The sequence below is a fragment of the Denticeps clupeoides genome, chromosome 2 (genome assembly GCF_900700375.1).
Source record: "Denticeps clupeoides chromosome 2, fDenClu1.1, whole genome shotgun sequence".
In the NCBI taxonomy this organism is placed as follows: Eukaryota; Metazoa; Chordata; class Actinopteri; order Clupeiformes; family Denticipitidae; genus Denticeps; species Denticeps clupeoides.
This window is the reverse complement of record NC_041708.1, coordinates 11,412,662-11,523,690: the sequence shown is the minus strand read 5'-3', so window position 1 is coordinate 11,523,690 and position 111,029 is coordinate 11,412,662. Positions and strand designations below refer to the sequence as shown.

The 111,029-nt window shown below is 40.2% G+C and overlaps 6 protein-coding genes across 12 annotated transcripts; 3 read left to right on the top strand and 3 right to left on the bottom strand.

The window, feature by feature from the left end:
• The first annotated feature begins 1,555 nt into the window (after window positions 1-1,555).
• On the top strand, window positions 1,556-24,149 carry chuk (component of inhibitor of nuclear factor kappa B kinase complex). 3 transcript variants are annotated; one of them, XM_028969942.1, is made up of 22 exons: window positions 1,556-1,840; window positions 2,040-2,148; window positions 2,265-2,359; window positions 2,787-2,904; window positions 2,989-3,058; window positions 5,900-5,988; window positions 6,085-6,174; window positions 6,995-7,119; window positions 8,154-8,261; window positions 10,140-10,275; window positions 10,694-10,888; window positions 11,264-11,366; window positions 15,685-15,808; window positions 20,393-20,544; window positions 20,803-20,864; window positions 21,008-21,117; window positions 21,186-21,235; window positions 21,337-21,445; window positions 21,523-21,670; window positions 22,083-22,234; window positions 23,322-23,421; window positions 23,541-24,149. In XM_028969942.1, exons 2-22 carry the CDS (start codon window positions 2,044-2,046, stop codon window positions 23,598-23,600), a joined length of 2,301 nt encoding a protein of 766 aa, XP_028825775.1. In that variant the 5' UTR covers window positions 1,556-1,840; window positions 2,040-2,043; the 3' UTR covers window positions 23,601-24,149. The 3 variants fall into 3 exon arrangements, with proteins under 3 accessions (XP_028825775.1, XP_028825774.1, XP_028825776.1); XM_028969941.1 differs by having other exon boundaries at window positions 2,035-2,148; XM_028969943.1 differs by lacking the exon at window positions 23,541-24,149 and having other exon boundaries at window positions 2,035-2,148; window positions 23,204-23,329.
• A 2,358-nt stretch (window positions 24,150-26,507) lies between these two features.
• On the top strand, window positions 26,508-32,955 carry erlin1 (ER lipid raft associated 1). The gene is made up of 13 exons (XM_028967788.1): window positions 26,508-26,645; window positions 27,031-27,155; window positions 27,258-27,339; window positions 27,841-27,887; window positions 28,602-28,663; window positions 28,748-28,873; window positions 29,396-29,469; window positions 29,566-29,624; window positions 29,743-29,834; window positions 30,654-30,743; window positions 30,820-30,899; window positions 31,139-31,452; window positions 31,540-32,955. Exons 2-12 carry the CDS (start codon window positions 27,043-27,045, stop codon window positions 31,364-31,366), a joined length of 1,053 nt encoding a protein of 350 aa, XP_028823621.1. The 5' UTR covers window positions 26,508-26,645; window positions 27,031-27,042; the 3' UTR covers window positions 31,367-31,452; window positions 31,540-32,955.
• Window positions 32,956-38,250: 5,295 nt separating this feature from the next.
• Window positions 38,251-45,632, bottom strand: spef1 (sperm flagellar 1). Of its 4 annotated transcripts, none has more exons than XM_028969789.1 (7): window positions 45,415-45,632; window positions 45,213-45,324; window positions 44,330-44,480; window positions 44,206-44,248; window positions 42,548-42,614; window positions 41,292-41,397; window positions 38,251-39,932 (listed from the first exon to the last, which is right to left on the bottom strand). In XM_028969789.1, the coding sequence occupies exons 1-7, from the start codon at window positions 45,521-45,523 to the stop codon at window positions 39,828-39,830; spliced, it is 693 nt and encodes a 230-aa protein (XP_028825622.1). In that variant the 5' UTR covers window positions 45,524-45,632; the 3' UTR covers window positions 38,251-39,827. The 4 variants fall into 4 exon arrangements, with proteins under 4 accessions (XP_028825622.1, XP_028825623.1, XP_028825625.1 ...); XM_028969790.1 differs by having other exon boundaries at window positions 38,251-39,929; XM_028969792.1 differs by having other exon boundaries at window positions 41,292-41,394.
• A 343-nt stretch (window positions 45,633-45,975) lies between these two features.
• adam8a (ADAM metallopeptidase domain 8a) lies at window positions 45,976-56,468 on the bottom strand. 2 transcript variants are annotated; one of them, XM_028967015.1, is made up of 22 exons: window positions 56,334-56,468; window positions 56,142-56,227; window positions 53,861-53,934; window positions 53,538-53,616; window positions 53,330-53,406; window positions 52,674-52,902; window positions 52,518-52,583; window positions 52,253-52,422; window positions 52,087-52,168; window positions 51,827-51,969; window positions 51,517-51,694; window positions 51,345-51,434; window positions 50,786-50,981; window positions 50,425-50,503; window positions 49,897-50,059; window positions 49,745-49,822; window positions 48,413-48,497; window positions 47,920-48,031; window positions 47,650-47,827; window positions 47,177-47,245; window positions 46,991-47,083; window positions 45,976-46,534 (listed from the first exon to the last, which is right to left on the bottom strand). In XM_028967015.1, exons 1-22 carry the CDS (start codon window positions 56,377-56,379, stop codon window positions 46,484-46,486), a joined length of 2,424 nt encoding a protein of 807 aa, XP_028822848.1. In that variant the 5' UTR covers window positions 56,380-56,468; the 3' UTR covers window positions 45,976-46,483. The 2 variants fall into 2 exon arrangements, with proteins under 2 accessions (XP_028822848.1, XP_028822849.1); XM_028967016.1 differs by having other exon boundaries at window positions 47,650-47,824.
• A 16,852-nt stretch (window positions 56,469-73,320) lies between these two features.
• znf511 (zinc finger protein 511) lies at window positions 73,321-79,373 on the top strand. Its single transcript, XM_028969969.1, has 6 exons — window positions 73,321-73,581; window positions 74,178-74,251; window positions 76,292-76,493; window positions 76,856-76,980; window positions 78,830-79,003; window positions 79,283-79,373. The coding sequence occupies exons 1-6, from the start codon at window positions 73,441-73,443 to the stop codon at window positions 79,350-79,352; spliced, it is 786 nt and encodes a 261-aa protein (XP_028825802.1). The 5' UTR covers window positions 73,321-73,440; the 3' UTR covers window positions 79,353-79,373.
• A 461-nt stretch (window positions 79,374-79,834) lies between these two features.
• Window positions 79,835-81,837, bottom strand: msx3 (muscle segment homeobox 3). The gene is made up of 2 exons (XM_028960584.1): window positions 81,288-81,837; window positions 79,835-81,114 (listed from the first exon to the last, which is right to left on the bottom strand). Exons 1-2 carry the CDS (start codon window positions 81,835-81,837, stop codon window positions 80,699-80,701), a joined length of 966 nt encoding a protein of 321 aa, XP_028816417.1. The 3' UTR covers window positions 79,835-80,698.
• Window positions 81,838-111,029: the final 29,192 nt, after the last annotated feature.

The following is a 111,029-nucleotide window of genomic DNA, read 5'->3' as shown; positions in this document are numbered from 1 at the left end:
TTACGTCCGGCTTTCAACAAGATAATGCTCTATCACGTTGAACTCACTCTGTTCAAGAATGATTTCTGGAAAACATTCTCTGTGTCAGTGTTATTGGGCATCCATTGTATATGGAAAAACAAATCCGATTCAAGGAGGCCAGACATAAAAATAAACAGAAATTAAACAATCTTCTGCTAAAAGTAAATTGCCAGACAGAACAGGACAACTTCAGAAATTTTACTTCTGTGTTTGTGGGTGAGCAACCATGCATGATCAATTTTGGCCTCATGGCGTCCCCTGGTGACAGTAGACCCTGCGGCACAGTAGTCACACCAAACTGTATACATAAACAGACAAACCATATTCGGGTGGATTACCTTCACAGGTAATCTGAACAATTGTTGTGTCTGGCCACAACATTTACATGTTCGTCATTAAGATAACTGTATATATTGTAGTGAAGACTTGTTTAACTTAAAACAATTGAAGTAATCACACCAAATATTTTGCATTACTGTAATGTTAACAAACCAATCAAACCTGCTGTTACTTAAATTATGTCAATGTTAAAATATTAGGTATGATGGGTGGTAGTAGCCTAGTGGGTAACACACTTGCCTATGAACCAGAAGACCCAGGTTCAAATCCCACTTACTATCATTGTGACCCTGAGCAAGACACTTAACCCTAAGTTACTCCAGGGGGACTGTCCCTGAAACTGCTAGTTGTAAGTCGCTCTGGATAAGGGTGTCTAATAAATGCTTTAAATTTAAATGTATGAAAGATTCCTTAAATTTTTATCTTGTGTTTTTACAGTGTACACGGGGCAGTGGTGGCCTAGCCGTTAAGGAAGCGTCCCCGTAATCAGGAGGTTGCCGGTTCGAATCCCGATCCGCCAAGGTGCCACTGAGGTGCCACTGAGCAAAAGCACCATCCTCACACACTGCTCCCCGGGCGCCTGTCATGGCTGCCCACTGCTCACTCAGGGTGATGGGTTAAATGCAGAGGACAAATTTCACTGTGTGCACTGTGTGCTGTGCTGCTGTGTATCACATGTGACAATCACTTCACTTTCACTTTACAATTATTAAAGGGTTGCAGTTGTCAGTGATGCCTTTGTTCTTGATTTGCAGTTTATCTTAAACTGTTTAATACTTGAAATTCCAAGAATTTTCATGAATTTTAACTTGGAAGTACTTTCATATTGATGCTCTCAAATTGTCAATAATTTGCAGTTATGAAAAATAATTTCACTATTTTTATTAGCGGTGATTGTTAATTTTTTCTTAAATTAATATATACAATACAATTTATTCATTAATTCATATAATAAATACAATTCATCTTGAATAAAAACGTTAGGGTTTGCACATTCTTTTATTTAAAAATCCCAGGTTCCATTTCTACAGGGTGGACTTGCCACTCGTAATATGGCGGACGCGCTGACATATGGCGTCCACACAACGAATGCGACGTCTAGTAATTTCTATGTCTATGTGTCACGCTGTCAGATGTGACGCAACGCAATCAGTCCAATCACTGCGCGTGTGCAGTACTGCATTTCAGGTGTCAAAGACGCGCATGCGCCTCAAGATATGCTTCTTCACTATTATGTGGTTGCGCTGACTAGCAAGTTAGCTAACAAATAAATAGTTTTTATCAGAATTACTGGATAACTATTGACTTAAAGTACCACCTTTGGACGCTACGTTGAATCGGTTCCTGTAATGGAGACAATAATGGAGGCGGTGGTAGAGTTATTAGCAGTGTCTGGCTAAGAATGTTTACGTTTCATAGGAAGCGACTATAGTCCCACTGAAGTTGCTGTTAAAATGGTGACCAGCCTTTTTCATTAAAGGTAAATAAAAGCCTGTATGCCTGTAAATGTCAGTATGTAGTCGCTTTATTTTTTGCTTAGCTTGTTTATCGTGGTTCAGCAGCAGCAGTATCAACTGCAGCAAACAGCAATTAGCCCTTATGATTGATACATTGATACACCACAGATGTTGAATACAGCTGTTTTTAACATTTTCTTTAATAATATAATGAAAGTACAGCAGAATGGAGAAGCCCCCGTTCAGACAGAACCAGGTGTGCGGTTCTTGGGCGCTGAAGGAACGGCTCGGCACCGGCGGGTTCGGCCATGTTTACCTTTATCAGCATATGGTCAGTAGTTTCGTTAATCAATAATAATAAACCTTCCACTTAATGCAACATAATAGAAAAAAAATTCTCTTAATTGATTATGCATCCGAGTGTGTTTTTTGTTATTATTTTTTCAGGAGACCTCTGAGAAAATTGCTGTAAAACTCTGTCGGTTGGAACTGAATGCCAAAAACAAGGACAGATGGAGTCGGGAAATTCAGATCATGAAAAAGTTTGTTGGCAATCACTTTTCTAACTTGCTCACTTATGGGAGAAAAACGGTTAAGTCCAAATCATTGCAATATGTTGTTATTTGTTTCATCTCAGTTGCACCATAAGTAGGCATAATTGAATATTATTCCACAGTTAGACAGCCATGTGAAAAGTTGCTGCCTCAATGTTGATATAATCATAGTAGATAAAATTGCTTAAACTAGATTACATTTATATTATTACTTATTCTCAAATTTGTTTTTGAGTGTCATGATATATCTCTGAAGTTTTCATCATTATTTTAAAGGTAGATGTTAGTGTAGTTACATTTTGCACAATAGTAGGGACAATTTTTTAGGATGTACAATTCAGCTCATGTATTTACTAACCATTTCCCATATTATTGCCCAGTCATTGCCCAATTAAAAGCTCTGTCACATACACAGGTTGGAAAATGTGAACGTGGTGACTGCCAGAGATGTACCAGAAGAGATGAAGCATATAGCACTTAATGATTTACCACTTTTAGCCATGGAGTACTGCTCCAAGGGAGATCTGCGTAAGGTAGCCAAAAGTACCTAATTCTGAAGTCATGTTTATTACCGTTGTGGTTGGTCTGTTGTTTATTTATTTGTTTATTGTTCACAGCTGCTAAGTAGACCCGAAAATTGCTGTGGACTGAAAGAAAGTGAAGTTCTGTCTTTACTCAATGATGTGGGTAAGATGTTTAAAATTTTATCGGGAGCAGATGACCTTTTGGTAGAACCTTTTGGGCTTTTTCCAGCTCGGAACAAATGTAGTTCAAGGAATGCAGTTTTTGTGGAACTCTTTTATATTTTGCGCCCCCTGTGATTTTCCCACTTGCTGCACTTTTAAGGTATGCAACGTTTCAAAATATAACAATAACCTTATCATCTAGGGCTTTCACAGGTGTGAAAGTGCATGATGGATTTACACATGTACTTTGACCCCAAGCTGAAAGGCTATATTAATGTATATTAAATCATTCACTGTATTTTCATTTTGAAAATTTTTATTCTGAAATGTTGCATATCAAGTAGAAGAGAGGCTGTACAAGTTTACACATAAATCACTTTGTGTTAGTGGAGGTGCTAATTATACTCAGTTTTAAAAAAGCATGTGTCCATGGAGTCATGTGTGTCAGCACATAGTTTACTTTTTCTTCCCGCCAATGCAACATTATTCATAATTGTTCATCAGAGGGCTCTGTTTTTGCACTTATGCATGGCACAAGGCAGGTTCACTAGGCACAAACCTATTTTGAAGTAGTGTATCACTTTAGTACATTAGTTGGACATAAGTCTTTCAAAATTTGTGGTGGCCTACTTGTGAATTTAGTGAGAAGACATCACAGGAATGCATCAGATGTCCAGAGAAACTGGAGCCAGGAGGTTTTGCTTCATGCTAAAACATAGAACAAAGAGGCAATGGTTAATGGACCCAGCAGAACCTAAAAAGGTCTGTCATAAACAGGACATATTGGACGTGTCCAAGCACACTTCATGCAAGCACTCTCCAATTTTGAAGACTTGCAGACTTTGCCTGCTGTTACTCCTTGACTCATTCTGTCCTATCTTGGACTGCTTTGCTGTCTTTCATATCATGGGGCGTTGTTTCCAGTGTCAAGTGGACACAGAAACAAACAAAATGCTTAGGCAAGAACGTGTGGCGCGACACTGATGCATCATCACTATGTTGATTCAGACCAGTGACCCAAAGACGTGAAAGTAGGAAAATTTACAAAACAAATCAGTCATAAGTCATCACTAAAGCTATAAAGCCTGGACGTAATAAAGTGCGTCATTTGTGAATGAAGTAATTAGTGAATTATTCATTTCATCTCTGGTTCTGAAGGTTTTGTTTAAGAGCTGTGAACACCCAGTGTTTCAGGTTGTTCAATCTTTTTTGATTGTTCAAAGCTTGATAACACCGTAAAAAGAAAAAAAACATCTTTTAAATGTATTAGAGTCAAGTATATTTGTATGTGTCCTAATGAGTTTGGATGAGCAGATCATTTTTCTCATTAAATATTAATTTGTTATTGTGCTAGATTTGTGTAAAATAATCAATGAAAATACTTTATGGATATGTTGAGGTTTCTGTTTTGAAATCATGGTACCTACATTGTTAAAGATCATGCGTACATTGCTGTCAACATATTAATAATCAAAAACAATCCAAAATGAATGTGGCTTATCTAAATGATCTTTTGCATATCAAAAGTGACTATTTGTGAGAGCAGAATCATCCTCATCACCCTGCCATACAGATGTATGAATTGTAGAATGATGTACAGATCATTCTAGATGTTCTTGCAGGTCTTTGTAGGTGATCTGTAGGTTGTCTAACCATTCTCATAATGCTCTAAATAGACACCACTATTTGTCTTGGCCTGCCAGACCTCTGTTTAACAGCCACTGTTGGCCTGTGGCCTTCCATTTCCTGATTACAGGCCTCAAACATTCAGATATTTTGAGAGTTGCTTGAGTCCAAGAAGCACAACTTGGAATTAAATACCTTTTCTCATGATTGGACACACCTGTCTATGTTTAAGGCTAATCCAACCAATCCAACCAACTAATCAGTACTGAGCAATTACAGAACTTCAAATCAGAAAAATTGCAAGGATAACCAGACACTTGGTCTAATTTCATACAATTATATACTCTCTCTCTCTCTCTCTCTCTCTCTCTCTCTGAGTACTGCAGAGTTTCTTTGTCCAGGAAACTCTGCAGTACTCAGATGTTATCTTTTTGTCACTTTTATCTATTTTGGTGAAACAGAGTAAATAAAGTAGATATAGATATACTAACGGTAATCTAAAAAAATTGGAGAGTCAACAAAAAAGAAATAGCATCAGGTGATTGCATAGGTTTATTTCGCTCATAAATAATTATCCATATAAATTATATGGATAATTAATTGCTTAATTGTATTAATATAATTGAACACATTGTCTGAAGGCAGATGTGGCAGTGAAACGAGGCAACTGTTTAAAGGTTGATGTGGTGAATGTGACCAGGAAGTGAAGATTCACCAGTATTCACTTTATTTAGATCCATACCTAGAGCCTTTTATAGATTGTCCACAACCTTTTTTGTTTCTTCTTCCTCAATCAGGATTAAATAGGACAACGTTTGCATTGTTTGCCATTACAGCTGCCAATAATGTAGTCAAATCAAATTTTTTATGCAAACAAGCAGTTATCTCATATAATTTATTTATAACATGAGCACATGTGACTCAAAATAAATAAGTAAATAAACATAGTAAGATAGTTTGTACCCCGCTGAAGTTGATTGGCCGATTGCATGCTATATGAAAGTCACCTAGAGCTGTGAAAAATAACACTTTCAATCTTATGTTTGCATTTTAAACATGAAATACTATATATTAATTTTGTATGAAAAATTGCACAAATTGGTTATTTAATTTTTCCCGCAAAAGCCACATGTTCTGCTGCATCACTTCACAGGTAGAACTACTGATGGTTCATATAAGGTTCCTACTTGATGTGCTTGGGATTTTTCATCAACAGGGTCAGGTATTCAGTACCTACATGAAAACAAGATCATTCACAGAGACCTGAAACCGGAGAACATTGTGCTTCAGGAGATCAATGGAAAGGTTGTTCACCTTCGTATTATGATCACATATTTAGTTTTTTGCAGCTCTGGATAGAGACCATTTTCTATTTATGCATCCGTTCCTGTTTCCCTGCAGCTTGTTCATAAGATTATAGACCTGGGCTATGCCAAAGACCTGGATCAGGGCAGCTTGTGTACTTCATTCGTTGGCACATTGCAGTACCTGGTAAGAAAGATCCTTTCAAAAATATGTATTACCTGCATAAACATTTTGTTTCTTTTGTTTATGCAAATAATCCACAGCATCAGTATGTATTGCTGCAAGCACAGTTCAGTGGGGTGGTAGTAGCCTAGGGAATAACACGTAACCACCTTACTGTTTAGAGATTGAAATTTGTTTCCCTATAACAATTGAAACACTAATTTGAGGAAATTGACATAAACACTATTGAGTAGGGTTTACGTGCAATTACATTCATGACTAATTAACTTTGGCCTTAACTCTTTGCCCTTCGGCTTCTACCATTAGCGGTTGCCAAAGCAGGTCAGCTGGGCTGGTTGTCCGCACAATTCACCTGGCAAAAGTTTTATACTGAATGCCCTTCTTTACACAAGCCCTTCCCATTTAGCGGGCTTTGGACAGGCACCAAATACACTGCCATGTGTATCCCCACTTGACATAAGCAACATAATATGCTGATCCTTTGGTGCAGAACTGCAATTTTCCATTGAGCAACAATGGTAGTGTCATGAGTGATATGTTCTTGATTAATTTGTCTCCTGTAACCACCTACTGTAACTAGAAATGTGGAACTTTTCATATGCTGTTTTAGTAAGAGGTCTGCGTGGTATGGTGTATATGAGATATCTTAATTTTTTTTCTAGCAGTTAGCAGTTTTCTCTCCTGAGCATTAGATGAGTGCTGTAGCAGCTTTAATCTTTCTTTCAAAACTTCACCTCATAATAAATAATATGTTGCTTGTCAAATGTCTGTGAATGATGTGATGTGAATGGTGCTTTCAGAAGGGTTTAATTCTTTGTCCCAGGCCCCAGAGCTCTTTGAGAACAAGCCCTACACAGTGACTGTGGACTACTGGAGTTTTGGCACAATGGTTTTCGAATGCAGCTGTGGCTTTCGTCCCTTTCTGCACAACCTGCAACCTGTTCAATGGTGAGGCTATCGCGCCATTTCATATGAAAGCAAACAGCACATCGGTTTGATTTCTGGTGAAATACTATGAGGAACTACAGTCATTCTGTTCTCAGTGAACCTTTGGTGATATGAAGTAAACTTTAATTTACAAGCCTGACCTTCCTGGATTGTGATGTACCTTTAATTACTACCAGCTACTTCTAGGCTGTTAACCCTTGTTTGATTAAGTCATGTTAACACTGTGTTATAAGTAAGGTTATTGCTTGTAAAGGCATCTAATGTAATTGTATGTTTAGTTTTGACTTAAAATCATAAAACTGGGAAGAGTTGCCCCGCCCCCTGACATCACCCATGCATCTTGCGTCTGAATTTATGCAAACACCACTTTTTATAACAGTAAATCTGACTTGACCAGGTTTGTAACTAATCTTCTGTTCTCAAACCCTTTATTCAATAGTCACTGTGCTTCACCTAATGGAGCTTGATTGCCTTCATTTGAATGATCATAAGCACAAAACATTGAACATCAGACAAATGAAAGATATTCTGTTAAATTTATGCAAGAGCTCTCTTACAAAACATTAGGATCATACTAAATAACTACTTTTGCTTTTGGTACTTTTGAAGGCAAATACTTTTGTACTTTAACTCAAGGTGTTTTAAAAGAAGACCTTTTATTTTTTTCAAAATTGTACCTTGTCAAGTACACAACTTGTGCACTTTGTTCAGCACTGCTCAGTGCTGAAAATGGATTCCTAGGACTCCATTTTCCACATATACAAGTTAAGCAAATCAGTCTATAGTTGGACTGAATTCTTGAATATGAACATTATATTGCATGCTTCCAGCTCCAAACAAATGTTTTTACTGCATGTGTAATTTTTCACACGGAAGATTCTTTTTTGTCCTGTTTTTTTTCCCCTTTATTATGCTTCTAGACTAATGGAGTCATTAAATAAGTTTGTGTGAGCCTGTCAGTCTGTCATTATGGAATGTGGCATTATGTGGAATGTGATTAAACAAAGGCTGCTCTGGTATTTTACTGTTCGTAGGACAAACAAGGTGCGCCACAAAGGTCCTAAGGACATCATGGCAGTGGAGGATATGAATGGAGAAGTGCGGTTCTCCACTAGCTTGCCATACCCCAACAACTTGAGCAGGTGAGCCAAATCTTCCCAAAGACCTCCAATTGCTTTCACAGCATCCATATAAAGAAGCATTCAGGGCTTTTCCACTCATCCCATTGGTGCTACTAAACTTCTCGTTTGGTCACACCAGAACATGATTTGGATATTGCATGTTGATAACGATGGGCGGTCCATGTTTTTCTGTTCAGATCCAAACATTACTGCACACAGCAATTCTAAGTTTTTTTTTCTTAGATGTGACCCTGGCCTTTTTCATAGCTTGGTGCTTCTATCAGCAAAAAATGTAATCATGATTTATGCCATCACTGTGCACAACCCCTCACATAATGCATTATAAAATTTCACATCATTATTTCAGGTAACAAACTTAAAAGAGGGTGTATAGCTATCACGTTACATATATTTTTAAGGCCCGTTCAAATTCATGTGGCCAATTAAAGTGCTGGCTTAAAGTAACTCATTCTGGTCTTGATGCAATCCACAATGTCACATGGTACACAAATTCTTTTTTTTTTTTTTCAATGAAGAACTTCATTATTGCAAGTTTAGGTTTCTGAAATCACAAAATCACACTGCACAAAATGGCAGCAAATAAGGAAAAAATTAAAAAAGGGTCTATTTATAGAATAAAACTGGCAACAGCACAAGCAAAAAATTGATTGTTGTCTCCATCCCTACAACGGCCTGCAAATCTTGTGCTGCATCACATCAGCTGCAGATATTTAGGCTAAATTCAGAAGCTTTTGGAGGCACAGAAACAAAATCACTCTCAGACGAATCCAGTCTATATTGGCTTGGATCAGGCCATCCTCTACAATTATTGTAGCTTTTGTTTTCATGTAAAGAGTGACATGTGGCTTCAGACTGGCAGTAAATCGATACAAATCTGCAAATAGGTGGTGACACTGAGCAAAGCACTGTCCCCACACACTGCTACCCGGGTGCCTGTCATGGCTGCCCACTGCTCACCAAGGGGGATGGGTTAAAAGCAGTGGAAAGTTAAATGCATTATGTGCAGAGGGTGATGCTCAGTAATGGTGTCAACCACATTTACGTTTTGAGCCCCCCGACACTGAGCATTTGAAAAATAATTCAGTCAACCTGAGGGAAACTTTCCCTCCATAGCCACAAGTTGGTGGTGCTATATCATGGTATCAACATTAATTTATGGATAGGATTAGTGTGTCTCCACCATCAGTTCTATTCTATGCTCTAATGATCATGTGACCAGGTGAATTTTTAATTAGCTAAGTTGCAGTCTGCGATCCTGATTTACAGATTTGAAATGATTCATGTTGAATGCATATTTTTTGACACATTTTTTTTTTGAAAATCAGCGGCATATTTTTTTCATCCTATACTTCCCCAGAATTTCTAAAACTATTTTTTTCTGTCTCATTTTCTTGTGTACTAGCCAGTGGATAAAAACAAAACTGCAGAAAGGAGTAGGAAAATGATAGACTGTCAGACTTCTTTATTCTAAGAGACTTTCATAGCCAATAAACAAGATTTAAAATCATAAATTGTACAAATGTTGTTGTTCATAGCCCAGTTGTGATTATTTCTGAAAATATAATGTAATTACTAAATTATGTTATTTAGTGGGTTTATGATATTTTATGTCACTTATGCTTTGGCTGCATTACTTGAGAGTATGTTAGGGTTAGTGTGAATGGTTACCTGTGAATGTTTAGCTCCTCCCATAACATTCAACCTAGTCATTTATAAGAACTTGGAAAGCAGAATGATGCTGACGTGATTCAATCTCAGATTCTCCTGGATTGATGAATTTCTTTTGTGGCCAGGTTCTGGTGTGGAGTTCATCTGGCCAGCCTTGAGCACAGCATGTTAGGAGTTCTGAATCTTTTTATCTGTCTTCCATTTCTGCAGCACTCTCAAAGGTCTGCTTGAGAGCCTCCTCCAGCTGATGCTGAAGTGGGACCCAGTGCAGAGGGGTGGGCCAGTGAACCCTGACACCAGACAGCCTGAGTGTTTTGCTCTGCTGGACCAGATCCTCAACATGAAGGTTTGCCCTTTATACTGACAGTTTTGCTGCATAATTAAACACATTGTTTTTGCATTTTTTTTGCAGGTTATAATTCAGTGACAAGTGATAATTCTTCATCTTAGAAACATATCAAAGATGAAGAAGAACCCAATTTTACACCCAGTCATATATTCAGCATAGACCTACGTCACTAATGGAGCAACTACTCTGAAGTAGGAGCTACAATAGGTTCCTCAAAATAGTGTTTAAAGACACATAGAAAGGAGGTGGTGTTCTCAAAACACAACCAATACTATACAAAAAAATTACAAACATTCTGATTGGTGAACTAATGAATGTGCCATAAGCGAAGACATCCACAGAACTAAAGCACTGACCTGTTTGCTGTGTGCTGATTGGTCCTTTCTTTTTTTTTTTTTTTTAATGGATTGTGCAGGTGGTTCATATACTTAACTTGAAGACTACACAGTTACACTCATTCCTGCTCAGTCCTGATGAGGGGCTCCACTCTCTGCAGCAGCGAATTGAGGCAACCACTGGCATTGAGCATCTCAACCAGGAGCTCCTGCAGGAAACTGGAGTGTCACTGGACCCCAGGAAGCCTGCGGCCCAGTGTGTTCTGGATGGGGTGGTACGTTAAAAGACTTTGAAAGAATGTCTTCTCCAAATTGTCATGAACCTAGATGTGACCCTGGCCTATAATGTCATTGTAACTATGTAACCATCCAGTTTATCAACTTAACACTGTATTCTGAAATGGGTGGTAGTAGCCTAGTGGGTAACACTCGCTCTGGATAATGGCGTCTGATAAATGCTGTAAATATAAAAAATATATAGAGAAATATAAAAATATAAAATATAAATTCCCATTATGTTTTTTTTAACTATTTGTAATTTGATTTTAGTGCTAATGATGGTCCCCCTAGATACCTAAATGGTAAATCTAAGAATGGTGCTTGCTTCCACTGACATCAGTTAAACTTTTTTGTGTTTGTTTGTTTTCCAGAGAGGGTGGGACAGCTATGTTGTGTACTTGTTTGACAAAAGCCTGACTAAGTACAATGGACCCTTCACTGCAAGACCTCTACCTGAAAGCGTCAATTTTATAGGTATGGAAGTCATGCTGGAATGTTAACTTCAGGACTATGACATTTGCATTGATGGCATTTAGCAGACTGAGCAGAGTGATTTAGTTACAGGGACTGTCCCACTAGAGCAATTCCGGCTTAAGCGTCTTGCTCAGGAACACAAGGGCAGTAAATGTGGTTTGAACCAGTGAATTTGTGGTCCTCTGGCTCATGTTCCCGACCACTCTTCATTTGGCATGTTCAGTGGAGTACGATAGGGATTAAGAATGGACTGATAATGGTATTTCTATTACTAATTACTGCCACATCTGATCAGGTAAGAGCTGTTTCAGATTTTTAGTTAGAGGAATACTGAACACCCAATCAGTTAATATTTAGGGATTTTCTTGCTTTGGACTACACTTGATCAGCAGCAACATTATGTGTTAGGTGAGTATTTTCTTGCATCCCATAATGGACATCACTTTTAGCAATGTCCTGCAAGCCCCTCTATGTGAACAGAAGCTTGGACCTGGGTGTGGCCATGGGTCTATATTACCCACCAATTCACTCCAGTTTTGATCTATAGGATGATGTTCTTGATTCAAAAGTTGCAAATGGATTTTTGGTGTGCTCTTGAAATACATATGGAAACATGTAATTTTTTTATTAGATTGTGATTAGATTTGCTAATTAAACTAAATTGCAATGAACATGCATTCAGAGTAGAGCACAAGTTAATTTTATTTATCTGCTAAAATAGTATTTTTGTTAACAATAAAAAGGTAAGATTTAACTAAATTGTAGCAACATTTTGGAATTGTCGCTCCAAATTTGAATTCAAACATAGGTGTCACTTACCTTTTGCAAGATGTTGACTATGCCCAAAAACTAACCTTCTACGTAATAGAAGGGATCTGTTGCACCAGGTCTTTGACAGCAACTATTTGGGAATCTACTGTATCCCATTTTCAGCAGTGGAGCACAAGTTGAGTTTTGTAGGTGTGTTTGTTATTGGGTGTCTCTTTAACTTGGGACTGATTGTAAAGCTTGAGGGAAATTACACTGCTGATTGCTGAACATGACTGACTGTCTCAAAGACACAACTTTTAGGTCAGTCAGGGGTGCAAGAATTATTATAGGTGTTGCGATTTTGAAATCACATTTAGACAATCATGAATTCGATAAATCATTCAGCCCAATTATAAAGTGTTGATTAATAATTGTAAGTTGTCAGTGACTGACAAAACAGGATACAATTGGTGATTTTTGGAAACAAATGATATGGGACTCCAGTTAAAATTACAAACACCACCCTTGACATCACATTTTAGTGATGTCAAGTTTAGTATTTCAAATGATTTATGTTTTACCTTGGATGGTGAAGTCATGGAGAGGCCTTTTAAAAAACCTCTTTGTGTGTAACTGACATTCCATCTAAACCGCAATCCCACCAGAACAGAACTAATATTCATTCCAGCCGATTCTTCACCTCATTAGGATCTTGCTATCTTCCCGAACAACTCTCAGATCTCTCCTCCTACAAATGCACACAACCTTGGAGTAACTATAGACAACCAACTCTCCTTCTTGACCAGGCCTTTCCGCTCATGTAGATTTCTTCTCTACAATTTCAGACTGAGCTGCCCTTATCAATCAACACGGGCAGTGTTTTAAGGAAGTGGGCAGTGGTTAAGGAAGCGGCCCTGTAATCAGAAGATTGCCAGTTCGAATCCCGATCCACCAAGGTGCCACTGAGCAAAGCACCATCCCCACACACTGCTCACTGGCCGTGTGCACGGTGTGCTGTGCTGTGCTGTGTTGTGTTTCACAATGACAATCACTTCACTTCACAGGCCATCCAGATACTTGTTTAGTCCCTAGTAATCTCTCTAACTAATACAGAATACTGCAGCATGAAAGGTTTTCAACCCTCTCAAAATCTCACACACGCTCCCTTCACTGGCTCCCAGTAGTTACCTGCATCAGATTCAAAATTCTGATGCTGAACTACAATTCCAAAAATGGGGGTTGCACCATCCTATCTCAGAGCCCTTATTATACCTTGCACTGCACCTTGCACTCTTTGACCCTCCAGTACTGCTCACCTGGTCCCTCCACCGCTGAAGGTACTATACTCTTCTATCTATACTCTTCTCTGTCTTGGTGCCTGAACTGACCCCTCAAGGTCAGAACAGCACAGTCACTGAGTATTTTCAAAGGGCAGGTTAAGACCTTCCTCTTTAGAGAATACCTAGACTAACTTGTAACTTTCTTATAGTCTGACTTATGCAAGAAAAAACCTACAACAGAGTGAATAAAATGATTGTATTCGTGGATTGAGTCCTAGTGAACCAAAACCGATTACTTAATTGATGGTCACAGGAAAGCACATTGCAAGTTGCTCTGGATAAGGGCGTCTGCCAAATGCCATAAATGTAAATGCCTTAAATTCACTTATCAATAAGCTAGTTTGCTTTTCAGAAGGTATTTAAGTGACTGCTACGGTCCCTGGAACACTATCACAAAGAGATATGTAGGATTCAAGAACATACAGAGCAGCAACAGCTATTTGCATTTACATATGGATTATAAACTGCACATCTCACAGTGAGCTCAGGTCAATGATGGGAAGTTTGGGACTGTTCAGAGAGCCTCATATTTTAGCCTAGCTTATCAACACAAATTTGCCAAGTAAGGCTTAAATATGAGGCCACATATTATACATTAACAGTTGTGCCAAAAGAACTAACTTCCCATCACTAGATCAGAGGAACGGAGCAGTCATTCAAACACATGCTTACCAATGTGGTGAAGCCCCGCCCACACGAGAGAACTGTGTCAGAACTGCAAATGTAAAAATGGGGGGAGTAACTGAAAAGCCAGCATTGAAACTGAAAAAACAATCAGCGAAATTGAAAGTCCCACAAGCAAAAATTAAAAAAGAGAGAGATGTAACCAAAAACATATGTTGTCCATTTTTTTTTTACATTTTATTACATTTTTATTTTAGATTTCAACAGCTTATTTTTGTTTCCTATTTCTGGCACAAATCTGATTGCATATTACTGCAGGCTCATTCCACACTACAACATAAATATTGACAACCAAATGTCACAACTTACAGCAAACTGTAATTTATTTAAATTAAATAACAGGAATGGAACCTATACAGGGATCTCTAGAGGAAATGTAAGTGTGTGGAATGCTGTGACAATAGTTGGTCATTATACAGGGAGTGAAACAGGACAAAAAGATACAGGAGACAAAATGGCTGCCAGTTTGAAGGGGTAATAATAAGGTGCCTACAAAAACCAAGACAGCACCCAGTACTGCATTGACAATGTGAATTGACAGGCCAGGACCTGAAGGGCATAGGGGGTTGTCACAGATATATATGTGCAAGGCTTTTGAGTGCACATGCGACCTTGTTTCTCAATGTTACGACTAACATTTCACTGCCTCAGCATCGATTTTTTTCTCTAATGCTCACCTGACTAGTCATTTACAAGCCCAAGCTTGAGTAAAATTATAGGAATTAAATGCTGAAAAATCTAAATGCATCTATAAAACATATTACATGCAGCAATAAATGTACTGGCCAAGTGTCCGCTCTCCCCTGCTTAAATTTTATTTATATTTAGATTACATATCAGTTCTGTGGAGCACTTTAAGCACCAGCACATTTTCAGTAAGTTACCTTTTTTCTAAAATTGTGCTTCAATTAAAGAATTGAATTGACTAACGATCTGGTTAACAATTTACAACTCAATTTTGTCTATATGGACATCGAAATTAAAAAGTGCTCCAGTGCAAAAGGTTAGTCTAGAGCCCTGATATGATAGTTGTGCCTTTTTATGGTCACACTGTGGACTATATCTGCAGTAAAACCAAGAAGGGGAGAACACTTGCTTTATTTGTAACAGAAATGGAGATTCTCTACATATTCTTTTGGATTCTTACAAATTTACAGTCTGGTCCTGTGGCACAAATGTCCAACTATAAAGCTGTTCAACATCTGATGGTGGGCTGACCTTTGGTGATGTGCTTCCTCAACAGTTGCTCTGAACATAAACTGAGACACTTCAAAAATATCTCGATAGACCACTCTCTTGTCTTGCTTTTAGGAATGCATTTTTAAATGTATTTTATGGATTTGTTAATATGTATTAATTATCCTGTGTGATATTGTGTTATGTCTGTTGAACCGTTTCCTGTGTAGAGGCAAGAAAGTACTATTTTATTTCTTATACACAGTGCTTAGTATTGCAAGCAATTATACAGTTAAGATTCAGCCAGAGGTGACTGTTTCATTTGGATGTGCTCATGTCCAACCAGCAGTAATGTGTTGTATTTGCAGTGCGGGAGACGAAGACCCAGCTGCCCCTCAGCGCTCTGAAGAAAGTGTGGGGGGAGGCAGTGAGCTACATCTGTGGCCTGAGAGAGGACTACAGCCGACTTTTCCAGGGCCAGAGAGCTGCAATGTATGTCCCTGACACTGCCTGTTCATCTGGGTGGGGTAATAACCAGTTGCATGTAACAGTGTTATGTAATTTTTTTACCAAAAAAATGATCTGTTATGTTACTATAGGAAAAGGTTTAATTAAATTGCACCCATTTTTCAGCGTGCAACAAATCCTGTATTGTAAACATGTCTGAAGAAGAAATATATAATTTTCATTCAGAGTTAGAAATATATATGTCTTATATGCAGAAGGAGCTCAATTTCAAAATGATGCACAAAAGGTATGAAACCCGAGTTCCCTGCTGCTAAAACCTCCACACACAATAGTCAAGGACTGTAAAGTTGTTAAAGAAGCATTTGTCAAGGCTGCAGATGCTGGTTTTAAAAATCATAGATCTGGTTTTAAAAATCATAGATCTCTGAGCACAGTTTCAAGCCTATGTGAGAGTATGGCAGAAGATGTGGAGGCAAATAAAAAAATAATACACATGTGAGTGTTTCTCTCCAATTTTGATGAGTTAACTGATCTGATGAATGTTGCACTTCTTTATCTGTGTAGCAAAATATTTTTTGGAGATATGAGTGCCAAAGAAAAGCTGTTGACCATTTATAATTAAAAAGAACACACCAGATCTGTGTATGATTAAAAAGAACACACTAAAGGTGGTGTGCCAATATTTGGTACACTTTCATGGAATTTGTTAATAAGAGCTGGTTTTGATGGAAATTAAAGTCAATTTCATCAAAACCAATACTGCTCCAGCAATGGTTGTAGAGCACATGGACCTGCTTCTGTACACAGATGTTAGATGTCTAAGCAGGATTCGATTTTGAATAGTTGCTGCCCAAAACAAGATTTCCTAGAGTTTTAGAGCTAGACTTTCTGAACTTGCTGAACTTCTCAGTCACCATTTATGGCTGCTCACTGGTGGGTAAAATTCAGAGGACACATTTCATTGTGTGCACTGTGTGCTGTGCTTGCTGTGCATCATGATTACAAAACTAATTATTTTCTCTATTCCACTTGGATAGCTCTGCTTTTGGGAATGAGATTATCATACAGGCATGAACGGAGAGTTCTAGAACCTGCTTGAACAAAAGTATCCCAACCTCAGAATATCAGCCTCGAACTTGACTGCACTTATTGGATCAACCTGTTTGTGCTCATTTGCATTCTCTTATATGAAAATGATGTTGAAGCACAGATCCAAAATGACAGATTTGGAGAATTACCTGGATTTGTCTGGATAAGATGTGTACATATTAGCTATGTAGCTATTCTACTTTCACCAGTAGAAACAATTGAAGCAGGCTCATTAACCAAGATGGAGTTAACAAACTGTATCATCTTGCAACACCCCATGGAAGGCAATATGCTGGAGAAGATTGGATGCTACAGACCTGCTAGGTGTGTTTTAACATTGATCAGGTGTGGTTTACTGGGATGGAGGTGAGGAAGGGTGGAGGAACCAACCATAAAGTTTCTCACATTATTCAATGCTATTGAATGTTAAATATTTTAGTTAGCAGTGGATTATAACTGCATGATCTTAAAATGAGGCCTGAAGTCTGACCATGTGGTGGCTGTTATTATATTTATTAAATGTTTAGTACTGCTATACAAGGTAAACGCTGCCAGATTAAATGGTTAACTTTTTTAAATTATGAATGAATAATCAAATGTAATTAGTTACATTACATTTTGTCACAGGGGAGGCTAAAGGAGGAAAACCACAGACATTGTTATAAGTTCTAACACACCACAGAGAGACTGTTTATTGTATTACAATGAAGTATGGTGAAGGGGGCTTGGTCAGCGTCTTCTGGGGTTGTAACATGGCAGGGGAGGTGTATTGCAGTCTTCTGTGCTCTTGATCTTCCCGTGCTCTGTGCCGTGCGTTACGTGTTGTGCCCTGTTTTCGCTCTCTGTGAGTGAGGTGAGTGAGAGAAGGATGCGGACAGAAAGCACATGCTGGTTGCTGACCCCACGTTTTCCTATGGGGCTTCCTTGTATCAGCTCTGGGCCAGGGCCTCATGACGTGTGAACTCACTGCCAGCTGTTGCTGATTAGAGGCGGGTGACAGGGGTGCCCTGTGACAGACTGCTCCATGTCCTCCTTTTGACGCGTTCGTCTGTACCGGCTTATAGGTCAGGACTGTCTTCAGTGCCTGAAAGGGCAGTGGTGGCCTGGCGGTTAAGGAAGTGGCCCTGTAATCAGAAGGTTGCCGGTTCAAATCCCGATCTGCCAAGGTGCCACTGAGGTGCCTCTGAGCAAAGCACCGTCCCCACGCACTGCTCCCCTGGCGCCTATCATGGCTGCCCACTGCTCACTCAGGGTGATAGGTTAAATGCAGAGGACAAATTTCACTGTGTGCACTGTGTGCTGTGTATCACGTGACAATCACTACACTTTGAAATGCCTGTTCCACTGGCTCGTCTCTGGGAACCCTATTTTTGTTTTATCGGACAGGACAAACTCTTGAAATTGATGACCTCATCCACCGGCTGCTGGAAGGAGGCTGGGACCCCATGTTCTACAAACTAGAGAGTCAGGTGCTGCCAGTGCCCACTAGAGAAATTGAACGTCATTTTGTCCTGAGGGGAAGGGGTCAGTGGCACCTGCCAGTTGCCTTTGGGGCAGTTGTGGATTAGTGGGTATGGAAATGGACCTGTAATCAAAAGGTTGACTGTCCGAATCCTGAACCACCTAGGTGCCACTGATGTGACACTGAGCAAAGCACCGTCCCTGCACTCTGCTCCCCAGGTCCTCTCATGGCTGCCCACTGCTCTCAAGAGTGATGGGTTAAAAGCAGAGGACACATTTCGTTGTGTGCATCGTGTGCTGTGTGTTTCACAATGACAATCATGTCACTTTCACTTCTCTTCACTTGAAGCTGAACTCTGCACCACCCAGTCTTTCTATCACTTTATGGGGTAGTTGTTGAATCATGAGGCCTCATTAAGCTTGCGGAAGTCAGAGGTGATACATACCATCTGGCTTTGGCACCATGACCACCGGGCTGGACCAGGGACTATGGCTCTCCTCAATGACCCCCATGGAGCGCATCCGTTGTCGATAGCAGTGCGATGGGCCTCATGCACCTTGCTGATGTGCACTGTCATGATGTGAGTCCTCCCAGTCATAGAGGAAAAACATCACTGAACTGATCTACGAGCTCTTTTACCTCCTGACATTTGTGTCCATTCAGCTGGTCTCTGAGCCGGATGTCCAGCCAGCTGTTGCCTTCAGTCATGGGGACTCCCCAGACTGACACCAGATCATTTCTTTTGGTGGTTGATGTGGTTCTGCATATTCCACTGGCCTGAACCAGTCTTCACAATCACCACATAGGGTCCCGGCAAGTGGGAAGAATTTTTTAGGTTGAGAACCAGGTCACCTGGTTGAAGCTCCCTTGGTTAGAACAGTCAGTTGAATAGCAGTTTCTGTGCCTCTCTTCATGTATTTCCGGGGCTTCCTTCAGGTGCTTGCGTACCAGAGGCCTGACCTTTTGGATCCGTTCCTCCATCTCCTGAATGTGCTCAGTGGTCATCCTGAAGGGTCAGGTGCCCTCGTCCAAGAGCCTACATGAACTTCTTCTAAACTGGCACTCAAAGAGGAGCTCAAAGAACCAATTTTCAATCTTATCCAGGGTGTTCCGCCCTCCCAGGTGGCCCCAAGGGGATGGGAGTGGGCGATGAACATTACCTGTTTTTGCTCTTGGGGCCACCAACACCTATGGGAACACCCCTCCTTTGTAGCACATAGTGTAGTGGCGGCAATTGGCCCCAGCTCTGCCACTCCTCATTCGCTACCAGAGCCTGTGCCCAACAATGGTAGAGGTTGTCATCTTCCTTTTGGGCTTTTAGGAAGGAGGGCTTTCATTGGACCTGCTGGAAAAGTTCACAAAGAGGGTTAATGGCGAAATGGGGCTAACCTTTTTCGCCTGCTTCCTCTAACGGCCCTTCGTTGAGGAATACAGGCCGGGCTTGTTCAGGCTTCAGGAATCATCGGCGGCAACATTGGGGTGGGGTTTCAGTCAGTCTGCCCCTTTAATAGGTCTTCAATGCCTGGATAATCTCAGCCCAGCCCCCTGGACTCAGGTCACTGCTACTGTCTGTGGGTCTACACTGTCGGTCCAGGGTGTAGTGTCCGGCCAGTTCAGAGTAATCCCATTTTCTGAGTCTAAGGTGGCAGTGACCCGATGGCTGTTGATGGGGACCTGCAAAGGCTGTGACATTTTATATAGTAATTGAAATAGTTACACTACTGTAACAAATTACATTTCCAAAGTAATCTTTCCAGTATTGCTGTTCATGCAGAAATAGGGATGTAACAATCCACTTAACATTTTTTATATTTTTCATAATTTTATGTACACTGTATGATTTACACAATTACAGAGTGATTAGCTAAATGGCTGCTGAAAATGCCTGATCTGACATGTGACTCAGTGGGCAGACATATGACTGGGGTGCTAGTGTAGATTATCTGCAATGTACACATGTCGCACATGTACATTGATTATGGCTTTTTGTGCATAATTTGTATATTATGGCTGTTTATATCTGTGTTCTTATCCTCTTCTCTTTGATTTCTTTGAAGGCTGAGCCTGTTGCGCTACAACACCAACCTGACACGCTTTAAGCATGTGATGTTCTCAGTGTCCCAGCAGCTGAAGGCCAAGCTGGATTTCTTTAAGAGCAGCATTCAGTATGACCTGGAAAAATACAGTGACCAAATGCAGTATGGGATCTGTGAGTTTCTTCTACATTCCTACTCCACAACACACTTTTCTTGTAGTATTAGAATTATTTTGGATATTTCTGCATGCTGTAGAGCAAAATGGGATGGTGATTGAATCACGTGGGGTTATTTACTCATTGCCCATATTTTAAGATTACAATTTGATGGTAAAGGTCTTGATTGTATGTTATTTGCTATTTTTGTTATTTAATTTTTTTCCTTTTTTGTGTATGTGTGTTTTTTGTGTGTTGTGTGTATGTGTGCTCTAGCTTCTGAGAAAATGTTGAAAGCATGGCAGGACAATGAGGAAAAGGCAGCAGCATTTGCCCAGGTATGGAGCCCCCCATTCATTCATTCATGAGATCTTCTGGAACCAGTTCTTGTCATATTAACATTGATAATATAGTCACATAAGCCTTCCCTAATGAACAAAGCAACTAATAAGTAACATTGATTGTTGTTGTGAACATTTAGGTGGCAGAGGTTGGACACCTGGATGAGGAAATCATGGCTCTGCACTCTGAGATTGTCGAGCTGCAGAGGAGCCCTTACGCCCGTCGCCAGGCAGAAGTCATGGAGCAACTGTGAGTGTGTCATTTAATTGTACCCCCCTCTGGTACACTTATGTCTGATTCATCTTTTTCTGATCCAGTGAGGAGAACGCAATTGAGCTCTACAAGCAGTTGAAAGCCAAATGCAAAAGTAAGACATGATGACTTATCTGCTGGGGGTTTCACTTTTGTTTGCTATAATTTGTAAATCTGTTGTGTTTTTTTATTATTATTTGCGTTTGTGTGTTCTAGTGCCAGACCCTCAACATGGCTACAGTGATAGCTCTGAAATGGTGAAGGTGATCATACAGACAGTACAGAACCAAGACCGTGTTCTAAGAGAGCTTTACACTCATCTCAGGTACAGTCAGTCACACACAGTCATACACAGTCTCCTTCCATACAGGCCTTCAATACATTTAGCTCTTTTGTCCACAGCAAAATTTTGCTTAGCAAGCAGAAGATCATCAACCTCTTCCCTAAAATTGAGAGGACGCTTGAGAGCATTAAGGAGGCTGAAAACACAGTCATGCAGATGCAGATGAAGAGACAGAGGGAGTTTTGGCACCTGCTAAAGATTGCCTGTGTAAGTGACCACTTGCATACACCAGCTTAAGTCTCATGTATAGTTATAGAATCATAACGCCACTTGCCATTGCTGTATTTTTGTTTTTCAGTGAAAGTATTCAAGTATTCAATTTATTAAACAGTCTGTCCAGTCCACCAGAATTGTGCATGCTGTTTATTGTATATGAGTGTTTGTGTAACCGAATGTGAATTTTGCAAAGGTGTTTCACAATACTTTGTGTAACAACAAAGCATGGTGTTATTTCTGGAAAGATGCATATGGATGATATTTCTCTCATTTCATTAAACATTATACCTCCTGTAGTTCAGCTCTCTTGCTGCATTTGCTGCATTTCATTTTGGAAGCTGAGAAGAATGGTTTAAAAGCGTTGTGGTCACTGAATGTGAATTTGGATGCTCTCTTTCTACAGGCCCAGAATTCCAGCCGAGGATCTATTGCCACAGGCTCTGATATGGGTGGATCCCTGCACCTCTCCACCTGGGCCTGCAGCCCATCGCCACACCAACAGCTCACCCCGTGCCCTCCGCAGCAGCTCTGCTCCCTCCCTACACCCCAGGACAGGTGAGCAATCACACATGCACTTATTTGACTGCACACATCATAATTTTATCAATACCACTTAACAATTCGGGTGCCAAACTCTTTCTTATTGATTTCTTCTCTTGCAAGGAGTAAGCTATTTTAAGAGGAAGACATTACTTCATTAACAGCAAATAACAAAGATTAGTGATGGGCATGCTTATGAGAAATTGATTTGAAAAACTGCAGGGTGAACATGGATAAAAACATACATGTAAATGATCAAGTGATTTAATTAATGTGTGATTTTTTTTGGTTGTTTCTCATCCATCATTTATCACTCACAACACAAAATTGCCTTTTATAATTAAAAGAAACCTATTTAACAAAGATCTTTGATAAAATGAAGGCAACAAAAATACATTTCATTTGGGATACAGTGATGATCAATTGATTTTTTTTAAGAACATTTTGGTTTTATATTTTTGTGACTTCTTTGCCATACCGTCTTACTACACCTCTTTTTTGAGGCTTTTGCTTCAAACTATGAATACATACTGGGAGTTTCACCTTTATATATAATTTTTTAAGTGTGTGTGTGTGTGTGTGTATATATGACTGCATCACCAGAGCTTCTGGGATCTCACTGGTTAAAACAAACATAAATCATAATCTCTTAATAAACTGATAAAGGTACAAGTGCCATCTTGTACAATATTAAAAACTTTTTATAATTTAAACCACCAAAAATAAGATCTCTTTCAATATCTTCACAGCCTGACATGAAAATCTCACATCTGGTGAGATTTTCTCACCAGATGGGGGGGTGAGGTGTCATAAGATGAGGAATGCTGACAAAGTTGCTTTACTGTACTTATACTACATTTTTCCACTGGCAGAAAGTACAGAAAGCATTTTTTCTATGATAAAATCATGATTAAAAGATCTAAATATGTTCCGCCAATCATATACTTATCATATAACATTGACTATATTGTTTAAATGAAACAGGAAACAAGTGCCACTGGTGAAGACAGCTTATCCCAAGCTAAGCCTCTCCATGTTCTAATAATATGTAATTATTGAAGTGCAGCCTGCTGTTAATGCTGTTTTGTTGCTTTCATTTTAGTGAGTCTGTTAGTCATTTATTGGAGGAAAACCAGAAATACCTGGACCAGCTTACAAGTCTGCTGCAGGAGTCGACAGAGGAGAAACCGGAGAGGATCATGGTAGGTGTTGCATTCATAATTAATTAGTGTACATTGTCTCCATTCTCAGTTCTGTCTGACTATGCTCTGCTTCTAACAGACACCTTCTCTCTCTCTCTCTCTCTCTCTCTCTCTCTCAGGATCAGGATTGGAGCTGGACAAAATATGAATCCTTAATCTCAAAAGCACAGCATATATAAGTTTTTAAATAACACAAAATTATCATAGGGGTTTTTGGTAATACTTTTATACTTCAGCTCAGTTCATTTATTGTATATTTCAAAAAGTGGTGTTTATTTTAAATAAGCAAGCAAACCACCTTAAGCATTTTAGCCTTGATGTAGTCATATACTCAAATTTATGTAGTCTTTGTTCAGTCTGCTTTTGACCTTGTAGATGCTCTCTGATGTGCTGCTGCTGATGTTTTTCAGGAGAAATCGGGGCACTGTTTTGAAGTGATTTCTAATTGGTTTCTATTTTTTAGAAGTGCACTTTAATGAACTGTTCTGAGTGTGTACATAGAATTATCATAATGACTATGAATGTCAACCAAATGCTCTGATGGTTAACAGACATTTAAATTGTTGTTCCGAATGGAAAATGTGTGTAGATTTACATAATTAGTGATGAACACGTAAGATCTGATGAATAGTATTTCTAAATTCACATTTACTATTGAAGAAAACATTTAAACACACAAAGTGTGGGTTAACATGATCACTTCAGCTATAAAACTATTGTTATGGTGAGGTGTGTCTCTGTGTTGTTTTTTCCCAATGATTCGTTTCGCAGAAGGTGTATCAATAAAACCACTTTAGACAAAATGAGATAAATAAGAAGAATTGATGAGCCAATCATGCTTTCCCCGGGTTTGTTATAAACCAGCAAAGATGAAATCAGCTAAAAGTGGATTCAAGTATTGATTGTGAAGTATTTAAAGTATTTGGAATTCAGGGCTCAGCATGGCAGTGGTTTGCTTCCTACCTTGATGAGCGATCTTACCAAGTGACTTGGAAAGGATCCACCTCTACCTCACGCAGACTCTCCACTGGTGTCCCTCAAGGCTCGGTGCTAGGTCCTCTCCTTTTCTCCCTGTACACAAGATCACTTGGTGAGGTCATTTCCTCACATGGATTATCCTACCACTGCTATGCTGATCTACATGCTGCTTCCAAAATCTCTGCATGTCTAACCGACATCTCGTCTTGGATGTCAGCCCATCACCTCCAACTCAAACTAATATTCATTCCAGCAGATTCTTCACCACATCAGGATCTTGCTATTTACCTGGACAACTCACAGCTCTCTCCTTCTACAACAGCCTGCAACCTTGGCGTAACAATAGACAACCAACTCTCCTTCTCGACTCACATCAGCAACCTTTCCCGCTCATGTAGATTCCTTCTCTACAATATAAGACGAATCCGCCCTTATCTGTCAACCCAGGCCACCCAACTACTGGTTCAGTCCATAGTAATCTCAAGACTGGACTACTGCAACTCCCTTCTAGCTGGTCTACCACTATGTACCATCCGACCTCTACAACTCATACAAAATGCAGCAGCATGACTGATCTTCAACCTTCCCAAATTCTCCCACACCACCCCTCTGCTACGCTCCCTCCACTGGCTCCCAGTAGCTGCATGCATCATGTTCAAAATACTGATGCTGGCCTACAAAGCCAAACATGGAGTAGCACCATCCTACCTCACAGCCCTTATTACACCTCGCACTGCACCTCGTATACTCCGAGCCTCCAGTACTGCTCGCCTGGTCCCTCCATCACTAAAGGTAAAAGGAAGACACTCATCTAGACTCTTCTCCGTCTTTTCCTCTCAGTGGTGGAATGAACTTCCCCTCAAGGTCAGAACAGCTCAGTCACTGAGCACCTTCAAACGACAGCTCAAGACCTTCCTCTTTAAAGAATATTTAGATTAAATTGTAACTTTCTTATTGTCGAACTTGTGTACAGAATCTACAACAGAGTGAATAAAAAGATTGTATTCATAGTTGGGGTCCTAGTGAACCAGAATTGATCTCTTCATCGATGGTAACTTGAATGCACGTTTTAAGTCGCTCTGGATAAGGGCGTCTGCCAAATGCCATAAATGTAAAATGTAAATTTAGCACTTAAAGCTGATCCTAATGTGGAGTGGAGCCCATGTTGAAATGCATACAGTAGTCCCCTAGTGTTCCAAAGAGACATGAGTAATCACCTGTATGTTTTCCATAAAAATAATCTAAATGAAAAGACCGATTAGTAATGTAATCTTGGAAGCTCTTGGAGATTTCTTCTGATTTTGGGTTAATTATAACTATAGTTTAACTGTAACTAGTTTTATTTGCTATGATGACACATCACTGTACATTGTAACACTACACTGGAAACAAATTTAAGGGAACCGGCTGCAAAGCATATTTAAGTTCCCTCAAAAAAACTTTTTTTTTTTTTTTTTTTACAGTGTACAACCTACAGCAGTGGACCCATCATCATGCCAAATCTACCAATCGGATAACTCTGTCTGTCTGTGAGGCACCAGTGTTCGGTGGAGTTGGCTGACATGCATGCGGGAGCATCCATAATTTTATATCAGAAGCTGGATCAACTGCTAACGGAGAACCTAAAATAAGACGGAGGAAAATTAGCATTAAACCAGTTTATTAATGTCCTTCTAATAAACAATCATAAATTCAACAGACTTGTAATCACACCATTAGAGAATGAGGGCCATGACCACGAGTAACTGGACTAAGCGGTTAAGCATAGTGAGTAAAAGACAAAAAAACTGAGAAGTGCAAGTTGGCAAATAGCAAAATGAAAACTAAATTATGGCCATGCAGTTTATTCCCCACTAACAGCTATTGCTCCAGTTGAAATGGATAAGAACCCTGAAAAAAACGGAGTTGGTTTAAAAAACTTTTTTTAATGCAAATTATTGTGTTGTACTTTATTCCTTCGTGTGCTTTGTATTATTCGACATGGGAGGAAATGTGATGCGGCGCAGTACGGCGCATGTGGGAAGTTGCCCTTTAATTAAAAAAAAGAAGATTTCAAAGCTGAGCGCAGTGTTTCTCCCGGCACGGCAGGGGGCGCCAGCAGTTTCATTCTACGGACGAGCGTTGGAGGAAGCGCAGGCGATGTGATCCAGAAAGTGGTCGGAGTTGGATCAGGGGCGTAGTAAGAGGAGAGCGGATCGTATTAAGTAAAATGAAAAAGACCAGTACTGTGTAATTAAGAGACTCAGGTAAGCGGGACTTAAACGGGACAGTTTCCGTTTCCTTTCAGCCAAGACAACAGTGCGCTAACCAGCTAACGTTAGCTGAGCTGTTACTGTTGGAATTGTTAAACGCTGATGGTATCCGTCTTTTCTTCTTGTGACCGAGCCACGCTGTGTTAGCCGCCGGAGCTCGTTTTGAGCGCCGCTGGCTTTTCTCCTCCACCTTCCAGTGTGCAGACAGGCACCGTCTCTCCCGCAGTGACATCTGCAGGAACGACGGTCCCAAATTCTCTGTGGATAAAGTTGCAGACACTGGAGCCGCTGCAGATTAGCGTCACCAAAGTCGCCCGCTTTTACCCGCAGCTGTCCTCATGGGTGGCTTTGCTTGTGTTTGTGTCGTGTCGTGCCGCAGTGACTGGTGAGGATGACCATGGCCCACGTCGGGGCAGTAGTGGCCGCAGTGACAGGGGTGATGGCTGTTTTTCTGCACTCCTCCATACACAAGATCGAAGAGGGCCATTTGGCGGTTTACTACAGGTAACACCGACCCGTCAACGTTTTCGAAGGCAGTGGAGAATAAGAATTGATCTCTATATGCCTCCTTTATTTTCTCTTTAAAAAAAAAAAAAAAAAAAACAGGGGAGGAGCCCTGCTGACTTCTCCTAATGGCCCTGGGTACCACATAATGTTGCCTTTCATCACCGCATACAGATCTGTGCAGGTGGGTGTGAAATGAGGATCGAAGGCATGTCCAGAGTCAAATGCATATTAGAACATTTACATTATTGAATTTATCCAGAGCTACTTCCAATCAGTCACCCTGGAGACTCTTATGGTAAAGCGTATTGCTCAGGGTCAATGGTAGTAAGTGGGGTTTGAACCTGGGACTTTTTGGTTCATAGATGAGTTTGTTAATCACTAGGCTACCACCACCCTACTAGATACCTTGAGCTTCTTCTTTGAACCTTGGTGGAAGAACTGAAAAGTTGGTTCTAATTGTGATTGACTTGGATACACCTGATTTTTGTGTGAATTACAGATCCAATTGGAACCCTTTTTAATGCTTTAGACTTGGTCAATGGCATAAGTGGCATAAAGCATTCTGGATTCTCTTGACTGTATCCCTGTAGTAGTCATGCTTTCATCTGCTGACATTTGTTCTTCTAACTTTTTTTTTTTTTTTTTTTTCTTTCTTCATTTTTCCTTATACTTTTTGTTGCAGACAACTCTACAAACAGATGAAGTGAAGAATGTGCCTTGTGGGACAAGGTATGTTCTCAGTTAACTTATTTCCTGATTCTTTTTCACCCTTACTGTATGTAGCAAATAGTATCTCAGGTGATCTACCAAACAATGATATCATTGTTTCCAGCGGTGTCATTATGGAGAGATTGCCTCATGTTGGACCAGGACAGACCGTCATTCAAATCCACAGTTCTCATGAAAAAAAAATCCACAAACAGCTTTGTGTTTTGTCCCATTTCAACTCAGCACATTTACATTTTACATTTACTGGATTTACCAGAGGCCCTTATCCAGAGCATCCTACAACCAGTAGTTACAGGGACAGTCCCCCTGTAGCAACTTGTACCAGACTGTAGCAGTTGTACCAGACTTGTATATTTTGATTTGCCTTGTGCCCACCTCTGTGGTGATTTTGTGAGTGACTTTGGACCAAAGGATCAATACATGAGTTGAAGAACACTATTTTTGTAATGGTACCTAAAGGCCTCCTAACATTTTATGTAGGTCTTAGTGGTCCTCTAATACTATATCTGTAGTCTGTTTCTGAAGTTCAGCCTTATGACTACATAGGGGGACAAATTCCAGATCAGACCGTTTGAGCTGCCACTCTCTGAACGACGGAGCTGATTGGACAAAACACGTCATGTCATGGGACATTTAAGTTATTAATAAGAAAAAAAACAACAAAAATATTTATTCCCATTTTCCTGTGTTTGTGCCATGAACCTGTCTCAACAGTGGAGGAGTTATGATCTACTTTGATCGGATCGAAGTGGTCAACATGCTGGTGCCATCCGCTGGTAAGGGCCACCCCCTTATGTTGTAATATGCTGACCTTTCATCAGCATATTACTCTGTTTAAAGTCAGCTTTCTGTTTGCACAGTGGTGGACATTGTGAGGAACTACACAGCAGATTATGACAAAACTCTCATATTTAACAAGATCCACCATGAGCTCAACCAGTTCTGCAGTGTTCATACTCTTCAGGAGGTCTACATCGAGCTTTTTGGTAAGGCTGTGAGGAATAAAACTATCATTATGGAGGTATTTCACACTTTCTACACAAACATTTGGAGGGGTGGCAGCAGCACTGCAGAGTGTAACACAACCAACTTAAGAACACATGTTCAAAATAATCACACCAAAGAACACCAGAAGACAGCTCCATGCAGTTTCTTCATACTTGCATTATTGTTATATTGTCTTCAGAGTAAAGAAAACTTTTTATTTAAGTTTTTATTTAACTCTGGATATGCCGATATCTAAACGCCACATATCGGTATGCTATCAGATCGGAGAAAACCATATTGGTGCATCCCTAGTTCACCGAAATGCTCTGCCTTTTGCGTAATTGTTTGCTGTTGATGCAGATTTCACAGCTTCCGTAGAACGAACAAGCGTTAATTAGCATATGTGTGTGTAGGTATTATTTGTGTGTGTGTGTGTGTGTGTTTTTTTTTTTTTTTTTGTGTCTGTTATTTTATAGTTTACGTATTAGTGTGCAATAACTGAGGTGTTCCTTCTCTGGTAGACATTATTGATGAGAACCTGAAAACTGCTCTGCAGAAGGACCTCAATGCCATGGCTCCTGGCCTCACGATTCAGGTCTGAAGTGATTTTCATTATGCTGCATAATTGTTAATGTTATCCCGGGTCACATTTACTGATTTAATTTCGCGTCTTTTAATTTTCATCTTTCAGGCAGTTCGTGTGACCAAACCTAAGATCCCTGAGGCCATCAGAAGGAATTTCGAACTGATGTGAGTGCTATTGAATTCAGCTATCATTAGACATAACAATAACGGCTTTGTTAAATGGGTGCATCGTTTCTTCCATACCCCTCTGTTTCCTTCACTGTCTTTCGCCTGCTGTATTTAGGGAGGCTGAGAAGACAAGGCTGCTGATCACAGCTCAGACACAAAGAGTTGTGGAGAAGGAGGCTGAGACTGAGAGGAAGAAGGCTGTGATAGGTCAGCATTTCATATTTGACCTTAATTAAATATTACTTTCATTAATTAAATTCTCTTTTATAATTACATATTTATTGCTGCACACAAAGCTGGACTATTTGTCATCCAACATGGTGAAAAGTGAAGCCTTTCATGAGTGCAAAGACGAAGGCTGTTGTGGATGCTAAGTTGTACAGGAAACTCATTTGAAATCTGAAAAACCTTAAAGTGCAGCTCAAAGGCTCCAGAAAATGTACAAGATGTGCTTTGGAAAATTCTAATTACACTGTTCAGCTACTGTTAAAATCAAACAAGCAAAGCAGATACAGTGTTTGCCACCGTTGTTCTGCCTTACGCTAGCAATAATGTGTGTGTGTGTGCGCGCAAAAGGCATGTTAGCTGATTAGTCAAATCGCTACTAAATTAGCCTGACACTCCTTCTTCTGTTCAGATGGGTGGCTGGCGGGTGAGCTGGTTACTGTTTAACAGCTTTTACATAACAGTGATGACAAAGGTTTCAAACATACTGCCTGTTGTTCAATTGGCATAGTAAATGCTATTCAATCCAAAGCACAGTAATGTTTTAAATATATGCACAGATGTCACTGCTTTAATTTTTTTAACATCAATATTACATAGATACAATGTATTTTAATGTGATGTATTTAGAAATAATTGCTCTAGAGGTTGTCTAAAGTACTGAACACAAGGAGCTAGGAGGACACGAGATTACATGTTTTCTCTCAGAACTATCCAAGCAGTCAACGGCATGTTCTCAGCATGCATATTGTTGAAACGTGTGGAAGTCTTTACTCGAGTTTGATCTGCTCTGCTATGCAGAGGCCCAGAAGGTGGCTGAAGTTGCAGAGATTCAGTTTCGTCAGAAAGTGATGGAGAAGGAGACTGAGAAGAAGATCTCTGAGATTGAAGGTGGGCCTGGGTTCAGGTTGGGGCTTGTTTTGTGTTAATTCTGTTTAAACTGATATCCTGCTTTCCTTTGTCCCAGATGCTGCTTTTGTAGCCAGAGAGAAAGCAAAGGCTGATGCTGAATTCTACACTGCTGCAAAGTTTGCTGAAGCCAATAGGGTAAATGCATCATTAGTGGAATTAACTCTTATCATGCTACAGGATATCTAAAAAGAGAACACCCCTGTTAAAACGGCTGCTTTTTGTGATTTAAGAAATGAGACCACAATAAAAAAAGTAACATTTCAATTAGCTGGTTCAATCATGAAAAAAAACCATAGTATTATCTGATTAGATTTGATTATCTGAAATAGCTCTTTCAAGGATTTCATATTGTGAACTCTTTTGTCTCCCTGCAGTTGAAATTGACCCCAGAGTATCTGGAGCTCATGAAGTACCAGGCCATCGCCTCCAACAGCAAAATTTATTTTGGCCAGGAGATCCCCAGCATGTTTGTAGACAACAGTGCTGGCCCAGGGGCAAAGGGCCTGCAGAGTGACCATAGTCCTGAGTTGCAGGAGGTCCTGGGTGGAGCAGAACGATCTAAGAGAGAGTTCCAGTCACGAGCAAAGGCAGATGGCCACTAAGTGGCTAGCAATGGCCTGTCTGTCTGTAGCTCTCTGGCTTGGGGGCTTGTTGGTTGGTGTGGGTTTTGGGTTGTGTGTGTGTGTGTGTGTGTGTTTTTTTTTTTTTTTTTTTTTTTTGTGTGTGTGTGTTTGCTGGAGGGTGTAACAGTCCACAAATCAGGCTTATTTCTAGGGCTGCAGGGTTTTTCATGAAAGTGTTTTGAGACATCCCCACTGCCAGGTAACGCCATAAATTGTTGATTGCATTATTAAGTGGCCTGGATGATTGAATGTGTGTGTTGTGTTGCAGGAAATCTGCTTCAGACATTTGGCTCAGGAAAGCTTCGTTTTTTTTTTGTGTGTGTGTAATGATTTTTCATTTTGTCCTGTAATCGAGTCAGGTTCTTATAGAGAAAGGGTGTCCTCTGTGGAACATCTGGAACAACAGTGGACCCAGTGCTCACATCAGCATCTTTAGCAGTTTAATCTGCAGACGTCTTGCAATGTCTCCAGTTCTGACTGGGGCAGCAGTGGTTCTTCGCTAGGGTCTCAGTTTACACAGAGCTCTACCGGCTTTTTTTCTCTCTCTTAGCAGAGCACCAGACACAATAACACAACACTACACTTTTTTTTTTCTTTAAAATCCATCTGTGTGACCCATGTCTTTCTTCCTTTCATTTAAAAATAAGCAATTTTACATTTCGTTTTATGCTCTGTGCTGGGAATTGGGGAATTGTGGATAATAATCTGTGGTATCGATGCTTGGTGTTTTGTCTAGAAAGCTGGCATTTTTTGTGTTTTTGATGAGCCCTGATTTGAAATGTTTTAGATGAGTGAGACTTTAGTCTGAGAAGCTCAGACCTTTACTGATGCTCTGATGGTTATCAGGCCACCATGCTGTGCACTGATGTGGAGTCTTAAGTCTTGCTGCTGTTTTCAGCTGTTTCAGGGGTTTTCTGCTCCAGACAAACACTGGAAAGGGACGTCTAATTAAGCATATTAAAACATATAATTAATACCATTCAGCAATTTTATGCTAGAGAATTTAATTCTTGTTTTATGTTAATATCAGCCTTTGGTAGGGGGTTATAATTTTCTACCAGTAGAGGGCACCATTTACTCTCATTTGGGTTCTCCCTATTTCAGGACCTTAATTAAAATGGAGTGTGTCTTTGAACAAAAAATGTCAGGCCGAGGATCTGGATGTGTCTTGGCTGATATTACTTTTGTTATTATGACGAAAACGATTATTGTTTCTATTATTATTGATTGCCCACTGGACCCCCATCATTACATAAATGAGCAGAGGTGTGGAGGGGTCACCCAGCATAACCCCCCCACCCCGTGTTAACTGGGTGCTGTATGGGTTTAAATCACACTAAATAAATAACATTTATCCCTATGTGGCCATGCTGAATGTTACCCTAATATTTTCAGCTCAATCTTTTGAAATAAGTTCTGTGAATGATTTTTTTAAATCTGCATAATTCTGAAATGTCTGTTCATTTTACATTAACATTATATGCAAAATTGATCAAATTGTCAGTGTTCAGTCATGTAAAAATAAAAGCTATTTTGATACCAGGAAGGAGGAGCCTGGTTTGATTTTATGTTTTTATCCATGTGGTTGATTTGTCCCTCAACTCATTTGCTCTGTTTTGTTTATTTTTTTTGTCAAGATGTTTCAGACAAAGGAAACGGTGTTTCACACATTCCTGCATTCACGGTTAGGCTCTTTACATGAGCCATTCCAGAGAGTGCTTCTGATTGCTCTAATCACTTGATCCTGATTTAGGAAGATTTTTTCCCCTTGTTTTGGGGAGGGCATAAGTATGGATTTCTCAAAACCACCTCCACCACTTCATCCATCTTTAGCTGGTGTTTATGCAGGAGAACCCTTATCAGATGTTCAAACCTAGGCTTTATATATGTCTTCAACAAATGTGTGTTGAATACCCAGAATTTAGATTGGTACCACTTTAACTGTAAAAGTTGGCCATTTTAACTGCATTATGAGTGATGTTCTTCAGGCCAAAATATTTCAGAAAAACTGATGATTATTACCTCTCCTTTTAACACACATAATGATTATAAAGAGAATTTATTTGAACCCCTGCTGATTTTGTAAGCTTGCCCACTAACAATGGTAGGTTTATTTGTGCAGTGAGAGATAGAAGATGTGTCTGAAGATTTGAGATGTTTCTTGTAGTTGGCCACTAGGATTGCACAAATCTCAAGGGATTTTTGTGCCACTTTTTGCAGATCCCCTCCAAGTCGTTATTGGCAACTCGAACCTTCAACTCCCTCCACACATTTTCTATGGGATTAAAGTCTGGAGACTGACCTGGCCACTCCAAGACTTAAATATGCTTCTTCTTGAGCTAATCCTTTGTTGCTTTGGCCATGTGTTTTGGATCATTGTCATGGTAGAATACCCAAGACCTTGTTTTAATGCCATGGCTGAGGGAAGGAGGTTCTCTCATTTTATGGTTCTTCCATTTGTGAATAGTCACACCAACTGTTATCACCTTCTCTTTTTTTTTCAATTTGCCAGTTGATGTTACTAGATAAAAAGTTCTGTTTAGACAATTGGTCACCAGCAGAATCTAAATGCTACCAAACTAATTACACATTATGTTTAAATGACTAAATCACACTAAAATTAGAAAAAGCTGAGGGTCAAGCGCTGTTTCATTGGGGGAACAATAAACAGGAAAAGTTTGAAAAGTGACTTGACCAGTGCTGTTCATCAGTCCTGCTGATTTCTGCATTTTTTATCTTTTAACTCACATCCTGTGGGGAAGTTGCTCTGAAAAAGCTCCAGTCAGATGCACCATGAGTCAATGTGCGATCAAGGTTTGAGGTGTGTGACTAAGTGCATTTTCCTTTCCTGGTTGCTGAGCCACAGGAAGGACCTCTGCTCACCCCAAGACATGACCCAACACAGGATGCATCAGTCACTGGATTACCAGGTTCTGGGGGTTGTGGGAAGGCTGCCAGTTCCATGAAACTTCAATTTTATTTTTCATCTGCATTTAATATAGAAATTCTAAATATTAATTTACACACACACACAGATAAAGAGTGTAAGTTTTTACATGAAGTTTTTTCTTTGATGGTGAACACTTAATAATTTACTGGAGAAATACCCAGACCTGCCACTCTTCAGCAGGTTACTATGCTTACAGAGAGTAATTGTACTATATGCTGGCAAACACATTTTTTTTTTTTTCACAGTATCTCGTGCTCTAATCTACCCTCTTTTCCAGATTTTTTGTTGACTAAGTGAATAAGTGTGACACACTGGGGTGGCATCCCATGATGACGATTACAGGAACAATGTGATTCCAGTAGTGGAGTCTTTGTCAGCCTGGCCCTCTCTGCTTCAGTCCTCCTTAGAAGACTTTCTTGCTGTAATCTAATGGGAGCAATGCAGAACAGTAGAGGTCATCTTCAAACTGACTACTGTAACGCTTTGTTTTCAACCTTCCCAAATTCCCCCACACCACTCCATTGCAACAGGCCCAAGTGAACCAAACAAGGGATTTTCAAATAGAATATTTTAATGTCAGTCTAAGGAGGAGGGATTATTAACACACTCATCTCAAATACCACACAGTTTCTCAACAGTCCATGTGACTTTCAACCACATTTCAAGTAGAATCTGCTCCTAGCATTGTGTAGATATATACTGACAAAAAATCCTAATGACAAAAATCTTAATTACACCAACACGTTTGTGAATATGACTTGTTTCTTACATTGGGGAATTTAGACAATTAGACTCCTCCCTCACATAATATTGGAAGAGTAAAGCCATACACTTTTAGTGTATGAGAATATGAAAAAAATGGATCAGTCTCCAGTTTTATTCCCAGATATTTACAGCTAGAACTGTTAAATAGCATAAAACACATTTCATTTAAATGCACCCAGGCTGTAAATATAATGTAAACATTATTTGCCATAATAAGTACTATGGGTTTAGGACAGATCAACCATTAAAAAATAATTATGCATGAAAAAGTCATCCCTGATACTGAAAACTCCAAATGTATTTAATGCAACATTTTTTTATTCTAAAAAAACTCTCAGCAACTTTCTGCCACATATGGTATTATATGGAATTAAAGACAACATTCTTTCTATTATCTCTCTTAGCTCTGGATGTCTTAGATTATATTGGGACCTTAGATACCGGTATGACAGCATCTGCCTGCGATGGTATGAGGTGAATGTGCCTCAGGGATCATGTAACTCAGGGTCTAGACACAGAGGGTACAAATTGAGGAATTTGGACAATTAGACCCCTCCCTCCCACAGTACAATCCTGTTGCAGGATTTTACCTACATTCCATCTGAGATGAGTGAACTGCGCTGATGAGCTACACTTATCTTATCTTCAAACACACAGACACACATACACAAATGTTATCTTTTCTCTTCTTCTCTTTGGAGTTAAGTGTCATGTGTTGTGCTGATAATTTTGGGCAATGTCTCACTTCTGCAGTGCTGCTTTGCTCAGGCATTTCAGTCACTGCTTTTTGTCAACACCTTTATCAGAATGCATTTTTTTTAGATTTACAGGAATGAGACAACTAAAATAGTTTAACTTTTCTCATCTATAATATAAATCTGAGAAGTGTGCACACCATTAAACTAATATGTTTTTGAAGCACTTTTTGATTGAAGGACATCATTCAATTTTCTTAGGTTGGAGGCTCTGAGCATGGCATATGTTGACTTTGCAATACTTGCCCACTCTTCCTTGCAGAAGTGTTCCAAATCTGTCAGAGAGCATTTGTGCACAGCCATCTTCCAAAACAGCCGTACCAAAATTTCTTCTACTGAAGTAATTGGTTGTACGTGTAGGATCATTGACATGTAAAAAGGTTAAATTCCTCTTTCTAGCAAACATGACTGGTAGCTAAAAGTGAATGGTGTTTATAACTGTTCCTTCCACTTTCAGCACAGTTCCAGCTAAAGAAAAGCAGCCCAGAATCATACCATGGTAATGGTAGTTTCTTTCCTTGGGCCTATGTGTTATTGTTTGCAAGGAAAGGCTTCCATCATAAAATTCTATGTAGGTGTTTATTCTCACATGTAGTACACACTAGTACTTTCAGTGTTCACTTCAATGTTGCTCTAGGTCTCTTGGCAGCCTGCCTTCATATTGTCTTTTTAACTAATTTGAAAAGACATCCAGTTCTTGCCAACATATTGTTTCATATTTTCAACTTTTCATGAATGTTTTTACTGTGTTCCATGGCATATCCAATACTGTGTTTTATATTTCCATTTTGTATCATTTTGTGACATAAACATATTTCTGTCCTAGATACCAAATGTTTGAATACTGACACAAAGAAGTTCACAGGCCAATCGATATCATATCCATGGGTAAACTTCATCTCTATTTGTTGTCTAGGTCGGTATTAGACCGGCTCTATGACCCAGCAGAGATGCGCTTGTTAAGGCTGGATGGCGCCCTTTGCCTATGATACCTAATTACACGGCCGGTGTTCTGACAGATCATCATCCTTTATCAGAATTGCATACCCGGAGAGCAAACTGATAGCCCTAACCCTAACCCACCTATATGTACACTGACATTATGTACAATTTCTTACCTTTATTCTGTGATTTCATAGAATGATAGACATGCCCGAAGCAACCATGATTGTGTGACGCATGCGCATTACCCAATTTCTGACAGCTATTCTGACAGGTATGCTGATCTATTAAATAAAAAGGCTCTGAGAATGAGCCAAAATCAGTAGAAAAGGCTATAACTGATTGAGAAATTCCTTCCCTCCTCAGATAAGAACAGTAATGTATCAGTAATTCCCTCCATAAGAAAAGTGTCTGAACCCAACCTCCTGGCGACCGCACAGTTTGACATATGGCTCGCCTCGGTGGGCTCTACGGGTCACCGACCTATATTGACCGGTATACTTTTTTGATATTTTGGGCATTACCCATTACAAGTTTTTTTAGAATCATATTTGATACTTTGGGCAATAACAAACATCATCATGCTCTGCATTGGGAGTCCAGTTCTTTCTAAAGAGTTGTTTTTACCTTGTCATTTGTTGGTACTGTGTGTAGATCTTCAAGTAACTATTTGTAAAAAACTTACATTTGTAAAAAGGTGAAGGCCTGTGAATACTTTCTGGTACACTGTAAATTGACTGGTAAATTGACAGCATTGTTTTTATACTTAGTTCTCTTCACCATGACAGACTTGAGCAGCGCACTCAAAACTCCCTGATTGGATCCACATTAATCCCACACAACCCCTGTTTGTACCGCTCATGAACAAGATCACAACCTGCAGGATGAAGGATGGAAGAAATAGTTCCAGTTCCACTTCATCATCTGTCTCTACAAGGTGTGCTGCGTCACTTAAATTGCCACCAAGCATGTGAACTTCTTTATAGCCACTAAATCTCCCTCTATATCTGCTGTATGTGTGAACTGTTGTAGTAGAAGACAAGCATCAGATACTATATAATAGGGTTTTATATATCTTATAATTATATATCTTATGGTAATGCAATGGGTCCCAGAAATGCACATTTCAAATATGATATACATGTTATTAAAGGGTTAATTAGGCCTGAGATGTATGTATGCCACCCCAAAATGAGCACAAATCCACTCCACTGAAAATTGCCTGGCTCTGCCACTGAACCCGACATGACTTTCCCAGAGAATAAAAATATAAAATGTGGTCTTATTTTGCAGTCAATACTTGTCAGCCAGTTAGAGATAAACCTGAAAAAATCTGGAAACAATGGCAGTATTCAATTTTTATCATACATTTTTTCATTTTACAACCTTTTGATAAAGAATTATTGATATAGATATATTGTATATGTTCCTGTTCTTCTCTATACAAGATTTTGAACAAAACATTTAATGAATAATTTCTGATGATAAAAAAATATTACAAACCATTAGGAACCATTGAATGGAAACTTGCCTATAATTATATAATATTATAAAAATATCCTAATGTTTTATCTACTAATCTGTAGGGAATTCACAGCCACAGCATGACAATCCACATAAATTTAGCACTTTCATGTGCTGTGCATATGGCTAAAACATACTGGAAACTGGCTTCTTCATTAAGCCAACCAATTGGTCAGTTCCAACCCACTTGGTACTCTCCAGATAATGGTCAGAGAGGTGGCAGGCTGAGCATGCCAGCAAGTCTACAGCTACTCCTGAGTAATTTCTGAGTAACTCCAGCAACCCTAGGAAGAAACCTCACTTTGACCACTTGGTATTATTCTTTCAGTCATTACCCAAACTTCATGACCATAGGTGAGGGCAGAGACACACAGTGCCACAAGACAGTATTCACACATTTTGTTACGTTACTGCCTTATTGTAGGATAGATTTGGGCATTTTATAAAATGTAATTTTACATCTGTTTTCAGACATTTAAGTAAAGTTATAAAAAATGGAAACACAACAAGCCAACAGTGTTCTCTTTGCTATGAAGGAAGGTTGCGGGTTCAAATCCCAAAATGCCACTGGTCCCCTTGAACAAGATACAAACCCCACACACTGCTCCCCATTTGAATTCTTGGCTTCTTGTGGTAGTTGATCCAGTATGCTGCAGCACGACTTGTTTTCAACCTTCCCAAATTCTGAAACACCACTCCACTGCTCCCTGTAGCAGCCTGCATCAGATTCAAAATACTGGTGCTTGCCTTCAAAGCCAAGGATGTGTCAGCACCCTCCTATCTCAGAGCTCTCATTACTCCTCGCTCTGCACCTTGATCTCTCCGATCCTCCAGGACTACTCGACTGGTACCACCATCTATGAATGTACTAGCATTGAAGGTCCCAAAAAAGCAATGTGATCATTATTTGGAAATGATTTGGACCTTAAGAGTAGGGCAATAATTCATCGTCCAACACAGCGATGACCTGAAGCACACCTTAATAGCAGAGTGGCTTCAGGAGCAGTCTGTAAATGTTCTTTAGAGGCCCTGTCAGAGCCCAGATTTGAATCCAATTGAAGATCTCTGAAAAGAGATCTTCAGGCTTTTGCAGGACTGAGCAAGCATGAAGACATATTTAGCTAGATGTAATTACCCCCCCACCCCCGCTAAAACAATGTCACCATGTCACTGAGCTATAATAATGTGTAACATAACTTTAAAAAGTTACATTAAGTTAATTTAAAAAAATAACCAAGTCTTTATTCCTCATTGAACATTTCATTGGTTTCACAAGAAGGACCTCAGTATTAATCAATAAAATGCTATATATATATATATATTTTTTTTTTCTAAATCTAGTCTGATCTCATCTTAAGGCAGAACTGACACATAGTGAGACACAGTGATGACCACTCAAGACTACTGTCATGAAGGCAGGTGAGGACAGGTGGAGAAAATGTTTAAGAAAAGTCCTTGAATTTCCTGAGGGAACCTGCCCTGTGGATGGAGTTAAATGTTGGCCTCATGGCTTGATGAAGTGTTGCAGGTGTCGTCTGAGGTCGGTGATGCGCATGTCCTTCAGCTGGACCAGGTGTTCAAGTCGCTTCACCTTGATTTGTAGAATCTGCTGATGCACACAACACATCAGAGGCAGAGGCACAATTCCAGCATGATAATCTGAAATTTTCCTGTCCGGTAATATTGATCAGCTCCTTTAATAGATTAATCGTCTATGGCCTGATTGATTAGCCAATAATGTAAACCTACAGGACAATAATACAAACCTACGATACAAGGCACCAACCAATGCCATAATACAAAGCATTGAGTAAACTAAAATGGGGCTCAGACCACTGTAACTAAAAGACTAAAGGCAGGTCAGGTCATGGTACTTGTAAGGACCCACTGTAAACCAATGTAAGATCAAGAGTCAAGATCTACAGAGACAGCAGAGATCTATGAAATCAAATTTATGCCAAAATGATTGAAAATAACTTTTCTAATGTTAAGCAAAATAAAATGCTGAAAGAAAAAATGATTACTACATGATTACTAAAACAAACTTTTTAGGTGTGTCTGGAGGAAGAAGAAGGATAAGTACAGTCCGAAGAACACCATCCCAACTGTGAAGCATGGGGGTGGAAACATGATGCTCAGGGGTGTTTTTCTCTTCCAAGGGGACACGACTGACAGGACAGGACTGTATTAAGTTTGGATTGGTAGGGCAACATATTGCAAAATTTTGGCTAACAACCTCCTTCCCTCAGTAAGAGCATTGAAGATGCTGGGTCTTCCAGCATGATAATGACCCAAAACGCACAGTCATGGCAACTGAAGTGTCCTCCCTGCTGCAGTGTGTGCAAACCTGGTCAAGAACTACAGGAAATGTCTGACTTCTGTAATAGTTTCTGTACCAAATATCAAGTAGCAAATACTTATTGTATGCAAAATAATAATTATTAAAATTTACAATGGGATTTTCTAAATTTTCCCCCCAGATTCTGTCTCTCAATTACATTTACATTTACATAATTTATCAGATGCCCTTATCCAGAGCGACTTACAATCAGTAGGTACAGGGACAGTCCCCCTGGAGCAACTTAGGGTTAAGTGTCTTGCTCTGGGACACAATGGTAGTAAGTGGGATTTGAACCTGGGTCTTCTGGTTCATAGGCGAGTGTGTTTCCCCTAGGCTACTACCACCCGGTAGTCTCTCACAGTTGAAGTATACCTATGATAAAACTTACAGATATCCCCATTCTTTGGAAGTGGGAAAACTTGTGTCAATTGTCAGTGTATCAAATCATAGCAAATCATAGATCTGGTTTGAACTGGGTTTGGCCCACCCTCTTTATTTGCGCATGGATATAAAATTATGATAATGTAGCATCAGACATAATTGCCCAGACGAACTGAGAGAGACCTGTGGATGCAGCATCACTAACACAGAAATGGACTGAATGTTACACAAATGATGGTGTCTCACCTCCACTGTCTGCTGTAGTGCAAGCATGGCCTGATCTTTCTCCTCCATTAGCAGGCGGATATATAGGTCAACAGTAGGGCTGAGCACTGGAGCCAAATCATTCCTGCTAGAGAGCATCAATCCATAGCACCATCAGAAATATGGACCTATCTACTCCAGGATATCAAACACTCAAAGTACACATCCAATCAGTGAACCATCAGAAACATCCATGCACATCTACTCCTGAAAAAAATGTCAATGTTTTACACTGTATGCTATCAATTTTAAACACTGACTTTAACACTGATTAGGGTTGGAATGATATAAATATGAGCTCATATAATCAATCACCAATCTTCAGAAACACAGAACCTGCCACTTACATATAACAGCAACACCAATATCAGAAATTCACTCAAGACACAAATCATGAATCAAACAAAAACACCTCACAGAGTTGACAAAAATAGAGAACATCCTCTAAGATGGGGTGTTTAAACCTATTCCTCATGATCTACCATTCAACAGGGGAACAGAGTCTTAAGGGGAACAGAGTCTTAGGCACCTAGATCAACATGTATATAATCCTTCATACGGCTGGGATGATACTGAAAATTAAATGATTGATTATTTCTAGATTAATTTATGTGTCTATGTATGTGGGCCCCACTTTTTTTTACTGCGCACGCACAATGCACTCCATCAGAAAAAGCAGCATTAATAACTGGGTGTGTTCACGCATATGGTGGTTTGCAAAAAAGGCTGGATTGAGAATGGAACTTTGCATGCACAAAAGAAATATAACAAAAATGACTCATGTTTTACATTTATTTTCCTTAATATAGTGGTGAATTCAACAGAATTCATAATCTGTAATCAGAATGTGAAAAAGACAAATTATTAATATATTTACAAAGGAAAGGAAAGAATGATAATAATAATAATAATAATAATAATAATAATAAATAAAATTAAATAAATAAAAACAATCAAATTAAAAATATATATTTACACATTTTATAATTCTGAAATCAACAATTTCAGAAATGTACTCAGACAAATTACTCTTTTACCTGGACTAGTTACATTAATGGTTTAAGAACTAACTATTGATTTCCTGTATTATTCATTCATTACTAGTTTCACAAAACATCAGATAACATTGTGTGACAATGAACATACAAGTAGTTACAATACAATTGTCTCATTCTCAATAATTAATAACATTTATAATTAATTATTTGTTCATGACCTTTATGTTAACAAAGATGTACCTGACTTTATCTTCCTTTCTGCGAGGCGGTTTCTGGTGTGATGTTTCAGGCATGAGCTGCTGTTTTTCTGCATAAGTGAGAGGTAGACAGTGAGAAAATGTGTTTTATTGACATGTTAATTAGTCTGAGAACAATCTAAAACTGCTTAAACACCTTAAGATGGATTCATGGGCTTTCAGTCTAAGAGAAATCCCCTCAGACAGATGTAACGGCTAAACAGGACATCCTATCCTGAGGCTGGGAGAAAAGTGATTTCAATGGTGTCATAATATCCTTCCTAAAACACTTTCACAAGAAGTTCCTCTCAACTAGACCAGTGGAATTGTGCCAATAAAGCAACATGAAGTACTGCCCTAGTGCCCTCCCAGCAGCTTAAAGCACACTGGAGCCAGGTTGATGTCTGTACACTCTCATTACAAGAGTAAGGTCAGAAGGACAGCACAGCAGCATACCATGAGCACCCATATGCACACTGACAACCTCTCTAAATATTATCATGCTGACCTTGTAAATAATCCTCAAACAGACCAGTAGCTGACTTTTTAAAATTTCTCTGAAATTTGTGGTGCTGTCATTCACTAAAACTGCGATTCTAACAAAAAATACATATTTAGTATTGTGTTATTCTATCAGTATTTTATTTAAGATGGCAGCTCACCCCAGGAAATTAAGGGAGATCTATCACGTGAGCCTCAATGGCTAGAGACGGTATGCAGCAAGGAGCGGGAGGCCAGAGAAGGTAAAGACCAAGAAGATGATCAAAATGATCTGCTGAGAGGAGCTGACCAGGCCACAATCCTAGAGACTGGTTAGAAACCTGGTGGAGCTCAGGTAAGATCTGAGAAACTGCAATATGGTATCTCAGTTTTCATATGGGATAAAAAGGCAAAAGGTTCCTTAAATCTGAAGGCTCCCTTCTTGCCACGGTGTTGCTCAAGTCCATCATTTCCATCCTGAACTGGGACAATAACATAGCTGCATTTACAACAGGCTTTATTTAAAACAACAACACAGGGTTCCACTGCATATAAATCCATTATCAACCAATAACAGAATATCAAAGATATCAATAATTGCTGTTGTAAGACCATCAAGCTTCTTCTCATCAAGAACATTCTAGGACAAAAATAGCTTGCATGCCCTGTGGCAGATTGTACTGTTTGGTTTTCTGCTCCTGGAGTCAAACAGCAGACATTAAAAGGTCAGTAAAGGTCTCCCTTAAACCACAAAAATGTCAGTAGGGTTTGGAATGTGTCTTATCCCTGAAAATGCAGGAATTTGTCATAGAAAAAAAGCATAAAAAACACAATATGCAATTAATGTAAAGGGGTAGTGGTTGGCCTAGCAGATAAGGACCTGTAATCGTAAGGTTGCTGGTTCAAATCCTAAACCGCCAACATGCCACTGAGCAATGCACCATCCCCATAGACTGCTCCCTGGGAGCAGTCTCCCTTTCATGGCTGCCCACTGCTCACTATGGTCATGTGTCAATTGCAGAGGACACAATTCGTTGTGTGCACCGTGTGCTGTGCTGCAGTGTTTCACAATGACAATCACTTCACTTTCACTTTTTTTAAAATCTAAAAATAGTGGTGAGGACAATTTTACATCTTAAATAAAGAGGCAGGGCAAGATGCTAAAAGCTAGATGGACAGTACCTGCTTGTGGTTCCTTGTGAGCAGTGCTGTAGTACTCCAAAGCCTAGCATTAAAACAAAGAGAAACGGAGAACTGTCCTTAAATTTTGCCAGCAAATGAATCGAACAGCACAATCAAAACCTACCTGTGTGCCCTCTGTCCCTCTTCTCAGCCTTCTCTCCTCTATCTTCGCTCTCAGCGTGCAGAGCACGGGCTCAACGCAGCCAGCGGTGCTGACCACAATCTTCTGCACAATCTCCTCCGTAACGCAAAAATTCAGCTGGGAAAAAACTTTTCTGAAGCCACAGAAGAGAAATGGCCGAGAATTCTCAATTCTTCATCACTAATATTGTGTACACTGCTGGGTGTAAAAATGAGCCAGCAACATTTTTATTTGTCTACGTATAGATATTCTCTTTGAATTATTGAAGTATTGAAATATGAGCATTTACATGATCCCCATCCCTCCCACATTATGCCTTTTTCAGTGTCCTGCAAAGACAAAATCTGGAGCACGCTCTGCGATTCACCTTATTCTGTAATTCAAAGTAGGTTTGTGCTTTTCAGAACATGCCTGCACCTTGCATTGTCTCCAGTGGCAGAGCAAAAATAGGGATCACTAAAATAGGGATCAAACTTGAGCATGAACAGGGCATTCATAATTCAGTTCTAGTTGTTACTCATATGTCCTCAACAGAGAAAGTTTTTTCTCAAAACGATGGAGCGGCTCATCTACTGTACAGGAGATTAATTCACTGTTGTTTTTCTCATCAGACCTTTAAGACACCTCTGTGCGCCTTATAAAAATTAAGTTGAAATGATGCTACAGCTGACTGTACATTTTGGGCCTTGAAGATCCTTGCAGGGCCTTGCATGATTCCAGCTTTTCCACTAGTTTCACAGCATCATGTTTCTGACATGATTTACAATTAAGACCATTAAACACCATAAATACTTCTTAATGTAAAATAGACAAGGTTTTGGCGAAGGGGAAATCTTTATGTGCGTGGGGGCGAAGCGCGCTTTGCCTGTTCAGGGTGCTCCAGTTACTCCGCTTCTGACGCGTGGAGTTTGCGGCTGTGTAGTTGTGCAGATCCACCAGTTTGGGGAAAAAGTGTTTCACAACCTCAGCAGCCATCACTGCGAACGGCAACGTAATGCGATAAGAAATAATTAACGCCGGTACATGTGATTTCGAGTCGGATATGGTAAGTTTATTGATTAAGTTACCTCCATCGCTGAAATCTCGCGATATGTTCCGTTTGGGTCGAGAAAGGGGTATTTTGTCAATCCAAGCATACAGGTCTTGTAATGCTTCTTCGTTTAACTTTTTATCCATTATCTAGTAATCAATAAAACAACAGAACTAAATTCAGGGAAATATATTAGCGAATGTCGGCCCTCCTGTTTCAAGCCCCTCTGTGCGGGCAGGTGGTGGTGTTTGAAGGGTTACTAGGCAACCAGCTAACAGGTCTACGGCAAATGGGGAGGGACAAACTCAGCAACGAACTAATGAGTTTACACACAACATAAAGTCACGGTTGATTTCACTTAAAAACTAATAAAAACGATCAGAACAAAACAGGGATGTGGTTGGCTAGGTTTGTTAACTGATTTCCATATTTAAATAAACATTAAATTACACTTATGAAGAAGCACGTAACAGGGTGCCAAAATTTGCCGTTTTGCATTTTGCACCATTTTGCCCTCAATGATCACATAATGTCCACAGTATATTAAAGTTGTATGCATTGAGCAGTTATAAACAGTCAAGCCATTGTTCAATAAATATGATGTAAAAAACACAAAATATTTTATTACAGTATACAATGTTAATACAAAATGTTGATTTTTTTGCACGTTAATACAAAATCATTCAAAATCTCTCAAAAAAGCAGACTGGCTGACAGCAATATTAACTTAAAACTGGCACAAAGTCCATAATGTGCAAAATATCCAATAGACAAAATAAAACGCAAATAGTTTTATCAAAAAACAAGAGATGTGATGCACAGTGCAACAGCCACAATTTTGAACTGGAGAACTTTGTCTGACATTCGTACCAAATTGGAAGAAAAACAAATCAGAACAAGATCATCAATTTGTGCAAATCGCTTTGAACACAGCCCCCAGATCTTCCAAGGGAGAGCAAAATCCCCATCTGTTTTCCCTTCTTTTCTCATGCTCCCGGGTAACAGCACAACACATAACCGCAGCATCAAAGCCTCCCTTTGTTGGGCTGGTCAGCAGACCTCTGCGAAGTTTAGGCAGGATAAACACTGGATGTCCCCAATTCCAGTCATCTGGGTCCTTTGGGAGGAATCAAAGCAACCTTCTGGCTAGCGATGACCTGAAATCAGAATAACATAACCTCAGAGATCATCAGTTATGCAGATATCAGGGTAAAGATCTGGACAATGTCCAGATGTAGAGACATTCCTGCTTCCCTTAAAATGGTTTTCCCTTCTTTAGGAAGTAATAAGATGGCATCTCATTATACTGTAATTTGAGGTATTGTTCTTAAATGTTATTATAGATTTTAATTTAATGTGGGATGTAAGAAAATCACATAAGACTACATCCATGAAGATGCTTATGGCTTGTTCTGTAGCACGAAAAAATAAATGACATGATATGAAAGGTACCATTTAACTGTCTCTTCCATCTAACACTGTATTTTAAACTATATACACTGAACATACACTATATACACATTTATTTAACAAAAAATACAAAACACTTAACTTGGCTGGAGAACAAGCAATAATGAATAATGTTTATATAACATAATTTTGCTTGGGCATACCAGTTTGACATTGAGAGGTGGCAGTGGCCTTGACGGAGGTAAAGGTTTGCTTGGAGGAGGAAGAGGTTTATTTGCAGGCAACTGTGGTAAACACTGGAGTAAAATACTGAATTAGAAGTTTGCTCATTTAAGGTTGTGTCCTAAACACATGCAATAAACAGAAGTGCTTCTATTAGATTTGTTCACCTGTGAAAACTGGGGTCTAACTGGGATGGCGTAGATCAACCCTGAAGTCCTTTCAGAGGATGGCGGTCCCTGTCAAAAAGAATTAGGAATTTAAGATAATGTATTGAAATGATGTCCTGCTGTTTAACAGAAAATCACATTTGCCATTAGGTAACATAATCCAGATCACCTGCTTAGGGTGAGGTATTTTAAATGTCTTGGGAGGCTGTAAAAAATATGTTTCTGTGAAAATACATCTTCATTCTGTGCATATTTCTGCATATTTATATAATAGGCCTTTGAAAGAGGTGGTGAATAATCCTGTCTTTGAAATGTCTCACCTAAAAAGTCATAAAATCAATGGTTCTGTGGAACCATTGCTACAATCATGTAACTATTCAGAATTCAATTTGTTATAACATTTCAAATATATAGCTGTACCTAGCATTGTTTTTCAATTAACATATTTAACTATATTTTGTATATTCTCTTACCTCAGGAGCATCATGTGAAGGAGCCACAGTTAACAATGTACAGGCCTGGGTGCTGGATGATGCCACAAAGGTTGGCTGACTGATTGTTGGGGGGCCACACTGAGGATTGTTCCTTGCATTGCTTGGTTGAAAGACTGGATTGGACTGGCCAGAGAAGAGGCGACCCCTCCTAAATCTTCTTCACAAGAAAAGAAAGAACAGCAAAATGCATATTTTACACAGAAAGACAACTTTATAATATTAAATAGTCATTGATCATTCCAGGGCTACCTCTTGGTGGGTATCACTGGTCTCCTGTAGCACATCCTGTAGCGACCGATGATGAGAGTGAAGAGGCACAGACCTACTACAGCCACACTCACCCCAATGACCATAGCCTGACCTGCAACACCCCAGAAACAACACATGATCACGATACACCAGCAACTAGGCAAGTCCCATTCACAAAACATCCGCTTATGCTTAAACAACTTTACCCCTTTTTTCTGGTTCTTAGGCCAATGTTTTAACCACAATTAAAAAATATACCTGTGAGATGTTATTGAGGAAAGCTGCTGAAGGAAGGTGTAAATTTGTTTAGGTTTCGATTGATAATATATAGCATACAGACTTCTTATTGAAGCACAAATCTAAAGTGTCTATTTGTAGATTTAAATATGGCTAATGCCAAACAACTTCCCATTGAAATATAGCTATTTTCCATTATTTTTTATACAGAGTGAAAAAAGAATCTCTTGTGCCACCGGAATGGAAGGTTACCCACCGGATTCTGAAGTGCCCAGTTCCTCAGCACAGTAGGGTGGGGCCCATCCTGCTTCACACTGGCACCGGTTCTCATGGTTACACACCTAGCACAGGAAAATGTAATGGTCAGGCACAATGAAGTTGATTTGAGGTCATGAAGAAAAGTAAATCAAACCCGAATTCTGGAATAGTTGGAGAACATTCTGTAAATCTCAACAAAATGAGGACTAAGAGACTTTTAAATCACATGAGCCAATATTTTATTTACAAGAGAAGACAGATAACATAAATGTTTAAACTGAGAAATTTTATGCACTCTTTAAATGTGATGCTTGTTGCAGGTCTCAACAATATTTCTAACATTCCCCTATACCATCAGAGGTGCTGACTCTTTAACTGAATGTTGATAACCCACTGGAAGGTCTCCCCCCTCTTTAGCCTGGAGGACATGGCATCCATGATATCCAATGATGTCAAATTTGTACCTGCCTGACCCCGGAACACTTTGAAACTGTCCCTTTCAAATGAGTCTTGACCCCCAGGACATGATGGCACTTCTGGAGAGTGTTGAAATATGGATTCCTTTTCGCATGATATGAGTTTAAGGTGGCAGATGTCATGGCAGGTTGTGTTTACAGACAGTAGTGTAAGGTGTCATGGCGGACCCCCGATGACGTTTCCCGGGGCTCTGATTCCCCGCATCTGACATCCACCCTGTGGAAGTTTGCTTGCGTCTGTGCTCCGGATTACGGTATTAAACTGTGAACCCAGCAAAGGGAGACACGTTTGCGCTTAACCAGTGTTTGGAACGGTCTTGTTATTGTTTTTGAGTGTGTGAGTGGTCCCTTTCCTGTCCCCGTTTCTAAGTAGAGCCCGTATTTGTGGTGCTAATCTGCACCTGGGTCCATTTCCTCTTTTCTGTGTTGTGAGATATGGAAGTATTCCTGGGCCAATTAAGCAATGTCACTGACACTGTCATTGGTTTTAAAGTATCCCACTAAATTTTTAAGCACTCTTTCACAGATTGAAAGCCTCTGCCCATCTTTAATTCCGAGAGACTCCCTTTAGAGCTAATAATGTTACAGACCTGCCATCAGTTAACTTAATTAGTTGCTAGATGTTCTCCAAGCTGAATATTTTTTAAGCTTTCTTGCTTTCTCAGGCATTAGTTGCTCTTGTGCTGACTTATTTTGGGACCTGTAGCAGGCAACAAATATGAAATGAACTCATTTAGTGAAAAAAGGTGTATAATTTCTTCGTTTGAACATTTGTTATCTGTGTTCTGTTGTGAATAAAATATTGGTTCATGTGATTGTCCCAACTGTAAAAAATGCATATTATTGGTACTCACCCCATGATTGTTGCATTTTGCAGAACAACCTGTGTTTTCATACACACTGACATTCTGACAGAGACTGTTGAAACATACCTGCACAGAGATACTGACTGTAATGAAAAAGATTAACGCACACTCATGACATGAGTCATGTCACTCTCACATACCATATTACTCCCACATTTAGTTCCTGTTGGAACCTTTCCTGAGTCTCCAGAGGCATCCACAGCCTCATTGCATCTGGCCCCTGCCATCAAAAAGTACTTCATTCGGTTGGTGATTGGCAAATCTTTCCCGCCTGAGCAGTAGAGCACCCCACACATCGCATGGCTGAAAAGAGCATGTAATAAAGACAACAGGATTTTTAAAAACTCTCTATCTTATGCTTATGCCCAAATGAAACCTATTACAAGATATTCATAAGATGCTGAACCCAAATGGCGGCGCCACAGTAGCTCACAGAGGCCTCTCCCGTTCCACAATGGTGCTTTTAATTGTTCTTTTTTGTACTTTTGTACACTATGTACTGTCTAACATGTATGTAGCTGAAATGACAATAAGGCTCAACCCCTGAACAAGACATTTAACTGATTGTAAGGTGCTCTGGATAAGGGATTCTGTTAAATGCCATAAATCTAAATGTTAATTATACAACGAATTCCTACAGCTGACTACGCTGATCAGAAATATCTTACCGTTTGTCACACCTCTGGTAATTATAGAAAGGGCAGTTACTGTTCTTAGTGAAGCATTGACCTGCAGCAACTTTGGCATCTAAACAAAGAACACAGGTAAACCCAACACGTAAAACATCATGAAACAATGCAAAACACCTCACAGATTCAGAGGATTCGGCCAAATAGTCAAATATTGTGGTCTTTGGTCCCAAAATTCCATTAAAAGAATAAGATTCTGAATATCATAAACCGGAAGTTCAGGAACACGTGCAAACCAGCTGCATAATAAACTAGTTTAAAAGTACCATCAGCATCTAAGAGTGACTCAGCCAGTTTTGTGGCCAAAACCAACAAATCGATTCAGCACAAAATGTGGTACCTTTCCCCCAGAGCCTGCTGCATTGATCCTGGTGGGAGGGGCACTGGCCATTGTAGCAGTAGCCCCGATCCTGGTTGCAGGGGCTACCGTTCATCTTAAACGTGTCTTTGGGACAGTCAGACGATTTGCCTGAGCAGAGCTCAGAAAGGTCACAGTCATCAGCAGCGACTCTGCAGACGGTTCCCACCGGCTTCAGCTAAAGAGGGGAGGCAGCGAAAAAAGTCAGAATGACGCAGAAACAAACCAAGCAGACATGATATGAAAATGTGTTGACCTGTCCAAAATTATTAATCCAATTGAGCAGCTGTGAGATGTCCTATAAAAACGAGTCCCATTCACTTCACAATTTGTCAGGATCTGGTCTGGAAGGGGCTACTCCGGATCCTCTGTTATTATGATTCCTTATTGTTTTCACGTGTCTGCCTCTGAGTGAGTGCGTGCTACTCAATGGTTTACAGTTTAATACTATAAAAACACATCTTGACTAAGTTAAAAAACATTGGGTAAATTCCCATTAATTGCAAATGCAGTCATCCCTCTGGGAAAGAGTAGTGGGTACCTGGCAGTTTTTACAGCACTCTCCCTGAGCACACTGGGAGCCCTCTGTCAGGCGGCAGTTGGTGGCATTACAGCAGGGGTTTGTGCACTCCTGACAGGGCCAGAATGAGATAAGATGACGAGCGAAAATCATCAGAACTCTCACTGGAGAGTCCTGAAAAGAACAAGCCCACCTCTACTGTACCACAGTCACACTCCTCTCCTGGCTCCACAAACACGTTTCCACACACAGGAGGTCCAAACAACTGCTCTGTCCCTGGGTTGTCCAGTAGGCAGCTGGGGTTGTAGTCCTCCAGAAATTTCTGGTAACTCTGCTTACTACATACACTGAACTGATCTGGGTATGGAGCCCTGAAAAAAGTGACAGAGATTTGTCAAATGTACTGTCATACCACATAAATGTAATATTACACCGAACATACATATTGGAATATCAACTAAAATATGAATTAATAAAAATAAATAATACATAGTTTTTTTTACCCAACAGATTCTGCCATGACACAACTTTTGTCAAACATTGATTTTGCACAGATGCAGTCCTGATAATCATGCAACATGCCTAGGTTGTGTCCCATCTCATGAGCAATGGTGGATGCCAGGGTGATGGCATTCTCATGGTGGTCCTAAAGAAAAGTAGGGTTATTATTGCATATATATATACATATATAAATTCTATAGGTGCCCTGTCAAATGTATTTTAAAATATCACAGAAGTGTAAATATAAATACATAGAACAAACCTGGTTCACTGCACCAGAGCGGTCTGAACACATTGCAGAAATGTATGCTAAACCAACAGTTGTGCCATCAAAATCCTGCCCTCTGCAATAGAATAAAATCCATAAATTCCTCATTGCAGAGTGTGGATTTAACTACTAAAGAAAATCCTAAGACAGATGGGCTCACGTGACCAACTGTGCGTTGTCGTGTCTCTTCCTCTTCAGCAGGCTGTCTTGCCGCCACTGGATGAAATTCTGCAGCGTGATGTTGGGATTGGAACTGACCTGGATCAGATCCACATGAGACCATAGCTCCAGGCCAACCAGCATGACACGAATGTTCATAGGTCTATACAACTGCAGGATAGAGTGGAGAACAGTTTGACTTTCTAAAAAAATAAAAAATAAAAAATGCCTTACTGGCCAAAAATCCTGTAAGGTTTCTATATTACCTTGTCAATGTGATTTGCAACTCCCATCATCCTCTCTTCTATCTTCTTGCGTCCATGTTTTCTATACTGAGGTAAAAATTGGTGGACATAGTGATTTAGCCTTAAAGGTTTTGGTATAATCCCTATTTAAGGAACACCTTCAAAGTTCGCTCGGACCTCTGTGTTGTCCACCACCATAACCATCTCAACGTAGCGCTGTGTGCTGAGCTTGACCTGGCTCTTCACACCTGCTGGCTTGGGAATCATGCTGTAGACAAAATCGTTGAGCCAGCTTTGGTCTCGCCTGTGCCTCAGGTGTTTCTGCCGGTACACTGCATGGTCTCCGTCCACAGAACCTTGCAGAGGTTCAATCATGTAGACGTGCTGCTCAGCCTTCATAAAGCCCCTGCCAAAGCCAGACATCAGAACATCACAAAACATGCTGGTCATGCTGCTTTTCTATGCAGCAGATATATCTCAATTGATTTTGTACATTCAGTAATACCTGTCAGCCACGTGTCCCCTGGGACTACTTACAAAAATATATTATAAAATATTTGCAAAAATGTTTGTGGTGTACTGGTGAGATAATGTTGTTCTGTGTTCACAGAAATTCCAATGCAATAATTGCTAATATGCACCAAACTGAAATCAACACCCACCATTTTGAGGACAAAAATTTATTTTATAATTGTTTCATTAACAAAGTGTTTTCCCCACTCTCCTTGTGGAAATGGGTACAGTTCTTCCATTCATTGTTCACTTCATTAACTACACCTTTATCATTAATTAACTGTAACTTTAACAAGTGATGAAATGTTTATTTCACTCACTGCATTCCTGAGCATAGTCCCACACTGACAGAGGAGTCCTTGAGTCCATGGATGTGACCATGGTAGTAGCAGTGATCCTGGATTAAAAGCCACACACACTCTTTACTCACTTTACTCACTTGTTGCATTTAAAATGTGTCTCATCTACTGTAAATGTGACACTGTAGCAGCTTCTTCCTGCTTTTACTACGATTAGCTGTAGTCTCACCCAAATTTCTGGGGTTGTCTTCACCATCGTCCCATCCTCTGCATAATGGGTCACGGTATAGCTCTTTCCTAAAAACACTCTGAAAAAAAGAAGACATCTTGTTGGTTGCAGCACTGAGGTAACTTTTTGTAGACTTTATAACTTTATAAATATAAAGGACTATGAAGTATAAGTATAAAGTATATACGTAGTGAGCTGATTTCTGAATGGTGGTGGTGTTACAGTGTTTAAACCATCAAAAAAAGGCTTCTAATGAAACAAGGTGTCTTTTGGCTGAAAATTCTGAAAATTCTAATTTGGCTGAAGCCGTGTTTGCTTCTCACCGGTTTTTCTCTAGGTGAACTGTGTAGTTCTTCCCCTCAAGACTGAGGCCGTACTGGAGTTCATCAGGGTATTTCTGTTCAACACACACACACAAAAAAAAAAGCTTCCGTTTTAATCTTTTAATGCTCACATGTGCCTAAAACATTTTTATTAAAAGTACTAAATACAAAATAAATAATGTTGTTACTTTTACAACCCAAATTCCAGAAATTGGAATAAAATGAAAACTAAAAGACTTTCAAATCACATGAGCCAATATTTTATTCCTAACAGAACATTAATAACATATCAAATGTTCAAACCTTTATTGGATGCTGACACTGCATCACTCATCATGATTGTGTCAATGACATTAGTAAATGGGGGCAGGAATACTTCCAGAAACCACTAGCTGTAAACGTAATCCACAGTGCCATCTGCAGATGCCGTCTAAAAGCTCTATCATGCAAAAGGAAGCCGTATTTCAACATGGTCCAAAAGTGTAGTCATGGCCTGTGTGCCAAGACTCATTTGAAATGGACTGTTTTAAAGTGGTTAAGTGTTCCATGGTCAGACAAGTCCAAATTTGACATTCTTGGTAATAGGGACACTGTGTTCTCGGTGCTAGAGTGAATTGATTACTTAAATTTGGAGTTCTGTAAAAATGCATTGTTCCATAATTTCTTAGACAAACTCATGTATCTATGTTCAGGAACTCTCTGACTACTCATATGCTGAAGGTCAAGCATTTGTACTGGAACATTTTGTAGAAATGCTCAATTAAATGTTCCACATATATGTACAAATATATATTAGTTTCTTATCTAACGCATATTACTTGGTTAATGAGGGAGTGTAAAAGCGATGACACCAAGTTTAACACACCCCATTCACACCCGAGACCTCGTAACACTAACAACTCACATGACACCAGGGAGGGAAAATGGCTATTTGGGCACAATTTGGAAATATTTCCTTAGGTACTCACTTATGCTGCCAGCAGATTAGGCATTTGTGCCTGCGTGTTTAGTTATTTTCAAGGGACAGCAAATTTCAATTGTTGTGCAAGCTGGACACTGACTGCTGTACAGTTTATCAAAGTGTCATATCTACATTGCTGTCCCAAGAACAATATATCTATATTTTCAGAAATGTGAGAGGCGTACTCACTATTTTTTCGAGATACTGCATATGTACTCCCTAAATTGCAATGAATGGCAGTGTTATGCAGTAGACACACGATAACCTTTAACCTTAAGATTTGAAAAGCAGACAGCTTCAGGGAAGCCACATGAACAAAAGAATGTGATCCTTTTTTGCACCACAGGTATCCATTCTATTTATAGTCTGTAAGCCACTGATGAGGTTTGACAGTTTGAATCTTGGTGGTGAATTATGAGGCTTTGTAGGGTGGTAGTAGCCTAGTGGGTAACACACTCGCCTATGAACCAGAAGACCCGGGTTCGAATCCCACTTACTACCATTGTGTCCCTGAGCAAGACACTTAACCCTAAATTGCTCCAGGGAGACTGTCCCTGTAACTACTGATTGTAAGTCGCTCTGGATAAGGGCGTCTGATAAATGCTGTAAATGTAAATGTAAATGTAAATGAGGCTGCTGCCTATGGTTTGAGATGGGAGCACAGAAACAACCGCCTGTTTATTTTTCCCCACAATGCAGTTAGCTGCGGATCACAGCAACAGAATAACGAGTAATGATTTTCACAGTTTCCGTCATGGTTCTGCATTCACATAACACGTCTAGTTGTCTTTTCATGCTTGTATTGTTTTTTTGTTGCTTGGGGCAACTCATACACAATCATGGTAATTGCCATAGTTTTTAAAGTACAACGGATAACTTTGAGGCCTACCTCCTTTACTTCTGTAAGTGAAATAAGTGTTTCCTTCTTGTGATGGGTTAGCACGTGAATGGCCAGAGAAGTCCTGAACACAGATCCCCCAATTGCCAGAAATCATGGAGCAATGCATTTTTACAGACCTCCAAAGCTGAGTAACCAATGCATTTTGTAAATTGCATTCTGAGATTTCATTTAAAATGCATGCTAAATGACATTCAGTGTTTTGGAGTGAAATTTACTCGTTTATTAGCGTTGTATTTCAGTGCGTTCTGGATCGTGATTTAGCGTCGGTGGAGGAGGGAGACAATTCCAGCGTCTTTTCAGCATCCATTTGAACATTTGAACTGATATATATAGTGATTTAAAAGTATTTTAACGTTAATTTTATTCTAATGTAAAGAATTTGAATGAAATGAATAAAGATCCCCTTATATATTAAGCACCTGAGGAACGTCCAGACTCCTTTTCTCAAGTCGCACCACATCACCCTGATGCACGTCCCGTAACTCCGGAGCGAATCCGCCAAATCCTGTTCAAAACCGGCCACATGAGCTGATTACGAGTATAAATGCAGGCTCGTTCTGAATAGAAGCTCATTAAACAAAAGATTTTAAGACTTTTTTTGCTCCGCTTACCCACTGAAGATAGAGTAAAAAGGCACAAACGCAGAGCGCGAATCATGATGAAGGTCCCCGCCGCTGCTGCTCCAACATCCCGACCCTCTAGAATAAAGGAGCCGGTAGTAGTGATGTGTCGGTCGCGAACGAAACGGCTCTTGGAGCCGGCTCTTTCAAGTGAACGATCAGAGCCGGCTCCTGCCTGTGAGCCCCCTAGCGGTCATGTAGTAGAAAAAAAGTTATTGGCCATGTGACAATCCAAGCGGCCGGACCCGAGGCCTGCTGGATGTGCAGCACAAGGAGGACGTTCTCCAACATCAGTATCACTTAAGGTGTGCCAGCCATTGGCCTGTTGAGGTAACTGCGGTTTACTGCATGCACAGTGATTTTGGTCTGTGAACCAGTACCTTCAGTTCACTTTAAAGAAATACAGAAATCCATGTTTTCTCTGAAAAATAAAGTTTTAGGAAAATAATTGTGCATAACCTTAATTACTGCAAAGAGTCTAGTGAGGCTATGCTTTTAATCTTGTACAAGACCTCAAGACTATATTGTCATTGTAAAGTTGCCTGGACAACGACATTAGCTAGCAAGGCCACATGGGAAAACCACAGTACAAGATATAAAAACAATATAAAATACACAATGTAAGGTACAAGAGAAACAGAGACATCAAGGCATCATATACAAGGGCATATACAAGGACATCACAAATATAATAAATAAGGTGGGAAGGGGTTTATTCAGAAAGAATAGATTAAACTATAAGTTAGGTTGGTGGGTGCACGTTTGGCAAGATATTGCACAGGATATTGCCCATAGTCAGTAGCAGCAGTGAGATGACTGTATGGAAGAAGTCTGCATCATGCAGACACATGTGCACACCCTTACACACAAATATACACACAAAGCGGTGAGGGTGGAAGGTTAAAGGACTGATGTCAGTGATCTTGTGCGATGGAGTCCAGGGAGGGGAGGGGAAATCCCCTTTTCTGCTGTTCTGTTGACCCTCTGGAGTCTCTTCTACTGTACAACCAGCGTATCACATGGGGATGGTGTGCACCAGCAAACTCTCAATTGTGACTCGATAAAAGGACACCAATTTCCTTTTTAGGACCCTCAGGAAATTGAGGCGCTGCTGGGCTTTCTTCATTATGATGGTTGTTTTTGTAGTTCAAGACAGGTCCTTGGAGATGTTGGTCCCGAGGAACTTGAAGGAGGACGCCCTCTTATGCAAAACAGCTATCATAATTACAGCATTTAGACAAATATATGTACTTATGGTAGAATAATTGAATAGTGTTAAGGAAATAAATAAAACATCCCAAAGAATAAAACAAATTACATGTATCTTTTATTCATAAAAGCATAGATTATTATCATCCTGCTATTCAAGTTTCAACAGGTAAAGTAGACGGATTCTACAAGGTTCAGATCAGAATGTTCATCGTGCCTTGACAGCATGAGAGTTTTTTTTTTTACCTGCAAACATCTGTATTTTTTTGTATTTCTGTATTTTTGTTCGACCTGGAACATTTTACTAACAAAAGACCCCCTGAGTAAATGGGCCAGTTATACTGGTGCATTGTGACTCTAGTTTTGACCCGACTTCCTGTTTTGACTTGTAGGTTGGTGATTTTGTACGTTAGTCAGGTTCATGCAGAATGAATCAACTCAAATAACTACTGGCTGCTTTTATTGCAGTTTCATGGTAATCACTATCTGAATCATTCCCCGTCTCTCTGGCTGGACACTGTACTAACAGTCTTACCAGAGTTCGTAGCTGAGGGCTTGGATTTCCCATAATGTTCTGTAAATTTGACAGTATGTTTAATGTAGTTATTGTGATTCATGGGAGCCATGTCTACTGCGTAATGTACAAGGACCTGTGTGTCTTCTCCCCTTTCAGTGACAGTTAGAATACCATTATTATATACCTAGAATACCATTATTTCTAATATTCTTTACTTTACTTTACTTTACTTTATTTAGCAGACGCTTTTATCCAAAGCGACTTACAAGAGGAAGACACCAGCAATTCTCGTTTGATTTCTATAGAATATTGAGTTTACAAACTAAGAGCCCTGATAAGGCTCAACTTGTCAATGAAGAGCATGCTCAGAGATTGTTAGGTGCTAGACGAAGAAAAATTATAATGTATTTATACATTTTTGTATTGTTTGTGCAATGTGTATGCATGTGCGTGTGTAAGTGTTAGATTTGTCTGTAATATTTTTTGAACAAGAGGGTTTTCACCTGCTTCTTAAAAGTGGTGATAGTCTCGGCTAGTCGTGTGGAGGAGGGCAGGTTGTTCCACCAGCCAGGGACAACAACGGAGAACAGAGATGATTGGAATCGGAGACCCCGTGAAGAAGGAATTTTTAGTCTCCTTTCGTTTGCAGATCTGAGGGAGCGTGCAGGAGTGTAGCTAGCTAGTAGTGTGTTGATGTAGGAGGGCGCAGTTCCATGTACAGCCCTGTAGGCAAGCATCAAGGATTTGAACTCAATGCGAGCAGCTACCGGGAGCCAGTGGAGGGAGGAAAGAAGAGGTGTAACATGGGTGTATTTTGGCTGATTGAAAATGAGACGGGCTGCCATATTTTGGATCATCTGGAGTGGAATATTCTCTGGGTGAAATTACCAGGGTGGCATATTCCATTGTTGTGTCAGTTATAAAATGAATCTAGAGTGCCATCTAGAGGTGTAGAATGGTACACCCAAGATAATCCTACTTGTACAGAGAGGGAGTTTTAAATAAAGTTATGTTGACTGCTTGGTTATGCTTTGCCTCAATTAACATGACATGGCGCGGTCAAAGTTTAATTGAGAACACAGCCAATTTAGCTTAAATTTATCAGACGCCCTTATCCAGAGTGAATTACAATCAGTAGTTACAGGGACAGTCACCCTGGAGCACCTTAGGGTTAAATGTCTTGCTCAGGAACACAATGCTAGTAAGCGGGATTTGAACCTGGGTATTCTAGTCTTCATCTACTAGATGAACTCATTACCTTCAGTCAGGTTGTAGTATTATACCAATGCAGGTGACCTAAGTTCTTCATTTCTCGCCTGGTGTTCAGAGTTCAGGCATGCCCGATCAGCAAATGTAGGCAACAGGACAGCCCATCATGCCCTAGTCTGATCCCGGTTAAATGGCCCAGTGTGTGTGTTACATTGCGTTTCTAAGACAAACAGTGCATCTGGAAAGTATTCAGTGTTAACGTTTTCCACATTTTGTTGTTACAGCCTTATTCCAAAACAGATTAAATGATTTCCCTCAGAATAAATAAACTGAGAAATTATATGTACATAAGTATTCACAGCCCTTGCCATGAAGCTCAGATTTGAGCTCAGGTGCCTCCTGTTTCCCATGTTCATCCTTGAGATGTTTCTGCAGCTTAATTGGAGTTGTCCTGTGGAAAAAAATTGTTGACTGGACCAGATTTGGAAAGATACACATCAGTCTATATAAGGTCCCACTGTTGACAGTTCATGTCAGAGCAGAAACCAAATGGAAGAAGTTTAAAACCACCAGGACTCTTCCTAGAGCTGGCCGGCCACTTCTAGCCTCACCACACTCTTTTCAGTAATTAAGGTTATGCACAATAAAAAAATCCTTAGCCCTTTAGTCTGGGAGGTGACCAAGAACCCGGTCACTCTGTCAGAGCTCTAGAGGTCAGAACTCCAGGAACAGAGGAGAATCTTCTAGATCAGGATTGAGCAAACTACGGCCCACGGGCCACATCCGGTCCACCGAAACAAAGTCATATTTATAACTGCTCTCATTTCAAACTGTAATGCCTGACCGGGTGGCGCATTAGGCGCAGATGGAGCTGAAGATCTTTGCCCAAACCCGACCAGCTAGAAAGATGTAAAAATGATGAAGAGGTGTGGAGTTGAAATGGACTCTGGCCTCTGGCGATTATGTTTTGGTTGATGAAAGCAATGTCTGGGGTGTGGGAGAGGTGTGACCATGATGTTAATAAATGTATAAATGACATATTCTTGACAAAGTAAAAGAGCTGTGTGCATGGGCACGTTTGAATAATGTGGTGCTCATTCTGGCTGGAATAAGAGCTTTCAGTTTTTACAAGCTGGTAGACGACATCAAGGCCATTTTTTTACTTACTGACTAGTGAGAACGTGGCTGATCTTACTGTGTTTAACCCACATGTAACACACATCTCAGCGTGCAACATGCAACTATTTACATTCAACCCGCTTGTTCCCTTTTTGAAGTTGAGCTATATTGTAATTTCAGCTACATACTTTACTTTACTTTATTTAGCAGACGCTTTTATCCAAAGCGACTTACAAGAGGAAGACACCAATTCTCATTCAAATTCTATAGAATATTGAGTTTACAAACTAAGAGCCCTGATAAGGCTCAACTTGTCAGTGAAGAGCATGCTCAGAGATTGTTAGGTGCTAGATGAAGAAAAATTATAATTTGTATTGTTTGTGCAACGTGTACGTATGTGCGTGTGTAATATTGTAATATTTTTTGAACAAGAGGGTTTTCACCTGCTTCTTAAAAGTGGTGATAGTCTCGGCTAGTCGTGTGGAGGAGGGCAGGTTGTTCCACCAGCCAGGGACAACAACGGGGCTAACATACATATTACACAGTACATAGTTAAACTAAATAACGTTTCTCCGGAACCTGGTGCTACATGTAATATGTGAACGATTAGACAAAGTTACATACTGACATAGAGTGCACATGTGCAACATAGACAAACTGGGCTACATAAGGTGCAAACAGGGGACACAGGCAGTGCAAGAATAACATTTAACAAAAAAAACATGTAGACAACAATGAGACAGACAGCGCTAAACAGGTGAAATGAATAATAAATGTGCAAAGTGCAAATATTGCAAAATGGAACAGTGCAAAAATAGATAATATTACTCAGTATAACACAGGTAGTGTGTGTGTATGTGTGTGTGAGTTTGTCAGTCCAGGTGGGGTGAGTGTTCAGGTGAGTGTTCAGGTGTCTGATGGCCTGTGGGATGAAGCTGTTGCATAATCTTGCAGTGAGGGCCCGAACGCTTCGGTACCTTTTACCGGATGGTAGGAGGGTGATGAGTGCATGTGAGGAGTGTGTAGAGTCCTTCACAATGTGGCTTTCCTGATGCAGCGTGTGTTGTAAATGTCTGTTATTGAGGGAACAGAGTCTCCGATGATCTTCTCAGCTGTCCTCACTATCCGCTGTATGGTCTTGCGGTCTGATATGGTACAGTTCCCAAACCAGACAGTGATGCATCTGGTCCCTCTACAGAAGGTGGTGAGGATGGGTTTCTTAATCTAGCAAGTCTTTTTCCAGAGTGAAGGCTGATAAGCAACACAGTTCCCAATAAATGTGAATGTAAATATTAACACTGTAATGCCTGTTTTGTGATTATCTCTGATGTATATGCATCTGGTGCTGGCCTGGCCTGACAAATTATACTTATTTATAGCTTTTATTTATTTGTTTTCATTTTTGCTTAAACAGAACTAGAGTGAACAGAAATATAAAGAAGGGGCAAAATAAATGAAGAGAACTCAATAACATTTTCAAATAACATACACACAATAATTTTAATGTAAAAAGGAGGGGGTAATAAAAAGCAAAGACAGAGAGGAGGGGCTACCACTATCACAATTAATGTGATAGTGGTAGCTCTTTGTTTTTCTTTCCATGAAAGGTCTTCTGAACCGTTCTTTGTCTCCCCCTTTACCTAAAACCCTACCAGGGGCATCAAGTGCCCCAGACAACATAGCTCCTAGGATCATTATTGCTCTCAAACTCCTCCACCATGATAAGGTGAAGGTTCAAGGAGGAGGACCTGAGAAAGTTTCCTCAATAATGTCCTGCCACTGGTCCTGGCTTGGAGCATTGCATTTCAGCAAAGTATCTTTTCAGCTTTTCAAAGGTTTTGAAGGTTCTTCCTCTACAAGTGTGCTTATAGATGTTATTATTTTATCTCTCCATCTTGTAAATGTTAAGTTTTGGGGCTGAGAAGGCCATATTAGATGTTTACTTTTCAGTTCAATGTGTTTCCATCTAGCCTCTTAGTCTGGAGAACACCACTGAACAATCGATCTCATTTGTGTAGCATAATAAGTGAAAAGTGAAGTGAGTGAAAGTGAAGTTATTGTCACATGTGATACACAGCAGCACAGCACACGGTGCACACAGTGAAATTTGTCCTCTGCATTTAACCCATCACCCTGACTGAGCAGTGGGCAGCCATGACAGGCGCCCGGGGAGCAGTGTGTGGGGACGGGATTTGAACCGGCAACCTTCTGATTACGGGGCCGCTTCCTTAACCGCTACGCCACCACTGCCCCCTGTATAATACAGTCTGACAAATATTAAAAGTCATTTTGGCCCCTGAGCTTAAAAGCTTGCCAAGCCCTGTGTTAGAAGGACAACCATCTCTGCAGCAATCCACCAATTAGGCCTGTATGTTAGTGTGGCAAGACAGAAGACACCAAAAGGCACCTGAAGGACTATCAAACCATGAGAAACTAAAATTTTCAGGTCTGATGACTGCAGCAATGTCCTGAGACATCCTGGATGAAAACCAGTGCTATTCCCCTGAATTGGGGATGAAATACAGGGAGTGCAGAATTATTAGGCAAATGAGTATTTTGTCCACATCATCCTCTTCATGCATGTTGTCTTACTCCAAGCTGTATAGGCTCGAAAGCCTACTACCAATTAAGCATATTAGGTGATGTGCATCTCTGTAATGAGAAGGGGTGTGGTCTAATGACATCAACACCCTATATCAGGTGTGCATAATTATTAGGAAAATATTTAGGCAAAATGGGTCAAAAGAAGGACTTGACAGGCTCAGAAAAGTAAAAAATAGTGAGATATCTTGCAGAGGGATGCAGCACTCTTAAAATGGCAAAGCTTCTGAAGCGTGATCATCGAACAATCAAGTGTTTCATTCAAAATAGTCAACAGGGTCGCAAGAAGTGTGTGGAAAAACCAAGGCGCAAAATAACTGCCCATGAACTGAGAAAAGTCAAGCGTGCAGCTGCCAAGATGCCACTTGCCACCAGTTTGGCCATATTTCAAAGCTGCAACATCACTGGAGTGCTCAAAAGCACAAGGTGTGCAATACTCAGAGACATGGCCAAGGTAAGAAAGGCTGAAAGACGACCACCAAAGAAACAAGACACACAAGCTGAAACGTCAAGACTGGGCCAAGAAATATCTCAAGACTGATTTTTCTAAGGTTTTATGGACTGATGAAATGAGAGTGAGTCTTGATGGGCCAGATGGATGGGCCTGTGGCTGGATTGATAAAGGGCAGAGAGCTCCAGTCCGACTCAGACGCCAGCAAGGTGGAGGTGGAGTACTGGTTTGGGCTGGTATCATCAAAGATGAGCTTGTGGGGCCTTTTCGGGTTGAGGATGAAGTCAAGCTCAACTCTCAGTCCTACTTCTTCAAGCAGTGGTACAGGAAGAAGTCTGCATCCTTCAAGAAAAACATGATTTTCATGCAGGACAATGCACCATCACACGCATCCAAGTACTCCACAGCGTGGCTGGCAAGAAAGGGTATAAAAGAAGAAAAACTAATGACATGGCCTCCTTGTTCACCTGATCTGAACCCCATTGAGAACCTGTGGTCCATCATCAAATGTGAGATTTACAAGGAGGGAAAACAGTACACCTCTCTGAACAGTGTCTGGGAGGCTGTGGTTGCTGCTGCACGCAATGTTGATGGTGAACAGATCAAAACACTGACAGAATCCATGGATGGCAGGCTTTTGAGTGTCCTTGCAAAGAAAGGTGGCTATATTGGTCGCTGATTTGTTTTTGTTTTGTTTTTGAATGTCAGAAACGTATATTTTTGAATGTGGAGATGTTATATTGGTTTCACTGGTAAAAATAAATAATTGAAAGGGGTATATATTTGTTTTTTGTTAAGTTGCCTAATAATTATGCACAGTAATAGTCACCTGCACACACAGATATCCCCCTAAAATAGCTAAAAATAAAAACAAACTAAAAACTACTTCCAAAAACATTTAGCTTTGATATTAATGAGTTTGTTGGGTTCATTATTCCTTTAATAAGATAAAAAAGTACACACAGACACACACAAACACACATATATATGTGTGTGTATGTATGTATATATGTCATCTTTTGAACACATTTGTGAAAAGGTTAAGAAAGATACTGAAAAAGAGGATTTTGAAAGAATCTGACTTTTAATTGAAACAAGTAAAGATCCTTCATCAAGAATAAAAAAGCATGTATCATAATTGTTGGCACACCTGTATTTAATACAGCTTCCCTTTGCCAATAACAGTACAATTTGGAAGGGTACATCCTTATCGCTGGTCAAGGGTCCGACTCACCACAACAGATCAACAAGCCATAGCCCTGACACGTCATACTGCCCTTTTTTTATTTTTTTTTACCATATATCAATATTCAACACCATCAGTACTGGATGCATTACTGAAACTGAATGCATTACTGAACGCCCCATCTACAACTGAAGCCAGCCAGTACTACAGTCATGTAGGGGTGAGGCAGTTTCTTCCACCAAACAAGAGGGTGGAACTCTGACCAATACACTCACCCTTCTTTAACTTATATATTTGTACATGTGTAGATATTTTATATATATTTCTTTTGTAGCCTATGTCATATGTTTCTTGTTGTGTTCTATACCTGTTTGTGTAACTTGTGTTTACGACATTGCAACTGAATTGAACTCCTTGTAATGTTTATGTAATTAAAACTTATATAAGTTTCATAATTGAATGTATTACCATATTTAGGAGAAGGGTCTTGCTGCAGCCAAGTGCTCTTGGGTCCACTGAGATCCTGAGATGCCGGAAGTTATAATCCAAGACTTATTTTGAAATCTGCCGTAATCGTCGACCTCAACGCCACTTTGAAGGACCGCTTATCAGTACAGGTTCTAACTCAAGTCTCAAGCTCCTCGAATGTGAATATGCACACTGTTGAATAGATGTTTCGCTGGTGTTTTATGGAAAGGTAAGTGCATTTTTGTGTTATAACATTTTTTTTTTCAAAAGAGATAGCAGCTTTAATGGTAGTAACTGATGTTACTACCAAGAGATGGCCAAGAGAATATGGGCATCTATAGCGTTGCAGAGAGTCACTTGTGCGTATTTAGACAGCGACACAGAGACTTAATTAAAAATATGTTGGATCTTGTCATGATTGGGTTTACTGGGTTTCCGTAGTCACATGTTAAGTTGTTCTATGTACACATGTGTTGCAATAAAGACAGCTAGTACACGTTCGTCCTCGTGTCCGATCTGCTGAATTTTACCATGCATGGCGCGTATCTCATGAAGATGAGTGAGTTTTTGGCTGAACCCAAAGATTCTGACAATCAAAGCTGTTGCTATAACAACTCCTGTGTTCGTCACACCACATATGGACGTGCTATTTACTTGGTAAGAAATGTCGTGCCAGCACAAAAGACAGCTCTGTCTAACAGTGATGACATAGAAACCGAGCTTCAGGCAGTTTTCATTAAGAGCTGTGGGGAGAGATCGTAATTTACATTACACACGCAAGTGAAGATAATGCTCGAGTCTAGTCCAAACAAAATGACCCTATGAAACCAAGACCTTATTAAAATCATACTACCCCTTGTAGTTTGCAGATCCCCCCCAAATTTTAAGGAAATTGTTTTCTGGAATAAAATCAATAGCTTGGCCTCTATCCCGTGTGATGACCCCCAAATCACACAGCACATGGATAGTATCCCCATGATCGTTGTACACTTCTTAGTTTTGAAAAATGTGCTTCGTTATTATACCTACATCTCAACCAGCAGCTATTCACCATACTGCCCCCTGGAAAAAGGCTCAGATCAATCAGGTGCAAAAGCAACAGATTAAAGAATAGCTTCTACCTGTGGGCAGTCAGAACTCTTAATTCACCCGATCACTGTCCTCACATCTAATCTATATCTATATATATGTGTGTGTGTGTGTGTGTGTGTGTGTGTGTGTGAACTACTGCTGCAAATTTTGTAGTCAAATGTGCAATGACAATAAAAAAACTTAAAGACTTGAAAACATGTTTTATATTCTAGTTTCTTCAAAATAGCCACCCTTTGCTCTGATTACTGCTTTGCACACTCTTGGCATTCTCTCGATGAGCATCAAGAGGTCGTCACCTGAAATGGTTTTCCAACAGTCTTGAAGGAGTTCCCAGAGGTGTTTAGCACTTATTGGCACATTTGCCTTCACTCTGCAGTCCAGCTCACCCCAAACCATCTCAATTGGGTTCAGGTCCGGTGACTGTGGAGGCCAGATCTCCACTTTTTGTTTAGTACATAACTCCACATGTGTTCATTAATAGTTTTGATGGCTTCAGTGAGAATCTACCAATGTAAATGGTCATGACAATAAAGAAAACGCATTGAATGAGAAGGTGAATCCCAACTTTTGGCCTTTACTGTGTAAAGTGAAGTGATTGTCACATGTGATACACAGCAGCACAGCACACGGTGCACACAGTGAAATTTTGTCCTCTGCATTTAACCCATTACCCTGAGTGAGCAGTGGGCAGCCATGACAAGCGCACAGGGAGCAGTGTGTGGGGACGGTGCTTTTGCTCAGTGGCACCTCAGTGGCACCTTGGCGGATCGGGATTCGAACCGGCAACCTTCTGATTACGGGGCCGCTTCCTTAACCGCTAGGCCACCACTGCCCCAAAGGTAGAAATAGGTAGGTAGAAATAGTTTTTTTTATGAGGTAAATTGTGATCATAAGGTGTGTTGTGATTTTAGGGGGCATCAATAAAACATTTCTCAATATTTTTTTCTATCTAAAAAGTGTAGTACGATCATAGTTAGACCCAAAGTGTGTGATGTGAATTTGGTCACATTTAAGTGCCAAGCTATTGATAAAAGTTTGATCATGGAGAGACCATAGATGTGCGGTGTGAAATTGGTGCCAACACACTTAATAAAAGCTATTGATTTGATTTTTTTTCTTTTTCATAAAAAATTCCTTGATAATGAACAAAGCACATGTCACCAATCTAAGAAGTGTAGTAGAGCTATAGTGAGACCCTAAGTGTCTGATGTGAATTTGGTGTAATCAAGCTATAGTTTATAGTTTTTTCTCTTCATTTAACATTCTGCAAAAAATAAATTGAAGCACATTTACCACAACTAAGGATCTAGTGTGATAAAGGAGAGGCTTTATATGTGTGGTCTGAATTTGATGACATCACGCTAGGTAGGTGCCAAGCCTTTAAATATTTGTGAAGAATTTGAGCATTGGATCCCTTGAATCTCTTCTGACAGGTGTCTCTAGCTTATCTTTGGGATGAGAATCTGCCTGTAGTTTATTGTCTGGTACCATTATTGGATAGAGCTGTCTTTTGATATTCCGTTAAGGATTAATTGAACCGCAATTTTTGCCAATTTCTCAGCAACTTTACCCAAGTCTAATATTTGTGGAAAACCAAACCAAACCACCCAACCTTGTATCAAATGCAATTTTGTATCAATTTCTTGTTGCGACAGAGAATCATTTTTGAAGTGTACGTTGCAAGGTGTCAACGCTGACATTGTCAGATTTGCTTCAATAACACAACACCATAGACTGTGCATTGTAGTGTATAACTACAAATCCACTCATCATTGTTTACTTGGTGCGTCACCATGCGTCAAACTCAATTACACAAGGAGCCAAAACGTGTACTGCATTATGGGATCTGTAGTTTGTGTGTTATCAGTGCTTTATATCGCCATTTAATAAAGGTCAATATTAAATAATCTTACGGGTCATGAGTTTGACACCTATGTGTTACATCATGCATTGATTGGCTGTAAATGCATGAAAACGTATAAAAAAGCTAAGTATGTCTGTGCATCCAGATGAAAACAAGAGATCTGTACCTGGTTGAGCTAATGAAATAACTTAGCAATAAAAATGAAGGGGTAAAATTATCGTACCTTATGAGATTTTTGGAATTATTGATCAAACAGTGGGTAAAATTTTGGTACAAATAAGATAAATATCGTACGTCTGGCAACACTGCAGTGTGACGTCAGATGATCGCTACCTATTGTGACTTGTGTTTTCATGTGGCAGTTTAACTGTATTATTATTATTTTTTTTTTTACATTTGCATCCATCAATATGGTGATTAAATGCTGAGCCCGAGTTGAAAAGGTGCTTTTCCTGCTGCCACTGTTTTCATTGTCCAATATGGCCCGTGTCAATGTATAAACCTACAACACTGGCACGGGTTAAGAGACATGTAGCCATACATGTCAAAAATTGAATTTCTATTCAAGGTATGCTATTTGCAATTGTTACTATTCATTCTTTAAAGTTTGTTCATACATTTTATTTATCTCTTCTAATTTGAACATATCTAGCGTATTGCATTATTTAATGCGTTCCATTATTTATATATTTTTAAATTTTGTTTGTGACTTACAATTTTTTTTAAAATTTCTAAACCTTTTCAACAGATTTTATAGTAAACAGGTGCAGTCATGACTGCAGGAAACATGGACATTACCACTTTTCATTCTGTAGTACAACAATGATTCGGAGAAGTGCAATGGCTAATCATTTGCAAACATGCCAAACAACCGCTGCACCCCTCATATCACCAAATGAAATATTGTGCTTTTATTTACAGTGAGCAGTGATCAAAAAACCTTAAGTCCTATATACAACAACAGATCACAGGAGGACAACACACCATGAAAGGAGAGACAATACAAATACGCAACAAAGCCACAACTAACCACACTAATCACTCTAACACACAACAAAGGCTTAGCTGTAACTCTACAACAAACTCCAAAACTCTCCTCTCACTTCCTTCTCCTCCGGCTCCACAACAATGAGCCCTGAATGGTGGCGGGAATGGTCCTTAAGTAGTTCTCTGTCCTGTGCATTGGTTGGCTGCCAGTTGACGAGGGAATTGGTCTCCACCCAGCAGACAGCTTAAAAGAGAAACACGCACAACACAGAGCAACCCAAGCCATTATACGGCCTAAAGGATGTAACACCCCCCCACCAAAAAAAAGAAAAAATCCTATTTATTTCTCCTTAAACAATTTTAACCCGACTGAGCACGTGATAATTTCCAGTCCTCTCTTGTAGCGGATCTCTAAGGCAAACCCCTGCAAATACAAGGACCAGCGAAGAATGCGTTGGTTTGTGTTCCACATCCTGGAGAGAAACACTAGAGGGTTATGATCTGTGAGCACGACAACTGGAATAGTAGTGGACCCGATGTAAACTTCAAAATATTGAAGAGCCAATAGTAGTGCCAGTGCTTCCTTTTCAATAATGCTATAGTTTAACTGATGTTTCAGAAACTTTCGCGAGAAGTAGCAGACAGGGTGATCAATTCCTTCAGCATCTTCCTGCAATAGTACTGCACCAGCTCCGGTGGCACTTGCATCTACGTCCAGTTTAAAAGGTTTCTGAAAATCTGGTGCCATCAATACAGGTTCACTACTTAACAACGCCTTTGAATGTTGGAAAGCCTGTTGACAGTCCTCAGACCATATAAACTCACTGTATTTCTTAAGTAAGTTAGTAAGCGGCAAAGTAACATCCGCAAAGTTGCGAGTAGAATAAAATGTTCCAAGTTACTTTATTCCCATAACTAGTGGTCAGAACTATGAGCAAGTATGACGTAATAATTGTTGTGCCTTACTAAAGTGAAATGATTGTCACATGTGATACACAGCAGCACAGCACACGGTGCACACAGAGAAATTTGTCCTCTGCATTTAACCCATCACCCTGAGTGAGCAGTGGGCAGTCATGACAGGTGCCCAGGGAGCAGTGCTTTGCTCAGTGGCACCTCGGGATTACGGGGCCGCTTCCTGCGTGATGCACGGGACTACACCGTCACTGATGTAAAAGCTACTCTATTGCTGTTAAATGTAACAATTGACAGCCAGTACTAGGAATTAAACTGTTGTGAAGTATGAATATTTTAATTAAGCATAATGCACTATTCAATATAACATATATTGCTTTGAATTTAATTGAAATTAGTATAAACTTTCCATCACTAGAGGTTTCAAATGTCTGCAAAACATTCAGTTAATTAAATCCATTGAAATTAAATTGAAATTGAAATTAAAAAAACATGAACAAAAAACAATAGCACAGCAGGCACAGCAAAGTACAAACGGAAAACACATTCACTACCTACAATGCACAATCAGGAAATCAGGCAAACAACAGTAAATATGTGAAAGTCAAGCAAATGTCATTTTGAGGCACAGCACACGATGACACAACAAAATGAGTCCTCTGCATTTAACCCATCACCCTTTGTGAGCAGTGGGCAGCCACGACAGGCACCCGGGGAGCAGTGTGTGGGGACGGTACTTTGCACCTTCCAATTACGGGTCCGTTTCCTTACCCACTAGGCCACCACGGCTAGGCCACCACTGCCCAAAATTGAGAGTCGTTCTGACCCTGCCAAACAGATGGCAACTGTGTGTGATTATAACCCACAATGATGTGGACTGGTGGCAACTGCGGCATCACAATATTACATGCAAGATAAATAATCCTGTCTGTAGTTGTAGGTCTTTCTTTGAACTCTTGCAGCATTTCATTGCTTTAAATTGTTTGAATCTGTTATAATTGGTTAACTAACCAGTTAGGTTTTCCAGTTCATACAACATAACAGTATATGACTATGCTGCATATTGTTTTGGAATTTATCTCTTTGTGACAAGACACTTTGGGAGACGGACAAACCCTAAACAAAGCTTTTCCTTTTGCCTGGCCCAAATGTTGAGGTTCTGCTTTCAACTGCGTAACTTCTTTGGTTTGCCAGTAACGGATTAGGTAAATCTCATATAACTAAAAAATATATTTCTGAAGTAAAAATCGGCACATGATTACTCTTGGATTGAAGATTTAATTAGATCACAATTAATACTTCCACAGAGTGAACCCTTTTCATATGTGATCTAAACATACAGTATATTACTGTACTGTTGTCTAAAACCATTTTACACATTTTGTTTCCATCTTTTTAAGACTTTTTCGTCTTAAGACAGGGATTTTTTTAATGGAATTTTAAAAACTGTAAATGTTAATTTGAAATTTACGTTAACTAACAATCCATCAAATTGTAACCATCATCTTCAATCATACAATATTTTTGCAACCACGGCCAAAGGAAACAATTGCTTTAAGTGTAAGACTTTCAAAATTCAAAACTCATGTCTAAAAGATGTTGGATTTGCGCAATGTTACATTTTTGGATTTTTCGGTTAGTATGTGATGCTTTAATTGGATTTTCTGAATTCTCTGTTAATTTTGTGCCTTGCAGATGGGAACATTGGTCCAGTAACCCTTGGGATGGTACTGGAGTTTGCCTCAGCTGTGCCACCATTGGGATTTCCTTACCAATTCCTTACCAAAAGTAATTCTTCAAGCACCAACCTTTGGTGTTGCATGACTGTGTCAGGATTGGCCACAGCTGATGTTGCCAGGTGTGGCCAATCAGGACATCTTTTAAAAACCCTGTGATTTCATTTTGACCTGACAACTTTGTGTGTATTTTGAGTTCTGGCAACTGGCACAAGCCTGAGGGTTAGTTTGTGTTTTCCCCGTTTTGTCTCACTGTTTTCAGCCATAGCGCCTTGTTTATTTGTGTTTAATAATAAATCCTTGTCCCCAGTATGTCCCGCCTCTGCACTTCCTCCCCCCGTCAGCTCACTGGTGTGACAGACTGTGACAAAAATCATTCAGAGATTTGTTGTTTTTTCAGTTTTTTTCTCCCACAGATGTGCATCTCAGTTGAACACTCAGTTGAAACTGTATTTTTTCCTGTTTTTTCTTTACTTTTACAGGTTATTTACAGTTTACAGGATGTAATAATGTCCTTATTCACCACACATTGATGTTTAATAGATTTTTGGTTAGGTTATTGGTCTGTTTAGGTCATTGTCAAGGTATCACAGAACTAAAATTTATACAGACCTTAAAACTGACTAGGTTAAAAAACTAAAAGGTTCTCCGAAAGTGGACGTTTTACTACAGCATGAGAATGGCTGGACATCCAGACTGTTCAGTCTGTGTAGCAGGAGACAGTAAATGTGCTATTCTCACAATTATCTATGGATCGAAGATCTCGTTCACCACAAATTCCTTGAGAATGTGCTCTGTCACGTTCATGACATGTTCTCAGTATTTTATCAATGACAGCTGATGGAGTCTGGAATTGACTGGTTACTGTCACATGATTTTTGGATATCTCTAATGACGTCACCGATTTTATTGCACAGAATTCACATTAGTGATATCTGCAATATACTTTTGACTAGTTAAAAGTCTAGTCACAGTGTAGTTAAAAATATCTGGAATTCACATTTCGGATTGTCAAAACTTTATTGTAGGTATCCTAATGGGTTAGTGGGTTAGACACTCGCCTATGAACCAGAAGACCCAGGTTCAAATCCCACGTACTACCATTGTGTCCCTGAGCAAGACACTTAACCCTAAATTGCTCCAGGGTGACTGTCCCTGTAACTACTGATTGTAAGTCGCTCTGGATAAGGACGTCTGATAAATGCTGTAAATGTAAATATAATTTTCCCATTCAAGTCAATGAGACATTCTACCTAGTCAAAATGTAGTTGTAGATATCTTTAATTCGACGTTTGACTAGGTAAAATTTAGCTGTGTTATCTAAAATAACACTGTTGACAGGAAATACATTGCAGATACCTTAATAAGTGTTAAAACGGCGCGATGAAATAGGTGACTTAGAAATGTGACTACACAAATGTCATTATAGATAATTGTATTTTTGACTAGTCACATTGTAGCTTTGACAAGTCAAAATGCATTTGTGAATATCTGAATTACAATTACGGATATAGAAGTAAAACCTCTTAAATGTTCAACCCGCTTGTCATCGTTTCGAACCTGACGTGCGCATGACGTTGTGGTGACGTTTGCGGAAGTGAACGTATCCTGCCATTACGTCACATTTGGCGTGGATTGGCTGCTTGGGGAACGCGCGCTGTATGAGCGCGTGAATATATGTGTGTTGTTTTGGTTACTCTGGTTGTATAAATGGATGGCTGCGATATAAAGTGACGAATATACAATGTTACACTGTGACCCGGCGGAACCAGAGGGCGACGTGTCTGGATCTCCCGTTGACTCGGTTCGGGTGAGGGGTACGAGTTCACCTTTCACCTTCACACCGCGACGAATCCAGATCCTTGGGGACCATGAGCTTTTTGAGGTGGGTTGAATTCCAATCGAATGGTCTATTCATTCTGTACTTATTACAAGTTCGTTTGCTACCATGCTGAGCTTCCTATTTTAGTACCGTGTATGTTCCCAGTTCACTAAATTGTGATAGTCTTTACCTTATGTGAAGGTTTGAAGCAGATCTCCATTTTCTGTAGCCGCTTTATCATTTGCATTCATCTTACCCTTGCCGGAGAAATCCTTCTTTTTTTGTCTCTTCAGCTTGATAATGTAGATAATGCAATGAGAAGGACAAGGCCAGGGTCAAATCAGGTAGTCATGGGTGATTTAGTCTGCTGAAAGTGAAGGCAATGCAGGTGGTCAGACTGCAATTTGCAGTCTTGACTATAGGTTCCTGAACAGAGAATTTCTGGGAACAAACTGGCTTCCAGCATCAATTGAGAAGATGGTTGTTGCCTGATGATAAAAGTTCCTGCTGGATTCAGTACTAGCAGGGTGAAGGTGTCATAATCTGTTACAATCCAGAACAGTGAAGTGAACGGGATTGTCATTGTGAAACACTGCAGCACAGCACACGGTGCACACGACTAAATGTGTCCTCTGTTGTCTGTACTGCTTCCTCAACAGGATGGGGATATACACAGACATCTATATCTTCAGGATCTTTTTGCCACTGTGACTGAGGACTCACCAACACCAAAGTGAGTTCACTAGAAGCTGTATAGAGTGTCAGTGTGAACAATCTTTAGTTTACAACAGTCAAAAACTTAAATAGTTAGCACAACGTGAACTAACAGGCTACATTGTGCAGGTAATATTTCTCACTTCCCATTTCATTTTCCCTCGACTGTTTGTACTAGAATTTCTGAATATCTGAATTTCTTTTAACACAAAATAATAGATGATAATCAATATAATATCCAGTTTTCAGGTGAGCAATCATATTGGAACAAGAGTTGGTTAGACCAACAGAGTGCACAAAATAATAGTTTAAAAAAAATCTTAAGTAATTTGCAGGTGAAGGGGGGAAAAGCTTAACAGTGCAGTTAGCACCCTGCATTTATTGATTAACTTTCTGCCCAACTTGGACATCCTGTTATTTATGGGATGCCGAAAAGTCATAAGATCACTGCAACTATTCACTTATATGATTGGGAAGGGGTAATTCCTCAGGATTTATTTCATTTTGGTTCATAAACGGAAGCTGGAAGATGGTCCAGGACATGGCATGAGTCTGGGACTTCCTCTGTCTCAATCAAACAGGACCACCCCCTTGTTTTCTTGTTTCATTTGCTTAAAAGCAGTAATGTAAAGTACAAAAGTGAGAACACCCTTCACATTTTTGCAAGTATTTTAACCTAGTTTTCTTTGGGACAGCACTGAAGAAATGGCACTTTAATACAATGCCAGCATGCATTTTGTAAATTTGCTATCCCCTCAAAATAACTAAACTAAATAGCATTTCTGTCTAAACTGATGGCAATATAAGTGAAAATGTCCATATTGTGCCCACTATTTTATTTGACACTTGCCTTTGTACTCTTCACCTGGTTTCTGCCATCAGACCACAGGACATGAGTCCAATATTCCATGTTTTTAGACTGTTTATCTTCAGAGGCTTTCTTGTGCATCATCTTTATAAGATGCTTCCTTCTGTGATGCCAGCCATGCAGACCAATTGGTTGCAGTGTGTGGTGTATTGTCTGAACACTAACAGGCTGACCGCCCACCCATTCAACCTCTGCAGCAGTGTTATCAATCGTCTTATAGCCTAATCCATCTTCATGTAGAGTCATAATTCTTTTCAAGTGTGCTATGAGGTCCCTGTTGAACTTCCAGTGACCAGTATGAGAGCGACAACACCAGGTTTAATGCACCTGAGACCAGGGAGGGAAAATGGCTAATTAGGCACAATTTGCACATTTTCATTTACAATCTCTACACCGAGTACCTTACGTTGTATCAAAGTGTCACATCTTCAGTCTTGTACCAGGGAAAGATATAATAAAATATTTACAAAAATGTGAGTGGTGTAGTCACTTTGTGATATACAGTGTTCCATTACCTATAAAGTAAAAATATTAATACAGTAAAGCAACATAATTGATCAACATAGATCACAGTTGCATGCACCTAATCCCAGGGAGCAGTTTGTGCTTAGGAAACATGCCTAGCATGTAGTGCTGTGCATTGTGCCAGGTAGGAAATAAATTTACCTTTACAGTATTTATCAGACGCCCTTATCCAGAGCGACTTACAATCAGTAGTTATAGGGACAGTCCCCCCCTGAGAAACTTAGGGTTAAGTGTCTTGCTCAGGGACACAATGGTAGTTAGCGGGATTTGAACCTGGGTCTTCTGGTTCATAGGCGAGTGTGTTACCCACTATGCTACTACCACCCTTATAGAGCCTATAGAGGCCAAACTGGAAAATGCAAATCACTTCTGCTCACCTGAAGACAACTGGATGGTTTGAGGTTCTTGTTAAACAAAATGTAGCTGTAAATGCTTTATTTCTCTATTAATATTCTTTGTTTTAAATAATCTTTTGATTTCATACACACATGGCTTTCTTTGGCCTTGATGTCCCTGTACTTTTGGCGGGCTACCATGTGCCATTCTCTCTGTAACTCAGTTTCTGTTGAGAGTGTAATTCAAATTTTGTCTGTTTTCTCAAGCATTTTGAAGGTTGTTAGTTAAAACATCTGATGCCCGCATTCTCTGTACCCGCTGTGTTCCCAGAGTATCAGAGTTCAGGTGCCATATTGCAGGCTGCAGCCTGATGTTCAGCTCCCTGGATGGCTACGAGCAGCACTACAGCACTCTGCACCAGCATGTCTGTTCCACCTGCCGCCGCTGTTTTCCCTCCAGGCACCTGCTTGACATACACATCCTTGAATGGCATGACTCCTTCTTCCAGGTTATGGCTGAAAAACAGAGCATGGTAAAGTCTGCCGAATGCTATTTCAAATTATTTTGAGTAAAATCCGTTCCCGAAGATCTGTGTTCTTCCATTATTGAAGGCAGTGGTGGTCTAGTGGCTAAGGAAGCAGACTTGTGCCTGGTAGGTCATGGGATTTACCTACTTACCCACTGGCATTTTTGGGGGGTTATAAGGCGGTCGTAGCCTAGTGGGTAACACAATCATCTATGAACCAGAAGACCAGAAGGGGCACAGTTTCTTATTAAAAAGACATTAGTATAAGAAACAGGTAAAGGAACCAGATTGTCTCTTTCTGTGTTGTACTGCCACCTTCTGGTGTACATGTTTTCACTGCACTTGTTATGTTTTTATTTTTTTTCCAGTATCAGTGCCTCGTTGAAGGATGCCCTTCAAAATTCAGCTCTAGCAATGAGAGGAAAGATCATCTGATTAGAACTCACAGCTACCCACCTGACTTCCGGTTTGACCGGCCCAGAAAGAACAAAAGGTCAGGGCTGCATCACAGCAGCTCTCAAGCAATTGAATTCAAGCAGCACACCACTACAGCCATATACACAATGTCAGACGTTCAGTGATTAATGTGAATGGGGCTGAATAACCATATTTCCTGTAACTCGTGTGTTGAAGGGCCTTCTGGGCATACACTGTGATTTTTGATGGAATTTACATTGATTTTTCTGCACACACAATGGCAAAAATTAGATTAGATCTGGATCTAAAAACTATTTCTGACCATAATGTCCAAGATGTCTCTGACCATAATGTCTCTGATAATTTGACCTCTTCTATGTAAAATAGACATCATAATTTTGTGCATCACACAACATTGTCATTTCTGGTTAAATGTAACCATGGTTATACCAGTGGATGGAACAGAAATTGCCATGATAACATGTGTCTGATTCCTCTCCATTTCCCTGATTCCCTGTTAAGTAGATGAGCTATTGCAAGAAGTTAAAAGTATAGTATTATATTAGTATTAATATAGTTTAGTATTAAATGGTAAACATACCATTTGCAATCTTTAAGACATCTGTTTTGTAAAGTGCTTCAGTGTAAACCTGACTCATGATGGCACTAAACCAAATTTTCTATTTAACATTAAAATTTGTTGAAAATGCCAATAGAAACTAAACATTTCAAACAGTAATTGCAAGAAATGTCTCAAAAATGCCAACAAACGGTTTACAAATATGTCAAATTCTCTTTTACTAAAAAGTTTTTTTATTTTATTTATATATTTTTTTCTTCTTTTGAATTACCTGAACAGCGCTATTGATATGAAATGTTGATCCATCTGATGCACACATGCAAAAATATCAGACCATAAATGTTATGTGTAATATGATGTGTAATATGTAATATGAATGTCACTGGGGCAACGTATTGAACATGTGACACCAGCTGATATCTATCAGTAATAATGCCACTAAATTAATATCAGATGGTTCAGTCCCAACTGATTATCTTTAATAAGGTTTCTCATTACCACTGTCTTGCATAAGTAAAGTCTCAAGACCTTCTTAATTGCTAAATATTCTGATGGCATTGTGGTGTGCACAGTTTTACATATAATCACCAAACTTAATAGGCGTGTGCATCTCTTCAAGACAAACACGTTTTATATTCACATCCACTTGTGACCAGGTGCTCCTCACAAGATCTAAGACAGTGGTGTGAAAATAATTATCAGAAGAGTTGTCCAAGAGCATCAGAAAGGCCTGGAATTAGCAGGTGCAATTGTTTCATGGAAAACTATATATACTGCATTGCTGTGATTCCATTGCTGAAGAAAAATCATGTTAATGAAGGGTTTAAAATTTGGTGAATGATTTTTATTTGTGACATACAGGGAGAATATAGTCAGGTCAGATGAACCCAAAAGGCAATGGTTGTCACACCAAAAACACCAAATGTTTGGTGGTGGGAGCATCTTCGTGTGGGACTTCTGGACTTCACTGGTTCAACAAAAGAAAAAGTTGCTAGATTGGCCCGGCTAATCACCTGACCAGAATCCTATGGACACTCTATGAAAAGGACTGAAGATCACAGAGCCTTGAAATCACACTTGATTTCATGCTCTAGATGCATGCATGCACCTTGAAACTGTCATCACCAGGAAGGAAATAGTAAATACATTTTATTAAGTGTGTTTAAAAATATGTATTTCTTTTGATTGATGCATGTCTGGATTGGATTGGTTGTTACATCTGACATCTGGTTAGAATCTCATTTCAATGGCACCTTTAGGAATATATATATATACTTAAAATGGTGACGTGTTCAATGCTTATTTTACCCCCTGTATGTGAGACATATTGCTGAACCCTCTCTAGGCCGAAAAGGAGAAAAGGCGTGGTGCACACCGATCTCATGGACACGTCTGAAGAGGGTGCTGCAGACTCAGGGACAGTGCTGGACAGCTGGGCGACTACACACCACACTCATCACTGTGAGCAGCGACAGAGCCACCCTGCAGACACCGGGACCCCGACGCAATACTCGCGCAGGTCAGATGCTGCTGTACTTGTAGGCCAGGCTTTCACCAGTTTTCCTTCATTTCAGATTAAAAATTCATGTTTAAAATCCAGGATTAATAAAACTATATAAAACTATATTTAGTCATTAACTATGTTAGTCATAGTATATTTAGACTAACTAACTATGTTTGTCATTTGTATTGCAAAGTTAATGTAGAGTTAATGTAGAATCGCTCTGGACAAGGGTGTCTGCCAAATTCTGTAAAAATGTAAAATAATGCTTGACTATAAATTACATTTTTAATTCAGAGTGCCATCGTCAGTCTGCTTTGGTCAAGGATCTGTCAGAGGATTTCGAGGAAGAAGAGAAAAGAAGTAAGACGTCCCTGATTTAAAAACCCCCCAAAAAAAAGGATAATTAATTATATACATTATCAAAATGTGTTTTCCAAATAAATAAAAAATTCAACTTTAATTATGAATATTCTTATGTGATGTGTAGTATTTTTGTAGAAAATCCGCATTTGGTTGGGTTAGTTTCCTAGTTTACCCACAAGGTGTCGCTCGTCCCCTTTTAACCGCCACAAACTTATTAAAACTCGAACATAATTAAAACCATCGTCGTGTTGTATCCATGTTCCCGTGGCGTGTGTGTATGTGTGTGTGTGTGTCTGTCTGTACGTTTAGACCGCAACAAATCCTTGAACTGTGTGTGCATATGCTGGAAATGAGTGAAGAAATTAAATATGGGCAATTTACTGAAATTTCAGGCAATGTGAGAATATGGCATATAAGGCTTCAAGCGGGAAAAAAAAACATACAATTATATTTAGAAAAAATACCCTCGAATTAAAACACCACCATGTTTTACTGATTTATTTATAGTTTTGTACAAAATGTTTTGTATCTAATTTCCTGTACAAATATTATATATACATGGATGTACACCATTCGTAAATGTAAACACTTCGTATAAATATCATAATTTCTTAAAAAGTGGTTTCGAAAATATCTGAAATTACTTCTGAATTTAAAACGGTCGATCTATAGATTATGCATTCCTGACTATCAAACTAGAATAGGTAACTTTTTAAAATGAATATAAGTTTTTTTTTTTTTCATGAGTACCTTCTTAAGAGCTTAAAGACGGCATTTAAATCCGTTCTGTAAGAATATTATATAAAAAAAATTCTGACAAAGAATCAATTCAAAGCATAAGAAGTCGAAGATCTGGTAATACAAATCTTAAACATCCAACCATTTAAACGCTGACTCGATCGAGTTCCATTACATTTTTCCCCCACACATTTTTCATTTTTGCATTTATCTATGCTATTTTGACAGAATAGGTTTAGTACAGACGTTTGAGGTATTTTAGGAGGCTAATGAGGTTGGTGTATTTTCGTCCAATTGTGTTCATATATGTGGCTTTGTAAAATAATCGAAACTTTTCCGCTTATTAGTTTATATATATAATATAATAGAAAAATCTATCGAATGCGACAATTTCACCTCCTCTGAAGTGAAGTGGTTGACACGTTTTTTTTTTTGTATTTAAGGTTCGAAACGTTTAAACGGGCTTCATACAAGCTCTCGGGCCCGGAAAAGCTACATTGCACAGTCTCTCCAGAGAAGGACACCTCGCTGCGGTCCAGCGCTTTTTTTTTTTGCGCCTCCTCTCCTACACCGCCGCACACCGGAACGCCAGCAGGCCGCCGGTGTATCTTAAGACAGATAGTACATCCCATAAGTGACAGGTCCGCTGAAGAGTCCCGGGACGGGCAGCGCCGGCCGGGGGAACGAGTTCGAGTGTCCGTAAAGCGCCGGCGAGCCGACGTGCGTCCCCAGCGGGAACGGGAAGGCGAAGGCCGGCAACAGCGGCTTGGTGGCCAGTTTGAGTTTCTCCAGCTCGGCCTCCTGCAGCCGCTTGGCCTTGGCGCGTCGGTTCTGGAACCAGATCTTGACCTGAGTCTCGGTGAGGTTGAGGGAGTTGGAGAACTCGGCGCGCTCCGCGATGGAGAGGTACTGCTTCTGGCGGAACTTCCTCTCCAGGGCCAGCAGCTGGGACGTGGTGAAGGGGGTCCGCGGTTTCCGGTTGTTCTTGTGCTTTCTCAGGGTGCAGGGAGGCGGGCTGGAGTGGCCTGGAGATGCAGACACACGCACAAGAAAAATCGCTCAGGATCTGTTCGCAGGAGCTTTAATAACGCGCGGCCCGCACCGTTACGTATCCGCTCCGGACGCACGGACACGGCACAGAAATAAACGCGCAAAATCGGAACTTTTTTTTTATGGTGGGGAGAGGGCGAGGACTTACGCGGCGGGGTGGTGTAGGAGGACGGCGTCTGGAACCAGCTGCCCTGCCCCTTGTCGCTCAGCTCCTCCATGTCGCTTTTCTGGCTGTCAGGGAAGTTGGGGACGCAGCCCTTCTCCACGTACAGCGCCATCGGCGACAGGCGTAGACGCTCCTCGACGCCGCCTTTGGGCTCCGCGGAGGAGGAGGAGGAGGAGTAAGGCGTCCTGCCGGCGGATCTATCCGAGATGAGCGACTCCACGCTGAAGGGCAGGGCGGACGCCGCTTTGCTCTTGCGCTTCTCCGCCGCGTCCTCTTGCTCCTGCGGGAGCGGGTTCATGGTGCAGCGCGGTGGTGGCGGGCCAGCATCAGTCGCGCGCTCTATAGCATTCCCAGCTCTAAAAGTTCCACAAGTGGCTTTCTTCTCGCCGCCGTCCAATGGCGGCGCGCCGAGCGGCCCACGTGACCGCGCCTCCGCCGCCGCTGATTGGCCGCGCCGCTCTTTCCGCGAGCTGTCAGGCCCGGCTTGGAAGGGACCGTGCGCGGAGACGCGCCTCTGACGCTCAGGGGCCATTTCAGAAGTTTACTCGCAATTATGAAGACGCGGGCCTCCGTGCGACCGGAACCGCTCCGTCTGACGGAAAAATCCGAATATATTCCCCTCGGTCTGGAAAGAACGCCGAGAACCGAGTAGGATGCTCGCGAATAAAGCGGCCAGCCACTCGGCGCGGCGTGATGAAAGTTTGCGCGTTATCAGCGACCCCGAAGGCTTCATTAATGAAGTATGATAATTAGTCACGCCACATTACGGCCATTTTTCAGCCCTTTGAAAGGGCCCCTATTGAAGGGCGCGGGTGGAAGGCGCCAGGCCGCGCGGCAGGCCGTCCTCCCGGAGTTTAATGTCAAGGCGAAGGCTGGAGGGCAGACACTTCCCACAGACACGTGACTGTAGGTAATAACGCGCTCGCTTCTTCTTCTTTTTTTTTTTTTTTTAATTTTCATACCGAGACCCGTCAGAGAGTAATCTCTCCGGACATCCAGCATACTGTAAATTTAAATGAACCAAACCTTCCCCCGATGATGATCTGGATCCCCACATTTCTATAGATCTCCATAATAGCGGGATAGTTATTTACTGTGTAATATTAAGTCTCTTTAGCTTTTCAGTTAACAGTAAACTTTGTCCCACGTTTGATAATCAGCCGATTTCCGTCGTTCTGACGTTTCGGTTCACGTCCTGGAATATAATGATGCGCGTTAATTGTTGAAGGCGTGCGGTCTGTGGAGAGGTGCAGATGGAGGTTGTGGAAATAGAAATATGATCATAGTGACGAGGAATGAGAGGCTGCGGTAGGGCTCGGTGCCCACGATGCCCCTGATGGGTCAAAAATAAAATCAGGGAAATTGGGAAAGTAATAGGACGAGCTGGTGACTATTTGTAGCGGATCTGCAGGGGGATTTTTCATTTTTCGTGTCATAGCATTTTAATGACGTGTGAATAATTTTTTTTTTCTAGTATATGGATTTTTTTCGTGAAAATGCCAAATAATGACAATATGTAACATTTTAGCTTAATTTAAATAAATTCCTTATATTCATTATTTCATCTCTTGTGTGTTTAAGTATGTCTGGAATAACCTATAATCACGTTGCTAATGAACTTTTTGCTAATCAGGTCTACAGTTTGATATTTTCAGATTATGGATCTCTGAGTGAAAGTGGCCATGAATTTTAACCCCTTCTCCCCAGCTTTCTTTCATCTAAGGGATTTGGGTTTGTCACACAGCAGCCCTATCTGTTACTTACAGCTTTATCCGTCATCAGTCAAGGAAAAAGTTTCCCCCCATTCAAAACATTCATAATTAAGATGCACATAAAATATCTACATTTCATGGCTTCCATTCTTCTGCTGGCCAATTTTTATTAAATTGTCATATTCTGTTTCAATCAGTCAAACCTGTTGCTTCAGAGGTCACAAGACTGAACCACTTGCAACCGAATAATATTTATTTGCCATTTACGGGTCTGGCCTTTTGTTGGGTAGCTTGCTGGGTTCTGAGACATTTTTTAGCCTTTTTGATTAAGATCTAAACAGGCGGACTTTTCATAATGATGTGCGTAACTCGAGACTATCAACACAAAGAGTGCAATAAAAAAAAACATACAGTTAACCTCCTAATTGCTCAGGCAACCAAGATATGCCTGGGGTGTCCCGGTGGCTTGCAGCGGTCGGCGCTCAGTAGTCGAAAGGGCCACGCTAATGTGTTTCCTTTACAGGATAGCAGCATAGCTCCTTGTCTCTTCACAGCTATTAAATAATTTCCTCCTCAGTCATTTTAGATCTTTGCTGCACCCCAAGGGATGCCAATCCCCCCCCCCCCCAAAAAAAAGTAGGCTTTGTTTTGCTATCCCTGAAAACACAACCTCTCTTTTGTGGAATAATTAATTTTTCCTGTTGCTCTTTTAGGGCTAAGTATAATTGCCCCGAAAGACAACATGGGATATTTTTCTTTGGGAATCCCTCATGGCTTGACTGTACCTCTGCCAGCAGAACAATTGCTTTGCAGTGGTGCAGGGCTGTTTGTGTTAGACCCCTGTCTCTGAGAGTTCAAAGTTCTCAGAAGATCTGATTGGGTATGGAATGTTTGTCTTTGTCCAAGGGGGTTACATAGATTTCTCAGGCGCCCCCTTCCTTAGGCCTGGTTCTCAAGCTTGAAACGGTCCCTGTACAGAGGTTGATTGTTTTAAGGAGGTAATTGTGGTTTTTGGGAAAGTAGTCTTTTTGAAGAGAGCATGTCTGAGCAAGTCTTATAGATTTGTGTTTTGTTTTCATTTGCCTTCATGAAAGTTGGTGGGGACGACACAGCCTGACTGGGCCAGCCAGAGGAATGGAGGAATAATAAACGCTGAATAAGCGTTCGCGGTGTGCTCTTGGGCTGTAGAAAACACAGGAATTTTTCTCCCACTCTTGGGTGCATGGCCCTTTACGTGCCTCTCTGAAATATGAGGAGTGCTGGTCAGACGTTCAGTCCAGTTTAGCCAAATGTGAAGCAATTAACAGATGATGAAATTTTAAGGGCCGTAAGTGTTTGAGAAACGGCGGCACATGAGAGTCTCTCGTGGCACCTGACTTCAGAAAATAGATGGTGTTCCTCCCCAAAAACTTTACCGTAACGTCAGGTGTCTTCAGCAGACAGATGCCGTTCCATTAAGCATCACCTGAACTGTAAAAGCCATTTTAAGCATGTGATTATGTTTGAGTTGACCTTGTGTGATCTCTCATGGTTAATTTTTATATGCTGTCTCTGTGGCGTCATTAAGTTTTCATTATAGCTTTTTTTTTTTTTTTGGGGGGGGGGGTCATGCATAGACTCAAACCAACTAGTCAAACTCTCTCAGACTGAGAGCTACTAGTTCATGAATAGCACTGAACAGCAATGGCCGCTGACTTCCACCTACTCAGACCAAATGTAAATGACAATGATGAGCGGTGACACGTCAAGCCTTGCTCCGTGACTGCTGCGTGCTGCAAGCTAAAGCCTTATCTGGGTCACGACCCTCTTTTGGATGGTTTATGTCCTGGTTCTATCTCATCTCTGAGCTTTGACAGTTTTGTTTTTGAAGGAGTTTGATTCCCATCCATTTTGTTTTATTTAGTAAAGCTAATAGAAATAGCTCATATTAAAATCATTTCATGATTGTGTAATCAGCACAAATTAGAATATATCCACACTTTTTTTCGAGGATGCGACTACATTAGATTTGTGTGAGCTTTTGTCTCAAGTGTGAGTGGTTCAACAGTGCAACTCTTGAGCTGCGCTTTGGTTTAGAGGAGTTTTTATTTCATGTTTGAACACAAGCACCTTTAATGGAGCCATGCTCTTGAAGTGTAATCCCGTCGTGTTTTTCTTTGGGGCACCCCCTCGATGTGCCCTGTTTCACCATTTCCTCCTCTGACTCCAGAAGACATTTCTGTCACAGCATGGTGGCAAGTAAACAATGTCAGAAGTTATTACGGAGTTTGAAAGCAGATATGTCCCTCAAGATTAGTCTTGAAAGAGATGCACATTCCCACAGCGGTGACTGGGGCACTCGACTCAGGACTCCATTCCACCCCTCGTGAGTCAATATCCAGAGAGAAGGATGGAGGGAATTGCTCTTCAGTTCCATATTAAATATCCAATAAAAAACGTCAAGCTGAACGTTTTTCAGTCTTTACCAATTAAATAAAAAAGTACTGATAACAGATTTGTCACATGAAAAACATATCCTACACACTAAATACTTTCAGTCTTGCTTTATTAATACAAATTTTCATCCTCCCCTTTGGCTTGGTAGCTGTTCTATTGGATCAGGCAACAAAGGTCAGCCTCTGCTCCCCACATACATCAGTGAGCCTTGAACACACAGCCTTGTCGCTGTTTCGCTGGTTGTCCTTCATTGGACCACTTGTGGTAGTTCCTGACTTCCAGGAACATTTGTTTACCATTCCTTCTTATTTCGTATCACGTGCCCATGTTTCTGCATCAGTTGCATCAGATCAATATGTTTTAGGTGTCACTTTCTTAGTGCCATCAACAATCAAATGCAGTAGAATCATTTTCAGTATGAGTGTTCCAACAATCCAAATGTTCTGGGTGAGGCTGTTGAAATGGTGACACTTGCGCTTCTTTTTGATTGATGTTGCATCATCTGAATTGCATCCCAAACACTTAATACACTTGTTCATTTCTTAATTTCTTAACTAGATATGTAAGTCTGCAATTTAAATAACTTTGCCAGCATTGTTCTACCAACTGTTATCTCGGTAATAATTATTATAATAATCTTAATGGTCTTTGCTAAATATTGAAATATGCTAGGATAAAAGAAAATTGAACTACACTACTGCTCTAGTTTTCTGACATTTGTCAGGCTGGTCCCGCCACTGGTTTGTAGAGAGAGCTTCATGAGAAGCGGCAAGTGCCGAGCTGCTCTGAAATTGGAAAGGCGGGTTTTGTCCATCCATGTGCTTCGGTTTCGGAGAGATCCCTGCCCTGAGGGGGCACTTAGCACGGAGGCCTCGGGTGACACGGATAAGTAGAAAGTATCTCGACCTTTTATTTAACTTAACAAGAGCTTGACCTGACCCACTCCGTTTGGACTAGCGTCAGGGCCCCAATCTTAAAGCCATTTGACTTTTCTGTCAAAAAGTCTTGCCTGCTTTAACTCAATTGCTTGTCTTTTGTTTTTGAACAATTATAAGGCTAAGCAGTCGGTGAACTGTTGCAAGCTCCAGTGGAGGTATTTAACCTACCACTAATCTTTTCGATTTACCCAGGCCTCCACCCTGAGAAGCAAACTCTTGGCACCGGCCGATTAGAGAAAGGCAGGAAAACCTTAGCCTGCGACAGCCGGTGAAAGACGTTCAGAAGGCTCGAGATCTTGTATCAAACTCGTTAGTACTGAAGAATCTAGCTTCTTTTTTTTTCTACTTTTCTTGAGGTTGCATTTTCCAAGTATTTTTTGGCAGGACCTTGCACTCCATTTCAGTCTGTGCTTCGTAGTATTCACAGAGGTCCCATTATATTCTCGAAAAGACATAACACTTAAGGTGTACCACAAAGATGATGCTGGACAATTGAAGTCATTTTCCCCTGGCCTCACACCCTGGACCAGGACCAGCATTCCTGAGGCTGGGCGCGGGACAATGCACGCGGTCACGTGGTTTTGACTCCAGGGATGAGAAACTAATTGTGGGTACTTTGCGGCGCGGCGAGTGACCGAGGAATGTGACCACACGTTCGTATTCCTCTCCCACTCGTGCTGGTTCTTCCAAATCTCCTCTCTGCCTGACAATGAATTAGTTTTCACAAAAGCTGCTGTCACACTGTCAATTATCCTTGCTATATTTCTAATGCCCTCTTTCTGATTGAGTGTAGGCTACTGATGGAAAGCAAGTAAGCACACACACACACTCAGAGTAGTCTTTGTGAGGACTATGATATGACACATGCACTATATGCTTTGTACACATGTACAAACCTGCAATGAAAGGTCTATTTAAAGTGTCTACTCTGTTCTTTTTTTTTCTTCCTTTTTTGTTAATAGTTTGTACAATTATAATTCCAACCAGGAAATTTCCAGAATTTGTAAATACTTCACATTTCCACAAGGCTGTATCTATTGTTGCTATAGTTACCATGCTGTTCCAAAAAAATCCCCCTCTTGTTTTTATTGTGATCACATATTACAGTAATAGTTATCAATCATGTGACTGTTATGATGCTAAACAGACTTGTGTAACAGTAGTGCATTAGAACTATGAATTATGCAAGAAAACAAGTCTTCATCATCATACTTACCACATTCAAACTGATTATTGTAAATGCTCATACAATATAATTATGCATTTTAAAATTATCAATATATCTTCTCATATCCGGTGAGATATTACACATGTAATGTTTTATGTGCAGATCCCTCCACTCTGTTCTTTCATCAGAGGAGACTTGGTGTAAAAACATCAAATTTTTATGGCTGGAGATCCAGATCTAATTCATTCGTTCAGTAAGCCAGTCACAGCTTGACTACTGAACAATTCTTATTTTTTCATTATTTTATTTTGATTATTAAAAATACAAAATGCAAAACTGCAGTATGTATCTGACAGAAGAGGAAAATCAAGGGAGAGTGTGTGTGTTCATGGATAACTTTAACTTTGAAGATTCTAAATGTGGTCTTTGTACTGTCAAAATGAATCTTCTCTGCTCTTTTCTGTCCTTTACTTCGCCCCTTTCTGACCTTTAGTTCTTTGCACCATACGCCTGTGATCGTCTTATACAGTGGGCATTAATGTCTGGCACCCTGGCCCAGACCCGGTCTAATTTTAGAGGTCTTCTGACCAAACACATTTCTTACAATGCGATTCATGAGCCCAGTCCAACCGGAGCCGAGTCTGCAGTTCCCTCCATAACTGATCTAATTAGTTGGGGAGAATCAGTTGTAATTCACTTGGTAAGATCATCCATCCATCAGCTGTCACCCTGTTCATGTGTGAGGATCTGATCCTCCATGAGAACCAGGCAAATGAGAGTGAGATTTGAAGATGTCCTGAATAGTTTATCTTTGAGCACATTTGAAACAAACAAACAAAAAGAAGTATTACCAGAGTTTAGAAAGGAGAGCAGGGCGAGCAACCTGCTTGAAATGTGCTGTCTTTATAAGCGTGGATTGGGCCTGAGCAAATAAGTAAGCGGTGATTGTCCCCAGATTACAGTTAGCAAGTCCTCCCATGAAGCCCAGAACAAAGAAGAGGGAGGAGAATGCGCTGCCCCAGTATAAACAAGCTTTAAATTCTCACCGGGACTCAGTGGTGTGTCCTGTGAAAACCGAACCTCATCCCCAGCAAGGTCCTGTGCACCCGGGCCCGGTCCGAGCTCCGCAGACGAGCACGAAGTAGCAAAAATCAGCCACAAGATGTTTATTTTCCGCTGTGGAGAAGCTGGTCTTTTTCATGTTTCTCTTTTTTTTTGTCTGGTGGAAGGGAATGGTTTCGAGTTTTTTTTTTTTGGGGGGTGGGAGGATGAAAGCTTTGTTGTTCTGAAAGCCTAATGAGCTGGAAAACACAATTGCACTTTTCTGACTGTGAAAATTGCTTTGAGGGCATCATAAATTAGCTGCTGGGAGATAGTTGAATTGGCGAGGCTTTGTGTGATTCAGCCCTAAGACCGTGTGTCAGGCGGTGCCTTTGGAGTCGGACCCTGTCAGAGAGAAAGAAAGAGAGAGAGAAAAGAGAGAGGCCATTTTTGGTCCAGTATTTCCCACTTCTACCTATATTTACCTGGAACTGCTGTTCTATCAGACAGACTGGAGACTGGAGGAATCCAGTCAGGCTGTGGCAGGTCCGTCATGTCGGTCCAGTATAAGGATTTGTATCGGTATGGTTTTGGGGTCGCAGTGGCGCCAGGTTATCCCAGGCCTGGCCTTTTGTCCGGTAGAAGCGCGGCTGCTGCTGCTCGCTGTGGTGCCTGCAGTTTTGGCACATTCATTGGTTAGTCACAGCTCAGGACTAATTGTTTTGTGTTGATGAAAAACGGACCCAGCTTTCAAGTCACCAGAGGACACAAAACCATCTTCTGTTTGTGTTCCTTTTGATTTGGGAACGCTGAAGAATTGTCATTGGTTTGGGAACAATAAAAAAACTGTTTTTTTATTTTTACACCATTTGACTAAAATGTATTCCTCTAAAAAACAATTAAACAAATAAGCTTTTTTATGTTTAATAAATTTGAATTTCATTTAGTTTCATCTGTAAAACCACTTTAAGTTGTTGCATGTTAGAAGGCAAAGCTAAGCTCAAAAAGGTTACTCATAGAAAAAAAAAATGATGAGGGTTCCCCACCCTGAATATTCCTGCTCTTCAATAGGTTTAATATCCTTGTGTAGTGAGAATATGAAAAAAAATCTCAGTGCAGGTATTTAAAGTTCCAAAATGGAGAGTTCATTGCAATGCATGATGAACCTTTTTTTCTCCTGAAGTTTCCGAGTTTAGAAACGTGTAGAAATGTTTCACAGGACATGTAATGTTTCTGCGCTCCCCAATGCATTCCTAGCATTACATCGCCTCGGTTCATAATGCCAGTCCCCTGCTGGGGTTTTAACTTTTGCTCTACTCTAATTGATGGCTTCCACACTCCGGCTCTGCTCCACACCGTTCTCAGTTGCCTGCCGACTGTTGGTATATTTCTGTGGAGAGGGCTCTGAGGGTCCGCCATTGTGTCCTGTGAGGGAAGAACAGGGAGAGGGAGGGAGCTGAGGTCTGAGGAGGAGGGGTTGAGTGCAAGAAGAGAGAGAGAAAAAAAGAAAAAGAAAGACGCCCCCCAATATTTAGTCAATTCCGAAGGGCACTTTTCATTCTGACTTTGCAAGCTTGGCACATGCCTTCTGTTACTAAGTGGCTTCACATTGAAAGCCTCTGCGGCCACTATTCTTCAGCCCACTAGGTGCCCAGACTTACAGCTCGGGCAGCTGCTGGGCCTGGCCAAAGGCTCTTTAGAGTCGACTCTGCAGGTGAGCTCTCCTGCCAAAGCAATTTCCAATCAAAGGCCCTTTTCAGCCGACTCAATGGGATGTTGACTTCGTATGCGCCTCTGTCCGAGAGCAGCATTCACAATGTCCGCCTTCTTTAAATGCTCACGTGGACCTGTGCCATTCCACCCATCTCCCTCCTTTTTTTTTTTTTTTTTTTTACCCCCCTTCGCCTCGCAGTTCCCGAGTATGAGCCAATGGCTGGTGTCAGTTTCCCAATGGAATCATGGACTGTCTGCTTTTTTTTTTTTTTTTTTGAACCCTCATTCCCTGCAATTATCATGAGAGGCGCAGCACATTACTCATAAGGTGTGGCACTTACCCTCTCCCTCTCTCCCTCAAAGGCCTCTTCTGTTTTGCTCTGAGAAGAAAAAAAAAGAAAATTCTGGCAAGCTGTGACATCCATTCATTTGGCTACTTAAATGTAATTGCCCCGTTTCTTTGAAGCCACAGAGAAGCGAGTGATTTTACCCCTGCCCTCGGGCAACAGTGGCGACATCTTTGGCAACCTCCCCTGCGGGCCCAGGGCACCTCCCTTTCTCGCACCAAAGCAACCCCCCCCAAAAAAAAAAAAAAAAAAAATTGGAGGATGCCGGAACACCTCTCCTGAGGGCGAGCTCCCATACTGAGCGCGGAGAATGTCGGCCAGCGCTGCTCAATTTCACCTCCTTTCATGCTTTTTCTTCTGAGGAGGGGGGGAGTTTTATTAGCAACAGCTTTCATGGGTCTGCCCCACATGCCTCCTCCTCACAGCCAACAGGGGAGGAGGAAGGAGAGGAAGAGGATGATCAGAAAGTCTCAACAACGCAGGATTAGGCCTCAGTGAGAAGAGGGTCACAATAATGTCCACCCTGTTTGTTGTGTGATGTTCTCAGTCCCACAAATTACGTCCCTTTATTCTCTGCCTTTAGTTCTTCTTTGGTGTATTATTGAGTTTGGGGTCATTCTCAGACAACTAGCTGCATTTTAGATTTATAGTTTTGAGTTGCTGAGTAATTCTGAATGTACACACTAAATATAATTAAGAAAAAAATGTGAAAGTGGTTATTTGTCCTTTGAGTTTTTTTGTGGGGATGGTACCAACTGTACCTCCAGGGTACCTCAGTGTAATAAGTAGGAATATTGTTTAATGACATGCAGCATTGGAGTTATTTCATTGTGTGACATTGTTGTTGCCATGAGGCGCTATATCTGAATGCCAGATCACAATGAAATTTTGCTATTTAAATTATTAAATCATAGGCACTCTTTCAGGGAGAAGATAAATTGGGAAAAAAGATTAATAATTCAATTTGCTTAATCCTTATTAAATGTAAAGCAAGCCTTTTATCATCAGAAATATCTTTTTACTCAAAATAAGTGAATTGATGCAGCTTTCAAAGCTGATATAGTTTCGGTGAGCAGATGTTATCAGCTCCATCATCTTTTTCAGGGCTTGACTCAATCCATTCCAGTTTTGTTATTATAGGCCATAGGGGCTTCATTTAAATTTTAATTGTGTTTGAATACACTGTAGAGTGTGTAGTCCAGCCTGAATAAAATAAATCCACCCCCAAAATCTCACCTTAAAACCTCTGAGCCTTCAGCAGACTGTGTGTTATGGAGATTGCATCTTTAACTTCAATCATAGTCTTTAAGCAGGAACCTTTATGCTGAACATTTGTAAGCTATGCAATCAGTAATTTATCGCTCCTTAAAACCAACAAAAATATCTGCATAATAATTTTTACACATTTTTTAATCTAGTTTCTCATATTATATAATATTATATTATATAATTTAGGCATATATGGAATTGATACCCTTTTTTAGATATGGGTTCTTGAGTGTTTGTAGTGCTGTTCTGTTAACTCCAGCCATAGAAGGTATGTGAAAGAGACAGTTCTTTAGTAAGTGTGTCACCACAGAGAGATTCTTCTTTCTTTGATCGTTTGAGTGTTTGTTAGAAACCAGATTGACAGATGCTACTCCTACATGTCCTGGGATCTATGTTCATGTCATGGGCTTTATGTGAATCCATTGTTTCAAATGAGATTATATGCAAAACGTCTGTCCACTGAAGTCTGCAAACAGATGATCACCAGTAGGGATTTAATTAATTTTTTAATATTGTAAGTATTTGTCTCAAATTCTCCCAAATATTGGGGCTTTACATTTCTGTGAGTGACAGGAGGTTAAAAGATGCCTTCATAGTAGCGTGGATAGACCTAAAGCTACAGGAGATGACAGATTGATGAGATCATATCATGCCCTTGCACAGAATTAGATAATAATAGACGTAATGAAATCTCATGGCGGGTGAATCAGATGTCCTCTGCAGCCCGGCCGGCAATAAGACCAAACTAAGGTTATGAATATTGCATGCTACTTGTATTATTTGCTTTGAGGTTTTTAAGAGAGAGAAACATTTCCTGTAGCCAAGCCAGCTGGTAACAATTTCAAGACATATTAAAGTGTGGCTCTGCCAAAGAGCTACCCTCTGGGATGTTTTCAGGAGGCTATGTAAACCAATAATGTAATTATGATCCTGTTTAGTGAGAATCACTAAGTTCTGTGTTATTTACATAAGACACTTGTTACGAAGCGCCCAGTCTCCTCTGTTGACTTTAGTGGTGTATTAGAATGCCTTGTACTTGTGGCATATGTTAGACATGTTTACTCAACACTTTCATGCCACACTGAGAGTCAGCACGTTACCCACCTGAAACTTTTTTATTTTAACATCGTCTCAGAAGATCTCTGCAAATTACGCATAATCGCACAATAAACAGAGCTCTAATAGACAACTATTATCATCCACATTAAACTTGTTTGACTTCTTAGTATTTTCTGTCCCTGTAATAGTGTTGATAATGTATTTGATATAAACTGTGAAAACGCCAAACTTCTGTCTTAACGCTGGTTGAACATCATTGAGCCAGTGAGAATGATGAAGCTTCCACCATAAACCTCGACTGAACGACCTTAAAAGCGAGGCAGCAGCCAGGGTCTGTGCCGGAGCCGGCTCCTAACCTCCTAACCAGCTCGACGTTTGATCCCGGTTGTATGTTTTACTCCATGTGTCATATCCCATTACGGCCAGGAGGAGAGCTGTGCGCTCACAAGGTGCAGGGTTTTGGCTCGGGACCAGTCAAGGGGCTGGAACGAGGGTTGTCAGAACTATAAACACTCTGGCGTCTGGTGTACTTGAGTAACCTGAGTAATCATCACACAGGTCAGAGGTTAAGCGGAGGTTGTGTATATAAAGGAATGTCAAGGGGTTTCTTCAGAGGGGATTGTTTTGTGTTTGGCACCTTACATCAAATGAATATCATGTCTGGATTGACTTGCTCTTCAAGTTCCTTGTTATGCATTCTGTGTCTAAAGCAGCAGAGGAGCAGTCATAAATAAAGTGGCTCCTCAATTATAAGAAGCACTTTATCACTTTGTATAGATGCAATGACAGTCATTTTATGGCTATTGTAATATTACATGATTGACTATAAATAATCATCTTGGAACATGATCAAGCGGAAATACACCATTCTTAATGCCTTGTAGTATATTATGATGTGTCAAGATGGAAGAAAAATAGTAACTTTGTAGTATTATTGGGAACAGAGGCATTGCATTAGTAGGTTGATATGTTGGTCATGAAATTACCAACTTCCTCAATGTCCCAGTACCCATAAATTGATTGCTTGACTGTAAAACATTCTGAAAAGGAACCATCAGCGTATATGGAAGGAAACGGGAGAGATATAGTGATTGAAGTGATTTTGTTGAAAATGTAATGTGTCCAGCACTATACATGTCAAGTTGATGACTTTTTCCATAATACAGTCTAATGCTTCATAAATGATCTGCTCTTGCATGCTTTATATAACTCATGCAGACTCCTGTAGCATGTCACGGACTGGTCATGATACATATTCAAATGGAACACCTTTATAATTCATGTACTGAAATTCATAACCCATTTTCCCGGTCCCAGTTCCCACAATAATAATAATTATCTAAGTTAAAAGCAGGAAATATGAAAGTTGTACAAGAATAATCCATGTGTTTTGTTATACATTTCACAAAAAGTATTTATGTTGTTTTTTTTATTAAATTGAATAACATTTGAATAAAAACTTACTGTAAAAAAAGCTGTATTGTTATTTGCACTTTATGTATACTAATTGTAAACTAAATATTATGTTGTGTTATTACATTGTTTGTTTTTACATTATTGTCTTGAGAGAAATTGTCTCTTTTTTTTTACACAGGAGTTCTTCTGGAGTCATGGCTTGATGGTACCTATGAGAATAATTTTTTGCATCTAAAGTCATATAATTCATGTATGAGGTTGGTTTTGACCCTATTAAGACATCACATGGGTTAAAATTTGAACTCCACTTAAAAGACACTTAAAGTTATCAGATCCTCCATCTCACTGTTTGTTTTATGCATTACTGTAAACATGTTCCCAGCATGTTTCCATTTACAGATCGGACACTCTAGCCCTGGGAAAGACAATGAGTAGAGATGGAGGAAAAAAATATACGCCTGCATATGGAGAATCTCAAGTGATAAGCTGCCTTGTGGCTTTGGTATTGTATGTGACTTCAGCAGACGGGTAATTTAGGTTTGTGGGGTCTGGAGCCAGACCCTCACAAAAAAGACAATGCCGACAAACAATGGAGTCGGAGCCAGGAACTCCGCTGCTGCTCGCTCTCTCGCACTTGCCCACAATACACGGCATGTTCGGCAGTGTGCACAGAACAGAGATGACATGCAATTAGGGAACTGATATTTTAGGGTCACCCACACGCTCTTCGCTTTGGCCACTGAAGTGGCATGAGTGAGTCAGCTCTCAGTGCACCACATTAATCCAGCCTGAATGGGGGACATTTTCCTCTGGAAAGCCCTTTTGTATATTCTATCTTCACTCTGGGTGCCATGGAGGCATGAGCGGGGGTCATTCGGAAGATTTGTGAAGTGAGAGAATTAGGAGCGGTCAATGCAGAGAGGATTTCATTCTTGGCTGAAAGAGTAGAGCACGAGTAGAGCACGAGTCCATCCAAGATGTCTTCATTAGTAAATCTTATAAGGACATTTGTCAATTGAGCACGCAAACATTCCCAATATCAGGTTTGATATACATAATTTGGGACCTGAAGGACGACGTGCGAGGCTGTCGTTTCTTGGTTCTCTGTGGGCACCCTGGCCCTCTGACCTCTGCTTATGTAAATCTGCAGTGCTCTCTGATCAAGTTAAAAGTGAAATAAATACCCCAGGAGACACCTCGTCAGCCTGTAAACAGCCCTGCTTTTCGTTAGCCAGAACCTTAATAAAAATGTCGTCTCTCCAGTGCTCTCGGCTCTGCTGCCCTTAAATCAATTGGTTTTGTCGCGTCCTTTGGGCCCACGGCTTTGATTGGAGAGGGCAGACTGCTCCAATTATACTGATGGAACCCATGTGGTCACTATCTGCCCTGCCATCTACTCCCACGGCCCCTGGAGGAGACTGACTCCTGTCCGTAATGAGGAGCGAAGCCCACAGACGCTTCCTTCTTTCCTTAGATCCTCCCACACCTCTGCAGATTCCTCCACCTTGCTAAAATGTTCGCTCAGCTCATGGCCTACACAAATGATCTTCTCACGCTGATCAATAAAATAATTCTATTGATTCTGAAGATCATAAATGTGTTGAAAAAATGAATTATTTATGAATAGAAGTTTACAGAAATAGTGCACATGCACGCACACACAAAGACACTTGGTTTTATGTCTTTATGAGGACCCAATATATGTGTAACATATGTATCACAAATATATAAGTATGTTACTTTTTTATTGCAATTCATTTTTGAAGCAAAAACAATCCTAAAGGAAACCAGCAAAAGCTTCAAATATTGAGTTATTTCTCATACCAACAAAGATAAAATTACTACACACACGTTTTTTTTATATATGCTTATGAGAACCAAATATTGTGTTACCTGTAAGATGAATGGGCTTTTTAAGTTCGCACCATATTTAAAATTTTTCATTTAAAATGAAATAAAGTCACCACACATTCACACGCACGCATGCACAAACACACACGTTTATATACCTGGCAGACCTGTTGTCTGAGTCCCTGGGTCATTTCTGCCCCTGTACCCGGCCAGCCGCTGTGCTGCAGTGGAGCTCTTCTAGTTAAAGCGTGAAGCTCCTCCTCAGGATCACTGGAATGCTATCATCTTTACCCCAGGCATATTCACTTCACGCAGAGAAGAATGACAGCACACTGTTAATTTTCTGAAAATTGTTCATGTCAATTGATTCTATCATTTAGGAATTTTCTGCTATACTTGATGGGGGTAGAACAAATACTCTACATATTACATAATATGGTGACAGCCAGTAGCCAACTGCACTAAAAGAGTGAATTAACCAGCAGACAGGATCATTTAGTCATGTGACTTAAATAAAAACTTCAGCCCAGTGTTCCCAGAGCTGCCCTGGATGATAACCGATTTAAAAGTTTCCCCTAAACTCTTACAATCATGTAACCTTTTCCCGACTTCCTTTGAGGAAAAAAAAAATGCTGTTGTGGCCGTACCCCCTCGAAAAACTTTGAAGAAGGGTGTCCATGTTCATAAGTTTGGAAAGGGTGCACATATTTCTTTCATAAGGATGAAAGAGCAAAATTCATGAAATCTGATCTTTCTGTTGCAAGCACCATTTCATGCTGGAACAGCGTGATCCTCACTATAATTCTGAACCATTGAAATGGATGGGACTTTGACACGCAAACAAAAAAAGAAAGTCTAAAGTGAATGTTTCTGCTCAAAGCCAACTGAGATTCTGGAATCATATTATCAAAGCCAACTGTTCTGCCTGTGGCCTGACAGTTTCAGAGATTCATGTTGTGCTGCCGCCTTGAAGTAAATACACTCAACTCTTTACCTTGCTGAACTTATCGCTGCTGAACTTTTTTTGAAGATGATTATTATTATTTTTTTTTTTTTATACAAATTTTGATCATTTTTTTAAAAGGACTATTCACAACACTTTAGGTCTTTGTTTGTACAGGCACCAGGTTCTAAAGAGGGGAAAAAAGATCAAAGAGATTCAGATTAGATAAAGGCCACGTTCTTCAGTTACTCACAGGGCCGTACTTGAGGCCGACTGCTGATATGTGGCTGCAGGTCCTGCTGTCTTTAATGCATAAGGTATCTTCAGATGGAACCTCTCTGGTCATCAGGCTCGGTAGAAACACACTGGAATCGGGATGCAGGTATTTGCTGAGATTTATGACCAAGGTTTGTCTTAGCAAGCCTACCAAATCGAACCACACAAACCACACTTGGTACAGTCGTTTGTTTCATTTGTTCAATTAGGTCTTCAATTAGGTTGACATACCTGGAAAATTTGGAAGGATTCACAAACTTTCCTGCACGATTGCAATATTAATGGTGGTAGTTTGGTGACTTGAGGAAAACTTTTTCACTGTGCCGACGTGTAATGTGTTGTTTTAACTGCCCTAATATGTTGTTCCAGACTCTCTGACCCATGTTTCCCTCTGGCATCTTTGGCGGGGAGAAAAATACAGTCTGGCCATCCTCATAAAGGGATATATAATGGACGGTCAATTTGAAACACATGTCATTTTATGGCAACGTGTCATGTGACACAGCCCCTGGTAGCAGAGCCTTCCTCCATCAAAGTGTTTCTGTATGAAATCCAATTATTTTTAAGAATTTAAGTTTAAAAAAAAAAAGTAGTGTTTCTTTGGTTTTGGATGTTTGAATACCTCTTGATTTATTAGAGACAGAAAAGCACATTTACTCCCCCTGTAAAAAGGAGGAACACAGAAAGCTACTGTAATTCCGTACTATTTATCAGTTAGTCCTCCCTTTTCCTCTACAAATTCTGCTTTGAGGCCCTGCTGTCTCTCACACCACTGATAACACATTGCTGAAAAGGCCTCCATTAGCATCTTGTCCCCAAAAGCAGACCTGCGTCTGCTGAAACAAACCAGGAAACCTTGAAGGAAAACAGGACGGCAGACAAGCTTGAAGATCAAAGACCCCCTTTCGATTGCCTCCTGGCCCCCTCATGCCCCACCAGCCTCCCCAGACATCCTCAGTCTTCCTCCCTAATGTTTTCAATTAAGAGCCCCCCCTCAGATGCTTTAAATTGTAACCTTATCAATTAGTCAGCAATTCCTGCATTTGCGTCTAATGGCTTTAACCAGCAGTAAAGATTTACGGGCTGACGGAGATTTTTTCTTTTTCTTTTTTTTTCTCTTCTGAACATCACAGAGATTTATTGCAGCAGGTCTGAGTAGCTCACCAATGGACTTTCTATTGTACGATGCTGAACTTTCCAGCACTTTTCTCCGCTGGAATTTATGGCGAAATCACTGCAGTCTGATGCCGGAGAGAGGAGAAAGGGCTTCTGGGATTCCGCCTGCTGCCGCTGGGATGGGTGCAGCAGTGTGTGAATTCAGGTAGTTAGTTACGTGCTCTGCTTTGCGTCAGTTTTAAATGAACGTTAGGATTAGTTACAATCTGTAAATCAGTGTGGCTGGAAAATATCTAAAGCAATAAAACATGAAAATTCATTCATATTGATAATCAGATTGGTTCTCTAGACATAATTTACAGTTTTTGTGCACACTTTTTGCAAAAAAATCCATTATGGTAGTTGCTGTTGGAATCAATAAACTGCTTCATTAGTTATGACAATTAGAGAAAAAAAAGCTGGTACATTTTAATTATTTAAATGTTTTAAACATTCCACTGGTACAACTAATGTTAATCAAGTTCTAAGTAGAATAGTTTAAAATGATAATTAACTTGCTGATTTTGCTGGTTTTAGTTCAGGAGCACTTATCAGTCTTGAAGAATTGTCATGATAATTATAGATTTTTATTGCAAGGCCAAAGTTGTGTTAGCAGCAGCATGTCGGGTGATTAGAATTTGTATACGAGGGTTGTTGGCCCCCTGGTTCTGCACGGGACTAATGTATTTTTAATGTCCTGGAGCCGGTGGCTCTGGTGACTCTCCCCACAGAAACTCAATGCCCACAGGACTTCCAGCAGTGTCCTGCAGCCTTTCAGCCTGAGACTGCAGCTGAGGTCAGGGGCCAGTCCAGCTGGCAGGCTGGGCCCTCAGCAAGGGTCCTAGTGTGGGAGTATTCAGCTTGCTGGCTGGGGGGCTGCAGGCGAGGCTGTGTGTGCGTGTTTGTGTGTGTGTTTTCACCTGACGGTTCGCTGGCCACATGTTCTCCTCCCATACCGACTCCTCTCATTGCTCTAATGGAGGATGCCGTCGCCCTGGTGATGGCTCCGAGACCTTCATTCTTGCTGAAATATATATTGGTCTGCTGCCGTTACTCAGGCACAGCAGGTCTTTGGTGCCGAAGCCCCTCCAGTCTGAGTCTGAGGTCATGGTGGGTGGGTCATCAGTTTGTGCATCATTAGTTCAACTGTTGTGTGATTAGAGTTAATTGAACCAACAACATCACTGAGAACATTTTAAAATTATATATTTTAAAAAATATATTAGTCCATGAAATTAATATCAGATTTTTTATTTTCAGTTGACTCAGAATCGTAAAAAAACATCTATAAAAAAAAGGATTCTATTTCACATATATTGTAAAACATATTTGAATAATTGCATAAAAGAACTATAAATACTAACAACTAAAAATGAACATGTGTACATCTTTTCAAGTGTAAAAAGAATAATTTTGGAATAATTCAGCATTTTTTGTGCAATAACTTCTCAATTATTTTGCTTTGTTTTGGCAAAATTTCATGGAACTTTTCATGCATTTGAAAGCTGAAACTAAAGAACGCTTAAAATATTTCTGACAATAAACAGACTCAATGCATCTCCCGCATGAACTTTAATTACAGGGACTGGGTTGCATTTGTTTACTGACATGAGTGACATGAAGAAAGTGACACATAATAACATTCTCATCAGATGAGGTTAGTGATGTGTCAACCTCAGATTTGGCAGAAAAGAATAAAACCCATAAAGATTCACTATTGATATGTGATGTAATTCAGCAAACTTCAGCAAGTTTTAATAGGAGGACTTATTGGAATAAAATGGTGTATGTTCTGCTTTTTAAAAATAAAATGTCTTACAATTTGTCCTTCATTTGTAGACTTTTTACATTAAAATGATACGAGTCTCATAGTTTTACAATTACGAGTGTGTATTCATGAGGATTATGATGTTTATGTTTAACTTATCAAACAAACGGAGTTAAAAGTGGGTGTGTGTGGGTGAAAGAGCGCACTCAATAGGCTAATTATGTTTTACAAAGAAGAGCTCCAGAACTGGGTCAGGGGCTTAGCAGCTGTTACTTCTGCCAAGCCTGGAAGACTGATGGGTGGATGGGTTTGACCTTTTGTCATAAGAGGGCGCCGGAGTCAGTTATCGCTTTATAAATTTGATTGTGTTGGTTTTCTGGTTTAGAAGAGGGTGTCAGCAACACGTCGTGTGCATATTGTAAAGTGTAGACGTAGTTGTGTTAAGATTGTGTAGTTGTGTTAAGATTGCTGCACCTCTCCAGGCATCTTTTTATTCTGATCCCCACAAATCTTAGCACCAGAACAACAATCAACAAACTGTAAGCCAGACCAGCCAGTTTAATTGTAGACAAAACTGATGAATGCAGAATAAACGCAGCACCAAAAAGAGCATCAAATAAAATCAAATGTAATTTCCAAGGAAAGGAGAAATTGACGTAAATGGTAACTGATGTTTAGAGATTTGTGTCACGTCGTGTTGGTCTGAAAGTGACATGAATCAGAGTCGCTGGCTGATCCCACCCTATTGTTTTGATTGACAGGCGAAAACACTGTGGCAAAAACATCATTATAAAACAGAAAAACCACGTGAAATATTCCTGTTTACAAAAGACTGTCATTATTGGTTGGCACTTTTAAAACAAAATTTAATTTACACAAACTCATTTCCCACTTATACATAAAATGGTGTATTTCACGGTAAATGCATTTATTGTTTAGATTTTCAGATTCAGTTAAGTTTTCTATATCCCAAGGCACCAAATTTCACTATTTTATTTTCACAAGCTTCTTCTGCCGGCCTGTGACAGTAAAACATTTTCTTAAGAGCATTTTCTTAAACATTTATTATGAGATAAACCTTTTTAAACCTTCACGTGAAGTTTCACCTCGTATATTCTACCTTGGGTTTTAGCGGGCTCAGATCCCTAAAAGGAACTCTGGCCTGGTGCGAGCGTGCGTGGGTTCCCCCCTTCACAGACGTTCTGGGTTGCCACTTATTAAGGGTTCTAACACTCCCTGACTGCGTAAAACCATAAAGCGGGTCACAGTTGAATATGGCAGTGTCCATTTTCACATTAGAGTAAGAGTGAACACATGTCCCGTGGTGTGGTGACAGACTCACGTTTCAGCCGCCACTACTCGGCTCGGGCGCTAGGTCGCAGCACCGAGGGCCGGCTGGGACCCCGCCTCCCCCTTCCTTCCTCCCTGCAATAATTGCTGTTCGAGTTCTCCCAACAGCCGGCACAAGTGCTGCAGTTCACACGCAGGCGCAACCGTAAATGCGCTGGCATGATAATCATTTCGTTTAAAAGAAGGAGAGGGGGGGCGGGGGGGGGGGGGGGGAGAGGAGTTTTTATGAAACATTAGCATTTGCAGAGTGGAAAATGTGTTTAAATATATAAATAAGAGAGCGCAGATCACAGTAAATAGTCATCAAAATGAGTTTAAGTGTTGCCATATGTTTACACATGTGTTTGTGTGAAAGGGGGAGAGCGTGTGTGTGTGTGTGTGAAGGTGTGATTAGGAGGTTTAAAGGAACCCGATGAGATAAATATAAAACTGAGTGGATATGAGTGTTCTCTTTTATTACTCTGCCGCTCTAATGAGGCCGGCGCTTTTTGGCAGCATCGCCGCTGTCTCATGTTCGCTCTGGTTTCAGTACCTACCCCCCAATTCCTAATTGATTTTTATGAACGTGGCTGCATTTCCCTCTGCCTGCAGTTGTTTGTCAGCCTTTGAGATCGCTCTCTGGCATTTATTTGACTGTTTTCGTTGCATGTAAAGTAGTGTTTAGGGAGAAGAGAGACGCAGAAAGAGCCTGTGGCCGTGTACCTGTGATTAAGTGGGTATGTCAGCTCAGGCAGCGGGGTACTTGGCATAAACGAGCACTTGTGATCGAGTTCCAACAGCAAATTAAGGGGAGGTTTCCATGCTGGGAGGGGAAGGGGATGACGGTAATTACATGTCACACATGACAGCTCTTTCATCATCTGCCGCCCCCCCCCCAAAAAAAAACGTACCCGACCCCACCCCCTGCACTGGTGTGTCATGGCTGCCTGTGATCCTGCTTTTAGGTTGACACCGGTTGTTTTCTTAAAGAGCATTACGCAGAGTACCGATTACGAGCCCGGATGTGCATGGCAGGTGAGAAGTGGCGGTCATTTTAGACCAGTCAGCGACTGTGATGCTGGCACTGGCCGGCCGTCTGAGGTTAAGGAATGGGGAGCAGGTGGAGACCTTGGTCGTAGTAAAGACAAGCTGTAAAATCAGCACTGCTGTCATCGGCACACACTGTTGCAAACTGCACCAGACTGAGCCAACGCTGCACTCATGTCACGGGCCATTTATCAAAAGTCTTCGGCTCAGTCCAACATGAACTGTTTAATAGTTAAGAAAAAAAATCATATCTTCATCAAAATTAATTGACACACATACTGAAAATGTACTTTACTGATATTTTTGTGTTATCATTTTGACCAGTTAATCTATCCCTTGTGACCATGTATCATTACCAGTAGTCCAACATGTCTCCAATTGGAACCGAACTGACCGTTCACTTCATGTGTCTCAACTGGTGCCTCTACTTGATCAAATCCAATGTTGAGTGCAGTCAAACTTGTTCAGACTTCCTCAGAAAGATCTATATCGTTGAGCTGCTAATCAGAACAGGCGGTTACTCTGGTTACCCTGGTTGTGGTCTTGAGTGTAACGGTGTCTATGTTTCTGTTTGTTATGTTTGCATGCAAGTATGTGTGTTTTGGGTTTGCTTGCATGGTTGTCTGTGTATGTATGTGTGTGTGTGTGTGTGTGTGTGTGTGTGTGTGTGTATGTGAGTTTAGTCACAGTCTGGCTGTGACATTGCCAAGTGGTTCCAGATACACATTCTCTCCTCTCTGCCATCTTCATTGCCAACAAGACGCCACGTCTGCCTGAGGGGGTGAGCTAACCCTGCCCCCCACTGCTAACGCAGCTCTTCTGCAGTTTGATCTATTTTACTGCCCTGAACGCATCAAAACAATTTCATATTTCATCTAAAAATATACCCCCTACTGTGATTGGACACAATACCTGTGCTTGTGTTAATGCCTGTAAATGTATACGTGTGGACATTTGCACTCAAATTGTGCAAACTGCTGAAAGTTCAGAAATCGAATTAAAATGAAACTTTGAAGTATCCGCCCACATTTGTTCCTGTTCTTCTTTAACCTGCACTTTGTTTAACTCTATGTGATGTAGACTGAGCTGTCAAACTGGCAAGCATTTACTTGTTAGACTGGATATTTTAGAATATGTTACTGATATCCAACTTTCTTTATGCATTTTACCAGCAGATCACAGAGCTCCAGGCTGACACCATCTATCACCACTTCTCCAGTATTACTTGGACCACACAGATCAGGAATGTCCTACAGGAGCTGCAGTTTTGGAGATGCTATGAATCAATCATCTAGCCATTCAATTTGGTACTAGTCAAGTCGTTCATTATTTTTTTTTTTTTTCAACTTCAAGGACAAAATGTCCATGTGTTGCCTACCATCTCCACTCCAGATGTTCTTCACCTCAGCGGTCAAACAACTTTTCTATATACGATATAAGGCAGTCGTGGCCTAATGGGTTTCGTTATGTGCACCATGTGCTGCGCTTGCTGTGCATCATAATGACAATTACTTCACTTTCACTTTGAATGTGTCACAGCTCCACCCCACAACCCTTTGAATATGAGTCCGCTTCCTTACCTGCTAGGCCAGCACTGCCCCAGAGATCATGGCTGTTCCATGAGGAAGTATTAATGCAAGGACAAAATCTCACTCATGTTTGAGCTACAAAATGCAAATGTCCTCAGAAGGAAGCGCTGAAGGTTTGCAGATGGATGGACAGTTGTAGCTCCATCTCCATCATATCACTTTTCTTCCCCTCCATATGTGCTTTGTCCCCGACTGACTGATCCAGACAGATCGGCGTGAGTGTTGTTGCTTTTTGTGCTGTCATTGTGAAGCTGCTTTTGTTGGTATCCTCAGCTGTTAAGTGATGTGTGGAAAAGCTGAGGCAACAGCGAGAGGGTTGTGTATTCCCCAAAGAGCACAGGGCTTCATCTTTTCTCCTTCTTTAGGACACAGAACAAAGGCCACCTATATCTGCAACATAACAGAGCAATAGTTTACCTGATGGGGCACACAGAGAGCTGCAGTCTCCAGATATGTTACCCACAGAGCACCGAACAAGATGCTCTGAGACTCTGTCTCTTACTATATTTATTCAGTTTTATACTCATGTGGCAGACATGTTCTTTGAAAACAATTTCACAATGATTCATAAAAATATTCTAAAGTGTTTTGCAATATTTCTATTTTTTCATGTAGTCTATTTAGTTGACTATTTAACGTCTAGCTTTTGTATTAGTTTTGTGTCATTTTCTGAAGAGGTTCTCTTTAGCGTTTAGCTTTTGCTAAGTATAATAACCCCAGTTGGGGAGATTTCTGTTACTTGCCAATAGTCTCAGATGGGGGCTTATGTGTGAATCTGAATGGATCTTTCTCACAACAAAACAGGAAGAGTCTTTTTGTCTCTAACTGGTCACCTGAACCCACCTGCTTCCCTCCCATCCCTTCAGAACGGCTCCAGCCCAACAAGGCCCTCATACAGTAGCCTTCAGACTGCTGTCATCGCTGCTGACCACAGTGTCCACAACCGTCCCTCTGCTGTGTAGCTCCACAATTACCCATGTGACCCTGTGCTGCAAGGTCCCCACACAAATTACGTGCCATTGTCCTCCACCGATTGGTCTGTCATCATATTGGCGGGGGGAGGGGTAGCGTTTCAGAATTTTAAATCATTGTGGGCCTCAGGTACCCAGCAGTGGCTGCTATTAAAAGCCCCCCCCCAATCCTTTCCCAAAGCAACCCCCCCTGCCGCCCCCCATCATGGCCCATTACGGCTGGAGCCAGGTGACTCGGTGACCCAGACATTTCTTCTGCTGTGTCAGCAATTGAAAACCCCGGCGCCGTCGCGGTGGTCGCTAACTCCGGCTCAGACAAAAGGGCAGATTTGAGCTCCTCAGGAGATGAGTTTGTGCTGGAATAATATGCCTCAACACACACACACACACACACACACACACTGATATACAAACCACACACACCCTTCCTGTCCAGCCCTCATGTCTCTACCACCCATGGACTGTATTGTTTAAGTCAATAAAATCTGAAATTTATCCTCAACCTCAACTACTGAAGCCAGTTTTTCAATCAAATTTTGGCTGCAGGTTGGATTTTTTACCACAAAGAGACAAAAAGTTCATCTCCATGCAATCTCCATGAAAAGTGCAGCCCTAAACACTATCTGGGAGATAAAGTAGATTAAATAGTGAAAAACTGCTAGATTTTTGCTACTGCAATTTTTTTTGTGTTATTTTTTGCAATAATAAACCAACTTCATTATAGTAATTATGCAAAATTATGCAACTGATTATGCAAGCCCTTGTAAATAAAACATGTCCTATAACACCAGTTTAGTAAGATTGTAATTGCTGCATTTAATGGCTGTTAGGGTGTTCAACGCATACCTAGAAACATGTTGGTTATAATAATTTCAGTTTATAGAAAAAAAAATGACAGATGACTTATATATTTGACACACACATATATATATATATATATATATATATATATATATATATATATATATATATATATATATATATAGTAATGTGCAAAACATCTAAAACATGTTTACAACTATAAAATTTGTAACAGTAAAAACATTTTCAGAAAAGGAGAGCATAAAAGTTCAAAGCATTAAAATAATGATTACATAATATATAATAATTCCTACTGCTGGCCAAAAATGTTTTTGCTGTAAATTAATTAAGTTAGTTAATTAATTAATTGTACCAAAATATAATAACGTGTTGGCTGATATAGGTTAATATTATGGAAATACAGTGAAATTTAGAGTGCATTTCCTCCTCTGCATGTGATTAAAAAAATAAACTGCTCCAATATTGTCAATATAATGTCATTTTAATTTTCATGAGATAATTCAGTCCTGCAGTCAATGGTTTTGTTTGTACATAAATTGATGACTATATTTTCTGCTACACGGTCTGTGATGCCTGATTGACAGGAAACCGCCACAGGATGAGAGCTAATATTTATCAGGGACACTTCATGCTGACTGTCTCCACTAATGCACGACGGCATTCGGCCGGCTACCCTGATCAGTTCAAGAGCAAACGTGGTATCTCCCTTCTGTGGAATGTAATGAGCTGTGCTGTTTAAGGAAACAACGTTTACTTAGGGAAACTGCCAGAAAATTGCACCAGGGTGTACATGAAACCAGCAACAATGATGCAAAAAATTCCATTTAAAAGCAAACGCAGGGACGGTGCAGCCCCACATGGAAAAGCATCTATGGTCACTCCAAAATCATTACACTCAGACACTTTAGGTGAACAGTCAAAATCCTCTGCAGTCGGCTTTGTTCACCAATGGCACTTTTGGATTAAAAACAGAGTAATACTTAGCTGAACAGCCTGTGTGTTCAGGGCCAAACATTATTGTGATTTCCTCAATTTAACTGAAGAGCCTGGCAAGTGTGCGACTCCTAATCGCTCGCATCTGCTCAGCAAATGTGGGATCGTCCGGATGCAGCATGCAGCAAGTACTACAGGCTGTAATGAGGGCCTTTTACGCTGGAGCAGGAGAAAAAATAAAGATTTAAAAGTGCAGATATTTTCTTGTCTTTCCTTAAAACTAATCAAGAAATATATATTTTTCCAGTAGTCAATGAAAACACAGAAGCTCTTTTACAAATACGATTAAACGTTTTTGTCTAAAAAATGTTTATATGACTTTTAAATTAAATTTAAAAAAAAATTCTCCTAATAAATATAATAATAATTTGCCAGGGATGTAACCATCAGGTTGTACAAATTAATATATGCTATATAAATATATGTATTAAATGAAAATATTTTTTTACCTTAAACTAAAAACAGAAATTAAATGCTTCATGGGTGGATTTTAAGAGCGAGATGCCAGAACTGGCGATGAATGTATGTTTCAAGACCTACTAACTACTTAAAATACTTGCTATTAGTATATTTTTCACAATTCAGTGTATCACTCCTTTTTGGTCAGATCTTTAAAGTCTAACTATTTTAATGTCCTTTCTAAATAATAAGTAGTAAAGTCATACAGTGGTTGTATTGGCAGGCACTTTTGCCAGAAAAACAATGATGTCGCTTCTTTAATACACTGATAATCAAAAAATGAAATATATATTAACACCATTCCTATTCCGTATCAAAGATAGAAACATCACTACACTTGAACTTGTGTTTATTGGTGGTCTTCAATAAAAAAGGAAACTGAGCAAGTTACACATCTAATTTGACAATTTGGATAAATTGATGCCTCAAAAGGATTGTGATAAAAACATTTGATAAATATGGTTTCTTGGTATTTTAAAACATCCTTGTAAAACAATGCATTAAATTCAGATCAGATGCTGTGACTGAGAGATGGAGGGAGTTCACTGACAGAGATGAAGACGCCGGCATGGGAAGTGGTATTACAGACAGACTGTGGACATACTTGGTGTAAAAAATGTGCACTTGTGGTTCCTTGGGAATGTAATTGCAATTGTCAACAGCAGAACTGGTAATAATTTGACTGTACTGCAATTTTTGGCACAGGAATTTGAATATGCAAATGATGTAACTGATGGTATTTGTTCAGGGTGGGGTAACATCAGATTGGTCCAAGGTTTCCAGCTGTGAAAACAGGGGGATGATGTTGGTGCTGACTTTTACAGTTTTGCTCATAGAGCAGAACCTCTTTGAACATATAACTTTTTTAAATGATATTTACCTGTTCACTAGCAATCAGAAAAAGGTTGAAAATCTTTTTAATGATAGAGAATCATGGAGAATCAGGTACTTGCTTGCTGAAGCCAGAGAGATTTATATTTTAAATTTAAAAGCACTACTACTAATTACTTTGTCCAATCAAGTAGTTGATGGAAGCCATAACAACATTACACTTTGTGACTGTAGAGTAAGTAAATTGCCCAAGCCGTCTTGTACACACAGGATCAATACCACCCTTGCGCAAGCCCCCTTTCAAAACTGTGAGGATCACATTTGGCATCCATTACAGAGAACATGTGAGCCAGCGACCACAGAGAAAGTTCCATGTTGAGCCTTGTGGCCTCACCAGCGGGACCGTGCATAATTTTGATGTCGAGGAATCCGCTTGTTGTATGGTTTATGTCATTAAAGCCCCATAATGCCGCTCAGAGACGGAGGCCATGGATGCATTCTTGTGTACCATTTGTAGCTCATTAAGGACGAGTTTCAGTGACGTTCTAATCAGTGCTATGGGGGGCCCTTGACTGCTGCAGACCACCACACTAATTATTTGGCTTTAATCTATCGCTGTAATGTAGCTCTGATAGAAATACAAGGTTGAGTGGTATTTATAAAAATACACCACTTAATAGATTTAAGTCAAATGACAGATTTAATTAAATTACATCACAAGATGATGATTTCAGTGTCAAATCTCAATTTGTTTTGCAATTAAGTGTTGTACCATGGTTTGGATGAATAGTTGATTCTGATTGGTTGGTGGGTGTGAATAAGTGCACTAGTCATGCTTAAGCTAGCTACTCTGCTGAAACAGTATCAAGTGTGGGTATATGACAAACCAAATAATAGCAAACCAAACACTGACTATGGAATAGTTGCAATAGATCACACCTTTTGTTTGTGGTGCATCAGTGTAGATTAAATTTTTACATTATACTGTGCTACACCATGAGATGTCAAACAATTGGTCTGATGATTATTTATGGTGCCAAAAAAGGCAAATTATTACTTAAATAAATTAAAGTTTGTATTAAGCTATTTGCAATAAAATTGTTCCATCTGTTATGCAGCTGTTGGTGTTGTTGCTGAGCAACATAATTCGGGTCACACCTTGTGGCTATAAACAATGTAATGAGGCAGAATCATATTTAACCCACTTATTATTATGACATCCGTAATATTGCAGTTATATTAAAGCATATATTTGAAATAGTCAAAACTAGACAAGAAATAAAAACATTGTTTTTTATGTAAGAAAAAAAATTTCAAGCTTTGAAACCGCATTTTGACAACAGTTTTCAGTGACAGTTTTACTGAAAATAGCTTTTACAGAAGTAAGTTTAGTTTTCCTGCACTTTACAAGACACAGTAGTAGTTTTATGATTAGTTTTTTTTTCATCAACAGCAAAAATTGATGTGAACAGATTTCATTAATAGGTCAAGTACAGTGACAGAAATTCAGGCAAATAACTACTAAGGCAGGAAAACCAGAGAATGGAGCAAATCCCACTAGGATGAAGTTTATTTAAATTAGATATAACAGCAGGAACTGGAACAGTGCTAGAGCAGTATGATGCTCATTGGCTCCTGGGTGCACAGATCCTTTGGTTAACACAGACTCCATTTTAACTGCACTGATGACAGAATTCCAAGGTGCTTATTGGTGACACATCAGTGAGCTCTGCAGTTTCCTTTGAAAAACGTATATGAAAATTATTTAACCCCCCACCACACATCATGCATGTTAAATACAGTACCTATCTGTGTGTTTTTCCCCATGTATGCATAAATATTTAATTAGACCTTGGAGGATCAGATTATGTTTTTGGAATGAGTCAGGTTCAAGTCTGAGTTGCAGTCATGTTAGCTGAAGACTCCACATTCCTCACGCTGCAAAATTTGTGAAATGTTTGCTGTGAAAAGCACCCAAGTCCTAAGATAGATCCAAAAATTCATAACTGGCCCTTTGAGCCAAATTAATCTGTATAAATATATCAATTTCATTATGGGAACTGAGTCAAATATTCGTTTTGGTGGTTTTCCCCCCATATAATCTAAATTGCTGCAAGCTGCAACAGTTGGAAAGTGCCCGAGCCCATAATACAGTTTTTCTCAGCATAAATCACAGCGTAATGCTGCGTTTAAATAGTTACAGACAGATAATTTATTCTTGGCACACGCGTGGTTCCAGCACCCTGCCAGTGCGAGTGTGTTATGGTTCGTTGCCAGCAGTCGTTATTTGCTGACAGCTCTCAGCTGCTTTCTCTCTTTACAGTCCTTTTTTCAGCTCCGAATCACAACCACCTCACACCTCACCGGGTGCTGCAAGGCAAAGCGGGGGGAGGGAATATCACGCCCAGGAGACTTGTACACCTCGCACAAAAAAAAAAACAAAAAAAAAAGACCTAAAGTTTAGTGGCCGGTGCTGTCCAAACAGCCAGCGTGGATGCAATTAAAACCTCCTGCCAGGCCTGAAGCTCCGCTCCCACAGGCATCGTCCTTCGGGCAAAGGTCTGAGTGAAGTAATGCACACAACAGTGGCT

Coding starts and splice junctions, on each gene's coding strand:
- spef1 (XM_028969789.1), bottom strand. CDS start 45,523: ATGGATAAAAAGTTAAACGAAGAAGCATTACAAGACCTGTATGCTTGG. Junction 44,249..44,329: donor GAGGGACAGAGGGCACACAG/GTAGGTTTTGAT, acceptor TTTTAATGCTAG/GCTTTGGAGTACTACAGCAC. Junction 41,398..42,547: donor AGAAAGGAAGATAAAGTCAG/GTACATCTTTGT, acceptor GATGCTCTCTAG/CAGGAATGATTTGGCTCCAG.
- adam8a (XM_028967015.1), bottom strand. CDS start 56,379: ATGATTCGCGCTCTGCGTTTGTGCCTTTTTACTCTATCTTCAGTGG. Junction 52,903..53,329: donor GGACTATGCTCAGGAATGCA/GTGAGTGAAATA, acceptor TGGCTTTGGCAG/GGGCTTTATGAAGGCTGAGC. Junction 46,535..46,990: donor CACCTCTCAATGTCAAACTG/GTATGCCCAAGC, acceptor TTCTGATTTCAG/GTCATCGCTAGCCAGAAGGT.
- erlin1 (XM_028967788.1), top strand. CDS start 27,043: ATGACCATGGCCCACGTCGGGGCAGTAGTGGCCGCAGTGACAGGGGTG. Junction 27,888..28,601: donor AATGTGCCTTGTGGGACAAG/GTATGTTCTCAG, acceptor CTGTCTCAACAG/TGGAGGAGTTATGATCTACT. Junction 29,835..30,653: donor GAGGAAGAAGGCTGTGATAG/GTCAGCATTTCA, acceptor TCTGCTATGCAG/AGGCCCAGAAGGTGGCTGAA.
- chuk (XM_028969942.1), top strand. CDS start 2,044: ATGGAGAAGCCCCCGTTCAGACAGAACCAGGTGTGCGGTTCTTGGGCG. Junction 6,175..6,994: donor TTGGCACATTGCAGTACCTG/GTAAGAAAGATC, acceptor TCTTTGTCCCAG/GCCCCAGAGCTCTTTGAGAA. Junction 22,235..23,321: donor CTCCCTACACCCCAGGACAG/GTGAGCAATCAC, acceptor CTTTCATTTTAG/TGAGTCTGTTAGTCATTTAT.
- msx3 (XM_028960584.1), bottom strand. CDS start 81,837: ATGGCCCCTGAGCGTCAGAGGCGCGTCTCCGCGCACGGTCCCTTCCAA. Junction 81,115..81,287: donor CTCCTACACCACCCCGCCGC/GTAAGTCCTCGC, acceptor CTGCATCTCCAG/GCCACTCCAGCCCGCCTCCC.
- znf511 (XM_028969969.1), top strand. CDS start 73,441: ATGTTACACTGTGACCCGGCGGAACCAGAGGGCGACGTGTCTGGATCT. Junction 76,494..76,855: donor TGGCTGAAAAACAGAGCATG/GTAAAGTCTGCC, acceptor TTTTTTTTCCAG/TATCAGTGCCTCGTTGAAGG. Junction 79,004..79,282: donor CCGACGCAATACTCGCGCAG/GTCAGATGCTGC, acceptor TTTTTAATTCAG/AGTGCCATCGTCAGTCTGCT.